This window comes from Centruroides vittatus, unplaced genomic scaffold, assembly GCF_030686945.1.
Source record: "Centruroides vittatus isolate TY-2023 unplaced genomic scaffold, ASM3068694v2 contig_543, whole genome shotgun sequence".
Taxonomy (NCBI): domain Eukaryota; kingdom Metazoa; phylum Arthropoda; class Arachnida; order Scorpiones; family Buthidae; genus Centruroides; species Centruroides vittatus.
The window spans coordinates 365,124-487,019 of NW_027122319.1; the positions used below are offsets into that span (position 1 = coordinate 365,124).

The 121,896-nt window shown below is 28.6% G+C and overlaps 3 protein-coding genes across 10 annotated transcripts; 1 reads left to right on the plus strand and 2 right to left on the minus strand.

Moving 5' to 3' along the window:
* Window positions 1-25,433: 25,433 nt before the first annotated feature.
* LOC136978490 (very long chain fatty acid elongase 6-like) lies at window positions 25,434-121,641 on the plus strand. 7 transcript variants are annotated; one of them, XM_067274203.1, is made up of 2 exons: window positions 25,434-25,456; window positions 120,460-121,641. In XM_067274203.1, the coding sequence occupies exon 2, from the start codon at window positions 120,465-120,467 to the stop codon at window positions 121,290-121,292; it is 828 nt and encodes a 275-aa protein (XP_067130304.1). In that variant the 5' UTR covers window positions 25,434-25,456; window positions 120,460-120,464; the 3' UTR covers window positions 121,293-121,641. The 7 variants fall into 7 exon arrangements, with proteins under 7 accessions (XP_067130304.1, XP_067130302.1, XP_067130305.1 ...); XM_067274201.1 differs by lacking the exon at window positions 25,434-25,456 and adding an exon at window positions 48,634-48,774; XM_067274204.1 differs by lacking the exon at window positions 25,434-25,456 and adding an exon at window positions 53,942-53,965.
* On the minus strand, window positions 56,164-56,978 carry LOC136978480 (very long chain fatty acid elongase 6-like). Its single transcript, XM_067274190.1, has 2 exons — window positions 56,242-56,978; window positions 56,164-56,191 (listed from the first exon to the last, which is right to left on the minus strand). The coding sequence occupies exons 1-2, from the start codon at window positions 56,976-56,978 to the stop codon at window positions 56,164-56,166; spliced, it is 765 nt and encodes a 254-aa protein (XP_067130291.1).
* Window positions 110,455-114,321, minus strand: LOC136978489 (very long chain fatty acid elongase 6-like). 2 transcript variants are annotated; one of them, XM_067274198.1, is made up of 2 exons: window positions 114,244-114,321; window positions 110,455-112,083 (listed from the first exon to the last, which is right to left on the minus strand). In XM_067274198.1, the coding sequence occupies exon 2, from the start codon at window positions 112,063-112,065 to the stop codon at window positions 111,157-111,159; it is 909 nt and encodes a 302-aa protein (XP_067130299.1). In that variant the 5' UTR covers window positions 112,066-112,083; window positions 114,244-114,321; the 3' UTR covers window positions 110,455-111,156. The 2 variants fall into 2 exon arrangements, with proteins under 2 accessions (XP_067130299.1, XP_067130298.1); XM_067274197.1 differs by having other exon boundaries at window positions 114,209-114,279.
* Window positions 121,642-121,896: the final 255 nt, after the last annotated feature.

Here is a 121,896-nt window from a genome sequence, read left to right on the forward strand (position 1 = left end):
GATAGAGGCGGTTCTGGACGTTCATAATGATCTCGTCTTTGTTGTTCATGTCACGATTCTATGATTATAAATGTTCGGGTTATCTGCGCACGCAACACAGTATAAAATTTTAACCAATGAAATTGTAAAATTTTCGAAGATGCAGAGTACGAAATTATAGATCACGTGGTAAGGAGAGCACGAGTTCAAATAAAGCAGGTAATTTTGACAAAGATATGTTGTTTGTTTTGTAACGTTTTTACAGAGTGTAATGTCAAAATGTCTCGGGTAACATTGTCTCTTAACAAATAAAAATTTTAATAACCTAAGTTAGAAAAGCGTACAGTACACACTTATGGAGAAATTAGTTGGTAATATTTCGAAAAATACTTAGAGAGAGAGATAAGGTTAACAGCATATTCAATAAAATTGAAGACAAAGTCTGCCCAAAAGGAACCACCATTTATTTTTTCTGTATTCCAGACATTACAGGTTCTTGGCGACTGATCTTTCTTTGTAGGCTACTTGTCGCCAGAAATTAAAAAGACCTTAAAAAACACAAAATATATCTAATTAAAATTACATGTAATTTCTAAAAAATGAACTGGTGACATACAGACGTCTTGCTTGCATCCATCCATACCGTCATTGGGGTATTACTGCTTTTATCGACTAAAAACAAGCGCTGGAAAATGTAGATTTTAAGAAAGCTGCCCCCTGGTGACGATATATGTAGAATTTTCATCTATAAATTTTCGTCCGAGGGAGATTATATTTTTTTTTATTGGGTCAGTCGCAAGTACATGTATTGTCTGGAACACAGAAACAATAAATTGTGGTCCCTTTTAGACAGACTTTGTCTTCAATTTTATTTAAAATATATATATATATATAATCTCCATCGGACGAAAATTTACAGAGCATATTCAATAGTTCAGAAATTGATAAAGAATCATTAAAAAAAAAAAAAATGGAGTCAATGGCGTTTCAAGTTGGAGTCAGGAGTAGCCTCTTAAAAAAATCATAAGCGTTATCTATCTCGAAATATTCTGTTTGAGATAGAGAATGTTCCTAATACGGTTGTATAAAGCGAGTAGCGTCCATATTGGATATAACGAAATCGATGCTACAGACGAAAGACCGGTCGAAAGATGACGAGACAATCTTTGAAAGAAAGAATCGTCCAGAATCGCGTTTGGAGAGACGCGATTATCTCTCGAGACGTAAACAAATGATTAGCCAATTAGCGACCGGCTTGTGTCGTAGACACTCTCTCAGAGAGGAGAGGACTCCCCCACGAATGGCGAACCTATGGCTCGCATTCCAGAAGTGTCACGTTGGGAGAAATCATCTGCCACGAAACGTATCATACGATTTCGGTTTATCGCCTGTCTTTTTCAATCATTCTTTTGGTTTATCACCTGATTATCTTTATATTTATTCTAATTAAGGCATATTTGTTCATCTCTTTGAATATCGTTATTTGAAATCCAAAACTTTAGCACTCGTAAACATTTTAAATATAATTATGCTCACCGCACGGCACGCTAACTCAAAAAAGTTTACCATCCCTGGCACAATATATTGCATACATTTTATATTAAAATATAGGCCCTACATATTATGTATTGTAATAATTAAACTGTTTAACAACAAAATGGATTTTTGGCATTTTATTTAATAATATTTACCTTATATAGGCTGTATCAAATTATTTATACTTATGTTTAATTATTTACGAAACGTTAAATCATATAAATTTATTAAACCTATTTTAAATAAATAATTTAAATAGATATTTCGTATGATTTTTATTTTATTTGTTTGCTGTTTTGTTTCATGAAATCATGGAATTACATAAAAATTTTTTGAAGTTCCTTACCTCAAGTAGGATGTGCAATGCTATGTCAATAAACTGATAAAGATATTTTTTTCTTTGTATCTAAGAAAGTTTTCTGAGATTCTATCGAAAGTCAGGAATAGAAATTTTCTGAAATAAAATATATAAATATTATTATAAGTATCATATGAATCATTTCATATCAGTTTCAGAAAAAATATTTCTATTGTTTTCAAATATATATATATTATATATCTTAATATATAATATTTATTATATATTATAATTTAAAGTTAGTTTTTATATCCTATTGCAATAAAATTATGGTGTGAAAAAACAGGATGAGATTTATTGATCCTTACTTATTTATTCAATTACTTATGAAAAATTATTTAAATATTTCTTTTTTAGAATTTTTGAAATTATATTAAAAAATTATTTGTAAATGCTATAGTATCATTACCTTCTTATATTTGCAATACTAACCATTCAAGTACTATATAGAAAAAAAAAAAGAAAAACATTAAAGAACGATATGCCTTTATAATTATAAAAACATTTACTTTTTAATCAGCTCAATATATGATATATAATTACGTTCTACTTTCTAATCATTAATTAATTATATAAAGAAAATAAATCTTACTTGATTAAAATTCATTCCGTATATTCAAGAATGGATTTATGTACTTTACAGGTTTATCAACTTATATATGTATTACTATAATCTTGTAATATTTTATGCATTTTCATTGGTTTATAAATATATATTTACAAGCCAATGGAAATGCATAAAAACATAAATTTAAAAGTTACTTTTTATAGAAAGGAAAAATTTAAAACAATAAATCTTATCGTTATCTATTGTATAGCATATTTTTAATTACCTATATCATTTACATTTACAGAGAAAATAATTATGTTGGTAAATTCTATACGTGATTCATGCGGATTTCCTTTCATTATTTTAATTTTAATAAAATGTATTTTAGTTAGTAAATTTTACGTTGTTTACAGCTGAAATTTGAAATATTTCAGAAAGTTTTTCTATTTTTCTGTAAAGTATTCTCACCAAGACTGTATACTAAATATTTTCTATAAATTCATTATGTAAAATTATGTAAATTATACAATAAATATTTTCTCGTCAAAATTTTTAAAAAATTATTTTTAAAATAATTTTGTAAACTATTCTAGATTTAAAAAGTAATATTTTTTAAAATTTCGAATTACAAATATAAACGTAAAACATATATATATTTACATAATGCAGAAAAACAATGTATAGAATATTTAGTTTTAAGTTCTTAATGGCTTACATAATAGCGAGGTTGAGGCCGAACTTTTAAACGCGAAAACGTGTACGTCGGACGTTTAACGCCGCTTTCCTGTAAGCCTAGAAGTTTGGCAATGGCATTTGGAAAATCAGTGGAATCATACTCGACATTCCAAAGGCTATTGCCAAACTTCTAGGCTTACAGGAAAGCGGCGCTGAACGTCCGACGTACACGTTTTCGCGTTTGAAACTTCGGTCTCAACCTCGCTAATTTCCTGGGTAAAATTCTGTAAGACAAATCACTTTCATTTCCGATTTTTCCGATAATGAAGTTTATCTCTAACAATTATAAAGTTGTTTTTCTCTATTGTTATTATTATCCCTCTAACACAAGTTATTAGTACTTGTAATTAATATGATACATAAGATATTCCAAAATAAATTTAAAATAAATAATTAAAATAAATAAAAGTTTATTTTTCGATGAGAAATTTCACTTTGCAATAATAATTTTGTCTTACTTTTTAATATAAATTAACTCAAATAACTTCAAAACATTTTAAACTTAAAACTATTTTTTTTAAACTCCTAGTTTAAAATAATTTTAAAATCCATTTTCTGGTTTCGCTGGTGAACTCAGTTAAAATGTTTTCATAATAAATAAACAGGTAGATAAACTCATAGCTGAAGCAAAGAATATAATACTTACCAAATAGTTTGATGGCGATTTTCTGTATGTATATCTTCTGATTTCTACGATCGTTAAATAATTGGTATAACAAATAAACTATTTTTGTTAATAATTTCCTACTTTGTAGTCGTAATACTCTTTAATCAAAAGAACTGAAAAAAAAATTAAATTGTTTATATTCAGCCAAAGGTTAAGGAAAAATTTTTAAATAATTGTCAAGCCATTTATTTGCGAAAGTTATTCAATTTTGTTGAGTGCAATGCAGAAACTTTTATATTGACACACTTGCCGTTTCTACGTAATAAAGAACTTTAAAAGACCTTGAACCTTCAATTAATAATCTACACAAAAGAATCTTGTCAGAATTCAAAGTTTTTGAAACGTTCTATACATTTAAAGTTCTTTTAACAAGAAAATGACGTCAAATAATGCGTATTCTTTCTGTGATCTTAAAATTGATTTTGATCTTATCATCATATCTGCTGATTTTAAATGCAGTCAATAAACGTTTTTGAGGAAATTGAGAAAAATGTAAATTATTTAAAAAATTAAAAATAAAAATAAATTTTTAGAAGATAATAAATAATTGAGTTGTAATAGAATTTGTATATTTATTAACTTTTTATAAAATTGAAAAGTATTTTAAGATGTTGAAATTTTTGGCAAAACAAATTGCTTCCTGATAATCTAAGGACATAAATGACTAAATATTGACTTTTGTTTCATTCAGAGATATTTCAAGCTAATAGTAATCAGTTAGGAAAATATTTATTTTCAAATAACATTAAATTCTTAAATTTATAATGCAGTATAATTTATTTATAATACAATATAACATTTTAAAAAATTATACATATCATCTTCCTGATTAACTATAGAATTCGCTCATGCATCAAACATAAAAATCACATATATAATTTATATGTGCAATTTTCACATTCGATTTTTCAGAAAATGGAAGTTAAAAGTCAAAATAAATATTTATAAATTTTGTGAGAAAAAGTCATTCAACAATAGCTTTTGGTATATTTGATTTTATGATAAAATAAGAATCCAGTCTAAACATTATGGTAATAAATGATGTAAATAACTATAAGGTGTTTCGTCACTTGTTTCCATTGGATTTAAACCTGAACTCTATGACATCAACTATAAAGGTTGCAAAGACAGCTAAGATAGATTCTGAAATCTTAAGCTAAAATTGGTGATATTTACATTAAACTAAAGTAATTTCTTTAAACCTTGCATATTTTCAGACAGAAATGCGTCTCAAAGAATAATAATAGTCTATAACGGGTCTAAAAATCCCAGAAATTTTTCAGGGATGCTCCGTCCGGATTTATCAGACTCCATCTCTCATTACCTTATCTCCCTATTATGTGCCTAGCCGAACCTATAATGAGTTGCTAAAAAGATCCTCTTAATGCCCAAAGGGCAGAGTAAATTAAAAAAGTCGCTAAATTAGTTTATCAGTTGTAGTATAAATACAATCAGTTCAGTCAAACTGAGCCATGTTCAGTAATGCAGAATATTAAATTAAAAATTTCATTGACTAGGAGGGCAAAACTAAGAAATATTCTGAGTGTCTTTGAACAGTATGCTGAGTTAGCAAGTTAAACTAATCATGTCTAAAACATGGTGAATAATATAATTATTAGCCTCTTTTACTACAATTTTAGGATAAAACGAGTAACTAGGTTATGGTGACATCGTCACAATGAGGGGCTGCAATTTTTAATCATATTTTCTAATTTATTTAATTTAAAATATATGCTATCCACCTTCAAATTAGCAGCGTACATCATACTTTTCCTTTAGCAATCGAGTCGTGCCGGTCATCTGTGTAACTGCTTTCACAGAAAACTTTGAATTGAAATAACTTGACTTCCATTGCAAACCGGATTTGTTGTTATATAGTTAATCGGTGCCTCCTGCCCCTAGTTTTTTCATGTCACGATTTTTATCTAACTCCGTTCTCGAGATTGCGGAATAACAGAGGGTCCGACGGATAATAGTAAAAATTTATAAGTCTACGATTTTTCCAAATTGCAGCCTAATAATAATAATATTAATGCAGCCTAATTATAATATTTTATGACCTTATCGCAGCATAACTAGTCTTAGCAAGAATTCTGCGATACCAGCGGCGTAACTAAGATTTTGCTCTGGAGTGATCTGGGAGAATGATCCGAAAAGTACGATCAGGAAGAAGAAAACTTAAGTGTCCCTATCTAACTACCTATCTAACTAAGTGTCCTACTTAAGTAACTTACCTATCGCTGCCGACAAATGAGAGTCCCTTAAATACCTGCCAGACAAATGTTCTAGAATATTCCCGGTACATCTAGAAGAAAAGATCATAATTCGAATATCGAATTGTGATCTTTCTTCTAGAACAATCCACAGTCACGTAGTATAAATAAACAAACGATTGATAACCGAGGATTCATTTTTACTTTATCGGCTGTAATATAGAGAGATAATACGGCAATCGGCCGAAACATGACCTCCAAGATTTTTACATTTTTTGACAGGGATCTTGAGACATCGAGAATTGAAAAAATAAAAAGTTGGAGGTTTTCCTATATATATGGATGTTAGTGTGTGTGGGAGGCACGATTTTTTTCACTCAATTTTAAGCTTAATAACTCATGAACCTTTTGTCAAAATTTCTTGAAATTTTGCAGGGAGGTTTATTAAGATAAAATGTTTCCAGAAAGTTTCAGGAAAATCGACAACTGGTTCGGGAGATATTAAAGGGCTAAGGGGCTCTACCTCAAAAAGCTTTCAAGTTATTTTCTTAGCTTAAAGCTTCCAACTTTTCTACATGTATAAATTTCAGTTTACCAAAAATAAATGTATTTGTTTCGAATTTTTTTATCAAAAATCATTTCCATTCCAATATTAACATTTTTATATATTTTTAAAATAACTTTTGATGGAATAAATCAATTGCGTTCCAACTTTTTTTCATAATGTATATTGAATAAAATAGATTTAAGAAATTGATATTTTCACAACTCCCAACCTTTAAAATAAAAAAGTTATTTTTTTTAGTGAAATTCTTTGAGATAAATATTTGTGTGTGTGTGTGTGTGTGTGTTGCATGTGACAATAGGAATCTACAGGTCTGCAATTTGTGTGTGTGTGTGTGTGTGTGTTGCATGTGACAATAGGAATCTACAGGTCTGCAATTTGAAATAACTTAATGTAGGCCTATAGATTTCCACTGTCGTTTGTCTGTCCCTCCATCCTTCCTTAATCTCTAAAACGGGGTTAGACAGATAAAACTCGAGATCAGATATGGAATGCTTAGACGCTCCGAACTTCCGGTCTGGAATGGAAATCACGAGATCTTTTAAATTAAAATATAGGCCTAATGAAAAATTGCATCCCGGAATTGTGACGATCTCACAATTAGTATTTGCTCATTAATCATAACTGTCATCGAAATTAGACTGAAAGATACTCGTATGTATGTTAAAGAGGTGGAAAAGGATAATATTATTAAAATACAGTGGTGGCTCGAATAACGGACGCTGCGAACAACGGACTTTCTGTTTGGCAGTTACGTGACTCGAGCAACGGACTGGCTGCGAACAACGGACTTTCCGGCATAATTGGTGACTGCTCCATGGATGCGTTCTTTAATAGCGGTCGCTCTGCGTCTCCGCTACTACGGGAGTGCGCTGCTGTTTGTAGGCATTTAGGAACGACGGTGAAAGAAAGAAAGATGGCAGCGCTCGCACTATCGATAGTATCGTGATGGAGGAATCTATAATTCTAAAATATGAGCTTTTAAAGGCAAAAGAAGGGTCCCAATTGTAAAGTTTAACCATAAAATGGATTATTTGTTGAAAGAGCATTCAAAATAGCCACGAAAAAAATTAGGATGCCGGCTATCATTCGAAATAAATTCGTAAAGACACTTACATCACCTCGTGCACTAACTCGCGCTTTCACAATTTCTAAATTTTCATTCATAAAACCACATAATGGACCCGGAAACAAAACTATCTGAGCCATGGAGGACGCCATGTTGCTTTCCACCGTAAACTACTGCTACAAGCGGCCATTTTTGCCGTTCGACAGCGCGCACTCCGACCGGAATTTAGGAACGCGTTCCGCAGGAATTTTTAAACGGATGTCGCTCGCGCAGAGTTACGCGGAAGAATAAAAGAACGCACCCCATGTTTATTTTTTTATGATACAGTACGGTTAATTTATGCTGCGGAACGAATTAGATGTTTTAACATGTATTTCTATGGGAAAATGCGTTTCGTATAACGGACGTTTCACTTAACGGACGTGCACCTGGAACGGATTAAGTACGTTATATGAGGCGCCACTGTAGTTAAATGACTCCTATTTTACTAGTAATCATTCATATCAGTAATTTTACATAAATCTGAAAACTTAAAGGTAATGATAACAATTATTAGGGATAAAAACAAATAAAGAATAATGGGAAAGTCCAAGTGCTCTTATTTTACTAGAAAAATGAAAATAAAGCTGGCAACTTTTTTATATTATAATAAAATATGAATAATTGATTGTTGTTCAATTATTCATTAATAAAATGTAATTTTAGATTTGTTGTTTAGAACTAGATTTATACTTTAAATTTTATTCCTGAAGCTTCTTAGAATCCAATATCCACATCACACCAGAAGTACTACGCCACAGTGCAATCTGAGCATGGCTCTTGCTTAAAATGCCATGAAATTGTTTAAATTAAACGATGTTATCTACAGAGTTTAAACTCGTTGTAGAACAGATTTTTCTCATTGAATAGAGGTCATATCTGGAAAATGTTACCTCCGTGTTTTTAAGAACTTTTATGGCTACTGGGGGCAATTTCAATATTCTTCCGCTCCTTCCTGTTCCAAAATTTCTTTTTAATTTCTTCTTTCTACCTCTTTGAAATCTTTTATCCACTCATGTTTTTCGGATCTACCTCTTGATCTGATATCTTCTATTTCTTTCATGTGAATTTCTTAGTTCTCTATTGACCTCGCTTCTTTCCGTCAATTCAGTTTGTTTCTTATGATTTATTTCTCTATTTATTCGGCGTAACGTTTTTTCGGAGCTGAAGATTTTACAATTTAGTTTACGAAAAAAATCTCTACATAAACCTTCACTATCAAAATTGTTTGTTTTCTCAAACGTTTTTCACTGATATAGCAGCCGTCGTCAGGATACAAACGAAACGAATATTGGAACATAACAGAGAACATTTAAATTTAAATTTACGAAAAAGTTTAAGTTTAAATTTACATACGTATAGTGAAATGTTGGAAATTTCAATTTGATATTTATTTCTATTAATTTTTTGTTTATTATTTTTATTGATATTTGTATAAATGCTTTTACATGTTGGTATTATAAACTTGAACGCCAACATTCCATTAGACGTACAGTACGTAAATTTAAATTTTAAACGTTTTACGTTATCTTACAATATTCTTTTTGTATCTATCCTGACGACGGTTAGAACAGCCGAAAACATATTTACGATCCGGTTATTTTTGAACGATTTTCCTTCCTGCTTAGATGAAAAAGTTATATAAAATAGCAAAACTCAGCAAACTTAAACAATTGTTATGTGTAATGTATGACTATTCTTATGTAGGCCGCTTCTACTTTAACCGACATCGATATACTACTGTAATCAAAAAGAATCTATAATGATTCATTTAATGGGTTTGCAAGAAGGCGTTATGTCTTTTTTTTTATCGAATGGTACGACTTGTATCGACATCTAGCAGCAATCGTATGTCGTTATTAGAGACGTATTACGCGTAGTTATAAAGTATCGCTACCGGTATTGGTATTGGTCTTTAATGTATCGATACCGACCAGTATCGGCATCAGGTATCGAAACCAGAAATCTTACTGGCTGTCGATTGTCGATGTTCAGTCTGACGCGTCGCCTTCCAGTTGTTTTTACAGTTGAGAAAGTACTGTACTCATTACAATTCAGGCTGAATGGGCCCCAAAGCAGCAATTAATAGTTTGTTGGTTATTCCAAGGAATTTAATTAATCCCGGCTATCTGGATCAGAAGTCAGTGCGCTGGTCAGTCAGATGCCTCGTATGATGTCTTATATGCACAAACGGAGCCCCAGTTCTACAGTTTTACTAATGAACTAATGTGAGTATTACTCTACATCGGACAGGAACAGATAATAAATCGTTGGTAAAAAGATAAAATAGTGTCTTTACATTGAAAGTAATTTATTGTGTTCAAATTCTACAAATACAGATTTTGTTTTTCTTAAAAGGAAAACAAAAGGAATATTGTTTATTTGTTTAGTTAAATACAAAAACAAGTAAAACGGCAAAGCCGTATTTGCGACAAGACTATGTCTCGGAGACTCATTGCTAAGCAGGATCACTTCGACGCTCACGGCGGGTCTCGTTCTCATTCCCCAATCTTCTTTGATATCGCTGGTTTTGAGCGCGATCTTTGAAACTTCGCCGGCTTCGGCTACGGCCACGATCACGAGGTCGTCCACGATGCATTTTCGGTGAAATTAACCTATCCAATTTCGAAATTTCTCTCCGTTGCGTGTCGTCCGGGTTGGATTTTTGCCTATCCCTAACGAAAATTTCCCGTTTTTGAAAAAATAATCGTGGCTATCGTATCGTCCGAAATTATTTTATTATTTTGCACAAACAATATATAATATATATATATTAATAAATGTAAAAAGAAAACAAATTATATTTCGGAAGTTAGTTTTAATATAAAATTATAACGACGCGCCATCTAGTTTCAAAAATGTTCCGATGATGAAACGAGATATCTCCGGTCAATCGGTCTTGGTCAGCACGTGATGAGCAGAGATATGTGGGGAGTAAACAGGACAGGTAAATGGGTTTTTTCAAAGATTCGTTTGTCAAAATTCGATTTCGCAACATTCCTATTTCCAACTTACCAACTAGCAACGCATGCGCAAATCTCGCACTACTGCCTGTTTGTAGAGTGTCGCCATTTTGTATTTTATTTTGACTCGGTTCTCGGTTTCCTGACTACCTACAAGTTTGGTTTTTTATGCGCGCGTGATTTGAGCACCTAATACTTTGTGCCAAATTGCAACTCCTGACGTGTACTCCTTCATACCTCTAAGCTGGTAACAGCAGGCAGTACGATTTTATAAACAAGACAGTCTTGTCAATTATACCCTAGTTATCTGATAATATTTTTTAACCTATATTTCACACAAAGTGTAAATTATGTCAGTTAATCGTTGTAATGTGTTATAATAGTTTTGGTTTAAACAGAGGTGCCGTGACAGCTTTGTTTATCTCTTCCTGACATTCATGAGGGATGGCCGTTCTCGAGACGAGAGAGATGGACCATTTTTATATATGTGGGTTTGATACAGAAATAAGCAAAGTTCTATGACTAACGTCAAACTACAATGTCGCATGTACTGTACGGTAATACCTTAAAGATAAATAAAAGGCATAAATGTGACTTGTGTGGAAAAAGTCCAAAACTAGCAAAATTAAAATAAAATTTTAAAAATTATCTCCATAATATTTAAACTCGACACAATTTTAATTTGTCATAGATGGTTTTTGTGTGAAAAACACCTAAAATGTATTAAACAGGACAATAAAGCCTTATTACTAATGTCTTGTTTCATTCCTATTCCCGTTTTACGCAGGTCTATCTCTCCCGTATAGCACGGTTAACTAACCCATAGTGATAGGGGATAGATGGACAGACCATTTGCATATTTTTGTTAATTAATAAGAAATTTGTTTATGTGTCTTTCAGATTTATACTATTACTTATTGTTATCATATATCACCAGCATACTATAGTACAATTTTTTAATAGTATTATAGTACAATATTATAGTACAATACTTATTATAGTACGTATTATAGTACAATACTTTTACAGTATTGCTATAAATAAGAAAAATATAACAATTTTTAGAAAGGGAGAGTCTATCTCTCCCGGATTTACTATATGTTCAAATGTTTGGAATCCTTTTTAAAACAAATTTTTGTAACAACAATAACAAAAAAAAATTATTCAATACTTAATTCTTATTTAACATATTTTCATGTGCAAATAAAATTTTACTTAAATTTCACAAACAACTTCTAACTTCAAAAATAAATAAATACGAAGGTAATCCCAAAAGTAAGGTATCCTAATTTTTTTTAAATACAAAGAACCGTTTATACAAAAATAAAGTTCATATCATTTTAAAGCTTGAACATTTATCTATTTCTCTACATAATCGCCGTTTCGGTCGATGCATTTTTGTATGCACTGTGGCAATTTTTGTATGCTCATGTCATACCAGCTCACCGCCACGTCATGTTAAACCGATTGAAATTCATTGCCAATTGACGGAAGTGTGTGGAGAGTCGTGCATAGATGTCAAAAACATCTTCAAGTGGTATAGGGAGTTTGCAGCTGATCGTACTGAAATTCACGAAGAAAGAAGCGGGAGACCGTCAATTTCCGACGAGACAGTCGCGAAGGTTGAGCAAACCATACGTGAAGATCGGCGAATCATTCTGGATGATCTCTGCATTTTGGTTATTCGGCTTTCCCTAAGCACAATTCATAGGATTTTAACGGAAAGGTTGCAATATCGGAAGGTGTGCGCAAGATGGGATCTGCAACGTCGCGGCGAGTAGGTATGACATGGGCATACAAAAACTGCTACAGCGCCTACAAAATGGTGATTATGTAGAGAAATAGATAAATGTTCAAGCTTTAAAATGATATGAACTTTATTTTTGTATAAACGGTTCTTTGTATTTAAAAAAAAATAGGAGACCTTGCTTTTGGGATTACCCTCGTATATATATACTAGCAGATGAGCCCGGAGTTGCTCGGACAAAAAGTAACGATACCGAAGATTAAGATTATTAGATTATAGCTGATGTTACCCGTTTTCATCGGGTGCAAGAATTAGGTCCCCCCTCTTCCGAGACTAATTAGAGAATTTTTAGATGGTCTAAAAATATGTTCGATTTCCCACAAAAACGCAAAAAAAAAAACAATATCTAAAATAGTACAGTAGAAGCCGAGTTCTTCAGGATAATCCTTAATCCTCTCTCTCTTCCCCGCGGAGAAGGTGAATTTCAAAAAATCCGTTCTTAGTGTGCATTCTCATAACCTACCCTAACTTTGTACCAAATTTCAACTTTCAACTCCTAACCGTTTGGGCTCTGCACTTAGTATTATTATTATTATCAACCCATCTCGATTATATTATAAGATTTTTTAAGTTCCAAATAGCAATTCGGTTCGCACGGAAAGTCTTTTTCGATTTATGGCATATTTTTTCAGCACGTAAATTGATTGTCATAAATTCAGGTATATGTTCAACAGGTAGAGCGTTTCTTATCTTCGTACGTATTATATTCATGTAATATGTGTACAGTTTTAAAAAAAATTGTAGACCTATAAATTCCCATTGTCTTTCCTCAGCCTCGGGAATAAAGTTAGATGAAAGCCGGAATCAGATATGAAAAGCCTAGAGACAAGAGGCTCCGATGAACTTATTTCTGATGCCAACTGGAAGTCTTGTTATTTCAATTCAAAACGCTTCCACTGAAAGGAGTTATAGATAGATGATCGGCATGACTATTGCTAACAGGAAAAGTATGATGTACAGGCACAAGACATTGCTAATTTGAGGTGGAGAGCATATATTTTAAATTAAAATATAAGATTAAAAATTGTAGTCAGGCATTGTGACGATGTCATAAATAATCGCTCTTGAAACCTTTAAACCTCTCAGTTTCTGAACCACTAATTGCTATGACATTAATTATTATTTTTTCCATATTTTTCTATTGTTTCGGGAACTGATGCAATTTCTTCCTTTATATTATTATTTACAGAATCTCTGAAATCATTATATTTATTTTAAATTTTAAAACTCAATTTAATCCATCTAATTTTTTTTCACCTTCCCTCTACGGTGTTCATTGGGCGAAGTGGATTCATCTAATAAATTAAGTAGCTCAACCAATCAACAGTCAGTAAACTTACACTGGAATTTATTTTTAAATATTTTTTCTTCATTCAAGAGGAATGGCCATAGAATTAAAAAAAAAAAACTTTTTTCATTCAACAAACACTGTAAATTTAGATGAGTCATCACATTATTCTTGTAAATTTTCATCTTACAACACCTCTGTCTTGCTGCGGCTTACAAATTTTTCCCACGACTCATGTAAGGTTCTATCCTGATTATCATTATTAATGTTAATACTATATTTGTGTGTTCGATTAATTGTCGTTTCAGTAAATTATTTAAATTTTTACTGTTTCTTGTGAATTTTATATGAATTTTAATGAAGTGAATTTTATAATCAATTTAATAAGTTTTAATTTATTTATTTTTGTACTAGTAGATGAGCCCGGCGTTGCTCGGGCAGAAAGTAACGGTAGCGAAGATTAAGATTATTAGATTATAGCCGATCTTACCCGTTTTCATCGGGTGAAAGAACTATGGTAAACTTACTTGAATGAAATTATCAATTTTAAATTTTAAAATCTAAGAAAACTTGTTTGGAACACTATATTTCGAATTTGGAACGAATTCGTTCAAATTCGTTTATTTTGAATTTATTGTTTTTGGGTTACCCGAACAGTGGAAATGATTAAAATATTTATTAATTTCCAAAATGTATATTATTTGTGCCACTATTTACCTTCTTTTTTTATTATTTACACTTTATACTGACTAAAACTAACTCTCTCCTCCTTTTCCCTGGGAGAGTTGAATTTCCAAAAATCTCTGCTTAATGTACTGTACTGTACATTCTCATGGCATATCCTACTAAAACGCAGTCAAAAATGCAAAAAACCGCATCTAAAATAGTACAGTTAAAGCCGTTTCTTAGGATAAGTCTTAATCCTCTCCCGCGGGGGGCAATTTCGAAAAATACCTTCTTAGTGTACATTCTCGTGACGTACTCTAACTGTGTACCAAATTTCAACTTTCGACTTCTAATTGTTTGGGTTCTGAGCTTATTATTATTATTATTATCATTATCATTATTATCAACCCATCTCGATTATACTATAAGTTAGAATGTTCATGTATAGTTATAAACTGCAAATTTAGTGCTAGAAAACCTTTTCTTTTATACTTGCTGATGAGGAACAAAGTAATTCGAAATACACATGGGAAAATAAATAAAAGGATAAGGGAATTTTTTAAGTGTTTTCTTATTTCCAATCCATACAATAAGTATAACAAGTCCTGATATTTGAAAGAATGTCCAAATAGGCACCAGATATTAAATTTTAATAACAGGAAGCTAGTTTTACAATTATCTTTCTGTTATTCTCATTCTGAAGAAAACTTTTTAAAAAATTAGATTTTTTGGCACATTTTTAAAATTACAAAAAATTAAAAATGAATATCAATTACAAAAAGAAGTAAATTAAATATACGTTTTTGCTGATCGTCGCTGAGCAGCAATCGATTGATTTGCGATTTATTGTATATTCACGTTTCTATTTTAGGAATTTCTTCCTTTTGGTATAGACTAGAAAACCATGTTGGTACATAATCAAGTCTACTTTATAAAATGTAATAGAATTGTGATTTCCAGTAGGCGTATATTTCATCCAGTACTTGTTTCGTATTAGGCTTTCGCAAGAATAGGCAGCTTTGTCTAGGAACCACATAAAAGTTGAATAGACTAGTGTTGTGATGGTGAAAGATACTAATCACAAATCAAATTTGATTTGTCCATTAAGCCCGTTATTTCAGATAAGAAAGTATGGCTCATATCTGTAGCGTATCCAAGATTTTGAAAATATGGATGCTGCTTAAGACAAATTCGGAATAACCAAAGCATGTGTCTTCTCGTTTTTCGGAGAATATTACTCAATTACCGTAGAATTATTTTTAGTTACTTAATCGTACCTGAAATAATGCTATATACATTATAATTTTATTTCAAATTAATGAAACGAATTACTACGATATTAAGGAGGTGCTGCAGCACCTTAAGTACTCCTCCTGGACACATCCCTGACGCCCATATATTAATACAACATAAATGCAAATTAAAGTGTAATAAAGTACGTTACCATTCTTCAACGGTTATTTATTTCTGATTTTTAAAAACTCAATTAGATCCAGAAATGTCGAGAGCTTGAGGGTAAAGCGCCCTCCTTTTGCTATGTATTCTATTTATTTTGGAACAAATAAAATTCATAGAATGTTTTTTTTAATTATTATTAATAAAAAGCAGTTTTAAATATCTTATTTTCTATCACTACAAATAACATTACTTTTAAAGCTGTGGGAATCACTACGGGCCTTAAGTTTTCTCCGGGTCCGAAAAAAAATCTTCAAGTCCCATTCTCGACGGCTCTGTTAGCATCATAGTAAATTTTCTTACTCTTTGTTTTCACAAAGGGAGTTCGTGATTCGTTAGGACGTGCTAGGAGCGAGTTATTGAAGACAAATTTTAACATCTGATTAGATTTTACTATTGACTTTTTTTCTATAGTGCAAAAACGATACATGAACGGTAAATTAAACTTTCACTTAAAGTTTTTTGCAAATATATAGACATATTCGATTTATATGTGTGTATTTTTCATTATTATCATTTTTAAAGTTGAAATTGAGCAAGAATTACCTTCGATCAAGTGTGTTAAGAGAGACTTTCTTCACATGTACATTGAAAGCGATGTTGCTGCAAAACGGGACATTTTTTCTGTAATTGACTAATTCGGCTCCGCTAAAAGTAGGGGAACAATTTTTTAGATAAATTTCTATACACCTATTGAATTTTCCAATTCATCGTAAAACTATTGTATACATTGTTATTACTTTTTTGTGCTTTACTGCCTGTTTTTGAATTTAAAATATTCGTTTTAGAGCATCAAAAATAAGTTTTAAGGCTTTGCAAATTTCTAGATGGGCCTCTGGGTTATAGGAAGAATAGTCATACATTACACAAAAATGTGCTGAGTTTAGCAATTTTATATAACTTCATCTTAGCAGGAAGAAAAACCGTTCAAAAATAACTAGATCGTAAATGTACACTACGCTGCGTGTTTTCGGCTGCTCTAGCAACCATCGTCAAGATATATACAAAAAGAATATTGGAAGATAACGTAAAACGTTTAAAATTTAAATTTACGTACTGTACGTCTAATGGAATGTTGGCGTTCAAGTTTATAATATCAACATGTAAAAGCATTTATACAAATATCAATAGAAATAATAAACAAAAAATTAAAAGAAATTTAATCGTTTAATTTAAACAACTTCATGGCGTTTTAAGCAAGAGCCATGCTCAGATTGCACTGTGGCGTAGTACTTCTGGTGTGATGTGGGTGTTGGATTCTAAGAAGCTTTAGGAATAAAATTTAAAGTAAAAATCTAGTTCTAAACAACAAATCTAAAATTACATTTTATTAATGAATAATTGAACAACAATCAATTATTTCATATCTTATTATAATAAAAACAAGGTTTCCAGTTTTTTTATTTTAATAGAAAATGAAATAAAAATATTTGGAGTTTCCCACCATTCTTTATTTACTTTTATCCCTAATAATTGTTATAATTACCTTTAAGTCTTCAGAGTTACGTAAAATTACTAATACGAATGATTACTTTTAGTATTTATATAGTACACATTTTATATGTATATTTGTAAATGCTTTTTCGAATAAATCAATTTTTAAGACTTAAAAGAAATATATTAATAATATTGACCTGTGCTTTTTATTTATTATATCAACCGTCCAGAAATCATTACTATTAATCATATGAACACGTTTTAGTATATACATTGATAAAAAATCTACTGATATTATGGTAGATCTTTTATTCATACATATATATATATATATATATATATATATCGACCCAACGACCTTAAGACAACTTTCTATCCATGTAGAATGCAAACATTTCCAAGTTGTGCTTAAGATATAAATTCTATATGCTGATTCAAAGCGGATTAAAATTGCTAAAATTCAGTTTTAAATATATATTAAACAATGTATTTATTATACTGTATCTTTCATTTTTAAATAATTTATTTATAAAGAATACTTCCATTTTTAGCTAAGATATGAAAAAACAAAATTTTAAAAAACAACGAAAATTTTGTATAATTTTTAATATAATAAACTTTCATACAATAGTTTTTAAACTGTAAACTGTAATTACGAATAAGTTGTTCGTTGCATCCAAAAAGTATTTTCATAAAATTTGAATATTTTAACCACTTTTTTAAATACAGTAAATCCTCGATTTAACGAACCAATTGGGAAAAAGAAGTGTCCACTATTACAGAAAATTCATTAAATTATAGCACACGTATTTTAAATCCACGTACTCTTTATTAATAACAAACTTAATATAAGAAAAATGTGTTCAAATGTTATTACGATGAATAAATATAAATAAAATATAATGTAGAGTGTATTGAGTAATATACGCTTTTTAATTTAATTTTCCAACTCCCATTCGACTGAAATTTTTCCTATAGGAAAGAAACTTTTTCCATTGAATCCGAGGTCTGTTAAATCGAAGGTTTACATTAATCATAAATAGTTTTTAGCCAAATTTTAATCATATAAAAATATAAATATTTTTGGTTTATATTAGAGAATGAATTAAGCATATATTCTTGATTTACCAATTTGACATTTAAGAAAATAAAATTTTTAATAGCTTCTAAAATTGATATTCTGTATTGAATTCTGAACTGCTCCAATTTATTTCTATAATAATAGATTACAAAGAATTGCAATAATTGTAAATTACATAAATTAAAATAATATAATGTTTCAATGCATTCGAAGCAAACAAATTTGAATCTTAGATTATCGAATAATTTTACAAAAAAAAAGGGTAATCTTTTGAATATTAATAGTGATAGCATATTTGTTATTTTAAATGACAAATATAATAAATTTATGAATACAGTATCATTCAAAAAAAATATCAGTTTTTCAAATGTTATAAATTAAATTGAGTTGATAATAGTAACAAATATGAAATAATCTTTCTCATCATTAAATTTAAAATAAAACAATTATTTCAAGTTTAAAGTATTTTATAATGTATGTGGAATATCGATAGTATTAATATATTTATTTACACACTTCCTTATGTGTTATTTATAAGACGTCTCTATTGAACGATACTATCTACGTACTATATTTATGTATTTTATTTATATGTGAATTATATGATATTATGTATCTACCTTGTATTTTTAAGTGTTTAGTGAATACTTTTTAATTTTTAAGTGTTTAGTAACTTTCGTTATGTTTAGTAACTTTCGTTACTAAACACTTAAAAATATTTCGTTTACATCAAAAAGAAGTAAAACTGTTTAAGTTAACTTATAATTCTCTTATATTTATCCTTCGGGTTACCCGACACATATTTACTCGGTAATTAATTTTTTTTAATCACTCACCTGACTTTTTGTTATTCCTTCTACACAGCAGTGATGATTTGATTTTGTAATACATGCAGATCTTTGGGCTGGAATGGCATATAGATAGGATTTATTACAAAGTCCTATAAAAAATTAATCACTTAATGCATGATCCGGAGACCTGAAAGGCTAGAAGCATAATGCAAGGTCATCCAGTTCTCTAGATACCATGTGTTTTAAATATAGAGACTGCGTAAAAGACTCCATAAACATGCCAAAGATCTCCAAACATTAAAAGAAAAGTAAAAACTGTTAATGAAGGAATAACAAAAGATTTTAGATCAAGCAAGCATGGAAAAAATTACATTGGTTAAATGTGCATAGTTTAACTCGAAGGTACTGTACCGTACTTATTTGGAAAAGATTAAATTTGGATAGTTTTACTTTCTTTTGTTGCAATCTATATAATTTTAAATGTTCACTAACTTAGCTATTAAATTATCTTAATAATAATAATGAAAATGCAGTAACCATTAATTATAATTTTTAATGTTTAGAATTTTGATTCATATAATAAATTATCAAACACTTATCTTTCGAGGAGTGAAAAGTAGAGAAATAGATATCATATTTTTTAAAGTATATTCTATATCCTATAATTTTAAAGTAAAAATACACCCTATATTTAAAATACAAGGTAGATACATAATATCATATAATTCACATATAAATAAAATACATAAATATAGTACGTAGATAGTATCGTTCAATAGAGACGTCTTATAAATAACACATAAGGAAGTGTGTAAATAAATATATTAATACTATCGATATTCCACATACATTATAAAATACTTTAAACTTGAAATAATTGTTTTATTTTAAATTTAATGATGAGAAAGATTATTTCATATTTGTTACTATTATCAACTCAATTTAATTTATAACATTTGAAAAACTGATATTTTTTTTGAATGATACTGTATTCATAAATTTATTATATTTGTCATTTAAAATAACAAATATGCTATCACTATTAATATTCAAAAGATTACCCTTTTTTTTTGTAAAATTATGAATATGAATATAAATATATATATATACATACATATTCATTTATCATTAAATTATTATTATTTTTTACATCTTTGCTAAATAAAATTTTTGGAAGTGGAAGGTCATAAATATACAGATATAATGTTAGTGGCATGTACTTAAACACAAAAAATTATATATATATATATATATATATATACAGCCGATTCTACAGCCGATATCACGATATATATATATATATATATATCGTGATATCGGCTGTAGAATCCTTGAGCTTCAAGGAAAACGCGCTTTTGTAACTTAGCTTATCACACGCGGTTTTATTTAATTCATTAATTTATGTGTGGTATGTGTGTGCGTGTGTATATATATATATATATATATATATATATATATATATATATATATATATATACATAATAACAAACTAATAAAATCGCGAAAAGCCGATTTACTGTACTGTGTGTATATGTTACGGCCAAAGTTCGAAGTTCGGTCAGTATTTCGAATTGGCTGGCCATTTCGCAAGAAGAGTGGCCAATGTCCGATGTACTTGAAATGACCAGTGTATATGCTACTTTGGCCGGCCATTTCGCGAAGTGGCGGGAAATTTCTAGCCAAAATTCGATGTGCTGAGGCAAGACTGTCAGATAGGCGGAACATCTTTCCCTTCCGATGTTATGGTGCCGTGTACATGCTAGCAATGAAAGTGACACGTTGTGACGATAATATTCCATATGTTTGTTGCTTTTCGGAGAAGGTCCTGCCTCTGACTTGTTATTATCCTGACATAACGGCTTCATTGTGAGTACTCTACTGCTCGTATTTCTATAGTATTCTATATGAATACTTTAAGTTCAAAGGTTAAGTTGTAGGGCACGTGTTGTACTTGTGATGACACACATTGCTGGAAAGAGCCTACAGTAATTATGCTGAGGTTAATTAATAAAGGATTGTTTGTTACGACACGTTTTTCTTTAAAGGAACGTATTAAATTAGCAACAGAACACAATTTATTGGGGCTGTAGCCTATGTAACAATATTACAATTTCAAATACTCATACTTGTTATTCCATAGATTGTCCCATGGCTACTTCTGATGGGACAAAGATGCTGGGTGAAGTTGGACTATACGTAAATGCGGAAAAAACATTTGATATGAAAATCAGGATCTCGGATACTTTTGAATACGTTGCAAGTAAAAGTAAATAATAGCGGGATCTTCATCAGAGACAAATACGGCGCTTTTATAGATGTTAAACAGGCAAAAGCAAAGATAAAAAAGAATGTTGACCATCATCGACTAAGAAAATACGTTATTGAAGTTGACGGCAAAGATACACTTGTTGTGCCAATTTTCACGATACCTACTTGAAAATTGGACATGGAGGTCGCACGCGAATGGAAAAGGAACTACAAAGTAAAAAAAAGTCACCAAAAAGGAGTTATTACATTGTACCTCCGCTTATGCAAGCCCTGTCAAACCAAATTGTCAAATCCCAAGAAAGGTCTAGTTTCTAAACTTTTGATATTTAAAGAATTTAACTCAAGATGCCAGGTTGATCTTACAGATATGCAAGTATAAGTTTATACTCAATTATCAGGATCATTTAACCAAGTTTATATTATTGCGACCACTGAAAAGCAAAAGAGCAGAAGTTGCTTACCAGCTACTTGATATCTTCACCACTATAGGTGCTCCAAGTGGGCTTCAATCAGATAATGGGAGAAAATTTTCCGATCCAAGTTATAAATGAACTAAAGAACATATGGCCTGAACTGAAAGTAGTACCCGGGAAACAGGCATAACCAAAGCTAAGATTTCGGTGAACGTGCCAACCAAGATGTTCAGAATATGATGTTGACATGAATGCAGACAAATAAATCAACACATTGAGCTAAGGGTCTCCGATTTATTTAATTCATGAAAACCCGTTCTTTTCACCAAGACATTCAGCAGTCGCCCTATGAGGCCGTGTTTGGCTGCAAAGCAAAAGTGGGGCTAAGAACCTCAAATCTGCCCAGAGAGGTTGTAGATAACTTACAAACGACCATGACTTTTTTCTTTCGACTTTGGCCGATCGTCCCATACCAAATTATATTATATGATTATATCACATGATTTTAAACTGTAAATTAGTAATTAGATAATTTTACAAATTGTGGGAAGTGTTAATTAATCATTATTTTAACAAAAATAAATAAATAAAATCAGAAAATAGAAAGCAAAATAAAAATAATCGCTTGTATTATCTATTCTATATACATATAAAATACTTGGCTTAAAATTGTCATTTTTCTTCGTTACGGGGGAAATAGAAACGGCGGCGCCGGAAATCGATGAATCGTCACGAAATTTTTGTTAAGAATCTTTTATACTGAGAATAAGGGGCCGAAACCCCAGTCTAGACTATAAAACTATATTTGAAGGAATAAAGATAGGCTATATTATGTCAACATGTGTTATTAAATAATTTAAATTTAAAGTGTTATACTTCCGTTTTATATTTTCAAGAAATAACTATCATAAATTATGTAACTATTGCGTTTTTTATTCCGTTTTTTTTTATCACTTGACGGTATGTGTCTTCGTGTCTTACTCCGAACCCTCCGCAATAAAACATACCAGTACTAAAGTGTCGTCTAAGCCAGTGGTTCTCAACGTTTCTTATGTCGCGGACCCCTAAAACCCCTCACCATAATGGATTGCAGACCACCGATTGAGAAACGCGCTTCTAAGCTTAACCCAACGCATTCTCCTTGGGCGATCTTGATAACCTACTTTATTTAGACCTTATTAATTTCAAAAATTGCATAAAACTTCAATGTACTCTAACTGAATGTTTTATTATTGTTTTTATTATTTTCTTGTTTGTGTTCGGTTTGTCTATTGTTATTTTATTTTAGAGTTTGTTACTGGGGGATCTTTATTATCCTGCGTGACATTGCGTATGGCATTTTGTAATAAATAATAATAAAAATAATTTTAGAAAGGCAGAAAATTAAATCGATAACAATGTTTCGAAGAATACTAAATTCACGTCCTCCAATATTTAGCATTCGTTTTGCTTTGCTAAAATTTTATATAATTTCATGTTTAATTTTTTTAAAGTCTGTAATATTTAAAACATTATATAGTCTTTTAAATAAAAGATTACTTTAATTAACGGTAATTTACTTTCATAATAATTCAATTTATCACACAAAACATAATCGTTAGACAGTGGACATGAAGTGCTTCAAATTTATCCGTTTCACATTGGTTTGATCTTCAAAGCATTCAATCAGTAAGAAAATAGATATGAAATCCAAAATATTTCTCCAAAATTAGAAAAGTGAGAAATTACTGTAGATACTATATCAATAATTATTGTTACATTATATAATATATGTATGTATTATGGATGTTTACGACAAAAATATGATTTAAATAACGAGTAATTTCGATTGTTATCATCTACAGAGACTTAACTCGAAGTTTATTGTTTTTTTATCATGTAAATATCTACTAGGACATATCGTATTAGTAGGACTTATTATACTGGTGTCCGGGTTCTGCAAATTCAGGAGACCTATTCAGAAAAAACAATCTTTATTTTTCACCTGTTTCACCTGTACACACTTTGTTGTGTTTCACATCTATTGATCTCTCATCAGCATGTTTATAGCCCCTAATTGAGTTTTTTTTTGATGGTGAAGTACAGTACATCAAAGTTTAAAAATATTAACAGAATAATTCGTATCATATTTCCAAACGTGTCGCTTTCCTTCCTTTGCTTGTACAATTATCGTATTATTTCTTTCTTTCGTTTCGTTGATTGGTTGATATGGAGTGTTGTTCAGCACATATAGGCTCTATGCTCCAAGAGACCGAGGTTATGAATGCTAGGCGTCCGATGAGCCGGCCTTATAGATGGAAGAAAACCCAGCGAGGCGCGAACCCACGACCGAACTCCCAGTGTTCAGGGTCAGACTTATCGTATTGCTAAATAGTTTCTCTTATAAATCTCTCCACCTGTTACTCCCTTTGTCGATGATGATGTTCGACGATTGGTGGATTTCTCTTTTCAAATTATTGTTGATTCTGCTGTTTTGTCTTGTAATGTAAAGATGTTCATATACCGTATTTTACGGACTATAAGACGCTACGGACTATAAGACGCACCTGAATTTTGGAAGCAATTTTTCGAAGAAAAAAGTGCGTCTTATAGTCCGTAAAATACGGTAATTCTCTTTTAAAATTATTTCTTTTCTTTTTCTTTATTTTAACGGTATTTAAATCTATTTAGCATCCTGTTGTATTGCAGTGTTCTGCTACTGCCGAATTTACATAATTACCTTTAAGGTTCGAATGTATTCCTTTATGAGTATTTTCAATTTTCTTTTTGTTTCTCCTATATATGTTTTTCTTTAGTTTATTGATTTACAAAATATGAAATTTATCACTCTGAATAAAAGTAATTTAGAGTAAAAACTATGAAATGAATATCGGTAATGAGAATCAAGACCGGAAAATAGAAATCAATTTGTAGTATAAATTTTACTAATAAGGTTAAATGTATTGTACTTTTTAAATACTTTTTTAAAGAACTTTTTAAATTTTGAATAAGTCTTTTTTAAAAAAAGACTTATTTAAAATTTAAATACGTTTATAACATTTATATATTGAATTTTAGATATTGTCGGTTAAGTACCTGCTGATGAGGGCCAACAGGTCCGAAACACAAAGATATCGTGTATGTATTCAGGTGATAAATAAAGACTGTTTTTTCTTATATTGTTTACTTAATTTGCAGAACCAGTTATCCAGTATAGTACGTCCTAATGATAGATATGTCCTAGTTGACGAGTTAGATAACGTAAAATTTTGATCGGCTGTAACTCTTAATGAATGTATTTTTTAAAATCATTTTTGGGGATTTTTGTTATTTGGGGGCGGAAATCTACTGTTGATTGACATGTAAAATAAATAATTTATTTATTATAAAAACAGTACTTAACTGGACTAAAAACAGGAAGGTAAGCCACCATCTTGGAGTAAATTTAATAATTAAAAAAAAATACATTAATTTAAACACGAAAATAAGTCCGATCTCCGTTTTTAGACCAATTAGAAGATATAACCATACAAGAGACTGGCGAGTGACTGATTTAAAAATTAACGATTGGCTACTGACGAGAAAAACTTCTTTCAAGTAGGCTAAATAAGTTATATTTAATATATTTTTTAATTCTTATACTAAATAATTTGTTTTTTCATATAGCCTATATTATTATGTATACACAAACTATATTATATATTCTGTTGAATTGATTAATTTATTATTTATAGCACGAAATTTTTTAATATAAATAACTAGGTAATAAAATTAAAAATCATCTTATTTATAATAGTTATATTAGAAATTAAAATGATCATTTTCGTGTTAAGTTACTTATTTATTATAATGCTTTGAAAAGCATTTCTGGATTATTTAATTATTTTTAAAATTGTGTATCATTATTTTTATCTTAGGGAAATCCTAGTCTTATCTGAAAAAATGCAGAAATTTTGTGTTTTTCAGAAAAAGTTTTTATTTTCATTAAGACTGATTTCTTCCGTGGAAATATTTAAACTAATTATTTTATTTCAATTCCTTTTAAATTTAAAACAATGTGCGTTTGTTTTTTTTTTCATTGAATAAGGAATACAAAGTAATTTACATTAGAAAGTCCAAAAGTAAAAATATTTTTTCATAGTAAACTATTTTATTTTAAATTTTAATCCGTGAAGAACTACAGGGTGTCCCACTTAAAATTATCTCGACTAAGATGATTAAACATTAATGTTGTAAAGTTTATAGGGATTTTTTAGAAAACATTAATGAGGTAAATTCAATAGTGAGTATTTAAGAGGGAAAATATATAAGATAAATTTCGGATCTATATGCAAACTGAAAGAAGGCATTCTCAGAAGCATTGAAGCTATTGACATCAGTATTTTAAGACTAGTCTGAACATAATTACACTACAGAAAAATGCATAGATTCACAAGGACACCACTTTCAGCATCTTCTGTACGTTACTATACATTTAAATAATATTATAATAAAGTTTCTAATAAGTGGCCTTTGCCTAAATTTATTTGAATCGTTTCTGGTGAATATAGCCGATTTTACGTGGGACACCGTGTGTAATATCAATACAATAATTTATGAAAACCATCTTTAAGTTTTAATATTTAAGTATAATATATAGAATCCCAGCAAAATCCTAACATTAAAAATTTAAATCTCATTATTATAAGAGATCTTTAACTTTTTTAAAATAACCCAATTTATTATTTTTAATTAAATTTTATTTTCAATAAAACACTTAAAATATTACTAACATTTTATTTTGAAATTAAATCAACACGTTTATCTTCTGATTTATATCAAGCTACAATAAAATGCGTTAGTTACATAACATCATAACTGTGATATGATCAACATATATTTAAAGTTCTTTTCTTCTTTCTACTTCTGTTCCTTCGGTCTTTCTATGTTTTTCTCATCTTTTATTTTTAAATAAAAATTGTAATTATGATAGCTGTGTATACTGGATACCCTGTAGTAACCATACTAATACCAAATAATAAAAATGAAATAAATATTAATAAATGATAACTGAAATTTAAAAAACAAAAAGAAGTACTAGTAGACACTTTTTCAAGTAAATTTTCTCTGAATATATTCTTTACATCTTGACTAATTATGGTGAATTTTTATTACTTTATTCACAATTTCTGGGCCAAGAAAGATCTTTTTGGCAGTTACAGTTAATCCACAAATTCAAAAAATATGTTCTGATGGGAAACTTGTTGCCGTTATGCAACAATCAACATGACCTAAATTAGCAATGTTGGGCAAATGGTCCTTACGCTTATTTCAAAATGATGTGAAAAAATCTGATTTAAATTCCTAACACTTTCATCTGAACTTTAAATAAAACACAAACTCAATTTTCTCCACAGAGCGGTGGTGGCACCTAAGCTTCTGTCAGCAGACAAATGTTAGTTGAAAAAACTGTTGAATAATTCATTGAAGCTGAAGAATCTGATACGGAGTCTTTGTAATCTGCGGTGTAACCATTCTGTGGAGTTATACCGCATTCTGTGGGGGATTTTTCTTTATTTGTGGTGATTGGATTTGATGAATTAGAAACAGTCAGGATTCCTGATACTAGTCAGTTTTTTTTTCTTTTCTTTTCGGAGAACTTACAAACTCTGAATATGTATGTCGAGAGTTTTAACCCTTTTTCCGTGGCAAGTGTGTAACCGTTAGACGAGGAAGACACAGGAGACTGGACTTCGAATTTCTTTACTAAAACAAGTTTATTTACATCAAGATTTATACTTATATTACATCGCGACAGTCCCTGCGCGTAATACTAGCTCGCGTGTCGCGTATTTTTCTCCAGAGAGAAAGAGAAAGAGAGCGTGGGGGACTTGAAAGCGTTGAGTTGATAAGTTACCTGGTTTACAAAGAAGATGATTTTTAAGTGGGCCAAACGATGAGATGTTTGAACGAAGTAGACCTGGATGAATACTGGATGAAAGAGGATGGAGGCGACAGAGGACACAGATGAACGCGAAAAGGCACACGCACACCTGCAAACATTCTGCTCTAATCTGGTCTCCATCTTGGATTTTTTTTCTCCTTGCTTCTCTTCATTGGTGACCATGCCGTAGACCTATCGAACGTCCTTTTGATCGTGTTTTCCGTGGTCTCCAGAAGTCCACGACGGTTTTCCGAGATTGGTCTTCTTCCCGTTCCTGGAATACATGTCGGAAACAGCCCGGCAACAGCAACAGCGGAATTCGAAGGAAGGCGCGTTAAAATTTTGTATGCCATTATACGTAATTCGACAGTGGTATACGTTTCCGTTTATTGAGAACAATATTGAAATAGTAAACATGCCAATATGTGGATTAAACATAGCTATAGCATGCAAACAGCATGTGTGTATTCGAGCGCTAGACTTAAAATAATCAACTTACATTTGTGAAGTGGCGTTGAGGAGCTCGGGTGCGGAGACAAGATTCGCACATACGCTCTCTTCTTCCACGACAGCTTTTTCTCGATGGTCCATAAAAACATTATTTACGTGTTATTTAAACAAAAAATAAATAACGAGTTTTTCTGTAAAATGAAATCTGTTTACTGTTAGTTGCCGACGTTTCAGTTTTATTTAAGAATTTTAAAGCAAAAATTTAAAGTAGAATTGAATCTAAAATTTGGCAAAGCTATAAGTGCAAAATTTTTATGCAGACTTCAATCTTAATTTTTAATAAACTTTATACGTAAAAACGTAATTTATGCTTTTAAAAAAATGCGAGACAGTTACGAGGCAAAACTATTCTTATAAAACCATTCACCTTCAACCGAGATTTCTTCTGTCCTTCATTGATAAACGTTATGTAGATCTAGTACTGATGACTGGATTTAATGTTCAAATTTTACGGTGGCTTGAACCATATACCTCTTTCGAAGAAACTGGATACTTCCACTATGATCTTTGTTGAATGTGCACTCTTGTCCCGCTCTGTGCACAATGTTGTCGCATAAGTGGAACAAAACTTGCGCAATCTTGCCTTTTCTGTAGGACAAGATAAATACAATTAAGAATACTATTTACTAGTTAAGTGTATCATTTTCAGACTACAAATTAAAAAAGTTAAATAAATGAATATAAAAAATAATAAAAAATCGGCGAGATGGCGCGCATATTTATAATTCCCACTCAGCAGTAGAATGAGGGTCACGATAATTTGTGGCTTTATCTTGGCAATCTTAATAACATCATGCGTGAATGTTTTATTTATAGTATTTAAATAATTTGTTAATTATATTAATAAACAATGTAAAATTATATAAACACAAATATTATATACATTTATTTGAAAATTGCTGTTATAAACATTTTACCAAAAATGCAAATGAAAGAAATGCAATTGAATGTGACAAAAAATAATTAGACAAAATAATTCTGGCGGGCATCAGAATTATCTTGTCTAAAAAATATAATTATAGGTTCAAGGTGTTAGGAGACTCAACATAACAAACTTCAGCATAGAAGTCATTATGATGAGAGAAAATTAAATTTAACCTTCTGTAAAAAATCTGTGTAAAAGAGCTTTAGCATATTAATGACAGGATTGTCTTGTAAATCTTTGCGGTCTACGAGTTGTATTATCTCGTAACCAATAGACCTGTCGTTTAAGCAAGCAGACTTTTATCTCATAGTAGAAGGAGGATTCAGTCAGACGGAAAGAGAAACTCTGGGTGTAATTTGAGTTGGCAATATTAATCTTTTATCTCATGGAGACTGAATTCACTATATTTACTTAAGCGGTAATAAATCTTTTGAAAATAATACATTTCCAAAAATTCCGTATCCTAAAAATTCCGCGAGAATTGAACATTATGTATACAACCTTTCAAATTTAAACTTTTATATAACTTATATCGGAAAAAGCTTATTTCATTTAAAACAAAATCAGCTGTTGCTGAGAAAGATCTATATTAAATCGATCCTGTTGTAAATTATGCAGTTCGACATTTCGATTTCCAACGACATCGAAAGACAATAACGAACTATCGAAACCTCCGAAATTCTCTCAGGAGATAGATAGAAGAGGGCTTACACGACTTTCAGCAGCAATATAAAGAAGTTTGGATAAGCTTTCTTCTCATAAAGAATATTATTTCTTTGCCACGTAGGAAGTTATTATACTTCCTACGTGGCACAAAAGTTCCGATCTCTTCAAAACTTCGAAAAGTCGTCATTACGATACGACATTCTAGTCACTAGCTTAGCATTAGCTAGCATTCTAGCTTAAAAAATACACTAAGACACATTAGCTCATAGTTAAAATTGTGTGTTGCGCTCTGTTATATGAATTTATCAAAAATAATTTATTATTATTAATTATTGTAAAAGAGTAAAAAGAAGAAGGAAAAAACCTTAATTTTGAAGGTAGAGATGAGTTTTTAAAAATATTGTAAATGCCAATATAGGCTTACAGTAAAATTTAAGTCTAACTCCATTCGAGATATGACACATGATTTATATTTCTTTCCTAAACCCTTTGACTTTTAATTACCAAAATTTAATAGCATAAATGTTTCATGTATAGAAATAACACTTCCAGTTTAAAAACTTTTGGTTCATCCAATACTGAGATATAATGCAAAATAGATCCTGACACATATAATTCCCACACAATTTTGTAAGGATATCCTTATTTTATTATATATTTTGGATTCCTTGAGTGTAAAAACGTCGCCAAATAAAAATTCCGGAAAGAAGGTCAAATTTTGAGCCCTTTCCGGGTCTTTTCAACCTATCAGTATACTTTCTCTATGTTATATTCTATAAAAGCTGGCTAATCATTCATATAAATATGTCAAGTTTTGTTAATCTTATAATTTAAGATGATAATTTAAAAGTATTGAAAATAATTAATGTTTTATTAACTAATTTTGTTAATTATTTTAATATTTGTTGAATATTTTACTTTACATTACCTCAATAGCAGAGTGAATAATATGATAAAATATAGTTCTAAATTTTTTATTATTATCATCATTTTATTCTTTATAACTAATACTATAATTATTAGATTTCTCAATTATAAAAAAAATCATCAGATTAATTAAAATTATTTTTAGAAATGAATTCAAATATTTTAACCTAGAATAATATGACGTCATTCAAATAGTGTATAGAAGATTGAAGTAATATTCGAGATCATAATAAACAAATATATTCAAACACGGAAATATTCATTAATAAACTTAATAATGAGTTTTTTAAACAAATTTCCCAATCTTTGTTTTTAAACTTTTCAGAAAAGAAAACAAAAGTGTATTAGAAGGAAAGTTTTTCATTTAAAATATTTATTGATATATTTAGCAATAATAACGATAAATAAACGTGCTTATAGTAAATTAAACGTGTTTTTAATTATTATATAAATTTTGAATACTTTAATTAATTTATTCCAAAATTTACTCTTAAAGAAAATATTATAAAATTCATTTAAATTTTGAATTACAATAAATATCTACGCTCTTTTATAGAAATTTTTTATTTAAATTGCTGAAATACTTATAAATATAACTGCAATTCTTTATATTTCGTTTATCTTTAATCAATATATGTATGACATTTTAAATAACAAGGTTTAGCTGTTTTTTCTCTCCATCCAAGGCTAACCTATTAAATTTTTTTTAGTAATAATACGTGATATTTATTTCTGATATTTTCAAAAAACCTGTCTGCATTCTAAGCAAAATTATAATGAACGAAAATAATTTATCTTATAAATATGTTTTTAACATGCAATTCTGTATGCAGTGAATCAGTTTTAACTTGAATTTTAATAACGAAAATTCTGAAAATAATGATAAATTAGTATAATTCTAATCTTTCTGAATACTGAAAATTGTTAAGTAGATGTAAATAAATTTGTTTAAATTTGTCCTTAAAATTTATATATTTCTTGGAATTTTTCAAATTTTAACCCGGAAATATTACTTTTATCACTTTATAATAAAATAACAGATATTTACTTGTTAAAATTTTAAAAATCTTTAAATAGTTTTGTTAATTTTTCCTAAAATTTTAATCGTAACAAATTCACTAATTGTGAACATTTTTTTGTAGATCATAGAACGATAAAAATTTCAAACGAGGTCATTTATAAACATTCAATTTCAAAGAACGTGTTTAGAAAATAAAATAAATTGTTTTAATTATTAATTATCATTGCCTTACTGTCCTTATTTAATTTCTTTAATTTATTAAATATATAATAAGAAATGTTTTAATTATTATTTTCCGTTCCATGTAATCAGTTGTGCTGGAATGGTGAAACATTAAAGAGTTCATTCATTTCAATTTGCTTTAAATTTCTGCAATTTTCCTTTCTTTTTGAAATCTTAATTGCTAATAAACTAATTTTTTTTAAAATTTAATAATGCGAGAAAATTTCAATGATGACGAATTAACTAAAATTATTAATGGACCTGCTTAAAAGAGACCTTCTTAGTGCCCACAGGGCGGAAAGAGTTGACACATGAACGTCCTAGAGAAACTAATTTTTATCATTTTCATGTACATAAACAAAAATATTAAAACATTCTAAATACAATCCAGCAACGAATTGCTTAACGTTCTCGGCAACATTTAATACAGTGTGTGGCGCCATCTGTTACTATATTTCATTTTTAAAACTTTTTATATTTTTAATTATTATGAAATGGCAAAAAACTTAATTTTCAGAGTAGGGATGGATTTTATAAAATATTGTATATGCTAACAACTAAAATCATCATTAAGTCCGACCCTACTCGAGATACGACACACTACCCCCATTATCTCACCATCCTTCGACATTTCATTCCCAAGGTTTAATAGCATCAATCCTGTAATACACAAATCTCCCAGCAAAATTTCGGAAAGTTTAAACAAAAGAAAAGCCACAGGAGTTATTAAGCGTCAAAAAAGGTAAACAAAATTGTACCCTGCATACACACTAACATATATACAGAAAAACCCCCGATTTCCCCGCCTTGCATTTCTTGCATTTCTCCCCTTGCATTTCTCTCGACGTTTCAAGGTCCCCTGAGTCCAAAGATATAAAAATGTAAGGAGTCATTTTTTTAACCGATTGCCATACTTTCCCTCTCTTAAATATAGTAGCTCTACCATATATAACAGATGGAAAGTAAATAACTACAAAGATTTTTAGCTTCACAAAATAAATTGATATTTTTGATTTATGCCCTTTCACTATCTGAATGTCCAATTATCACATCATGCTTATTTATATAATACATTAAATTTAAATTTAATGTATTATTATGTCAAGGGAAATAAATTAGGGAATTTTCAGGTTTCGTGGTAGCCTACACTTTTCTCAGGGTCTTAGAGAGAAGCCTAACTGAAAAATTTGGTCTGTATTGGTCAAAGGTTTATAAGTGTATAGGGAACAGAAAGATAAAAGACGTTCTATTTTTTGTATATACGCTGCAGATTAGAGAGTAGAAATTTGTTTTGTTTGTTTTAAGAAATATATTTACGCAATATTCAAGTTTTAAGTTAATTAAAGAGTATACTTAAGTATCATATACATTTCTTCCTTCTTTCTTAATATTTTTCTTCCTTCATTTAAACGAAACGTATGCAGTATTAGTTTTTACTTATTTAAATTTAAGTAACTATTTACATCTAATGAGCTTTAAACATAGTTATTTCCTTAAAATCTAAATTTAGTTAAATAAAAATATTTTATAAAATATTTTTATTAAATAAAACAAGCAATTCTTATATTTAATTTTATGTAATAAGTTTATTCAATTGATTGAAGAAGGGGAAAAAGAAACAATACAAATACGTTAATATTACCACTGTTAATAATATTTTTGAATGAGTTAGAATATAAAGAACAGGAAAATTTTATTTTAATAATTTAATGCCATAAATATGTCATTGTATCTTTTGAATTGGTGATTTTAAAAGAAACTTCAATTGATTATTTATAACAAATGACATTGAATATAATTATTATTTGACAAGCAGCGAACAAAAAAGAATAAAACTAATAATGTAAAATATTTATTTATAATATGAATTTCAATAAATCTGACAAATGTTTTATACTATTATTTATTAATAAAATACTTTATAAAAAATTTAATAAAATTATAATTAACTGAATTTCTGTATTAATACCATTTAGTTATTTTTATCAGATGTTTTATATTTTTACAGTTATAATTTACTTAAGAAGGTCCATAATTTATCGAAATTTTAATAAATTAATTTTTAATAATAATTAAATTGAAGGGAAAGTCAATTATTTTGGTCTTAATAACATTTATAATACTAAATTAAACACGTGCCGAATAAATATAATTAGATGTTTTTATGAAAATTATCATATTATTCTTATAACTTATAGGCCATAACTTATATATATATATATGTATATTGTATATTAATGAACGAGATGCCGTACATTTGGAATTTATATAATTTATGAATTATGTATTAGATAAAGATTTAAACTTTAATATTTAATTTTCTTGTAGTTATATTTCGCATATAATAAAAGAATAAACTTCTAATTTTAAAATTTAGGAATGAAATATCAATTTATAATGATTAGATTTCCATTACAGATGGAATGTATAAGGCATCGATTTTATGTCTTTAATATTGTTTATTTAACATTTAACAAGATGGTTGCACGTTAAAGTTTGATGTTTTAAACATTTTCGCTTTCGGTCACATTTGATAAATTGTACAATTTTTTTTAAGTTATTTGCATTCCTTCCTATTATGAAGGTCAACTGCTGCCACCAAACTTTTCTCTGAATTATTCTTGGATGTTTTCCAAATATTAAGATTATTTCCTACGGAAAAATTATCTGTATCTATAGATGAACAATTATTTTTACATTATTGAGTCTAATAAATTTAAATAAATAAATCAGTCGAAAATGTATTATTATATTTACTTTAATAACCAGTTTGGTCAGAATCCAACTTTTAATTACTATTCAAGTTTTTATACTTTTTCCCGGCTGTTATAGAACAGGGGAAAATGATTGTAATCTTTGGGTTTTTTGCATTTCTAGACGTTTTAAGGTCCTTCGATTTCAAAAACATAAAATAGGAACAAAATTCTATACGTATGTATGTGAAGGGTCATCGAGAGAGGAGAGTGGGAATTTTTCCCCAAGTCCGGAGAAAACTAATAGATCCACAGTGGCTCCGATTCCTGCAAATTAGTATATATATATTTCTAATAAAAAAAATAAAATCTTCAAGGTCTATTTATTAATAAAGAAACATTTTATCAATACATATTTCGTTTGATCAAATAAGTCAAAATTGGCCTGTTAAGAAGAAAAAAACGGCCTGCTCTACTCCGGATTCCATAACAAGATTTCGATGGCCCTGTCTGTGTGTTGTTGCTTTATATCTCAGAACTCCATGGACCAAAAATTTTTATATTTGGCAGGAATACTTCTGTGTACGGAGTATTGATACTATTACGATTTGGAGATTATAAGTCAAGGGTGTGATAATATCTCAAGTGGGATCAGACAATAAAAATTTTACTTGTTATTCCCATTTCAATTTTTTTTTTTAATTTACAGTAGTTTTCAAAATAAGGCTTTACTCTTTTTTTTTAAATTTTAGAAATTATAATTAAAAATTATCGTCCTTCCCTTCTGGTCCCTTTTAGTTACTATTCGAGTGACGAAAAAGTCGTGCAAGATCCCTAGCCAGCGTTTTTATTTATAATTTGTTATATCATAAAATACAGTACATTATTATTAATTTTACTTGCGTTAAATATAAAGTCGAGAAAACAGTAATTAAGAATATAATTTATGTTATAATTCTACGCGATAAAAATTTTCAATATGCATAAATTACGTGTTGGGAATTTAATTAGAAATTTCAAAATCTTATTATTATTATGCCATGTGTTGTTACTTTTAATTCGAATTATATAACATACAGTATACAAAATAAACAATATAAGAAATATAGTTTTAAATAATTATTTATTTATTTTAAGAAATTAGTATTTAAACATTCATTAAACGTATACTAATTCCATAATGTTTATTAAATGTCTATGTTATCTTCTTGATAAAAATAAATAATAAAAATTAAATTAAATCATACTTTAGATTCGAATTATTTTAATTGGAATTAATATAATTCTATTTTTTAAATAATATTATTAAACTTTTTAAATAATATTATTAAACTTTTTCAAATAATATTTTTATTTTATATTAAAATAAATTGATGATTTTATCTAAATTTTCGTTATTAAGTTTTTTTAACATTTAGAGTAGCTTCCCGTCTCTTACGCTTTATCTATGTTCATTGACGTAATTATAATTGTAAATTATACCTGAAAATGTTTTTCGAAGATATATCAACCGTAGAAAAATTAAAATCGTATTTTTCTCAATTGCCTTATTATATTGTATGAAAACACGTAAATACAAAATAAAATAAACAGTTACAGTATTTTAATTTTTATTGTAAAATATATATATATATATATACACTCGTATATACTCGTATTTTAAATTGGTATATATTTTTAATACAGACAGTTGAATTTGGCTTCATTCGCTTGTATATAAGCTGTTACATCAAATGAGTATTAAAAATAGATTATATAATATACTGCAAAAAACTAATAGAATTTTCAAAAATAATTACAAGGTTAAAACAATTGACTAAAAGTAAAAAAATTAAAATGATAGGATAGAAAGGTGGATAATAATGCGTTTTATAATAGCAACGCTGAATACATCTATTTCTAATTTAAAACTATTGCAATGACACTAAACAAGACAAATGTAAAGATAAAATTTTAACTTTTTAAGCCTTTGGTGAGAAAAATTACATATGTTATCTATATTTCATTTTTGATCTGTTACTTTTTTGATGACTAGCATAAAAAGATCTGTCAGACTTTGTTGTTTTATACTATTTCGCTCATAACTTTTAATTAATTTCAACTTCATAAAAAAGGGGGAAAATACTGTATACATTAGAAGAAAATAAATCGATCCTCCAGTGACGTAACTATAATTTTGAGACCTTTTGCAAAACTTTTGGAGCTTAGTGACAAAAGCAATATTGTTGTATTAACCGAGAAATTGTTGCTTTCTATTAAACCGTATTTTATTAAATCAGCTACATTTTTATATACGTTTATGCAATATATATACTGTATATCCTTGCTATATATAGGCCTATATACTGTGTAGGAAAGTTATTTATTAAATGTTCAGACATTAATAATGCTTTCGTAAAATAGTCGTGATCTCATTAAATCATATTCTGAAGTTGAGAAATTTATAAAATATTTGCAAACCTTCCATTAATTTTCATATTTATGACCTCTACAGTTTTATAAAATGCTACTTATACTTATACTTTTTTACAACAAAACATTCGCTGTAAAAAATTGTTAAATCTTATAAATAAAAGTGAAATTTTGTTTGTTCTTTTATGGAAGAGTTCTTTCTGTGTGAATGAATTTCTCCATTTTTTCTTTCGACTTATTCGAAAAATTTGCCTTTCTTTTTATTTGTGTACTTTACAACGAACCTGTTCCATCTTATTTTATAGAAAAATTCGCGAAAATCCACAAATTTCTTTCCATTGACGATAAAAGTTCAATGTGTAACGTTACTAAGATTTAAGAAAAATTTATCAATATAATATTATGTACAGTACATAATATTATGTATTAATGTATGTTACATTAATATTTAATGCTTATTAATACTAGGTAACCAGTTAATTACAACTAAAAATAACAAAATAATAATTAAAACTCTAGTTTTACATCGAAACTGAAACTAAAATTAATAATAAAATCAAAATTAATTAATTAATTAAAATTAAAATTAAAATCAAAAAATGAAATATAATATTTCGGATAGTGTGGATATAGTACTTGTCTGTCTTGATTGATTTGGTTATATTTCATGCAGGTAGAGTCCAGTCTATTTATAGCACTTTTTTGTAAAGTGATGGTTTCGGTTTCGGATGGCTGTGATGGAAAATTTTGTTTTAAATACATACATATAGATAGGGGAAGGTGGTGCAAGATGGGGCCATGGGATAAGACGGGAACGTCTGTTTATTCGTGGTTAACGTGCTTTTATCTAGCTGTTATTTGGGAAACTAAATGTCACCCTCAAAAGGGATCACGGGACGAGAGAACGTCCGAATCGCTCTCTTTGTTTGGAAGTAAGACAGTTTTCCACGTTTTAGCAATACTTAATCTAATTTTACGCCTACTACAAAGTTTCTACAAAATAAGTATTATTGTGATCTTTTACATTACCTTTTAGATGAAGATATTATGGTATTCGAAGTAACCTTTAAGACTGAAATTGTTTAGTTTTGAAATAAAGTTGACCCGTGTTAGTATGAAAAGTCAGTATGAAAAGTGGACGTTGGGGCAAGATAAATTTATTACAGTTAGATGTGATTTAAAAGTGGAATATTTCATTTTCTATAAAAAGATCATTTTTAAAATTCTTATTTTATATATTCGAAAAGGTGCCTCTTGCCAGCAGCAGAATTCATGGCCAACCTTGGGCAAGACGGGGGTACTGTCTTGCCCAAGGTTGGCCATGAATTCTGCTGCTGGCAAGAGGCACCTTTTCGAATATATAAAATAAGAATTTTAAAAATGATCTTTTTATAGAAAATGAAATATTCCACTTTTAAATCACATCTAACTGTAATAAATTTATACAGTATATACTGTATTACTTTATTATTTATGTTTTTACGTTTTATTTTATTTATGAAAACATTTTTTAAATTTAAATAATAGCTTAACAAGAAATAAAATGTGAGATAACAATCGAAATAAAAAATTTTTTCACGAAAAAAAATATCGTCTGCTTACAAAATAGTGAAACTGAGCATGCGCGAAGTGACGGTATCGTCTGGTAAAGTAAATACGAGTAAGTTCAAACTTTTATATTTATTTATTCGGAAAATAATAATAAATGTAGCCGTTGCGATAAATGGGCACAAGCCGTTGTCCTTGTGCCAATATCGAAAAAAACGACAGTTTAACCATTTTAAATTGTCCTTCTTGTATATAAAAATATCCCCATGTTACCCCATGGGTGGGGCAAGATGGTGTATTTACATATAATTTTAAAATATTAAATTTTCTTGTTTTTAAAAACTTTTTTCAAAAATTAAATTTTGTATTATATATTACCAAATGTTGTAGTTGCTGAGAATAAAAAAAAACTATTGTTCTCATTAAAATGGTTGCCATCTTATGACTTTTCAAACCTTAACGTCCTCATCCTGCCCCACCTTCCCTTATTTATAATATTATATTACATCTGTAGGCATTTTTATGCATGAAATACAGCTAAAAAGGAAAAAAAAAGGTTTTGTTTTGAAATTCGAAAATTGATTAATCCATTTTATATTGTTTCTTAAGGAAAAGTTTGTTTCGGTTTTAGTACAAATCGAAATCGATTTTCGAACAACCTTTAGGAACGAATTAAGTTCGAAAACCGAGGTTTGATTGGACTTGTATACTGGAAAGAAAACAGACTTTCCAATTCGTTAAAGTTCTATATTATATGTGTCTGTGTATATATATATATATATATATATATATATAAACATAGTAAGCATGCATAAGGTAAATATCTATCTATATATATATAGGTGTTTACTTTATGTATGCTTATTATGTTTATTTACTTAAGTAAATAACATTATCAATGATATGTCTTTCTTCATAATGTCCTTGAAAATGGATTTGGCTTTATATTGTAAAACTTACAACAAAATTTGTAGTTATGTCCCATTTTCGACGAACAGAAATAGTTTTGTTTTTAAAACTAATGTAACGAAATCTAAAATTCTTTAAATGTAATCTAACAGTCAGTGATGTAACTATAATTTTCAAGCTCCTATAAAAAAATTTTCAGAGCATTATCAATTTGAGTAAATTTAAAACTGTAGATTTTTCAACGACGCTTTTTATTATTACATGACAACACTTTATTTAATGAAATTTATTTTCGTTTTTACTTCTTAATTACAGAAATTAATTTTGTAAGATATATCTGTATATGAATATACAGTATTCAAAGAATCTGAGTATAGATTAAGATTTAATATATATCTTATAGTTAAATTCTTAAATATGCATTATATTCAAGATATATACGATATAAAATTATGATAACGGTGTTAATAGTATTTTAATTTGATACAGGTAATTTAATTTCACTATCAAATTACTAGTATATTAAAAAAAATTACATATATTTTTATTAGTTATATATATGTTATGGAGTAAGTGAGTAATAGGTTATTATTTATAATGCCCGATCATTATAAATAATGACTAAAACGTTCGTGCAGCCTGATAAATAAATAATTAGGATCCTTATTAAAATGAGTTTGACAATTACTTTGCATGTAACTTTCAACAAAATAACTTGTGAAAATTTCACTTACAGACTGGGATATTTTTTAAAAGTATATATTATTAATTATGTTAATTAGACTAGGTAGCGCTAATTGGCTAGTGTCTGTCGGATTATCAGTCTTCAAGGTATCGTTATCATCACTTTGACCGACAGATGCTAATAGCATTCAAATTGGCTCATCAATGTGATAAATTATGATAAAAAACGCGAAATTTATTATAGTGCCCGATTTTGTTTGTCATTATTCATAATAGCCATACATTATTTATAATGCTTTTATTAATCACTTCGTCCTTAATATACTTACTGTAGATAATTTTTTAAAAAGAAAATTGCATACTTTATCAAATGTAACCAAATGAAAAAATATTTTAAACATTAAATTTGATATGAAAGCTCTTATTAAAATAATAAAATAAATATTTAAAAGCATACAAGCAGGCAGAGTCCTTATACATCGAGACTCAAACTGTGGAATTCTGTAGATTCTAGTCACGCCGCTGTTGATGCTTAGTCATTTTGTCACGGACTTCCCGAGCTCACCAGATAGGAAAATACGAAACTGCATATATAAAGGTTGACTTTTAAAAATCAGTTTTGATTTTAAAAAGTAAATGGAATACATTAATGAAATATGAAAAAAACAAGTCTGGGGAATCCCCGACACCAGGAAAAGTCGGACATGAAATAGTGTAAAAACTAAAAGTTGATAACATTGTCATGTTGCATCATACTTCCTATCAGTCACATGTTATATGTGACTGATAGGAAGTATGATTGTAGGAAACACGTAGACGTAGGAAACATGAACGAAAACGTTCGCAAGCTTTCGTTCGTGTTTCCTACAGCTGAATGATTTAATATTTGAGATGCTCGTTTTTTCATTTTTTATAAATTGACGAATCTGTTGTATTTCGATTTCTAATGAATATGTGTAAATAAATTATATTTCACTTCTTTATTTCCTTTGTCTGCTAAATTTTTATCGCTTTCTAGCTATCCTACCTTGTCTCAAGTACTATTCGCTGTTACCCGACGCCACAGGGGAATACTGGACACTGCAAAGTCGTCTGGTTTCTTTTCCTTTTTTGCCTAAATACTAAAAATAGAGTAGTTAAATCTAAATCCTAAGATAAAGTAATAGACATTAATGATATATCAATTATAATTATTATAAAACTACGGAAAAAAATAATTTTATCAACTAAACCAAAGAAGTTCTAGAGCCACAAAACAAACAATTAATGAATAAATAATATCTAAGACTATGTAAATACAAATGAAAATAAAATTAAAAATTTCACTTAATAGAACGAATTCAAGGAAAATGGAAACAAAAAAAAAAACCTGAAATTAGCATACTGTGCTAAGGAATATTGCCTAGAAAAAAGTTTAATAATGCAATCAAACATACATACTTTATAACTCCACTGTGTTCAAAATATTAAAGGTTGGTTGGTTGGTTTACTGGAGCTTTTTTGGCACAAGAGTCATACAGACTATGATTCACCAGTCAAACGGTATAAATAAATAAATATAAATTATAACTATACAAACTGCAACAATAGTTAAAGAGGTCAAAAGTTTCTCTTTGACTTTAACAATGATAAACGCTCGTATTGAAAAATTTGACAACCCTACAGAAATTAAAGAAATAGTTTTTTTCAGTTTTTTAACAAAATCTCATTTGAAATATCACTTACTTATTTCAATTTTAATTGAAAAATACATATACGGTAATATCTATGTATACCGGAATCTTTCAGTGCAGAATTATTTTCTCGTTTGTTATGTTTTGCAATGACTGAATGAAAATCTTATTTGTTTACAAGATTTTTATAGATAAAGGATATATATCTATTTTGGAATTTTAACGGGTATATTTGAATGAAAACTCATATTTTATATTTTTAGTATTTTATTTTCCAGTATCAATATCAAGTCTTCGTACTGTTAAAACTTCAAAATGAAATTTAAATAAAATAGATATTACTTTCTAAATTTATAGTAAAGATTGGATATCCTTTTATGAAACAGATGCACGCACGCACAGGTACATGCATACACGCACACACAAAGAAAAGAGATAATGTCTATATGACTGAGAAACTTAAAATTATGGTGAAATTTGAATTGAGATGAGAAGGATTTTCCCTTTTACCTTTCTATTCCGAGGATTTCCACTTCTATCTTTCTAGCTCCGAAGAAATGAAAGTTTCTTAACCTCAGTGTGGCTTCTTTCCTCTTCTTTTATGAAACTCGTAGGTGTATGAAAAATTTTACAAATTTGTACAGGTTTTATTTTACAAACTACAAAGTTATTTTATTAGTATAACTGTACAATCATTGTTTATGACGTCTAAATTGTACGAATTTTTTCAAACAGACAATGCACGGAGTACATCAGCAGTCATTTCGATTTGCTTTTCCATATCGTTCTTTTCTTTCGCTTTGTCTGGTTACCTACCGCTGTCGATACTGCTGCAATATATTGAAATGCTTAAGGTAAATCTACTTGCCTCTGTTTAGGATAAACGTGTATTACCTAGATCAGCGCTCGGCAACCTATGCCACGCATGCCATTAGGTGGCATGCGAAAGAATTTTGAGTGGCACGCCGCGAAAGTTACTGTTTGTTAAAAATTTGTAAGTACCTACGTACTGTACGTACTGTACATACATTAGGCTACCATTGCACTGTGTTAGTGTATTCGGCGACAACCAAGATCACAAGTTAACACATTAAAACATATGTCTTATTATATTTGGCCGATAGAATTTACTCGATTTTGTCATTTCATGTCATTTGCATCTTATGATTTAACATTGCGTCAGCTTATGCAGCGAGTCATTTATTAAAAAGTTGAAGATCTAGGTAAAACTTCTTTGAAAATAAATATTTTTATGAATATATCATTTATTTTGTTTAGAAAGATTAATTAAAGAAAAAATTAGTCAAGGAAAATTAGAATTAGTCTATATTAAACAATATTTGGTAAAAATTTTATTTAAATAAATATTTTTGTAGACCAAAATAATGTTCAAATCAAAAATAATTCGACTATTTCAGAAGGATTGAAAAATAAATTATGGTTTTATTAACAAGGAGAAAAAGTAACATGTTGTTTGTGTTTAGAAACAATTGTAGCACGTACCTCAAGTGTTATGAGACATTACGGTACAAAACACAAGGAAAAATTATCTCATTTAAATGCAGATGAAAGGAAAGAATATTTAAGATAGAAAGTTTACAACTATCAAACAAATTCGTTAAAAAGTTTTGTGATAAAAGACAATGATATCAATAAATCACGTTTTTTGGCTTCATACTGCATTGCTAAACATGGAAATAGATGAAGAATTCTTAAAAGAAACATTCTTTCATAAGGGTGTCTAAAGATCTTTATTGTAATTTTCCAAATAAAAATGAGATTTTACAGAAAATTAAAGAAATCCCCTTATCTGCTCGAACTGTTCAGCAAAGAATATATATGATGAATGAAGATATAAATCAACAATTTGAAAATGACTTGAGGAAATTTGATGTTATTAGTTTATCTTCAGACGAGAGCACGGATCGAAATGATATTGCACGATTAACATTGATAGCAAAATTTTATTCTGATTCTAAAAAATCTATAATTGGAAAAGTGTGGACTGTTTCCTCAATGTATAATACAACAACAGCAAAGGATATTTTGGACTGTGTTTTAAAATGCATTAATAAATATGATAATAACAAGAAAAAAATATTTTTTATTACGACTGATAGAGCGGCTACAATGATCACCAGAAATAATAGCTTCATCTCATTGTTTAAAAAATATCTTAAACGACCAATTGTATCTTTTCATTGTGTTATTCACCAGGAAAGTTTGTGTGCTCATATTTCTAACAGAAAATTTGAAATGTTATGTCGACTGTTACAAAAATTATCAATAAGATTATTGCACGATCTTCTGTCTCTCACAGAAAATTTAAATTATTGTTGGAAGAAATTGAATCAGAGTATGGAGATCTTCTGTATAATAAAGTTCAGTGGTTAAGTAGAGGAAAGTCATCAACAGATTTTTGTGAATCTTTTAAATGAAGTAAAAATATTTTTAACAGAAATAGGTGAAAAATGTCCTGATTTCGATATATCCGTGTGGATTTTTAATTTAATGTTTTTGACAGACATTACAGAGCATTTAAATTATTTAAACAAAAATCTTCAAGGCAAAAAGCAAACTATATTACGATTATATGAACACTGGGCTTCTTTTGTTGAAAAAATTGAGATTTTTAAGAAAGACATTGAATTTAAAAGCTTTCTATATTTTCCAAATTTAAAAAGTTTGTGGGGATTTTAAATAATGGGTTTGTAATGACTGATATATTGGTTTATATATTAACTTTGCAGAAGTATTTCATAAACAGATTCAACGATTTGCAAAAACACTCCCCCATGTTCAAATATATTTTGCAACCTGACATAAAAGACAGTTACAAAATAGATAAAAAATATTTTGAATTTTTGAACATTGAGTATATTGATTTAGAATTAGTCAAATTTAACAATTCCGAGATTTGGAAATCAAAATTCAAAAACACCAGAGATGAAATTATGCAAAACGAAGACTATTATCGTGACATGATAACCACAACATGGAATGAGCTCCGGAACAGATTCAATTGTATGAAAAAAGTAGCATTCGCACTTTTAACTGTTTTCGGAACAACGTATTACTGTGAACAAACATTCTCAGATATGAAATATATTATTAATCAGTATTGAAATTGTTTAACCGAGGAAAATTCGGAATTGTGCATAAAATTATAAACTTCAAACTATGAACCAAATATTGATGTGTTAGCTTCTAAAATTGAACCACAAGGGAGTCACTAATGTTTAAATATTGTAATTTTTTATAATACTTTTATGTAGTGTGTATTTTATAGTTAAATAAAAATGTGTTAATCTGCAATAAATTTTATAATTTTATTTTAATGGCACTGGACGTTACGTCCAGTATTTTCAATTGCACGTTTTGTAGCACGCCAATGCATTTCGGTTGCCGACCGCTGACCTAGTTTATCTCTTCCTGAAATAAAAACCAGTGGAGAATTGTTTAGTAGTCTTTTTGATTTTTCAAAAATGTTTTAAAATGGTTTTTAAAAATTCTTACAATACATGCAGGTTATTTGCAATTCTTTTTCCATTGCAGTAGTACCATCCGCCTCTAATAATAAAATGAGATATTATTGTAAGCCTAACGTACTGTACATAAAATGAGTGATCATCCTTTTTACTCTTTCCTTCTTACGGACACTATGACAGTCTTTTTCAAGTTTATTGTGAATTCAGTTAAATAAGCGAAAGTGAAATAATGGTGACATAAGAGACAGTCCATTCCAGAAAAAATTTTGGGCTAATTTTCAATTTATTCGGAACCGATCTCGAGTCACAGAGAGGCAGACTGAAACTTTCTTGGCCATTAGACCCTTCCTCTAGAAATTTCAAAAAGCTTACATTACTTAAAATTACATTTATGTTTGTTCGTTTAGTATATTACACAGTATTTCTAATCCATTGTAGAGAAATTGACTCAATTTCTCTAAAATGTGGGGAAATAACCTGTTTCATAAACCTATACTTCTTTAGCTGAAAGAATTAATATGAATACTATCATTTTAGATCTCGCAATTTTTGTTGCATAATTTTTAGTCGTAATTTGGTTTACTACAAGTATGGAAAACATACGCTCATAAGCAGTGCCGTAACTATGATTTTGGACGCCTACGGCAAAGAATAAAAATGGCGCCATTTTAATTTTTGCTATTAAATAAAAATAAAAATAAAAATAAAAATGGTGGTTTCTTTTTGAAATATATGTTTGTAGAAATTACAAATCATAAATACTATATAAATATAAATATAGACCTTTTTGTGTTATTAATTTCGAATACATACTATTCCGAAACCTTCTCGTTGGCGCCTTTATTAAATCGGCGCCTATGGCGGGGGCCACGTTGGCCATACCCTAGTTACGGCTCTGCCAATAAGTTACATTCGAGAAAATTAGTAACAGAAATTGCAAATGGTTATAGTCAACTAAAATTAAGTATTTATGATGTAAAAATAGAAATTACTTCTTACTTTTGTATTTAATAATTACAGAGATTCGTAACATCGAACTCTTTTTCTAAACGTATTCTTTACTCGTTACTTTCGGAGTCTCAATACAAATAAGCGAAAGTAGCGAAAGAATATATTGAATATTGGTATGTTATTATTATTTATTTATGCATTGATTATGTTTCGTCAACAGAAGTTATAGTTAAAGTATATAATTTAACATTTTACATAAATTTAAAGTCGGAGTGAACTGCGAATAAGGTGTATCAATCGAATTTTATGGAAGCAATTGAGAGTGATCTATTCGTGAAATATATCTATCACAGGAAATCTGTACTAGAAATATGGTGAAAATTTGAGAGATTACGACTTAAAAATCTGTTAGAAATTTTAAGTTTGACATTATTGTTTTGATGATTTGAAGTCAATGAAATAGATTTTAAAATATTTTGTTAATTAGGTTTATTTCGAACCGATTAACATGCATAACTTATTATTATATCCTATTATCATATTATAGTATCATATCCTAATAATAAAATCATTTGATTATGATACAGAAAATTAGATTGAAAGTTATAATGATAAGAAAATGCTGTATCAAAAGGAACTTACGCATAATATATAGGCCTAGAGATTAATTATAAAACAAAGGCAGATATCTAATTAATCAATGAAAATATAAATAAAACTTTATATTGGTATGAGTATTTTAATTTCATTTTATCAATCTCAAATTTAATTTAATTTAATTTAATTTAATTTAATATATATTTTTTAACATTTTAGATAGTAAAAAGATCTATATAAAACAAATTTTATAAATTTTCCTGCTGCAGAACACATATTTCTTTCATAATGTAGTTTTGTTTTAATTTATAGTCTACTATCAAATATGGATATATTTGATAATAATAGAAGTAACTGCATTAATGCTGAATATATTGAGTATTAATGCAGTGATTTAATTATGGAATTATTAACGATAAAATAGAAAACTATAGTTCAGTTTAAAATTTTCAAGCAAGATTAATTACGCAAGGTATAATTAAATAATTGTAATTAACTAAAAAAATTATTATTAATAAAGTAGCCAGGACAACAATTATATTTTAAAAAATTCACAAATTCATAAAACTTCTTTTCAATAACAAAGTGGCTTTATTCACTAATTATGAGTTCGCTGTTTGGAATTAATCATACGAGGATTAAGATGGTTACTGTTTCAGAAACATTTTATTATTAATTTTTCTGTCAAATATGTATTTCGGGTGCAGTCCTTTATCAGTTTGACCTTTGTATAATTCAATGTTTTTTGTATATTTATATCCAGCAATATTGTGAGTTTAAAATATTATACTTAAACTCACAAGATTGGAACTTGTAATATACTGTTGGATATAAATATACATAACATTCAATTATACACCGGTCAGACATATCTGACGGAAAAATTTATGATAAAATGCTTCTGAAATAATAACTATCTTAGTTCTCTATGATTAGTTTAAAACAGCAAACTCATAATTAGTGAAAAAAGTGAAAAAAGTTATTTTATCATTGAAAACAACTTTAATTCAGGGACATTAAGCTAATATAATATATTCATAAAATTTATTTTACATGTTTTACACATTGAGGTTAATAAGAGCCTATAATAAATGGTCGATTTTGCCATAAGACTGTTTTATTTCCAATGTGTGACGTGGACGGAAACTGAACTATGACTTTTTGTGTTTCCTTAATTACTTTTGCGAATTTTGTTTTAAAATTTAACATTACCATTACACAATATGTAAGAAATAAGTTAAAATCTGATAAGAAGAGCTAATACATTTTTTATCTCGCGCATATGGTTAAGAATTCTAAGAAAATATCTAATTCGATATTTTCTACTCGGTATTCATTACTCGTTAGTAGACAATAACGAGTAGCGAGTAATGAGCATTGAGTAATACGAGTACTAAAATAAATATTAGTTTAATAGTTTAAACGTAACATACAAATTTTATATAATATGCTTTATAATTTACGCAATATTTAATAATAATTTTAAAATTTTATATAATATAATTATTTAAAATAAGAATTTAAGTAACATTAATCAGTAATAAAATGATAATTAAAAAGTTAACTTTAGAGCTATTCGAAATGTCTTCTAATAACTTTGTTCTAACGTTAGGTCACTTTCCCCATTACATCGGTACATAACCTTCAACGTGACGTAAAACATTTTCTATGCTCCGGAGAAAAGTTTACGTCATTACGAATTCTATTATAATAATAATCTAGAAAGGAAACTAGTTACTTTAGAATTGCTTCATTGCGTTATCAAGGTAAGCTATGTTAATTTTTCCTATATCAAGTAACCTATGATAACAAAATAGAATTGCATATATTGTTTATAACATAAATATATATATTTAAAACAACACATTTAAATAAATCCTACTGATTAAATATTTTAATATTAAATTAGAATGAATGGAATCTTAACTTTATTAAAGTATCTTTTATTTTTAATTAGGATAGTGCTTAAAATATATTGTTATATTATGAAATATATTTTTTAAGTAAAATATTTATGTAATCTTTTGTTATTACACACAACTTCTTTCCAATTTACAAAATACTAATAATAAATCAAATTAATTTTAACATTAAGAAACACGCTTTTTTTTATTTGAAAAAATAAAATAAAACTTTAATTTCCATTTTATTATTAAATGTAAAAAATGTTTAAATAAAGCTTTAAATAATAATTAATACTGAAATTTATAATAGCTATAATCAAACAATTTTAATAATTTATCCGATTTTATAAATGAAAGTTGTAACTTTTTTAGTATATATATTTTTTTGTTTCTAATGTGTAAATTCCATTAAGAGATTAATCGAGGTAACACTCGCACTACAGTAATACCCATACACAAATACTTTGTTTATATATATAAACTATATATACTTGCATGTATGGTGGATTATAGACTATATGATTTCCATTATTAATGTTTTAAGTTTTAAGAAAGATCAGTTTTATTTTGTTGTTTATGAAACATAAGACTATATTTATAAGACGATTTACGTTGAAATTCAGAATTACAAAATATAATTGCCACATTGAAATTTAATATTTATTTAATAATTAATACAACGTAATATTTTACGTATTATACAACGTATTAATAATAAAGTTTTAAAATTGCGAATAATGAAAAAAAGAATTCAAATATTTAACTTTTTTTCGTCATTTAATTTAACATTATTATTTTATTTAACTATTTAATTTTTTCTCATTATCTTCACCAATTGTAATCTTAAAAACTGGTAAACATTTTATTTTCGATTTTTTTAATTTAAAATTTAAGAATTTAATTTTAGAAAATATCAATATTATTAACATGTAAAATTTAATGTAATGTTCCAGGAATTATAATACCTGGATTATAGTATAATACAGGATTATAGAAAGATTTTGTTAATTTACAATAAGATACTTATGGATTATATGCATATATATACAGTATATATGCATATAATCCACACGGATTATAAAAATAATTTCAATATATAATAATAAAATCAAAAATGAATTTGCTTATAAAGTTTAATATATTATATATATTTTGCATACATTTGAAATATCTTATATAAAAAAATAAATAAATTTTAAAAGCTACTTAAATTTATTTTGGTTTTATTTTACTGTATTCATTTATTTTTGTAGTATTATAATTCTATTTTACTTTTCGGGTTTTAAATTTCAACAATAAACTGTTTAATTTAAAATAAATTATTGTATAACATAATGTCTATTTAAGTTTTATTGCAAAACTTGTTAATTTATTGGCTATTTAACTATATTAAAAGATATAAAATATTATGCTACATTTATTATCGTATATATTATATGATTTATGTTAAAATAGATTATGATATTTTATTTCGTTGTATTTGGAAACTAAGGAAAATTAAATACGTATTTCTTTAAAATTTTAAATTTTTAAACTTTTGTCTGCTCAAATTTATAACATCAAAGCAATAGATATCAATATATATCGTAAATACATACGGTGTTATATACACATGTTTGCCAATATAGTATAAAATAAAAATATCATGCGTTATAAAAAAAAATTCTAACATAATTATATTTCAAAAATGTATTATGTAATAATGTAATTGAAACCGTATAACGGATGTGAGCTTTGTCCATACAAAGTAAAAATAATTTTAAAATATTTCATAAAAATAAACAATTAACAGTGTAAATGCGAAGATTAGCTACAGTTTTTCCTATTATTTTAAAACTAGGAATTAGTAGATTTTGTCTCAAATACATTTAAAAACATAAAATTTATTTATTTAATGCTAATTTCTATTGTTATTTTTAAATTTATCTTGCACTTTACTTTAAACGGTGGCAAAAGTATTAACAACTAGATTATTTGATGAAATAGATAAAAAAAAACATTTAATTAAGGTTAGTGATAAAATTATATATTTGTTTTTAAAATGAACAATTTTTCCTAGTTAAGAACAAGTTACATATTCCTATTCAAATTATCCTTTAAAGAAAATTTCCTTATACAAACAAAATTCTATTTTACAATAATAGATTTTGTCATGTAAATTAATTATCCATTTTTATTTTATACATATGTATTTTTTTAACTTAACCTTGTAGTTATTTCAAATAACAAATATTTGCAGCTGAAACATTTTTACAGAAATTACTACATGATTAATAATTAGTTTATTGTATATTTTAACATGGCATTTATATACACATACTGGTATAATAAAGTTTGTTTTCATGTATATGCTTTTCACAATAACAATATATATTTTTTTTATTAGAAATACATATTTATACAAATAGATCTGATATAGTATCAAATTAAATTAGAACGCTTCTAAATGATTATGTATTATTCATACCTTTTTAAATCATTATTTAGTGTAAAAACTTTTATACAAGATAGCAACACTTCGGAAGTTGAAAAATTGAAAATAATTGAAAATAATAATAACATTATTTAAAACTTCTTATCAATTAATAATGTTTAATAATTGCTAAAGGAAGCCCGAAGAGGCGCTTGTCTACCGTTTCTGATTCGATCTCAGTTTTTTTAATGAAGGGTCTAGTCCGTTATATCCTCCCCTAAAGATTTCTCTTTAAAAGACAGAAATAATTTTAAAAATGTTTAACAATTATTTATTCGTATGTTTTTATTAATATCTATCATTATATACTGTACGTTTGCAAACAATACTATAAATGAATCTAATTTTAAATTTCGATCAATTATTTATTAAAATTAATTTTTATTTGTTTTTAATAATCAGTTATTTTAATTTAAAATATTACTGTATTATTTTATAGCATTATATATAACAAAATTACTACATTTTATTTTGTAAACCATTCATTGTTTCTCTTTATTTTTATTGCCATCTACCGACTTAAAATAAAACTAATCATGATATATATTTTTCTTTTTGATATTGTTGCTCACTGAAGAATTTATTTGCTTTATTAATTTTTTGAATATTTATCAAATAATTAATGCGTGCTATTTTAAAAAATGTTAGTTAACTATTTATTTATTTTTTTATCTGAAATTATTGTATTTAATTTTAATAGATAAACTAGTAACGAGTTGCTCAACTTTTCCGGCAATATTTAAACTTTTGGTGATGCCACCTGTTATCATATTTTATTTTAAAAACTTTTATATATTTAACTATTATCAAATGACAAAAAGCTTAATTTTGAGAGTAGGGATGGGTTTCATAAAAAAAAATTATAAATGCTAATATGCAGTGGCGTGCCGTCATTGGAAGCGATGGAAGCGCCGATTCCACCTTCCAATGACTTTCCCTTGTATTTTATAAAATATAAATTTTCATATTTTAACGTACTTCGCATTAATTAAAATTAATATTTTATTATAACTGCATTATGTATCTTTTACACATTTCTATACTGCATGTGAAAAAAACAATAAGATTGCTATTGTATATTCGAATAATTCAGTGGCGGAAGGAGTGTCGAAACCGAGTCAATTTCCAATCAGCCAGATTACATAGGCATTGGCACATGCGGTTTACAGAGCACCAACCTCGCCCGGTTTAGCTGGTAGAAGCAACACACGCATAAAGCTTCTAATTTTATATCCCGGACCGGTTGTGGGCTGTTAGCCGCCTGCCTGCTAGATGTTCGGCCGCTTTCGCCCGAATATGCGAATCATGAGCAGACTAGATCAACGGCGGGCAACCCCCGGCCCGCGGGCCAGCTACGGCTCGCGAAAAGTTTCTATCCGGCCCGCGAGAAGTTTAATAGATTATTATATTGGAAAAATAACTATTAATAAGTTATTTTTCCAATTATTTGTAATTTTCGAAAACGATAAGAGAAATAAATGTAGTAATTAACTTTTTATTTATTTATTTCATATTTGCAGACTAAAAACATTACAAGTTACAAGAAGGCGTCAATTAACTACTACGGCCCGTGGAAAAAACGTAAAATTTATTCTAGCCCATGTTATAAAAAAGGTTGCCCACTGTAGACTAGATTTATAACTTAACCCAACCGATAGGAGTTTACTGGCATGTTTTTATCATAGTTCTGTATAGTTGACAGGAGTTTTAAAAAAAAAATTCATTGAAATATTTGATATATTTATTCCGCTCTCTTATCTTATATTACTTACGTATTTCAATGTTAAACCGGTGATATTACGATTTAGTATGTCCCATCTGTAAGGGGATGCAGAAAAAACGTGTACAATTATAGTACAGTGTTAAAAAATTAACTGTTACTTTGGCAGCATCATTTACAACCAAATTTAATGAATGAGACGTACAATGGTACAAAAAAAGCTCTAGAATTTATTTTCCTTAAATTTACGATTTATGTATCGGTTGTCATAAAAATTCCTTTCCACTTCTTCCCCAAGACTACAGATATTCAGGTACAAAGTAACTGGTTTCGATTTATTTCTACTTAAGTAGTAGTTAAATAATTAAGCGATTAGGGAACTAGAAACATAAATAAAACCCTGATAAAAGAGCCGAAATTTTACTTAAACAGAAGCTTAATTGAACCAATATCTTGCCGAGTACAGCGGGGTCTGATCTCTTCATAATATTAGATGTAATAAAGACAGAAATTTTTTCAGTTCAATGAGAGTGACCGAAAAGTTGTAAATTTTGGAAATTTCCGTGAACACTTGGTCCTAAAACGAATTAGTTAGAAAACGAATGATGGACAATCTGTTAAGTTTAACATATTTAGATTTTTACAGCTATGATGAGAAACGTTTAAAATCTACAACAACCCCGTCGCGTCCTTTGATATATACTAGTGATGCGACAAGAGAGGCATTTGACATTGACCGGTATCGGCACCCACGGGATTTGGCACGCACACACCTACCTGGACAGTCTCTGATTCCATTCATTAGCCACTCGTAGGGAGCTACAGTGTTTCACTAAGTGGATTGTTTTAAGATTTAAACGGTAAAGAATATTTTGTTATTTTTATGTACGTTTCTTCACAAAGTTATATTTAATTATAAGTTTCTTTAAAAGTATATTCATACAATTGAAGAATTTTTTGTACTAGGTATGTATATTCATCACACATTTTGTTTTACCAAGTAAGTTTTTCTGATAATTTTAATTTTAGCCCTTATATCGTAGCTAGTGATTCAAAAATTTATTTTAAAAAAGTTTTGGTTCAAGACCATATAATGAAAAAGAAAACATTATTAAAAGAGAAAGACCAATGCCTAAATTAAATATACATACGTCCACAAAAAAATTTCGACATTTTGACGATAAAATTTATGACCAATGACGATTCTTTCGTAAAAGTGAAGCAATTTGGAAATCAAAGCGGAATAGAATTTAACATTGGTAGACAATATAAAATAAATATTGAAAATTATAATGAGATAATTATGATTAATAGATATATCTAAATTAATAGATGTTATGTGTTTTTTCTCAAAGCAAGAATTGGCATTTAGAGGGCGTAGGGAATTTATTGAATCTAATAACGGAGGTAATTATATTGAACTTTCTTATTTATTAAGTACGTCAGATAATCTATTAAAAATACATTTAAAGAAGTATACGGTTTTTACTGGCTTATCGAACAAACGAATACGAACGGGCCTTGACGCGCAATTAATTGATTGCCCCTGAAAGTCGGCTTCTTACAGAAACACAGCTTCCCTATCATCAAATGTCACGACACGCCACTGCTAATATGGAGTAAAATCGTCATTAAGTCTGATCTTACTCGAGATACATACGCCTTCTTTATTTTCCCCATCCCTTCGACTTCTAATCACCAAAATTTAATAGCTTCAATCCCCCTAATATACAAACCTCCGTGCAAAATTTCAGAAGTTTTCGACAAAAAGCACAGTAGCTATTAAACTTCATACAGAGTGAACAAAATCGCCCCGCACACACGTTAACATTCATACCTATAGAAATTACCTCCGAATTTTTTTTGCATTTCTCGACCTTTCAAGGACGAGAAAGGCAAAAAAAGAGAAATGCAAATTGCAATTCTCGACCTTACATTTTTTGACTTAGGATACTAAGTCCAAAAATGTAAACATCTTGAGGGTGTTATTTTTTTTTACCAATCGCCATACTTTTCCTCTGTTATATATAACAGCCAGATAAGTAATAAATGTTTTAATAAATTTTAAAATGAATGAATGTAAGCTTTATATGTTTAAATGGAATTACCTGTTAATTGAGTTTGATCTCCTAATATCTAAAATAAACTGCTTATACTATTTTAAATGAATTTTTAAATAACTTATTAGATTTAATTTGGAGAAAATCTTTTAATAGAAATGGGAAAAGATTAAATTTTTGTAAATTATTATGAAATGTTAAATATTTAATGTGTTCCTAAGTGCTTTATCATTTCGTTAAATTCCAGGAAAATCAATATATATTATATATTACTGTTGGAGGATATACACTTTACCTTATATGTGTATAAGGTAAAGTAATATTAATATTATTGTAAGATAAACGCTTTATCAACATTTTAAAATTATGAATTACCTGAATATTAAATTTTTTATTGTTATTTTCCTTTAAATACACTGAAATTTTAAGTTTTTTAAATTATAAGAATTTCAATGAGGTTTTTTTCCATTAGTTATTTCAGACAATTTTATTTTTTTAAATATTGTAAAAATATCGTATATTTATAGCGTAAAAAGTATCAAAATTTTCATAAATCGATTATATCAAACAAATAAAATTACCATAACGTGGTGGTTTTGCACATATAATGTATAATTAATAAGTAATAATAAATAATTAGTATGCATCAGATTTCTCCATATCCTTTGACTAAGGTATTTTTCTGAAAATAAATTTTATGCATAAAAATGTTATTTTTACAACATTTTAAAGAAAAGTTTCTTTGCTAAATATCTAAGTAAATATCATATAATAGCTCTTCAGTATGTATACACAGAAATGTAGAGTTCGTAATCGATTTTTACAATAAATATGAATTTAAAAATCTAGTTTGTAAAAAAATAATTATTTAATTAAAATTTTGTTACATCACTTATAAAATGTAAGATACAAATTTGGCAATAACTGTAAAGTATATTTGTCTCCTTGAAAGTATATTTTTATTAATATATTGAGTATATTTGTTTAATTCAATTTAATTAACTTTCTTTTCCTGAGCTTTTTTCCCTGAAAGGATATAAGAATTGTAAAAGAAATAACAGAAAAGCAGAACATACGTAAAATACATAAAAGAATTTAAATTAAGAGCTGTATAAGTTATTTCACAAGGAATTCCTGAAGCTAAACATTTATAAGCCCACGAGCAGAGAAACACTCCAATAAACATTTGAGATATTTGACACAGAGTTATCATCATTGCGATAGGACGAGGTACTTTAATATTTAACGCCTTCAGAGCAAAGTAACCATACATTAGAGTATGAACGGTAAAATTCATGAATATGAACCAATGACCAAGAGATACTAAGTTACCACTGTTATACCAGGTAAAAACCAGTGTTACTATATGATGATACCAATGAAGAAATATCAGTTTTTGTTTACGTAAGACAATGAAAATTGTATCACCAAATTCCAAAACTTTAGAAAGAATAAATAACCATCCCCAAAAGAATGACGACTCTATTCCTCCAATATAAGAAATATTGCAAACTGAAAATGTAAATCCACGATCACGTAATACATGATAAAATCCAGGTAACAATCTTATAGTTCCTATCAAGCTGAATAATGCTAGAGATATATTCCATACGGCTAAAGGTCCTTTGAGTTTATAGGCAGGTCTTGATTTCATAATATGTTTTCCTCCAAATACAACCACTAAATAAAGTGCGGACCAGTATAAAGATTGATGCCAGTTGTTTCCCATCCATTTTGTAACTTGGGCTCTTTTGATCAATTTTTCGAATTCAAAGGGTTCGACGTAGGCTGGACGTTGAAAATTCAGCTCCATCTGAAAATAGATATAATTATATACGTACATACAGTATGTAAATTATTTATAATATTTAAATATAAATTTATGTAACAATATAGACCTGTAAATATCATAAAATTTTAAATCTTGTCTAAGTGTTAAATACATTCGTATGGGTGTTATTAAAATATTTATTATGTAAGCAATGTTAGTTTATTGTTTTATAACATTATTTGGCCATAATTAAAACAAGTTAAACATTCTCTAATAGTCAACTACATATCTAGTTTTAATTATTTTCGAAGAACATATGGCCCATTTGTTTAAGTGAAAAATAAGTATTTTAGTCTTTGTCCATAAATTAATTTTTAAAATTATTATAAAAAGTAACTGGTAACGCGGAATGTTGATATATACACATGCATAAATTATGAGCAGAACCAGAGACCTTCAGATCAAGCAATTCGAGATAAATAAAAAATTATAAAAAAATATATAGGCCACATGTTCTAAAAAATGCAAGGTGAATTTCAAACTAAATATAATTCAATTGTATTGATAAAGGATTATAATTTGGTTAGATAATATCTTCAATCATGCGCATAAGTTAGAGAATTAAGAATAAAATTGTAATAAGTATATAACCACTTTTAGCGTACTGTGGAATATTGGATAAAAAACAGTGATGGTAGAAATATTGCTGTATATAAAAAGACAAAATCAAATTAATTAGGTTACGAAAAGGACAAATTTATTATAGCTGATATAAAAGTTTTGATTTAGGGGGAAAATATTATATAAATGATGTTTTCAACTAAATTAAAACAATCCCCCTCAAAAATATTGTAGCATTTTAAAATTAAAATAAAACAAAATTTGAGAAATGCTTTTACGGATAGGCAAGCAGAAGCACGTGATGCAGCCATAATTTCCGAAATTTATACCAATTGGAAAAATACTCTTACATTACAAATGGCAGATAATATATCATTATAAACAAATATCGTCATTTTATAATTATACGTCTATTTGTTTATCTGATTTTAATGATTGATACATAGTCACACATAAGTAATTAGCATTAATTTATTCACTTATATATGGGTCTGATCTTACCTTGACCGACTAATTACATTTAACAGTTCGATACTATTTTTCGGAAGTTTTCTCCGTAAAAAGAATGTATTACTGCAAAGTACTGCTTTTTCAGTACAAAAATTTGTATTATATATTTTTTATTTCAAAGTATTTATTACTTAAATTCATATATTTTATTAATTAAAAACACCTAGACGACGAATTAATCTTTCAGATTAATTTTTAATTAATGTAATTGTTTTATTTATATTGACTTATAGTTGTAATGTTTGAAAATTTCTACACACATCTAAAACAATTATTATTTATACAGTAGTATCTCGTATTTAGAACGGTTCAGAGTTCGAACGCTTCTTCAAAGTTTGAAAAATGCGCACGCAGCATGAACGCTGTCCGTTATGTGTCCAAGTCGACTCTCGCTGTCGCATTACGCTTTTGTGTTTTCAGTGCTTTTTTCCCGCTTTATTTTTGATGTGTTTGGTTATATGTACCGTATTGTGTGTTATTCATCAATTTTTCTTTCTGCATTTTTTCATATATGCCCAAATGCGTTTTATCTGAAGACATTTCAATTTTATTTTATTCAAACCAAATGTGAAGTAAAAAGTTTAAAATAAGTTTCTAAACAAAGAATAAAATCTCACACTATATTATAATATGTTAAATTTTTACAATTGTTATAATTCTACAAAGATGCTGAAGACCATGGTGTGCGACCAATAAATGCAATTTTCGTTTTATTACACAGTATTTACATATTTTATTTATTACTTTTGTGTTTTAATCGATTATTATGGCATTTAATTCTGTAATTTTTACCTTAAATTATGTGTATTTCCTGTTTTAAGATTATCGAAATGGATATTGTTCGGGGTTTGGGATTTGGAAATGGATTAATTCACTTTCCATTATTTTCTAATGTGAAGACTGATTCGAGGTTCGAACGACCTCCTAGAAAGAATTAAATTCGAATGTTACCGCCTAAATGGCTTGTATAGGCGTTAACATTCAATATTAATTAGCAATTAGTAAATAACTTATTCTTTAAATAATTTTAAAAAGTTAAAAATATAAAAATACTTCTAGATCTAGAAATATTCTAAATTTTATATTTTTTTGACTTAATATTATAGGTTACGTGAGAAATATTGACAAGAAAAAGTTTATAAATTACGCATTTTTTCGGCTTTTTTTATTTTGACCATGTTTTTAATTAAAAATTTGGCAAGCAGAATAAAATAAAAAATATAAATTTATTAGAAATCTTTAGATATAAATAAACTGCTGAATTTTTCTATTAGAATATTTTTTCTGTTTATTATTGTATGATCGAGCTACAAATCTGAAATACTAATGGATAAGTTGATTTCTTTTTGTATCACATCATTATATGTATATACAGTAGTTCCAAGAAAGATCTCAAATGTCGCTCACTGTGTAACGCTAAACCAACGTCATATAGTATCGCTTCTATCTGGCTATTATTCATAACTGTAGTCAGATAAAAGCGCACTATGCGGCTAATGTGTTAAATAAAAGAAAAATAAGTAGTCCTTAGCAGAAAGCAGAAGTTTCAAATGTCACGGCCAAACCGTATTGTATTGTTTTTTTGATTTTTATTAATTACCTACTTCTTATAGTTTATGGTTTCTTATTTACTTTTTTAAGTTTCTGATATCATATTCTGTAATATTAGACAAACGTCAACTGTATGATGGCTTTTTTTTAAAACTCTTTCCACCCTGTGGGCACTAAGAAGGCCTCTTTTTTAGCAAATCCATTACGGGTTCGACCAGGCCCACAATAGTGCGACCGGATGGTGAGGGACAGGGGTCGACATATCTCCCCGAAAAATTTCTGGGGATTTTTCGACCTATCCGGATTCGATCCCAGTTTCCCCAGAGCGGTAGGCTGACATCTTGACCTCTCGGCCATCCGGCCGTCAATGTATGATGACTTAGAAAGTGTAGAGCTGGAATGCTAATTATCTTCAATCAAAATTTCTATTTGCTAACGTATTTCAACTTGAATTTTATCATGATATCAAGTTTTTTCCTGATAATTTATAGGCGTATATTTTTCAATTACTTTAGTTTCTAATGTGGTTTATTTTAGTTTATACATGCGGCTTTTAACTATCTATCAAATTGAAATTAAACAAAATGTATTTACAGTATAAAAAGTAACTTATTTTAATATCGTCGAGTATGCTTTTTATTAATATCTTTATTTCTATCACTATTATTTAATACGAAATTTAATTATTATATATTATATAAATTTAATTAGTATATATATATATATAGAAAAATAGTTATGTAATAATTAAATTTCGTATTAAATAATAGTGGTAGAAATAAAGATATGATTAAGGATATATGTATAAATATATATAAATAAATGTTTAAGAATATATTATACAGAAGGATGTTTGTTTGTTTGTTCGCTATACACTTCTAGCCAATTGATACGAAACTTGACAGGTACGTTTATATGCTTTTAACTTACATCATGTCGTACATCCCACCCAAAAATAGCTATTAAATTTTTGTAAGTCAATTAATTTCTATCTATATTCGATTTGCTGATTTACACGTAATGCCATCTATTGGCAAAAAGTTTAACAAAATAATAATTTAAATATAATTCTTGCAAAGAAAGATATAGTTTTAAAAATATATATACTGTATTACATTCACTTAATTACTGCAAAAATGATACCTCGCGAAATAGACGCGCTATATTAACACTGCGACAGGTAGCATACAGCACTTGCCACTCGATTTTTTTCATTTCTGAAGGGTATTTTTTTTTTAATTCTACTAATCGCCCTCCAGTAACCGAGTGGATAAAACTACCAAACACTGGTACAGTAGTTAGTTTGTCGTGGGTTCGGTCATCGCCAATGGGCTGGCCACGTGAAGTTTTCCGGTCTCGATTTTCTTGATGTTAGTAACATCTAAATAGGGTCCAGCTTCTTATTAAAGTTTTCCTGGGATGCGTCTCTCTCAACAGATCGCTCACGTGTCGCGTTGCCGTAACCAAAAAAAAAAAACCAATCTAAATCTAACGAGCAGCCCGGATTATTTATTGCGACGTCGTCACAATAAATAATCCGGGCTGCAATTTTTCGTCACAATGTTCTCAGTTCTTTTAATGGTTTCTTGCCTCTGCACATCATACTTTTCCTGTTAGTAATAGAGTCGTGCCTGTCATCTATCTAACTCCATTCAGGGGAAAATTTTGAATTGAAGTAACGTGACTTCCGGTCCAAACCGGAAGTTCATATGCAGTGAATCTAGATCTCCTGCTTTAAGCTTTCCATATTTGGTGTTGATTTTCATCTAACTCCGTTCTCTAGATTAAGGAACGACAGACATCAGAGTGAGGACAATGAAAATTTATAGGTCTACAGTTTTTCAAATTGCATTCCAATAATTCTTTTATAAACGCGATATTTATGAGGACCTACTTCCCACGTAGTTTATACAATCTGTTGCAAAAATATAAACACTTTATTATCACATAAAAGTAATTATTCTGTCACTTTTACAAGAATTTTTTTGAATTAAACAAGTTTTATATGAAGTCTTTCGGACGTTAAGGTTAGCAACTCCGATTACGTGCGGGCCATCACAATCCGTCTAACATCGATCACTTTTTTAATTTTAATATAGAACAGCATTAATTAGTAGTCGTTAGACATCCTCGCTTCCAGGAGGAGGTCAACGATTACTTTTGGTCGAATTCCTTAAGTTCCTTCCGCAATACTCTCTTCTTATCATACCTACTGGTATGGTGTGCATTCGAATAGGAAGATTACATAATACGAGGTTACCGGCGAGCACAAAATATGTTTTAAGTGGTTTCGAGGGTGCCGAGTTTAAATTTTTCGTCCGTTTTTCGCAAAATTTGATTCGTTGGCAGATTACCATTTGATATTCGGCTATGAATGGTACAGTTTCTTAGAGTAAACATTAGGTTAACTGCTAGTTGTATATGTAATTTAAATATGTCATAGATAAAAATTATATATAGTCTTGCATAAATCCTTAAGTACTTTTTTATTGATTTTTTTGTCAACAGATTGTTTATTGTAAGGTCAATCTAACTTGCAATAAAAAATATGTCATTTTCTAAAATTGCATTTTCAAATGCTATATTTAAAAATAGCAGATGGGCCCGGCGTTGCTCAGGCAAGTTAATTCTCATTATAATGGAGAATTGGTTTGATGATAACGTTACTTGAATAAAATGTTTAATTTTAAATTTTAAAATCTAAGAAAACTTGTTTGGAACATTATATTTCGAATTTTTCGAATTTGGAACGAATTCAAATCAAATATTCGTTTAAATTCGTTTATTTTGGATTTATTGTTTTTGGGTTACCCGAACGGTGGAAATAATTAAAATATTCATTAATTTCCAAAATGTATGCTATATGTGCCACTATTTACTTTCCTTTTTTATTATTTACACTTTATACTTACTAAAACTAACTTTTTCCTCCTTTCCCTGGGAGAGTTGAATTTCCAAAAATCCCTTCTTAATGTGCATTTCATGGCATATTTCCAATCTGTGGCATGTATCCAATCTATAGATAGAGAAAAACTAGACAAAATAAACAACGGAAATTTTATATGCATGTTTACTAGACAATAAAAATCTCCAGAATGTCTCAATTAGCAGTCTGTTCGATTAAACTCCTTAAATACAGCGGCTAGTATGGCATTGTACCTGTTGTATTTTAACAGTTCGATTACTGTTTTACTGTACGATACTGATAGTGATAGTGTCACAAAAACGCCATATAAACGATTTTATGAAAAGTAGACCAGTTGCAAACATATGTCTGAATATGCTACAGAGGGTAATATCCAGGACTTGGGCCAATTTCAAAGAACAGGTGATGTTGAACGTCAACTAGGAAGTGGACGTCCAAGAGTTACCACCCCTCAATAAGGTCGCTGTTTGACGTTAAACATCACGTCTTAACAGAGTAATGTCTGGTAGGCAGTTCTCTGCAGAAACCGGTGCGTAATACAGATGGCCATAAACAACTCTCCAGAAGGCTGTCTCTATGGCCATTCATGATAAGTTTTACGGTAAGCTGTCTATAGGAGGCTTCAGACAAACGGTCGGTTTTACCAGATTTCTAGTATGCTGTGTTCCATTGATTCCTATGTACGTTTAAGATGGGGTCAAAAACATCGACATTGGACTTTGAATGTATGGGTAACGTCGTCCACTGACGAGTTCTGCTACTTTTACAGAATGATTCTTGTCGGATTAGAATCTGGAGAGAATAGAGAATCCGTGACAGTTTCATGAACATGATGGAAAGGGATCAAATTACAGGTGGTGCTATTATGATCTAGGGCGGCATTATATTTAATGGCGTTTCTGAGCTCCACGTTTTTGAAACGGGGAGCATAGAAACGCCATTAAATATAATGCCGCCATTACTACAAGAAGATATAGTGATAAGATTTTGGAACCCGTGTGAGAATTTTCTGAGATGCTGTGTGTGCAGATTTTATTTTCGTGGAGATATTTATGTGATAATTCCCGTTCACATAGGGTTGCACTCGTCAATGACATTTTTTGACAGAAAATACATTCGTCGCATGGAATAGCTGGCAAGATCTCTGGTCTTAAATCTTATAGAACATATATGGGGTACTCCAGGCAAATAGTTGCATTCCTTCAAGCCTCTACCAAGAACATTTCAGAAGGTTTAAAATGCTTTTGTTGGAGAATGGACTTTGCATCGACAAAACAACTGATGATCAGCATGAACAATCAATTCGCAACGTGTGTATGTGCAAGAGGTAACCATATGCCATATTAATCATTTTCTATGCAAAAATATTTACGACAATGCTTAGTATTTTTCTTCTTTCGTCAAATTTTATTTTTGATATATATATATATCTCAAAAATAAAATTTAAATGATTATATATATATATATATATAATATTTATTTATTTATTTTATTAGAAATTTTAATATTCCCATATTTTCTGTATAAATTACTTTAATTATAGAATCATATCATATACTGTATTGTGAAAAAAATGATTACATTAAATTCCTCATCTTATTTTTAATGAAGCGAAAAAAATAAATTATTACAATTTATATACTTTCTCAAAAAATTAGTTAAGATCATATATATTCTGTTAATGAGAAAATCAAAACAACTTACCCAAGATATTTTTTAAATATTTCAAAAATAATTCCGTTAACTATGAAATGTGCGTTTTAAAGATATTTACTGTATATAAAGTACGACGTTACAAAATGTAGATATTCGTTTTGTATATAATGTTTTTTATCTTTTTCACACTCGCGACCTACTTCAAGTTAATTTTAATTGTAAATGCATTTATTAATAGCCACGAGTAATTTAAATATTAAGGAAAACTTGCTTTCGAAGAGAAGTAAATGCTCTACTAAAAGAGAAATTTTCCACAAATTTATTCAATAGGTAATGGTACTGATATAATACCAAAATATCTAATACTTTCATTTCATTTAACCATAATTATACATACATAATTTCTTTCTGTAATAAATTACCTATATTTTATAAACTGCGTTTGTCTTAAGGATACACATAATAAAAAATTAACTATTTTATATGTCTGATCCTATAAAATTATTTTCTTAAAATAATTTCCTACTAAAGATATTTATCATTAGATGAAACAATTAGAATAAGCATAGGGCCTGTACATATTGATCATGTGATAATATTACTTTCATTATGAAAATGTAAACCTAACATAATTGCATTATGTTATATGATTTCAAGACATCGAAGTATTATTTTTAGTTGTTTGTAAATTTACTTTAAATTAAGTTACAAACTCTTTTATAATATATAATAATCACCATTTTTACAATAAAAGAAATGGACAAAGAACTAATAATTTACCTTGTATACATAAAAGATATTTTTAAACTGTTTTTTTATGAAGAATAATTTATAGAATTGATTTATTCAAGTTTGGAAATTTTGATTTCTCTTGTATAAATGTCTGCTTTTCTTCGTTGAGAATAATTTTTATTTTTCATTTTTCTGATGTTTTCGTGATTTGTACATTTATGTTTTATGCTATTTCATTGTTCTAATGATTACTTTCCGTTTATTTATTATACAGTATAATGGCTTTTGATAGCATGTTGAGATAAATATTTAAATAACTATATTATTTATTTTAAGATAAAGTTTTACGCGAATAAACAACATATTTCTTTATACTATCAAAGTTGTTTATATGATTAAGATGATTCTTCAAGTTATTCCGCAGTTATATAGGTCAAATAAATCATTTTCAAGATCATAGTAAAATTTAGACCTTATAAATTTTACTGCAATGCATGTTTATTTTAAATAAATTTATATATTTTTATTGTCTGTATAAATATTTACCTGTTAGACTCTACCAATGATGTAAGAGCGCAAAATTATATTATAGTATATAAAGGTTATATAAAAAAGTCATAAACCTAAACTAATTGAATATTTATATAACAATCTTAGCAGTGTAATATTATTTTAAATGTGATAAAAATATATATCAAATACAAGTAAAATTTTATTTGTAAATTAGATTTACATTATTTTTTAAAAAAATTATTAGTTCAATAACGAAATATTAAAGACGATTATTTATAGAATTTTTAAAAAATATTACAAATGAATTATTCAATATTCAATTTCATTTATAAACTATTGTTTTTTTTTAATTTGGTAATTAATCATGCAATTCATTTTGATAAGACAAATTAAAATTACCTTAACGGAAATTAAATAAGAAATACATTGTTTCATCGATTTTGTCGAATTACTTTATTATTTAAACACAATTAATTGTACCGGTATTTGTTTTAATAATATAATTAATAAAACGAATAGGCAATACTTAACTTTTACATAATAAAATAATTTTTAAAATGTTTGTGTTTCCAATTTTAAAAAATAATTAGTAAAAATAATAAATTTCATAATTAATATTAAATTTTTTAATATTAACATTTAAATTAAAATAATTTTTTACATTACTAGATTACTAATGACATAATTTTAAATTGTCCAAATAGGAAACTTAGCATAAGGAAAAATATCTTAAAAATTGAAAGGTATTTTTCCTTTTACTTTCTAATCTTTAAATAGATTTAAGAAGGATACTTAAATTAAATTTTTTATACTGTTCTTAGAAATAAACATATTTCTAAAAGCTTTTTAATTATACTGTACAGAAGATTTTGGTAGTTATAAAGGCCTAATAGATTTTAAACTATGGAGATTTAATTTAAAAACATTTATTTACTAAAATAAAATTTAAAATCTTTTCGATATATTACGAACAAAATTTTTAAATTAGAGTACTTGCAAAAATAATAAAGTAAAAGTAAAAAATTTAATGTTAACTCTTAACTCTTAAACAAATATAAATTTATTGTTTAAAAGCAGAATGTATTTATAGTTTAATAAGTATTTATTCTAATTTTATGTTAATTTAGCAATTTTTAAAATTCTCTTTTATATTGTTGAATTTAACATTTCATATTGTTGAACGTATCGAAAATATGAATGAGGGGAAAGTTGTTATCTTTTAACATTACCAAAGAACATTACCAATTATGAAATTATAGAATAAATTAAATTTCTTAAACTATAATATTTTAATTCTTTAGCATTTTTTTGCAATAATTTTTATTCAACTCATAAATTGAAGTTTAAGATGAGCTACAATTACAATTAAATTATTTTATTAATTTATAGCCTATTTACAAAATTGATTTCAAATCAAGTTTATTACAGTTTGTATATCTCGAATTATTCAACTATCAGTATGAAATATTCATTCTCTAAAAATATGTGATTTAATATTAATGAGCGTTTGTTCATTAAAATAATAAATTTTCTGTTTTGATCAATTTTAAATAAGTAATAAAGAGACATTCATCAAAATGTATTGAATATTAAGTTTAGATAGCATGAAATATAATTAAAACAAATTTAAAAATGGTAAAATATCGTAAGTCTAAAAACATTGCTCTAATAAACTGTAATTAAGTACCATTTCTAATAATTTAACGTTGTAAGCACGTATTTACTTACATTTGTAGGACGAAGGTTAGCAAATATTTGTGTTTTCAATTGTGAATAAGTTCCACAAGTCGCTAAGTTACAGAATAAATCTACTTAAATTGTGTCGTATGTTTAATATCTAATTTTTACTCAGTCTTAAAATTATACAACAGGTTTATTATAATATCTGATATGCGGTGTTGATTCTCAATTTAAATTTGTTAAAACTTATTATAAATAATCTCGATATTTAAAATAAATATTTTAAAAAAATTGTGTTTAAATTTCGTTTCTAGAGTGACGAAAATATTTTAACTTGTATTATACAAACACACGGTAAATATTTTCTAAATAAAATTATCAAAAGCATCATTAAAATTTAAGCTTGATCGAATGATCGAATAATAATTTTATATAAGATTATGACGATATTTTCGAATCATTTATTAATCTTCAAAGCTTCCTAGTTCATTGAACGCGACACGACAGTTACCGCCTTACCTATTCAGGAAATACTACTCACTGTTATGACGATATAGGTCAGTACTTAACATCTTAGAGACGTAGTCATAAAGACTAAGCTCTGCTGCCATTTTTATGTTAGCTTCCGATTAGTACACGTGGCCTGTTCGAATAATACTTTTTCTTGAATTTCTGTATTTTGATATGAAATAGTCACCTGAAATATTTTATCATAATTTAAAATAAATTTCTGAATTTTATTGTATGAATTGACCTGGAAGTTCAGGTTAGTTTTATTGTATCTCTTAGAATGTCTGGGATATCCTCCTTCCTGCATATTACGGAACGTAATCTTTGTATATTTCCTTAATCAGTAAATATGTTTGTTGCGAATGCGTTTCTCTCTACATATAGATTTGTGAATTCAGTATTATATATTTTATATTCAGACTACTAGGCAACGTTTCAAGAAGTTTATGGTCATGAATTGAAGATATAATACTTTAACAGAGTGCAACTGTCATCGTTTTAAAATGGATAAACAATTTCATTGAATTTTAATTGAAGGACCTTCTGTCATTGAAAACTCGTTTCCAGATGGGATTTGTTAGTGAAGCATAACATATTTCAACTAGTTGAGTGTACTAGTGGTTTAGCAGGTTTTATTAAAAATTACATTTGAAAATTTCTATAAGTATGAGAGCATCGACTTTGGACAGTCAAACGGAAATAAATTCAAACGTATATTTCAATTACTAGTAAATGCTTGAAATATTCGCAGTCTTCAGGAAGAAGAGGTCCCATTTTCATGTTTATGACGTCATTCAATAAAAATAGGCGGTGCATTGTACGTAAAAAAAGGCTACAGGAGTCGACCCAATTCACAAAGTGAAACTTACTTTCCTCGACTCGCCATGTGGGGTACGTATAACATCTTTTGTGCATCTATATTATAGATATTTAATCTTAAGTAACTATATTTAAATTCTTTCCGAAAGATATTAAAACTTAGCTTTAAAGCAATCATAGCATGCTTAATCATATCCGGGTACAATTAAATAGGTTATGAAGACTCCCTGTTAATGAAGTCACAGTTGAATGATATGAGATTCACATCAGTTACTCAAGTGAATATTTCTTAACAAACCCTTGACCATTATTCTCATTAGATATTTAGTTCATGCTTCGAAACTGATCATAATTGTGTGTTAAAGTATTGTTAGCATTGCCGTTTTTTTGTGGTGTGTGTGATTTATAAACTCAGCAGGTCAAGGGCTTCCATTACGACCTTTCTTTCATAAATGCCTTGATCTTGGCTCGACTAAACTACATTTATTATTTTTAGACTAATAATTATTTAAGTACCTAAATTTATTAACCGAAATTGCACAAAATTTAATATTTTCACTAATAATGTTTCGTCGAAAAATTACAGATACATATGTAAATAATGTAGAAATATATTTAAAAATTAATTTATTCTAGCGTAATTTTAATTTAGAAAAATTCACTTTCATTATTATTTAATTTAATTACTGCTATAATATTTCAGTAATGCTTACAGAGTAGTTATTTTCCTCGTTGCAATTAGCTGTACTTTTTATGTTTAGTTTTCCTAATGCATACTAATAATAATTTATATCAGTGCTAGATACTAACAAAATATATGCTTTAAAATTTTAATTCGAATAGAATCTTTAATTAAATAATAAATATCTTAAAGTTTTCTTGGTTCATAAACTGTACATGCTTATAATAATTAATTAGACTTTTTAAACTTAATATATTTATCAAGTTAAAAGTGGTAATTTTAAGTTATATGAGGCCTTAGGCAAATATGAATTTGAGAGACTTCTATATAAATTTTTAATGCCGTAGCAGGCAGTACTTTATATTGTAAAGATCTAGGATTCTGGTTAGTACTGGATTTCAAATACTGGATCAAGACAAATTGTCAACAAGCTTATATTTATGCTTATTTTAAGTTCTTAACAGCGAGACTCTAGGTAAAAAGCCTCGGTCGACTATTCTTAAAATAGTCAGTGCTTAAAACATTTTATATTATTTGTTTTAGCAAATAGGATTGTTATATGAAATAAATTTACAATGTTCTATTAAGATAGTTAAGCTTATTGATTATAAATTATTTTGTCAAAATGTTTGAAAAATGAATATATTTGTAAAGGATAATTTTTTTTATTTTTCGAAAAGAACAAATATAAATATTTCGCTATTTTTAATAGATTTTGTTATTGGCAATAGACGTTATTATAGTAATCAAAGTAATCTTCTAGATAAGTAATTAGAACTTTATATAACTTAATTTAAAAAAATTAGATCTTCGATATGTTAGTATTTAAACTTCTAATATGACCCAAATATCTCAGATTCCATAAAACAAAATAAAAAAAATATAATTTTTTAAAAGATTATTTGTTGATTGTCAACATGATTTTCTTTGCACATTCATATATCGGTCAGGTTACTTGGTCGAGGTCAGCGTAAAGATTAAAAAAAAAAAAGTAACTAATATTTTTCTCATCGTTTGAAACTTTGATTTTACTTTGATAGATTATATAAAAAATTGTTCAATGAATAATTTGCATTAGTAAACTATGCATATATTTTTAAACTTATTAATTGTTTATTAATTCCATATATAAAAATTTTATAAATTTTTATATTATATGAAAATGTTAGTTACAGGGAAACAAATTAATCATTTAATATATATAAAGAAACAATATGTTTCTTTCTTTTATACTGTTTGTTTCTTTATGTACTGTACATTGAACTCTAACTAGATTCCTCATTGGTAGCTTATCATTTAAATCATTGATTGACCTATATGTCTTTCATTACAAATCAATTATTAATAATTTTTCGTTAAGAGTCAATTAATATCACGTCTTAAATAAAGCTCACCATTTGTTCACTATATTTTTAGCATAATATAATTTAGTCATTTTTTCAATTACTATTAGAATAAATACAATATGAATTACAATTAATTCAGATGCTTTTACAATAATATATGGGTATGCGCTGCTTAACGATGAGGATGTGTTCCAAGAAATACGTCGTTAAGTGATTATAGAGAATATTTAGACAAACTTATATGGTATACTCTAATACTCATATAAGGTATATGTAACACAATAATAAGCATTTATGTATATAAACATATATAAACATAGAAAGGTATAGGCGAATACGTTGTGGTCTGTCGTTAAGCAGAGCAACCTGCATTATTATACATACAATGACAAAAATATATAATTTTATTCATATATATTATGATCTTTAATTAATATTATAATTAAAGATTATAATATGATATTTAATTGTAAATATTATAGACTTGACAGACAGGCCAACTAATAACATTAACACGATATTAAATGAAAGTTATTTTTATAATATTAAAAATATTGTCTAAAAACCTAATGAATAAATATCATGTTATTTATTATAAGAGCTTAAATAATATACTGTTTAAGTTATCAATATATATGAAGGTAATACATACTTTTATCTGCTACGTTCCCAATAATTAAATTAAATTATTAATAAAAAGTAAAATTATAAATAATTTATTTATGCTATCAATGAAATTAGTTTGCTAATAACTATTTTAAAGTTGTGTGTATAGAAACGAATTGTGTATTTGATATATTTTATTACTTAAATATAGGTTATAGAAAAAATAGAGCCTCAGTGTGAAGCAATTTTTTAAAATGAGAACGTAATTTTTTCTAAGGTAATTTCATGTTTTCGTAAATTTTTAATGCAATATTTTATTGTCTACAAATGTAGAATGTGTCAAAGTAAGCGTTAAGAAATACTTTTAAAACGGTTAAAAGAAAACAACGTAAAATGTTGACGAAATTTAACACATTATTTTCCATACACTGAAATATACTCGTAGAAATATTGTAACGTAGTAAACTTTTGTCTTATTTCTATCGTTTCATGTTATTAATACTAAGATTTAATTAACGTGAAAAATATTGAAAGAATTGTCATGATAATGTTTTTCTAGAAATTTATATCTTAAAAATAATCTCAGATTTAATAAGGAAAATAAAAAAAACGAATATACTTTCTCTGAGGAAATATTTTTATTCTGTTTCTTTACTACTTAAAATAAGTTTTGCGTTATGAAACCTTTTGATATAAAATACGATGATAATAAATAAATAACTAAATAAAATTTAAGAGAATTAAATGACAAAACTTAAATTTGTCTTGTAGTCATTTAGTACATTCAATTTCTTTTATCTATTATTTAAGAAAATAAATTCATCTGAACACAGATATATTTTTATATTTTCCAAATTTAATACCAGAATTTAATTAATATTAAATAAATAGTGTGTTCTCTATTCTAAGTTAATATTTTTCTTAAATAATAAATTCTATTTATAAGAATATAGGTTGAATACATTTCAAAAAAAATAAAATTCTATATATAGTCGTCTACAACCAGAATTTTGTGTGTTTTTCAACAAGCCTTTAAGGTAAAATTCTGCTAGTTTGCAAAAAATTCTTACTCTACGGTTCATCGTTCTTAAAAACAAACAATTATTTAAAGTCTTAATAAGGAAAAGGTTGCTATTTTTTGTTAAATAATTTCTTTCTGTATTAGTTAACAGCTAAAAATTTAACTTTAACATATCTTAATTTAAAATATAATTTACCTGAAATTAATTATTCCTCTTTTTCGTAGTTTATAACAATAAAACGATTCTTCTGTAAAACTTGAAAGCTCTACCTTCAGAGCTTACAGAAAATGAATGAAACGAGTAAGATTTTGCAAATATTGAAAGTGTTGTAACAAGTGAAATATTTAAATATTAAACGAATGAAATGAGAAAAATTGTACTAAAGCGTGACGTCTTTAATGACGTAGGTGTCCACTACACTGTACAAGGACTACCTATTTTCTCATTTTAAACGTTTTAACCTCGTTTTTAACGTGAAAACTTTTTCTATAATCTCCACCTACTTATTACAATAACATTCGGATTTGTTTAAACTGAATTTCGAAATTAAATTTAATTGGTTTTTTTAAAAGCGGGAAATATCAAACTGGACAAATTGCCGTAATATAATTTTATATGAAATTTCAATAAAATAAATATGTAAATTAATAAAACTAACGATTAAGACATTTTTAATCCGAGAAAAAATGAATAAATCTAACTGAATATATTATATTTAAATAATAAATTTGTTTAGAGATTTAAATTTTGGTCAAATATATTTTGTTTCGTAAACTTATGAGATTTAAAGTTATTTATCATTGTTTATGACAATTTGCAAAATTATTTCGATAAAAATCCGGTGAAACTATATTAATAATTTACTAGATATTTATCTGATTCTGCATAATAATATGCGCAATATTTCCTTAATAATTAGAACGAGAATTCGAATTTAAAAAGTTTTCCGATAAGTAATTTATTAAATATAGCACAAAGGAAAAATTTATGATTTAAAACTTTAAAATAGCATATCTATATAATATTAATAATGAATATTTAATGATATATTTTTTAAATATTAAAATTTTTCCATATTTAATATATATTTAAAGTAATAGTAGACTTGGGACCTCTAGTCACTAAAAATTATGTAGGTTATATGAGTTGTATAATTAATTATACGATTTTTAGTCTCCATATTCCTAGTTGTAGTAATTATATAATTAAATGCAAAATTTAATTCTTTTACCAAATTATATAAAACTAAAAAAATTTATAAACATTTTAAAAAATATTCAATTTTATTATATTTTACAGAGAATTTTTATAGATAAAATATTAACTTTTAGGGTTCGAAATTTTTCATTGTAAAAATATGCTGTTTTATGACATCATTTGGTAATTATTCTTTCAAGGAAAGAATTAACAGGAAACGCATTAAATAAGCATTTTAAAAAGACTTTGAATATATTCTTATTCAAAGCAAAATAAAGGATATAACGAAAATCATTTGTAATTACAATATACAGTATGAATTGATTAGTAAAATTTAAAGTACTTTTACTATAAAATTTTTGTGTTTTGATTTCTGCTGATACTAGTATCAGCAGAAATCAAAACACAAAAATTCACAACAAATACAACTAAGATGGAAAAAATCAGAAAAGAATTGATTTTAGTACTTCTTTTGTTATTCCATTTACTTTATACGACCAAACTGTACAAATTATTGCTTTTCTGTTTCATCGATTATTGTTCTGTCAATTTCCATCATTTATGTAATTGTTTCATTTTTAATGTGCTCCATCCTTGACATCGTTCAGCTCTTTCTTCAGAAATTCTTTTTCACTTTTAGACTTCATAGAAATTCGTGATAGCAATTAATGAAAGTTTGAATAGAATTATGACAGAATAATTTGAATATACATATTATTACAATATAAGATGTAAAGTTTTATAATTTGAACATTCTTAATTCCATGAAAAATATAATTTCATTACGTCATTTTGTAAATTTTCATTCGAGGGAAGGAAAACAAAAATCTAGCAGGAAACTTATTTTAAAATGTCGACAATAAATATATATAATAAACAATTTTAATATATTCTCATTCAAAGAAAAATGAAGGATATAATAAGTAATTACAGTAAGTAAAATAAAAGTAAGTAAAAGTTTTGTGATTAATTAATAAAATTTAAAGAATTTAAAAACAGAGTTTTACTATAAAATAAAATATAGATAATTGTGTGAAAAACAAGGAAAAATTGAACTAACGCTCATAAATATGTCAAAATAATTAAGTAATAACTTTAAAATTATTTGTGAACTATGAATAATAAGGTTCTAAAATCGAAATATAACAAATGTATTTTAAATGTTGATATTTTTCAAAACTTTTTAAAATGAAGTTTACAGGAAAAGCAACAAAAATGAAATCTGAAAGATAATTTATATACAGTATTTAACAATATTCTGTAGTAGCATTGTATAAAAATATAAATAGTTATTGCTTAATAGGTAATACAATAAATGTACAGAACTTATTAAGTTTTATTTTTATACGAGTAATAACTCTTTATCACGATAATTTTTATTTCTTGCATCAGCGACCTTCCCATGCTAGCTACATAAGTTTTATTTTACAACTCCATTTTAAATTGTTATAAAAAAGATAAAATAGAAGACGGTGTAAACATAAGAGTATATGTTATTAATTTATTAAAATATATCACTGAAGAGAAAATATATAATTTTACAATATACTAATCAGATTGATTTTTATAACGAAAGTTCTCTTAATGCGTTTGAATGTAGGTGAAAATTAAAAATAGAAAGTATATTACGTAATGAAGCATTAAAACTATACTAGCTAATGAATGAAGCGCACAATGACCTTAGATGAATGATCTTGATGATAAATAGCACCAAATACACATTTTACTTTTTTTCTTTTTTTGTTTTACTTTTTACAAAACTCATTTGTAATAGCAAGAAATGTAGGACAATTCTGCTAAGTTCGATCTAAATATAATTTATATAAAATATTTAGAGGAAAATTTAAAAATATTGGAAGGTTTACATTTCTTGGTTTTTGTATGACAATTAAAAATACTGAAATAAATAACTGCGAATATTCTGTTTTAAATTAACAGTAACAAAATTACGTTCAGTGAATTCACTCTAATCATTATTCATATGATTGCTTTTATTGTACTGTACATGTGTTAATTTATGTTGCTCTTAATAGCATAATTTTTTTTCATTTACTGTTCATCCATATTTTAAATAATTTTTAATGTAAATTTAACTCACAATTCAAGTTTTGATTAATAAAGTTCGATTATAATTTACGTATTCTAATTAAGTGTTTTCTCGTAACATTTTCGCAATTAATTAAATCATGCTCTACAAATTTCTCATTGATATTTAGTGAATTGGATGAGAATTTCATAAATATGATTTGAGTAATCTTGATTACAGCAAATTGCGATAGATAAAGTTATGTTAGAGCTGAACAATACATGTATACACTAAAACAATAAATTTTATTTTAATAGATAAAATATTAGCTAAAAGTTGAGAATGAAACTGATTAAAACATTTTCGATTTTTTTCGATAATTGCTTTATAAATTACGTTATTTTAATTAAAATATATTTATCTTTATTATACAGATGTTAACGATAGAGTGGACAGCAGGCTATCCTTGTGATAGGTAATAGTTGTGCAAGTAAAATGATTCTACTAGTAGTATATTAATATTCCAATAAGCTCTTCCTGCTGGTAGGATGGGCGGTAGGATGACCGGAGCGAGAGACGGAAAGTCAAGGTCACTATTAGAAAAATGCGAAATATTGGCAATTATATTATAAACTAGCAGGTAGGCCCGGCTTCGCTCGGGCAAAAGTAACGATAGCGAAGATTAAGATTATTACGTTATAGTCACAAAAGAAAAAGAATAATTTCATAAACGAACTAAGTATTTCTAAAGAAATGTCGAATTTGAAAATCGAATGTTCTAATACTGTTCGATTTTCACGACGTGTTCTGATTATATCGTTCGATTTTCATCGAATGTTCTAAAGAAGAAAGGTCGAGAAAAACCAAACTAATCTGTTTAAATTTGAAAATCGAATATGTTCTAACGTATTACTCTTTTTTTTTCCAGCGCCCGTAAATCTTGCATGTCGCTTTCTCTTGTTTTTCATTGTTACTTAACACTTCCATTGTTAACACTTCCATTGTTACTTAACACTTTGGTACTTAAATTTGGTACCCTAACTGTGTACCAAATTTCAACTTTTAACTCCTAACCGTTTTGGCGAAAATTAAGATTGTTACGTTATAGTCAACCTTACCCGTTTTCACAGAATGCAAGAATTGGGTCCCTCTCTTTCCAAACTAATTACAGAATTTTTAGATGGGTCTAAAAATATGTTCGATTTCCCGCAAAAACGAAAAAAACTGTATCTGCGTCTTGCAAGTCGCTTTCTCTTAACAATTCCATTGTTACGTAATACTTCCATTGTTGATGGAAGTGTTAAGCCTTATTCCTGTCCTCTCCTCTGTGGGGAGGAATTTCGAAAAATCCCTTCTTAGTGTGCGTTCTCGTGACGTACCCTAACTGTGTACCAAATTTCAACTTTCAACTCCTAACCGTTTGGGCTCTGCGCTGATTTTTATTATTATCAACTCGTCTCGATTATATATATAGATATATAATAACACAAAGGTACCCTGTGAAAAAGTACAGTATTATAAAAAAAAACCTCTCTAGTATTCATCTGTCGACATGACTGACTGTATTTTTCTCCCATATGAGTACCAGTATACATACGTATAATGAATGGTCCCAGTATAAAAGAATAAACTTTTGTTGTGTATTTCGCTGTTGCTTCGAAGCTTGAACTACAAATGAGATATAATTCATCCTGCTGGTATGTTTCATTAGTATACAATAAAACAATTAAAGTTTGTAGACTGGTGGACTTATCTTCTTACCGGGCGGATGATATATCCTATCGGCTGTCCATTCTATTGTTAAAACTTCAATTCGTTTATTAGTATTATATAAAGAAATCATTATAAATACTGTAATTCCTATTGCAGATTGCTTTAATTATAGAAGAGGAATGATAAAACTTTTCATTTATATAATTATATAAAATGTAATTAATATAGGTTATATGTTTTTGATAAAATTTTAAATAATAATAATTTTTCATTCGAATAAATTTTTATTCATAAGTAAATTTTCTCGCAAATACTTTTTATTCAAAAATATTAATGGAATTTAAAGACATTATATATATAATGTCTTTATCCAAAATGTTGTAGTTATATCCAGAATGACAAATATATATATATATATATATATATATATATATATATATTTGTCATTTTGGATTTAACTACAACAATAGGAAAGATTTTTTATATGAATATTAATAATTTCTTTGCATAAAAAATAAATAAATACTAGGATTATATTAATAATAAAATAACAATAAAACATTGATTTTATTTAATAGAATAATAATTGACACCTTGACAAAAAAGTTACACACTAAGAAGAAGGCATTAAAATCGAATCAAACTTTATTAGTACAACATAATGACAACAGGAAAAAGTGATTACAATATCATAGAAAAGAGACAACAGCAAAGGTACAATTTTAAAATGCTGGCGACGTTGTTACTAGACTTTCTCGGCATTCTTTATTTGTTTTCATTTCTAATAATTGCTACTATTACCTTTAAGTCTAAATGAAATACATTTATTGATTTATAACTTTCATATCATTCATTCATTTTTTTTAATTTCAAACAAACACAGATTTGCATAAAATTACTAATACGAATGATTACTCGTAAAATGAATATTATTTAATTATTTTTAAAATATTACTCTCCCCGCCTCTTCAACATCTTTCGATCAAATTTCGATGAAAAATGTGATTGATTAATAACACAAAACACAGTATATATATGTACTGTACACTGCCCAGGATGATCATTTTCTATGTCTGCAAGCACGACGCTACAGGTCAATCACTGTTCATCACCTTGCTTCGGACTTGCAACGTCGACAGGAATGGCGATATCTCGACAAACTGTTTACAGACGGCTACCTGTAAGCAAGATAACCGACAGTTTTCGTCCCTCTGATTCCCTCGCACAGACAGGCCCGGTTAAACTGGGCTAGAGATCACCTTAACTGGTTTCTAAAACAATGGGATGCTTTGCTCCTCAAGGATGAGCCACAGTTTGGTCTGAAGACTGATTCTCGACGGTTATTGGTCTGGAGAACGCCTGAAACTCGCTTTACGCTAATAACATCTGCGAACTGCACGCATACAGAAGCGGTGGTTTAGTGGTTTGGGTAGGAATTGCTGTCAGCGGTCGCACTGATCCCTGTCTTCCCTCGTGTGACTACAGTGCGATATAGAGATGACATCCTTGCACAATATATTCGCTCATTTCTCACCCTCGTGCCATTTTTATTGACGATAATGATCGAGTTCACAGGCCTCGCATTGTCCGCCAGTACTTAATCTCGGAAACACTGCTTCGTACGGAATGGCCAGCGAGATCACTCGACTTGAATCCTATCGAGAATGTATGGGACATGCTTGGGAGACGTTTAACTTCTCTCCATGACCTTCCCTGGACCCTTTACGAGCTAATAACATGTCTGCTCCATATATGGGCACAGATACCTCAAATCGTCATAGATGATCTATTTTTATCATAAATTGACCTTGTAGGGAATGTGTTTCCAGCATAAAGTGATCATATTCGTATGGACAACCGCCATCAATGAACTTGTTTCCGTCCAAAATCCTGTTTTTGTTTACTTTGAGCATTTAATTATTTATTGATCATTTTCTTTGCAATTCCCCACGGTACAGTCTCTTGTTACACCGTGAAAGTTTCACTTGGAATACATATCTTTCTTTTTACCCGCTTTCTTCACTTTTTTGCTTAACTTTTAAACACGAGTATATGTAAATAATATTCTTGGGCACGGCTTGTAACTATATGTAAATATAGTTACGTATAGTTAATGTAAAACATCGTGGTTATATTACATTAACTATATGCCATTCATGACATTAATGTTAATGTCATAACAACAATTGTTATATTAAAAGAAAAATATTTATTTCAAATTCACGTTTCTAGTACTGGAATTCCCGAGAATCCTGGCAAATTTTTGAAGGTCGCTTCCCGGGGAATTAAACTCGAGTTCAAGAATTTTTAAGCTGTTGAAACCTCACAAAATATTTTATAAGAGTGTTTCCAACTACTTGATGAACAAAAACTTTTACGTAAACTTCCTACGTACGCAGAGAAGATCCTAAAGAACTTTTCGGATGATTTGACTGTGATGTTTTTTTCCCACAAAATATTGCTAACACATTATATAAAACCTTAATGATCGTTAAATATTTGGTTATTATTTTTAATGTGTTGATAGAAGAGCTTACCGATTTTGCTCTTTAAGTCGTTTTTATTTATTTATTTATTTTAGCATGTTCTTATAATCAACTTTAAATTGTATTAAATATTGATAATTGTTGAATGTATGTCTTTTTCTAATGAAAAACAGTAAAAAATAGCAAATTGAATAAATTAAATAAAATTTCGTGAATTGAGAGTTTTGGACTAGTTTTTGAATACATTTTGGAAGTAAGAAAAAAATCTAACGAAAAATTATTTAAATTTATTTGTTGAAATCTCTCATTTTAACAAATAAATTATTGGTTATGTAAAACTAAAATAACAATATAATAATTTTATTTTTCTGGCTGTTAAATAACAGTGGGAAAGCATGACGATCGGTTAAAACAAGACCCCTAAGATTTTTACATTTTTTGATCCGTGGGGCCTTGAAACATCGAGAAATGCTTAAAAAATTGGGATTTTTCAGTATGCATGAATGTTTGTGTGGGGCATAATTTTTTTACCCACTTTGAAACTTAATAACTCCTGTGTGGTTTTTTTTGGGGGGGTCGAAAATTTCTGAAATTTTACAGACAGGCTGTGTATTGAGAAAATGTTTCTCGAAATGTTTAGGAAAATCGGAACATTGGTTCAGGAGATATGGCCCCACACCCTTCATATCTTATTATTAGGGGTTAAAACAAATAAAGAATGCCAGGAAATTCCAGCAACACGTTGCCAGCTTTTCATATCGAGATTTTAATTACGTCGACTATTATACGTGGTACGATCCAAAAGTTCGGGGAATGCAGTAATCTATGACAACAAAAGCATGTATTTGAAGTTACAGCGTATGAAATGGATTCTACCAAACCACCTCTACGAGTTCAGGTTAATTTCACCCATGTCATGTGATTAAACCGCGAGCGCTGCTGTTTTTTTTTTTTCGGAGATAGTTACCTTTGTCCTGCGATGTAATCAAAGTGGAGTTTCAAGAACAACCTCCAACATTTCGACTTTACCGTGACCTTTCATCGTAGAATCACCGTACACCTTTCTTAGCAATTTTAAAATCTCTGTAGGTGTTTTACCTAAACGCTGACAAAATTTAATGTTGGAGGTTGTTCTTGAAACTCCACTTTGATTACGTCGCAGGACAAAGGTAACTATCTCCGGAAAAAAACAGCAGCGCTCGCGGTTTAATCACATGACTTGGGTGAAATTAACCTGAACACGTATAGGTGGTTTGGTAGAATCCATTTCATACGCTGTAACTTCAAATACATGCTTTTGTTGTCATAGATTACTGCATTCCCCGAACTTTTGAATCGTACCACGTATATGACTCTCTATAAATTATGTATTATCTGAGAATCATGTAACGTGCAGTATTTAAGGAAAATATCAGCCAAACTATTTTAGTAGTTGATTATCACAGTTACTATGAGCTGTAACGATGATTAGTATTTTCAAGGGTGAATTTGGAATGTTGCGTAGCGCTCCTGGTGTTTTCCCGAATATAGCTATGTACTGTACTTTACTGTAATTATAAAATTTTATAATGCGTATGATTTCCTTTCTGCATCTCCTCTAAAGATTTCTGGATCCGTTATTGGATATTTCGGCTAATTATCATTATTAATTTTTTATTTGTTTGTTTTTGATCATAGTTTTAATCCAGTAAATCTTCGATTTAACGAATTGAACGAATGGATCTCCGAAATCTCTGGGAAATTCTATGCTGGAGCTATTTCTGGCAGTTTTGGTATTGGTAACAGCAAAATCATTTCTGAAAATTACTTTTTTTTTAAATCTATTTTCTGTTTAATCTTTAGTTTTAACACTAAGTAATGTTATAAATTGTAATATGGAAAAGTTTAATTTTTAAATTACTACTTTAATAAGTGATTTTATAATTTTAATTTTAGTTCTCTAAGAGTGTAACTAGCTTTATAAAAATGCAACTCGTTCAATTTTAGGATACTTTACTTTCATTTACATTTTTAGAAACACGTTAGTCCGAAAGTCGAAGTTCAGAGATTGCCTGTACTATATTTTGAAACACATCATCAACTATATTTACGTAAAAAGTTTTACAAATTTCGCTAAATATTTTATATCCAGGTAATAGAAAATTACAATAAATAAAAATACATTATCCGTAACAAGAATGAATAAATAAAATGGTTTTAAAATCCGTTTCATTACAGAAAATTAACGAATAATGTAGTTTAGGAAATACAGAATTTTATTAGTTAAATTTGAAAACCCTTTGAATTGAAGGCTTTTAATTCGAGGATTTTACATTGCTATTACTACTATATTATTAATTATTGCTTTTCATTGACGTTTTTACAGAAATTAAAACTCAAATGAACTTTTTTTAGTATTGCTTATTTTAGTAACGGAAATATGAATTATAAAATCGTAAAGAGTCTTTTTGAGATGTTAATAAAGTTAAAAATAAAATAGCCAGGAAATTTTTTGTACATTTGAGTGAGAACCCTGTACGTTATCTAAAGACTGTTCTGAAAACTTGACAATATCAGGTTTTAACCAAGCATGAACTGGCGTTTAGTATAACGATTGCACCGCTTAAAGCCTATTATAATAGATTAGCTGGTAAAATATGTCCTTAAAAGTTCTATTCGCCAATGAAATAAACTATAGGAGCAGTTCGATCTTCGACAGTGACTGAAAGTAGTATATCGTACTATATTTTTAAAGTAAATCCGTCCCAGATAATAAACAGAGGTACAATATCTTTTTACAAGGGAGTATATAATCAGTTGTACGGCAGTGCAGAGAGCAACAAAAATGTTTTGAGACTTTCGTGACTTTTTAAAACCTTCAATTATTGTTTCCACATTTTCAGATCCGATCTGTTGGAAGACGATATAACGACATTCTTTTTATTGGACTGCAATTTGAAAAAATTGTAGACCTGTAAATTCCCACTGTCGTCTGTCCGTTTGTCTGTCTATCCTTCCTTACTCTCGAGGACGGAGTTAGATAGATGAAAGACAAGACCGTGGAAACCTTATGGACAGGAAGTCCCGATTAACTATATATGAACTTATGATGCAAACCGGAATTCATGTTATTTCAATTCAAAAATTTTTCCCTGAAAGCGGTTAATAGATGATCGGCACGACTCTATTATTATAGAAAAGGTATGATGTACAGGGGGCAAGACACTACTAATTTGAGGTGGAAAGCATATATTTTAAGTTAAATAAATTAAAAATATGATTAAATATTGCAGCTCGGATTGTGACGATGTCATAATAAATAATTGCTCGTTTGATTATATATTGAGGTACAACGCAGTAATGATCGCTTATTTTATTATTATTATTATTATTATTTACTGAGATTTTCCAAAATACATATCAAATCAACAGGAAGGACAAAAGGAAACAAGATAAACTCAATTAACAGCAATAATTTGGTGAGAATAATGGACAGTTTATTTGTGACAAATAATCAAAAATGATTAACATATTTAATAATGTTAACCGATTTCTTTCTGAATTTTTTCGCATTTTGTTCTGAAATCGAAATTCTTATTTGAATCAATGAAATTTTTTATCTTAGAGAAGATGTGTAGAAAACTATTTATTAAAAATGATATACTAGATCATTAATGTTATTGTACGTTGCATATTATTTTAAAATATTTGTATATGTAGATGGTCTTACTAACCATTTATAAATTGAAATATTTTCATTTATCCCTTATACGTATTTCATTTTATATTATAATATAAAATAAAATATTATTGTAAGGTATTAACTTTACAATAGATCTGCGTAAGAGCATAAAATATGTAATCTGTTATATAAATTCAGACAAGTCTTATGTACAGTTTTAAAATTTAATTTAAAAGTTTATAAATGTATGTTAAATAGAAAAATATTTAGGGTTTGTACAGTATGATCGTTGTCTTGCATACTAATTAATAAATTAAGTATCGTGAAGACAAATAAAAAGTTAAAGTTTATGTAGGCCTATTATTATTTTTATATATTGGGAACAAAGAAAAACCAGTTTAAGGTATATTCGAATTAATTCTTCAACTGACGTTTTTAATGTTGTAACTGCTATGAATACCTTGAACGCTTTATTACACCCTTGACTTCCTATAAATAAAAAATGTCGACATAACTGACCTTACGTAGAGTGTCGATAAATAAATTTAATAAATTCAAGGTATTAAATTTAACTTTATACCTTTTCTCAAGATATTTGAAATATATTTCTCTTAAAATTTTACATCAAACTTCTTTTTGTTTCGAATTTTAAGTTCATACTTTTACTGTCTATTTTAAAATAACAAATTCTTGTATATTATCGTTAAACTTTGCATGATTATTTTTTAAAATGATTTTCAAATATTTTTAAATTAACTTAGTAAATATTTAAATTGGAAGTTCGAATATACTTCAGTTCTTCATAACTTTGCTTAGTTAATTCAAGATTTGGATTGAAATTTATATTCCATCACTATGTTCATTAATCTGATGTTTATCAGATTAATGAACAGTGATGGAACGTTGTGATTCAGTTTATCAGTAATAAGTAAATTTAAGACTGATGACAGGATCCAATCGGAGATAAAAGTCATGCATGAAATTTAATCAAATCCAATTCATCATATTTCATGTACCGGGATTCATTTCCATGAAGCCTTTGTTGTTTGTCAATAATAAGCTGTGTCCGTCTCTGCTAATTAGTTAAACTTTCAATATAAATACCATAAAATTTGATAAAAGAGGAAATAAAAATTTTGTTATTCGTATATTAATTGAGTAGTTAATATTTCAAATAAACAAATAACACTTAGTAGTGGTGCACCCGGAGGGGGACCAAGAGGACCAAGCACCTCCAAAGTAAGAATAAAAAAAAAACCTAATAACTTTTCCTGAAATATTCTCCTAATTAAGATTCATTTTTTATTTTATTGTGTGGCGTCTTCTATTTCTACATTACTTATGAATTTGCGGTCATATAAGGGAAAATTTTATTGAATACGCATTAAAAACGACTTTTATCTGTTCAACTCGGCTTCCTCCAAAATTAAATCCTAAGTGCACCATTGTCACTTAGAATACAAATCTTAAACTAAATCAGATATCCATCCAATGAATGGAACGAATTAACTTTTTATATAATTTCTAATTTAGAGATATAAATTATTTAATTATACATAATAAATGTAGTAATTGGGCTGCAATTTGAATAAACTGTAGACCTATAAATTGTGTCTGTTATCTGTCCATCCTTAATTAATCTCGAGAATAGAGTTAGATGGACGAAATTCAAATCAGATACGGAAAGCTTAGTGGCAGAAGGCCCCGATTAACTATATACAAGCTTCCGGTTTGCAACGGAAGTCATGTTATTCCAATTCAAAAACTTTCTCCCCGAAAGGAGTTAGATAGATGATAGGGCGCGACTTCATTGCTAGTAGGAAAAGTATGATGTACAGGGACAAGACACTACTAATTTGAGATAGAGAGAATATATTTTAAATTAAATGAATTAAAAATATGATTAAAAATTTCAGTACGGCAATGTGACGATGTCGCATTAAATAATTACTGCGGTTTCGCGCAAATAGTTTCTATTTGCGCGAATGGAAAATACACTGATGACGTCACAGGGCAGTTTTGACGTCACCTCACGACCGCCACCACTTTGAGTCGACTTCGTATCAACGAACATTTTATCAGTCAAATCGCTTTAGGCATGGCCGTCAAAAGGGGAAAACCGGGGTTTTTTCCCGAACTAGAAAGAACTTAAGAATTTATAGTAGTTTCTACTCATGTAGCCTAAATTAATGTTATTTTTAGTAACAAAAAATAAAATCTTTAAGACTGCTATTTATTAATAAAAACATTCTACGTATTTCATTTGATCAAAATAAAGAGCAAAAGGGACCCATTTCACCCCGAATCCATGTAAAGTTTTCGATAGTCCTGGCTTTGGGTTGATAATTTTCGTATGTTAATACAACTGTTAGCAATATCTGATAAACAGTAAATGCTTTCTAAATGTTGGAATGCATTTTCGACAGTCACGGCGATGCGTTAAAAGACTTCCGGGAAAAATTTACTAACCGAAACAGTGTCAATGGGAATCACTGGACGAATTTTCCGCTGAGGTTATCCGCAACGGTTTAATCGCTTCTCCTTCCCTCTTTCCGTGAAGTAAGGTGGAAACTGGTCATTTAACTTATTCATATCATACTTTCTAAATTTTGAACATTTTTAAATTTTCTTTTCTTTTTCTTTTTTTGTTAATACAATTATATTATTTTTATTGCCTTCTAATTTCTTTTGCATCCAACATTTAGAAAAATGTTCTTTAACTTCATTATTCGTTCTTTATATTAAATTCGAAAATATTAATTGAAAATTGATGCTGTTCTTAAGGATAATTAAGGTACAAGTATCGGAATTATGTAAAGCGAAGAAAGCATTACATATTTTCTATTGGTGTTTGCTCAATGCCACAAATTAACTACCACAGTATAAAAATACAGTCAAACCTGTTTTTGTGCGGTCTTTTTCTGTGCGATTTTTATTTGTGCGACTTGTTTTGTGCAATTTTTTTGTGCGGTATATGAAAATTTCAATCAAATTGGAACATAATTGACTGCTGTAAAATTTTTAAAAACTCTATTGGTTGTTTTCTATGACATCAGCAGGTTTTTTCATTTTTTATTCAGTAAAATTTTTTTCTCATACGTTTATTTCGGTCCCCTCTTATTTTAATAGCATAAAAACCATAAATATTATGTTATATTTGAACAGATGCGGTAAGTTAGCTCCCCTCCAGCTTTAGACTGCAGGTGTAAAATTTCACGCCTTGTTAAATGAAATAACACTTCCTGCAGCTATATTTATCAAATAAAATCATTATTTAACGATTATTTTTAACTTTTTAATGTTAGATTCGTATTTAAGTGGAAATAATTAATTAATATAAAAATTAAAATTCTTAGAGGATTTTTTCCCCATTAGGTGTTGCAGAAAAAGGCCCAAGGAGTTAAAAAAGCAATTCCTAGTTATTTCGTACGGTTTCGAGTTATTTTCTACGTGAGACTTTTTTTTATGCGGTGAATAGGAACCGCATAAAAAAATATTTTTTAATTGTGTTGCGAAAACTATTTTTTATAGCCACTCGTGAAGTTTCGCGCGATTTTTTTTAATGCATTTTCTTTTATGCGGTCCCTATCCCCCGCATAAAAACAGGTTTGACTGTAATTACTTTCAGTGATATTTTTTGTATTTAAATAAAACAAATGCATTGTATAATCCAGGGGTGGCCAACTTTTGTGTACATAAGATCTACTTTTTATCTTAAAAATGTGTCGCGATCGACTTGTTGTCATAGGCATAGTCTAAGTGGAGAGGGGGAGGTGTGTAATACATACTATGTTTATACACTGTATTTCAGTACGAGGTGCACTCCCGCGAGCTATGGGTAGATAAGCAAAATATATTCAAAACTATTTTTCTATTTTTTAAACCACTTATTAAGTTTTCGAGATATAAGGCTCATAAAAAAATAAATTTCCAGACCCAACTTTTGATATTTGCAGCTACCAGTTCATTCCGTACAGGCGGTACCTAAAAAAATCTTTCAAGATAGATTTTTAGTAACTTACAATATAATTTAATTTTTTTATCAATTGTAATGTATAAGTTGTGGTACTATTTGTTCGTAAATATGAAAAAGTACAGTATGGCTGATAATTTGATTGAAGATTATCATGGAAGAATGATATAAGATTTTTAGATTTATTCTTTGTTAATCTATCGATCGTGGGAGTGCATGTCGTACTGAAACACTCTGTACATCTACCTACGTAAAAAACAACATAATTATTTAACGGGCCAAAAGACTCACATTTAGGGGAAATAAAACAACATGAGTAATTATTAACAATATTAATTCGAATTAGCTACAGATAAAGACAGATTTGAAATCTATTTTACTGTATTACCTTAATAATAATGGGAGAAATAGTAATAATATTGTTAATACATGTACTAAAGAAAAGAAGCTACCGTATGACAGTACCAAATATTCAAGCTAAATGGCTGTGTTTTTCTATGAGTCGAGTCATAACTGCATGCATATTGTTGCGTTTGCTTGTGACGTTCAGGCGTTGCGTTCAGTTACAAGTGTAACACATAAAGTAAAGACATCGCGAGCGGTCTGACCAAAATTGGCTTCGCGATCGACCGGTCCACGGCCGGATTTTAGGCGATTGGAGCGATTGGTGCCAATCGGGCCCCGCGCTTGAAGGGGCCCCGCATCACGTCAAAATTTATATATTTAAAAATAGTGCATGTTACAAAAATAAATATCTAGGTATATTATTATTAAAAATAAAACAACATATTTCAATATGTAAATTAACAGTTAATTAATTTTGTTATTTAAAGTTTGAGGGGCCCCGCAAAAAAAAATTCAGTCGGGCCTCGCACCTATTGGATCCGGCGCTGGACCGGTCGATCGCGATCGACTTGTTGGCCACCCCTGATATAATCCAATGACATAATTTATGAATTTTTAAACAAATTTTAATCATATTAGTAATTTATTTAAGTTAAAGAAAAAATGTAAAACATTTATTAAAAATTATTTATATTATTTAATTGCATAATTTCCGTGAAATCAATGGTAATTTTATAGGTAGACAACCTAATCTTTTCTCTATAACCTCGCACTTTAGAGCGTTAAACATGCGCCTTTCGATACTCGATCTCGGTCTATCACTCAGAATTCGGTACCAACCGGAGTTTTAAACTTTATATAATATGAAGTGACGTATGTTATGTGTTTTACATTACATAAACTTATATAGACGATGTCTTGCAAGTCGTGTCTTGTCCGGAACACACTCAATCTAAAACCTTTATTGTGTTATATATTCTATTTATACATGGTGTAGTACAACGTGATAACGTTCATAATATCAAAATTTGTAATAGTTACGGAAATTTGTTGAAATTGACGATGACACCATAAAATAATAATAAATTTTGAATGTTTGTCTTAAAATGATATGAATTGGGGCGCTTGGTGAAAAAAATGGCATATCTCGCAAACTACAAAAAATTACCAACATTTTAATAAGCAACGTTTTAAGTAAGCCTCATAGGCTTTCACCCATATTAATTAATAAAACGCTGCATATTAAAGTGTTGATGAATTGAAACACAAATCCTTTGTTCCCTCGTAAACTTCGTAATGTGGGATACACCGTTTTTCCACAAGCCCCTCGGTTGTATATGAAAAATTATTACTATTATTATTTATGTTTTGAAGTTAAGCAATAGTAGTATAAGTTATTTTAACTATACGCAAAGTAACTATATTCAAAGAAAAAAAGAGAAATTTTTGCTGTCAAAACTGATAAACAATAGTCTTTACGAAAATTTAGATAGGGTTGTCATGAGAAAGAAATTTGAATGTACTATTGAAATTAATGTTGACTTCAAGGTTATGGAAATCTGCAAATTAATAGACTGGAAATGACATTATTATTGTAACGATGAATTTTCTTGTTATGTTTTGAAGGTTGTGCTGTTGAAAACATTAATCAGATTAAAACCTTGTTTATTAATTTAAACCATTATAAAAAGTTGTTTAAATTGCTATATTTTTATTATTATATTTTTATACCAATAATAATAATAATAATAATAATAATAATAATAATAATATAACAATAATAACTTCTTTAATTTCTGTTTTGGTTACTATGCCTTGACTTTGGTCCGGCATAGTACACAACCACCGGTGTTAACCGAGTATCTCTCACTTAACCCAACATAATAATATAAAATACAAATATGAAGCACCTACGGTGGATGAATAAGGTATTTATTGTCTGTAGTCCTTTCTTGCACATGTGTCATACCACATACATTAACGTAAAAGTCTTCAAACATTAGGACTTCACAACAGCATAGACTATACTTTAGAGTACATCATATTACATAAATAAACCATAATAAACACATGTCACATAGTCAGGAAATTCTTAAATACAATACAAAAGCGAACAATATGTAATATAAACATAATATTAACTTGTTCTGTAATTATTCCTCGATCCTGGTCTGGCATATTACTGGATATTAATATATAAGCCCATTAGGATATTGTATTTTCCACTAAGGCCATAAAAATGATATTCTTCTCTCTAAAAGGACTCATTGATGAGTCGATAATGTAGTTAAGAAGCATAATATATATTTAAAAAACTAACCGTTGATTAAGTATTAATTAATTGTTAATAGTTAAATTATTAACAGTTAATTAATAATAATCAACTTCATATTTTCAACAGTCACTATTGGTAATTATAGACCTGCAATATATTATAATACTTATAGTATGGAGTACATTAATAGTTCTCGTTTAAGTTTGTATACTTTTTATATAAATAATAAGTATATCATTAAAAAATTGAGGGAAATTTAGGTCATAAGGTTTATAAGAATACTAGATAACCTTTTTACTAGCTAATTAACTTGAAATTGCATAATTATGAGAAAAATTTTGCTCAAATGAAAATATGGATTTATTGTTATATTTAAATGAAAATTACGTAAGTACTGTCGTAAACTCAAAAAAGTAATAAAAATATAATTAAGTTAAATTGAAATTCTGCTTTCTATTTCAATTTTTTTGGGTTTCAAATGAAAGAATAGCTCGTTTCAACGAATGTAGTTTTTAAAATAGATTCAAAGAATTATTTTTAGCAGATTCACCTGATAAATAAAAAATAGGAAAACAAACCGAAAATATGACGCTTGAACTGACAATGTCTTTTCCTATAAAAGCATGTGAAGTATATATAATTTTAGTCATTATTTGAAGTAAAATTTTTCTTTGAGAATTTTAGACTTAAAATAAAATGTTATAAGCGTTAATATTACAAAAAATAACAAATTCTATATGCTTAAACGCTTTCGTAACTTTAATTCAAGTTGGAAATTCCGGTCAAAAATAAGCTAAATTTATTCTGTTTTGTTTATTTCCGGAACAGTTATTACTAAATAAAGTTCTGGTATCTTTAGTTAAAGCATCAGTAGTTATGAAGTAGTCAGATAACATATTTATTGTAAACTAATTAAGAATACTGCATAAATTGTGTTTTATTTAATATGTAAAATAATTATATACAGTATGTATATATATTGTTATCATTTAATTTTAGAAATATATGAGCTGATATAATGTATCCAGTAAAAACTTAACAAATAAAAAGATTGTACAACATAATATATAATTCGGTCACGTCTTAAAAAAATTAAATTCAAATTTTTATATATTATTAAAGATAATGGACATACGTGGTACGATCCAAAAGTTCGGGGAATGCAGTAATCTACGGCAACAAAAGCATGTATTTAAAGTTACAGCGTATGAAATGGATTCTACCAAACCACCTATACGTGTTCAGGTTAATTTCACCCATGTCATGTGATTAAACCGCGAGCGCTGCTGTTTTTTTCCGGAGATAGTTACCTTTGTCCTGAGATGTAATCAAAGTGAAGTTTCAAGAATAACCTCCAACATTAAATTTTGTCAGCGTTTAGGTAAAACACCTACGGAGATTTTAAAATTGCTAAGAAAGGTGTACGGTGATTCTACGGTGAAAGGTCACGGTTGTTCTTAAAACTCCACTTTGATTACGTCGCAGGACAAAGGTAACTATCTCCGGAAAAAACAGCAGCAAGTTTAATCACATGACATGGGTGAAATTAATTTGAACACGTATAGGTGGTTTGGTAGAATCCATTTCATACGCTGTAACTTCAAATACATGCTTTTGTTGTCGTAGATTACTGCGTTCTCCGAACTTTTGAATCGTACCACGTAATAAGTTATAAAGCAGTCAGTAAGAGGTCACGCGATGAAATATTATTCTATTGTTACAGAGAATTAAAGAACTGAGTTCGATCCAGGCACATAATTTATCACGGGGTCGTTTCCTCATCCTCGAACCTTGATGTCCGAGCTCATTGCAAATCAGGCCTATATAAGTTGGTGACCACCACGTAGTCTTAATGAGCCAATATCTTGCATTCAAAAATTAATCAATTATAGAGAAGTTACTATACTTAACACCTGTGTAGGAATGTAAAAATTGATCAATTGCCTTATTGGAACTACTACTTTCTTACGTAATATCGAAATAAGGAAAAATGGCTTTTATTTCAAAATATACAATATATTCTTGTAAACGATTATTTATTTTTTCTTTTTTTTTAATGCTGACAATAAGGGCTTTTCTAATGACTGAGCAGAAAAGCCCCGTATACCTGCCATCCTGCAGAACTTCGCTTTTCGCTTGGAAGTGCAAGTGCGCGTGAGTTTTTCCTGCGGCGCTTTGCTTTGACGGTGAGTTGGGTTTTATTCTTCGGTTTTGTCACTAATAATTTAAAAGATGTTTAAAAATATCAAGAATGGAAGAGATCCAATGGAAAAAGCAAAACAGCACATAAAAGTTAAATTTAATAATATCCTAAGTGAAAAAGAACTAATTTGATTTAAACTAGGATCCCGGGATTGAATCCGGACAGGTTGAAAAACTTAGGGTTTTTGGGTGGTCTGTTCAGGTAAGTTAGGCCACGTTCCTCACCACTCTGTTGCCCCACTGTGGGCCTGGCCAAACCAATAATGGGGTCACTTAAAAAGGCCCTCTTGCTTTCACAGGACAAAAAAAATTATAAAGGATAAATATTTTTGAAACAAAATCATTTTAAATAATGAACATTGAAAACTTTATGACTTTTTTGATTTAGTTAATTATTGAAATCTTTCAGCTACCTTTAAACTATTTAAAATCAATCCCTATTTCATTTAATCAATATTAATTTTTAAGATAAAAACATTCCTTTCCATTATTAGTTACAAATTTATTTTTCACTCAAAATTTTAACATTATTCGTAATAATTAAAATAATTATATCTACGATATTTTCTATGTTTATAATAACCATAACTTATAGTAAAATATATTTACAAAAATTATAGTAATCTGATTATCCAGCCTAAAAAAAGACTTGCAGACTATTAAATTAATGATAGTGTTAGAAAATAAAGAACAATGAAAAAAACTGTAAATCTTATAAACTTAATGAATACTTAGTATGAATATAAAATCAGATTTGTTAATAACTATTCAATTTAATCATTTTCTTTTCACTAATTATATTCTTCACACAGTAAATCGAATAAAGTGATATTAAGGAAAAAAATTGGAAAAATAAAAGACAATTATTACACTATGAACACTATAAACATAAACTAATAAGACCCGAATTTTGATTCTCAGAAATATTTTGTGCAATGTGGCCAAATGTGTATCAAGTTTCATTTCTAATAACTCGACTTTGTTATTACATGCCTTAATTGGTATAGAGATAATTTAGACGTCCATATGGTTGAAATAACAAAAACATTTCTTTAAAATCATTTACAAGATATAGTGAATCTATAAATTAAAATAATTGATAGAATGTTTGTTTTCATTTTATTTTTTAAGAGTCTGATTAATTTTGTACTTAGATATTAAATCTGTTAAATAATAAAATTGCTACAATAGTAGAATTGCTATAAAAAACAAATTTGGATTTTCTTGGAGTTATATCTGTTGGAAAATCACCCTAAAGCGTGAGATCTCAAAACTTACACTCCGTAAAGGTATTAAAATCTATTTTTATAATTGTTCATTCATCTAGAAAGATATGCTTTATTATAAATAAATATATCCATCATAGCTTGACAGTAAATGTTATGTTGAAGTGTTCTTTTTCATGTTCATTGGCATAACATGCTGAAAATGCTTGATACGCATAGATTTTTCGTCAACTCGACCTTAACCTAAATTACAATGAAAATTTAAATAATTTGGATTATGTAATAAGTTTTAGCAATATATTTTAAGTTTTCTTCTTAAATATTTTAATAAATATTTTATAAATTTATTTTCATGGCAATTTAAAATAATATATAACACTTATCCTCATGACTGTTATAAATCGAATTCATTTTTTTATAAATAACTTTTAAACTAGATCATATAGAATTATGAAGGAAATAAGTGGATAATTTTGTCAGCTTACAAGTACAAGGTTAATCTTATACTTTTAACCTATATAGATTTTCTGTATAATAATGTACTATCAGTCTTGATAGTTAGACACTATAAAATGTTTATAGGTGTTTAACTAGTTAATCCTAGCTTTATCTAACATATATAATTATTTTAAGTACACTAATTAATTCCGAATAAATAAATAAATAAATATAAATATATATATATATATTACAATACTGAATGTAAAGGAAATTAATCAAACAATCAGTCACGCTTCACTCTAATTCTGTAATCTAGATATTAGACTGATTCAAAATAACAAAGAATTTATTTGTTATATTATTTTAATGAAAATGCTAATAAAATTAATTTAAATTAATTACAGTTACAGAAGAACACTATAAAAATGATGAAAAAAAAGATATTTATATTCTGTAATTTTCTTAAAATTATCTTTTGCTTCCTGTAGCAAGTTTGATTGAGAAATAATAGATTCAAATTGAAAATAAAAATAACAAAGAAAGTAATTAAATAAAATATTGAGACATGAAATTTATTTATACAAAATTATGTTAAATTAAAGAATCATTTTCCAGCATCTTCTATTTGGTAACAAATTATAAAAATAACATCGATGAAATTAATATAATCTTTCTTAATATTTTATAATTAAGATGAAAAAGTTGACAGATAAAACCTATTCGTTTAAATACAGATATAAATAAAAACAAAACTGAAACAGGAACAGTCAAGATAATGCTTTTTCTATCATCTAAGAGCGTATGTGGAATACTGTATATTTTTCGAATAGTAAAGTCACCACTTGATTATTTTATTTTCATGTTGATAAAACAATTTTAAAAGTTTTCTTTTTCTAATCCCAATTTAGGGGGCCCGTTTTCTGTAGGAGCGTCGAATCTTTAATATTATTGTAATTCGTTGTGGTTTTTTTTTTTTTTTTTTTATTTGTTTAGAGATCAGTTGAGCTTCTGCTACTGATTTGGTATTTTAAATTCTAGTTTGAATTTCAGCCCCTCAAAATTAGTAACCATGTATAGTCGATGCCATAAATTTGACCTTAAAAAATGGTCTAAAAAATTCGACTTTTAAATGATATCAGATCCGTGTTATCGTCCAAAAATCTCTATAATTAATTTAAACACAGATTTTTAAAAATGTGTGTTTATATATAACCTATATAAACACACATTTTAAATTCTATAGGTATTAGGTTAAATTCTATAGGTAATAGATAAATTCTAAATTCAAAAAATTAGGAATGTAGGCTATAGCATAGGAAAAAAGTGTATAATACTATGAAAATGTACTGTACAACGACAAGATCAAATCATTATAATATGCCGCCTACACCTGTTTAATAATTTTCCTTATCTCAACTAACTGTCTATATTAATTTAAGTTGTTTTACAAACTAATAGTGTATTATAAAGTTTTTTAAATATTGTATTTATTATTGAAAAATTTATATACATAAAAGTATTTTGTAAATGTGTACATCTGAAAGATATATGTAGAGATATGTAGAGTTAAATATAGAATGAAAACAGCCTTTGCATTTTTCTTTAGATTATATAAGCAAATCAATTATAACTGTTTTTTTTCTAAACTTAAAACTTATCTCTTTAAACTTACTACATTATTGGGCTGCAATTTATAAAAATTGTAGACCTATAAATTTCCACTATGGTACGTCTGTCTATATGTCTGTCTTTCCTTAATCTCGAGAACGGTGGTAGGTAAATGAAGGTCAAGATTAGATGTAGATGTAATTCAAGACAAAATTAGGGGCAGAAGGCCCCGATTAAATAACGTAACTTCCGGTTTGCATCGGAAAATTTTTCCTGTTTAAAGAGTTAAATGACAGTATGACTCTGTTGCTAACAGAAAAAGTATGATGTACAGGGAAAACTCACTACTAATTTGAGGTGGAGAGCATGAATTTTCAATTAAATAAATTTTAAAAATATGATGAAAAATTGCAGACTGGCACTGTGGTGATGGCAATGTTTCAATAGCATTTCTCCCCAGTCAAATATTTATGACATTAAATTACCATAACTGGAAATTTTATATATATACACTCTTGATCAGTTGAAGAGCAAACACTCAAAGGTCTTTCTTAAAAAATAATTTATCAAAATTGATAAACATAACAAATAAGTTTTCCGCTCAAGGTTCTCTTTTATATATACATTGTCAAAAATCATAGGATTTTATTTGGCGAAGAGAATGTTTGGCTCGTATCCAGCCAAACATTCGCTTGTGAATTTGCGTTATCTGTCAAAAATTATCAGGAAAAATTTTCCTCTTTCACATTATAAAATCATATTCCAGTCTTGTCTAAAAAGAAGAAAGAAAAGTGTTCATCTCAAATTTTATTAAAGTAATTTATACTTTAAATTTTATATATAATAATAATAATAATTAACTACATACAATTTATATTGAATTACTACGAAAGCATAACATTCTGTCATAACCTGTTTTATGTCAAATATGAAACAAATATAGTATATAAAGAAAAATAATTGGAAATTCAGTTGGATGATAAGTTAATAAATTAAAAATTCGTATTTCAGTTATGTTGAGGGGAAAAGATATTGATGTTTTAATACATATAGTGATCGTTTAATTTAAATAAAAATGAGAGAATAGTTTTCTTTTTGCTATTAAGTTTTTAGTACTTTAAGTCTGATAATTATCATCCTTTTAATTAATCTTTTTTAATTAATATGATGATGATACTAATTAAATGATGTTTTTCTGATAATTGCTTTCCAAATTTGTAAAACAATCAATTCTTTGATATATTTCCTTCGTTAAATTCTTTTAAAAAGTATACTCAATTGCAATTTTTATTACAAAAATATGTTTTTATTTTTAAATCTATAATATTTAAAGATATGAAAGATAATATAATAAAATCAGCCAGATAGCCGGGTGATGTCAGCGTAGTCAGCATAACCGGTATTTGCGAGAAGCGACAAGAATATTTCGATAATCGCTAATATTTTGTCGCAATTGTTTTCTAAAATAAATAGTAAGTCTCGGAACGTTTGCGATGCGACAAGAATTTTTTTCAGTTAACTCGTTCTCTCTTATAATTTATTAGAATTGATTCTATGTAGTCGCAGCGACTAGCGACTGAAGCGTAACCTCTACTATACCTAACGTGACCAGACGTCCCGTTTTGAACGGGACTGTCCCTTTTTAGAGTTACGAGTTCCGGTGTCCCCGAAATGAACTCTGGGACGCAAAATTGTCCCGTTTTCTGAAACCGCGCGAAAATTTGAGTAGACGAGCCGGCCGGACGGCCGTCGCGCCGGCGGCCGAACGCGATCGGTGTGCGAGAGCAAACCGCGTCGTCGGTTGACGCGACGATAGCCGAGAGTGGCGAAGACGTCATCGCTCGCGCTTTGTTGACTAATTGTTTGGCAGATTTTTCGTTCGCCCACTTCTCGATATTTGTTTTGTTGTTGTTTGATGCTCGTGTACCTAGTAAATAACTTAAACTTCTTTTGTTTTGGAATCATAAGTTAAAATGCCGAAACGCAAGTATACGTTCAATGTTAACTTACAAGCAAAATATCCGTTTATCAAGCAAATAAATACTCCCTCAGATGTCAGATGTGAAAAGTGTCGTACAGAATTTAGCGTTTCCCATGGTGGTGCCAGTGATATTGAACAGCATTTAAAGTCTGAAAAACATAAAAATGCCGATCGTACCGCCGCTTCGAGTTCTTCGATGTTAACCTTTTTCAAGAAATCGGACGCACCAACTTTAAAGGATTTGGATATCGCCGCGGCAGAAGGCGTCTGGGCTTATTACACGATACAAGAAAACCACAGTTTTCGCTCTAATGATTGTGCGTCGAAATTAATTCAATCATGTTTTGATCCCAAATTTACATGCACGCGTACGAAATCAGAAGCTATTGTAGTAAACGTTTTGACGCCTACAGCAATGAAAGAATTAAAAGATGATTTTGATAAGTCCAATTGTATTACAATACTAAACGACGCTTCAAACCACGGTAACAAGAAAATATACCCTATTCTACTGCGCTTTTTTCAACCTTACGTAGGTGTGCAAGTAAAAATTTTAGATCTCCAAGACCAACCAGGGGAGACTTCTGACATCATTGTCGATTATTTAAACCAAGTGTTGACAGATAATAATTTGACAGCAAAAGTCGTGGCATTTTGCGGAGACAATGCCAACGTCAATTTCGGAGGTGCGGCTAGGCGAGGAACTAACAATGTGTTAACGAAATTGCAATCATTACTGAAAAAGCCATTGATAGGTATTGGATTTGGAGTCCATGTAATTCACAATGCAATAAAATCTGCTGCAGACAGGCTACCCTTAGTTTAAGAAAGCATTATTGTGAAGATATATTCATTTTTTTATATTTACACGATTCGAGTTGAAGCTCTAAAGGAGTTTTGCGCAGAAACTGAAACGGAATATCAACAAATGCTCGGCTATAGCAAAACTAGATGGCTTGCTCTTATGCCTGCCTTGGAAAGGGTTTTAAAAATGTATCAGCCATTAAAAAACGACTTTTTGAGTATTGAAAAATGTCCCCTGTTACTAAAAACTTTTTTGAAGATCCCACATCCGAATTGTGGCTTTATTTTTTACACGCTCTGTCAGCAAGTTTTCATCAAGCTGTATTGAAACTGGAAGGTCAGACTGTATCGGCAATTGAAGCTGCAAAAGAAATCAATCAACTAAAAGACAATTTGACTCAGAAACAGACCAATCAGTTTCTTCTATTTATGGTCCGTCAATTAATAGTGAAATCGAAAGATAATGTTACTGACATAGATGAAGAGTTTGTGAAAAGGGCGGGTACAGAGTTTTATCAAACAAGCCGTGAATATCTGGAGCAGTGGACTTGCTTTCTTACCAAAGAAATGGAGATATTTTATTGGGCAGATTTAAAAAAGGTCCCGCATGGGAAGACGTTCAAAAATCTCTGGATGTATTAATTGAAAAGGAATATATTGACTGTAATAAAGATGCAGAAGTTTTTGACGAATTTTCGTTAATTTGTAACTACATTACATCGGATAAAGTAACCAAATGGAATAATCTAAATGTTTCCACGAAAACTCGTTGGGTGGAAGTATTCAAACACTTTCAAGCCAACAATCTTCAGCATGAAAACTTTTCTATTTTAATTGAATATATTTTATGTTTGCCTGCTACAAATGCTCCAGTAGAAAGAGTATTTTCTATGATGAACAAATTGTGGCCATCTGAGAAGACCCAGTTACAAATTTCAGTTCTAAAGGCGATGTTGATAATTAAGGTGAATATAAAAGAAACGTGCCAAGAGTTTCATTCTTACTTAAAATCATCACCAGCTATATTAAAGCAAATGTGTTCCTCTGATAAATATAAACATAACTAAACGTTTCGGGTATATATATTTTTTAATTCGTAACTTTTAAGCTAACTGACTTTTTCTGAATAAATAACTTTAAAAAAGTGTTTTTTTTATTGACTACCTGTTAATTAACCTAAATAAACCAATGTCCCGTTTTGAGTCAAAAAATAAATGGTCACGTTAACTATACCCGGAAAGTAATATTAATTTTTTTTGTGGCTAATAAAGAAATTAGTGATAACTACTTGTATTTCTTTTCTTCCTCCCGTAATTTTAATATTGGTTAATCTTAAACTAGATGTAATTTTTTTTAATCTAATATTAGCTTATTCAAAAATTTTTAAATTCATTCCTATTAGATATTTCTATAGTTATTTATTTATAATAGTTGAAATGAAAAAACAAAGCTTTGAGAAGCATGAGGAAATTTTGCAAATTAATATATATTTCGTAAATATATTTATAATAAGGTATTTTAAGAATTATAAAAATTATGCGTTAATTTCTTAATATAAGTAGTTTTAAAAATTGCCAACAGAGGGCAGCAGTATACTGGTTATTATAAGGAGATTATTGGTGTTAAGGCCGAACCACATCGTCATGTGAGCCTGTTGGGTCAGTGGTTAAAGTGCCAGCCTATTGCAATGGGCCACCCGAGAACAAAACCGGATGAGTCTAAAAATATTAGAGATTAGTCAGTCTGTTGGGCTTCATCCTTCACCATTTAAGGGCATCCCATCTATAATGAACTTGATTAAAAAGCTCTCTTAAGCAATATATATAGAGTCTGTTACATAATTTTACTGTATTTATTTACAAAGATACTATGGCCATAGTATAGGCCTTTTCCGAGTATCTAAAAGTAATGATAATCTACCAGTTCTTGACTTTTATGATATATCAATGATTGATGTGCCTTAAATAAACAGGTTATCCAGTTATCTTCTCGCCGTTGTCTTTTTCATAACAAGTTTCAATAGGGAAAACATTTCAGCCGGATAGATGAGACGGTTAAGGCGTCAGTCTGTTCTGAGGACTTTGGATCGAATTCGTCCCAGACACCTAGAAATTTTTAATGGACGGTCCGTCTCGGATACATTGGATCCTGTACCTCATTGTTTGGCAGCCCTATTATGGGCCTGACCGACCTAAGTATGGAAAAAAGGCACTTTTCAGTGCCTAAGGGCAGAAACGATTGATAAAATAAAGCCATGGAACATGATAGGAATCTGCCAATGAGGATGCCTCTCGGGAAGACTTTTTATGAGAAACTGGCCTGTTTAGAGCCTCGTTCGTTTCATCTCCAAATGACGTATTCAAAGTGTACCCGAATGGCGTAATCAGTATGGAAATCAAACACATTCAAACGAACATAACGGTGTGTCTACTCAATTTGTACATGCGTAATCATGCATAAATCCGTTAAATTTTCTTATTTCAATTATTCCAATAAAAAACACCCCAATAAAAATTTAATCGAAATATATCATTATAAATATTATATAATACAGTGTAATAAAGTGACCGATATGAAGTCATAAAAACTAATAATTAATGTAATTCCCATAGCTAACTCACATTTTTGGTTATTTGATACTCATTTAGTATTTGGAATGATGAGTATTTATTATTGTTGTACTTGATAAATAGGTTTTCTCCTAAATTATAACAATAGTCTCATCGTCTATTGTATGCTCATAATTAGCATTAATTACAGATTAGTATTTTCTGATAAATTGTAAGCATTCAACAGATGATGAGACTAATTTTATAATTTAGTAAAATATCGAGTACTATAATAATGAATATTCATCACTCAAAATGCTAAATGCATTAATTGAGTACTCATTATTAAGCCTAGACGAAATAGTAATATATATTAACTTAGATCCATTCACAGTAATCACCCTTAAAAATATATTGTGCTTACATTACACAAACAATTGGCCAAAATGTAACTTCTAATATATCTATAATTGGATGATCATCATAAAAGAACAGTAAATACAGAGTGTCCGAGAATGATCTTCATTATTATAAAATTTCATTTTTAAAAAATCGAATCGTTCTATCAAAATGAGGTTTTCGATAAAAGAAAGGTTCACTCAAAGTTTTTATTACAAATGTTAAGACAAAAGCTGAAGTTCTTTTCTTTTACGTACATTCAGCAAATCTTAACATATTCTCCTTTAGTTGCATGAAGAATGCCCAATTGATAACTGATTCGTTTCCAGGTTCTTTTTCAATGTACAGTACATCCCCTCGCTGGGCAGTTTTCTTATGTAGTTGCGCGTTATCCTATGGGCAGAAAGTTCAATTGCCTGGGGCCCCTACCAACAGGGTATTCAAAACCAATCTTTTTATAAACTTATTACTGTAGTAAGATTATCGAAGTTTAAATTTTGGTTATATCTGGTAGCTTAAATTGTCGGTGTGGCTCAGGGTGCACCGGTGCAGCGTAAAACTTAAACCTGCTAGAGGTCGCGTTAAAACGAACGAGGACACCGGGGGATTCTCTTAAAATTCTCCCGAAGAAAAATGTTTGAAGTCAACACTATACATGACCCCTAATTCAAATTAGCCTGGGCCTCATGAAGTTTTAACGCGTCATTGTCTTTAAGTAATTTTCAATGTTTCCTAGATAATGGATTGGCCACGGGGACAATATTCTGGTCTCTAGATCTCCCGACATAACCCCACTGGATGTTTTTGTGGGATTATGTGATATAACATTACTGTTTTAAAAGAAAAAAAAAACCTTTTGTTTTCCTCTCTAATGTTACACAGAAAATACTAAAAAACACTTAGCAAGAAATCAGTTATTAATTGGGCAAATAAAAGATCACATGTTGAAGTTTATTGAATGTACACAGAACAAGCTTTTATATTAATTTTTGTACTAAAAATGTTGAGTTAATCTTTTTTTTTAATCACAAACTACATTTCTTTAGACCTCTTCGTTAATTTTTAAAGAAATTTTATAATAACGTAGACTTTTCCCAGATACTCTGTATATTGTCATTTATTTCGTTTGTTGAAGAAATTGGCTCATACTTTATTTTTTATTTCAGTCTTTATTTTGAACACTGAAATGAACTTAATAATAAACAATCCAAAATTACTTTTATGGAAATATTTGTCGTACAAAAATGTCTTTTTGTGTTATGGCTTTCTTTTATACTTCAAACAGATGTGCATCGCTACATTGCCTCCTAAAATAGTGTTTAACTTCTTATTTGCATTCTAAAGTTTGAGAAAATTCATCCTACTGCCATTACTGTCATTTATTTTCATCACGAGATCGCAATATTTATGTTTTAGCATGTCTGACTCCTTCTTCGTCGTCTTGCCAATGGTCGAAAACCAGTTTGACATCCGTAAACAAAAACAAAAAAAATAGCACATATGTGAGATCGAACTAAATAAATTTATATTAATTTGAAATTTCACATTTGTGATACCTTGTTGACATAGTATAACAATAATATAAATAAAAAATAAACTAATAACACTCTCAATACAAATCTATTTTAACTAAGTATAAGCACAATAAATGACTATTAAAATATGAAAACAGAATTTTTTTGGAATTTTAGTAATCTCACATTCAGTTTTTCTTCGCTGAAGCTATTATAACACAAGGCCACAGATAGCGACGCCGCTTTTCAAGGGTAACTCGTTATTTTACAGTGATGCAATACAAAAAGTTTAACTTCAATTTACTCTTTACTCTTTCATATACTGAGTTTTCTGGTCATTCTCCGCCTTATAATAATAATCATGACAATGTGGAAAAAACTGAGATTAAAACAGAAAAATAATAATAATTATGTCTTTCTAATATATTCTTAATTTGTTAATTTTAGTTATCCTTCACTTATCAATAATATGTATTGAATTTAATAAATAGCTATTAAATTACCGATTGTTTTGAATAAAGTAGCTCTTATTCTTTATTATTAGGTAATATGATATATTTAATAATATATCTAAAGCTTTTGTCTTAATTCTGTCTTTATTCTCTTATATATATTCTGTTTCTTGATTTTCCTTTAGAATAAGATAAAACTTGATCTTTATTTTTTTTAAACTGGATGATAAAGTATTATAGAACTACTGTATATTATCCATGTATTATCCTTTAAATTGCTATTCTAAGCCAGGAATAGAATAGCAGTTAAAAGTAACACCGTTAACACTATCTACATCAAATATTATAGGATACATCAGTATAATTGTAAGATCATTAACTTGGCTTTTTCAATTACTGTTTCTTTTATACTATTAACAAATGTTTGGAAATAATTGGCATTTTCTTATAAATGCATGAACCATTATAACATTTCAATATGAAAAAATTTCTTATATCATTATATCCCTTTCACTTGTTGAAAGAAATTAGCCATATCATAACTTAAAATGTCATAACTTAACAGGTCGAGATAATTTATTATTAATGCAACACATTAGGCAAGTGCTAGGTTGATATGGCCTTTTTTGAAGTAGTCCGCATCGAGATTCCCATCAATTTATTAGATAACACAGTACGGTTGATTTCTTTCAAATCTAATAAATTGGTTATTGTGTATAAACATTTGTTATTTTACAAAATAATCAGTATGTGTGGTTAATGTGTAAAATACATGCAATTAATTATTTTCACCGGTTATTCTACAAAACAACCAAACCTTTTTGATGAGTGATAAATTGTAAAGTACTGGACACGATATTTTATTGTTACCATTTTTAAACGACAACACCTCCTACTAGTTGGAACAGGACAAACTGTCGTGACATTTCGAATTAAAGAGTATTTTATGCCTTTTGCATGGAATACTCTGTAATTCGAAATGTCATGACAGTTTGTCGAAAGGCATTTTCTCTTGCAGTTGCTGTTTCTTGTACCCATGACCATCTGTAATAAACAATTTTCTGGCACAGTAGCGAAGAGACACAATAACAACGTCTTCTAAATATAGGTCTCTTGACAAATGACAAACTGGCTCCTCGAATACTTTTGAGTCAATCGTGTTTTTTGGTACCAAGCCCATACATCTCGCCATCACCATCCACCTGCAGAATGACCGCTAGAAGATCCTTGAGTCACTCCTCCTGTCGACAGTCCTGTCTTCCAAGAACTCGCAGTTTTACGGTATCTCCGATCTTGCCCCTTACGTAAACTTTCGCAAGGGTTGGCAATATGCGCACATGTAACCAAACGCGGGAGACGTCACTTAGGACTGGGACAGGTTCAAACTTGCAGAAACGTGACTTTAATCACAGAGTTCTGGTTATTATTCATAATAACAGGTTATTGTGCCCAATTTTTTTCCAAAATCATGAATATTCCATCACACTCACCAAAACTGTTGGCTATTATGCAGAATACCCGGTGATTGTGCATACGAGGGCTGTTCGGAAAGTTCGTGGCCTGAAATAGAACAACAAACAAAATAATGTTAATACTTTTTTTATTTTTCAATGTAGTCTCCTTTATTAGCAATGCACTTATTCCAGCGATGTTCTAGCTTTTCTATGCCATCACAATAGGTCGATTTGTCAAGGTGTGCAAAATACTTGTTCACTTCAGAGATGACTTCGTCATTTGAGTGGAATCTCTTTCTAGCCGAAAATTTTTTTAGGTTTGGAAAAGAGTGGAAGTCACGGGGGGCCAAATTAGGTGAGTACAGTGGATGTGGAACTAATTGGAAGCGAAGTTCGTTTGCCTTTTGTTCAGTGATTCTGGCGGAATGTGCAGGTGCATTATCGTGGTGAAACAGAATCTTTTTCTTCTTCAAGTGTGGCCTCTTTTCTTCGATATCTTTCTTCAGTTTTTGCAAAAGTTCACAGAAATAAACAGCTTTGATGGTCTTTCCTCTTTCTAGGTAGTCAATAATGATGATTCCTTTAGCATCCCAAAAAATCGAGGTCATCACTTTCCCCCCGCTGATGGAACTGTCTTTGCCTTCTTTCGTGATGGCGAACTGTGATGTTTGCGTTGCTTCGACTGTTCTTTCGTTTGAAGAGTGTAGTAGTGGACCCACGTTTCATTAGTAGTCACAAACCGACGCATGAAATCCTGTGGGTTTTTCTGATAGAAGACCAAACACTCCTTTGTCATCAAAGTGCGAACACGTTTTTGCTCGGCGGTCAGCAGACGCGGCACCCGCCTTGCTCAGACCTTCGTCATGCCCAAATTTTCGGTTAGGATGTGGTAAACTCGGTTGATAGAGATGCCTGTTGTCTCAGCTATCTCACACGTTTTCAAACGGTGATCTGCTAACACCAAATCGTGAACTTTGTCGATATTTTCTTCAGTGACAACAGTTGACGGCCGTCCGCTGCGAGGGTGACTCGTGCAGAGAGTGTGGAAGATGACCTTCCGCAGTCTCTCTGCCAGATTTAAAAAGGGGTGTCCATTTTTCCACAATGGCGTACGAAGGAGCAGACTCTCCCAAAACTTCATCCATGTCAGCTTTGATTTGAGATGGGGTCAACCTTTTTTTCGTCAGGTGTTTTACGACTGCACGAGTCTCCATTTTTTTCCATTTTTGACAAAGCATGTGCACACTGACTATTTGATAAGCTGTTGTGAAAAAAACTTTACGACAAATCAAGCGGAAATTCGTATCGTATGTTTAGCAAAGAGGACTGAATTATTCCCGCCAAAAATTAAATTGATCGCAGCGCCGCATATAGGCAAGGCCGCGAACTTTCCGAACAGCCCTCGTATGTACCGGATTTATCGATTTAACCGTAGGAACAGTTTTTTTTTTTTTTTTTTTTTTTATTTAGGAAATTTATCATTTCCCCTTTCGGGGATCAGAATGCCCCTCTGTTCCGCAGAGCACTGCAGAGGGTTCCTAAACTTTATTACGATCTGAACCAGAGGTTCTCAAACTTTTTCGATTCACCGCCCCTTTTTGTTCCATAAAGTTATACCCAACGCCCCCTGACCCATCAGTGACCCCAACTTTTGCCTTTGGCCACCGTTCAGTACCCTGCCTCCAGCGCCCCCCTAGATTTACTCACCGCCCACAAGGGGGCAATATCGCCCACTTTGAGAACCCCTGATCTGAACTTTACAACATAAAACAAAAAAGACATAGTAAATAAAATAAGTTAAATACAGTTTTATACATTGGTGCATGTCAGTTGGTCTTACAATTAGTAGTGGTCACTTGCTACTTAGAAGACATTGGGAGACTTATCCCGTTGTTATGTTAGCTCCTCTTGAATATGGCTTTAGAAAGTCTTGACAGTTCCGGTAAAAGTGATCTAGTCCGTATAAGCCGTAGGAACAGTTGTCTCAACGCGTCTGCTAGACCTAAAACACGGGCCAGTCCTCTTTTGACATCGTCTTCAGAATCATCTCTAACTTCTTCAAATAGCCATTGATTAGCCGAAACGCTGGGCCCGCAGCTCCAATTTTAGATAAGAGAGCAAAAAAAAAAAAAAGTCATATAGAGCAAGGTCCGGCCTCCGGCCTGTACGACACACAAGTGGCATACAACTCGATAGGGACTATTTCAAAAATGCCATATCAACCTAGACACTGCCTAATATATTTTGTGAGTAATAAATTCATTCTCACTTTTTATTTACTTATCTTCGTTTAACTTTGACCTTTCCTTTATATTTATTATACGTGTGCCAGTACTAAAGGACATATTCAATATTTATAATGATTACATTGAAAACATTTACAAATTGTTCTACACATATTATTAAATCTATTTAAAAAGTTAATTTTAATATTTTTAATTAATAGCATGTTTACTTATATTGTCGCGCGGGTAGAATAACTGACGATTCTCTTGAAAATATAGCCCGCGCAGCAAAAGAGTAGACATGAGTCAGCTTGAGCTGGAAGAATCTAGATCAGGGATGGCGAACCTGCCCAAAGTGGCACGTAAGGAAAAATCATCTGGCATGTAATGTAGTACCATGCGATTTTGATTTATCATCTGTCTTTTTCATTCATTATTTTGGTTTATCACCAGATAATTCTTTTTTCAGCCAGATGCATTTATTCTAATTAAAGCATATTCGTTTGCTTTCTTTAAATATCGTTATTCAAAATATAAAACTTTGGCACTCATAAGCCCCTTTAAATCTAAGTATGTTTAATATATGGCACGCGAGCTCAAAAAGGATCGCCGTTCCTGATCTAGATGAAAGGGATGGAGAAAGACATGTGGCTACAACTTGGGAATTGAGACATGGATCTTATCTCTGTCATCTGGTTTGATTTTATATTTTAAAAACGTTTTTATACTATTTTTATCATAAATAATTTTTTCTTACTTTTTTGCAAACTTTATTACTTATTCTTAATTCTAACGTTATTCATTCGTTAATCACATATCTATTTCCATCCCTTTCATCTGACAGTCCTTTCTAGCTCAGGCTGATTCACGTTTAGCATTTACAGTTTTTTATTTTTATAAAATTCATCTCTACCTTGAAAATTAAACTTTTTGCCATTTTGTAATAATTAATTATATTAAACGTTTTTAAATAAAATATCATAACAGATGGCGATCTATTATGGACATGTTAAATGTTGTTGGGAGAAATTGAGTAACTCGTTGCTGCGTGTTTTTAAAAGATCAGCGTGTTCTTCTCTTGACGAAGGTCCACCAAAAAACCGCTTTGCGGCGATATATTTAGTTATTAAAACGATAAATATTAAATTTATAAGTTAAATAAAATTGAAGTGTTTTTTCAATAAGCATTATCAATTTCAAATTATGATCAACATCGCCACATAGCGCTTCCACTTGCAAGTCCTATTTTTTGTGCTCCCTACGGGTTAGTGTAAATATACCGTAAATTCCTATTTTTTTATTACCATCAAATCTGAAATCAAACTCTTGTAATTTCAGTTTTGATGGTGATATTAATCCTATTTTACAGACAGTGCTATACAGGGCCGCTCAAGCCTGCAAACAGGACACGCTTGCATGGCCCTGTATAGGACTGTTTGTAAAATATGATTAATGGGACCGCTTATATTCTTCATTACTTAATTAACGTTCTTTTATAAATTATAATTAAAAACAGTGAATAAATATTGTTAAAGTGTATAAATGTAACTAATTCATACAAATTACGTGATAAAAACGAGTTGTTTCTCATAACTTTTTATTGTGTTTATTAATAATCTTAATTAAATGTAATATAGAAGAAACTTGAACATTGTTTATCTGTTGGAAACGATTTATAATATAACTTGAATATAGAAAACAGTTTGCAATTTTCATTTAGCCTCTGTACAGCTTTAAACGTTATGCAATTAAGTGACTCAGGGCTGTTGAGAGTGGGAGCTGAAGATTTCTCTTCACATCCGGAAAAAAGTTAGTGGCCCGTACAGAAAATAAAATCTATAAAGCTTTTTATTAATAAAGAAACATTTAACGTATTTCATTTGTTCAAAAAATAAATAAATTAATAATAATAATAATAATAATAATAATGGCAAGAGGGACAAGCTTTACCCCCGTGTCCCACACATGCCTTCAATGGCCCTGAAGAAATATAATAAATTTTTTTTTAGATTTTAATATTTTTAAATTCATATCATCGAATGTTTGTATTAAAATAAAAAAATCACTTCTCTATAAAATTCGCTTGTCTTAATTTAAAACTGTCTGCGGGGAAAATTATTCAGATATAACCAGGTAGAATACCTGGTAATAGGAGAATCCCACTACCCACCTAGAATCCTGCAATGGAAATAATCTACCAGAGTAACATTTCACAAGTTATTAAAAAAAAAAAAAAATCTGAGGAGAAATTGCCTGGGAAAGAACTGTTTGGAGGAAATCTGCCTGAGGAAGAATTGTTCGGAGAAGATTTAACCGGGGAAGAACTGTCTAGGAAAAAATTATGCGGGGAAGAATTGTCAAAGATGAATTGTCGGGGGAAAAATTAACGGGGAACCGTCTCGGATATGTCGTGTTTCGTTCCTCATCACTCGGCCGCCCGCATTGAGCCTGGCCGAATCCACGATGGATAGAATTAAAAGTCCCACAGGACTGAAAAACCTAAACTGGACAAAAATAAATAAATAAACGATAGAAAAAAATTCAAATTCGAATTATTCCTAAGGATGAAAATAAGATTATTCAGAACGGATTGAGTCAAGATTTCCCAAAGCAATAATTTACGGATTGTTAATTTAGTTGCTCTGTTAGTTGTCATACCAGTTTATTTGAACTTAAGCAATTTTCCAGGTCTATAAATAACTTACAAATAATTTATCTATAGTCTTAAAAGCTTATTTAAATATCAAATATACTTCATGATTTTTTTCCTAAATCAGCATTCATCACGTGAAGGATCTTGATTCGTTCTGTTACGAACCAGGAAATGACTTACAGCAGTAAGATATTGTTAATCTAGTTTTAATCTTCTTTGGTTTTAAACTATGTTTTTAATTATTATGTATTAAACATCACTCTTTTAAATACCGATATAAAGTTATATGAAATTTAAATTTCAATAATGTTCTAAATTATACGGATACAGCCTTTAGTTGGTTGAAATTTCAAATTTAAAACCAATTACAATATTTTAAAGAATAGTCTTTGGAATTAATGTATGAATATTTTAACAAACATTTAATTTTGAAATCCGATGTTACTGTTCTTAACAGGAAAGACTGTAATTTAGTAATTTAAAACAACTTTCATTGCATCATAATTCAGTCTAAAACTGTAAATCAAAAGAATCTCTTTTTTTGTGATAATCATTGTTATTAATATTATTAAAAACACGCATGAATAATTATTAGATAATTTTTTATAAAAATATTTCTTTAATATTATATTCTTTTTTCTACTCCAAGAATTGTGTTTTTAAAGAATTAATTTATGATTTAAAAAATTTATATATATACCATAAAAAACTTTTCATAAACTATTAATAATTAATAATTTTACTTTTAATTATTGTATTATTTGTAAACATATAAATTTTAAATAAATCTTTAATGACGATTTTGATACGCTGTTTCCCTTTCATCTGACCTTTAAGACATGACGATTTTCGCTCGAGGTAGATTTCATCTTTTTTCTGGTAGTCCTTAACAGTTGTAGAAACAAATTAACAAATTAAAACAGACTATAATCAAATATTAATCTATTAACAGTATCGCAAATTAGTTAATGCTTAACTAAACCACAGTTAAAAACTTCTAAATATTTAATTGTCTTTTTTTGCACATCTAAAATCCTAAATATTCCAAGTGTATGAATAACCGAAGAGAATATTAGAAATTTTTATTTATCGGTCAACCAAAAAAAAAAAAAAAAAAAATTACATTAGATACATAATGCAAATAAATTTTAGAAACATATAAATGAATTATCAATTTTTATTTTTCACTTTTATACATTGAAAATATCGAATACATCATTTATATTCATATAAAACACTTAATAATATTCATTCTATATACTCTTTATTTCGTTTTTGTTTGGTCTATTCAGATCTATTTTCATTTATTCTATTATCTTATTAACCAATTTATTTATTTATTTTATATATTTTATTTTCATAAAAACATTCAAATATCAGAAAAAAATTTACAGATATTATTTGTTTTTGTTTTTGTTTTAACGAAATAAAACAAATTATCGCACGAAAAAATTGTTCATTTGAAACGAGTAGGTTATTGGCCCATTGGTCAATGGCTTTACAGAAATAATTTTTCAAGGTTGAGTTATTCCATACTTTAAATTTAATTTGTACTATAAAAAAAAACTGTGGAACCATCAAACGATTTTAAAATTAATATTTATAGCAAAAAGTATGCGTATATATTTTAAATAATTTTTCATTTAGATAAGTATTTTTAATCTAAGGTAAAGGTATACATTACAAATGATAAGCACTTGGAACCAATAGTGTATCATTAAGCATAGCTTTTCTTTCAAAATTCATTAATTATCATTATAAAGTTTACAGATACGCAACATAACAATTATCGACTTTTAATACAGCAATAATAAATTCTTGCCTTATGTGTAACTATCACAGCGTGTTTGATTATTATCATTTACATATCTTTTAATTCATCATCATCCTCGCCCTGATACAAAGTATTAAATGTTTTTAAGAAAAGAATAAATTTCTCTACAAGATTCAAGAATATTTTTACAGATGTGTTTCTATCCTTTCTATTTCCGACAAATAAAACATCATAAAAATAACCACAGAAGATAATTATGAATGAAAAATATAAAAATATATTAAAAAATGCACATCCAGCAGACATGTTGCATTTTGAGCCTGTTAATTGTAAATCTATAGCTTTTACCGTAATCAAAAAGTCGAGAATTATTCTGAATATTTGCGCCATTATGATAGCTGTAGTTAACGAACGTGGCTTTCGAATTCCTAAGCTTTTCAATGTGTAGCTACCGTATACAGCTACATTAATAACATAATCGGCAATAGCGTACCATAATATTTCAGATGGGTGAAGACCGTAAGTATAAAAGGCCAACACCATCATGCACATACGGTAATAACTATAAAAGGAAGCATATTCTTTCTTTCTAAAGGTAGAAAATAGTCCGTCAGCTAATTGAAATGACTTCAGTATAACAAACAACCATACCCAGAAAATTGCACTTTGAGGAGCTACAGAATGCAGATCTTTGCACAAAGATCCTTCGGAACCAGTTTTTTTAAGAATATAATACATTGCAGAAGCCATTCTGGATGCTCCAAAAAGACATATTGCAGCAAAAGCTGTGTTCCATAATAATAAAATGCGACGAAGATTGATGGGTGGAACAGTCTTCATATAATTGCGACATATATAACCAATTATCATATAAACGACGCTACTGTATAAAATCAAATAACGATTTTCCAAGAACCATGCTGATGAATCTTTAGCATTAATAATTTTCTCAAAGAACAGTGCCGATGGGTGCGAAATTTCAGCTTTACTTGACATTTTCTCTGTTTATTGTATCTAAAATAAATTTATAATTTATTTATATTTTCATTAAAAATATAAGTAAATATTTTAAGTTTTCAGCACTAATATTAATTCATTTATTTTTGGAAATCATAAAATATATTAATGCGAATATATGATTAATATATTTTAATAATAATACATTTAATATATTTTCAATATATATCATAACAATGTAATTAAAGTTCCTTTTTTCTCAGTGAATACATGGTAGTTCAGCAACCTTACTCACTAAAGGAAAAATATGTTTTAAAATTTAGGTTTCCTTTGAGGATATACATATACTATTTTCAATTTAGTATAGTTAAATATTTTTCTTAACAGTTGTTCATTTGTTTATTGTCTGTCGGAAAATATCAGCTTTCGTTTTACAAATTCGTAATATTTTATATACGTATTTTAATTTTTAAATTTAAATTTTTATTCGTTAATTAATCAGGTAACATTCGCAGCATGAGATTATTATATAGAGTTACTGTTGAAAGTCAGAAACCAACGATATCTTTAAACAATATAAGTGCTAATAACCTAACCTAAAATTTAATTAGAAAACTGATTTTGTGTTGCGTGAAACATTCATTCACTTGTAGAATTCATATATACCCTATATAATATTGCGTATATGGGAACAACTTTTTAAGAATGTTTAACATATTCTATGCTTAAGTAAACATTTTTTTTATATAAAAATTAATATTTTCAATATAGAAATTAGGTCAATTGAAATGAGGACGGGGCCTTCCAACTTTATAGACCACTTGATGCAAAACGGTGATACAATAAACTTTATTTATTTAACTTTCCTTATTGAATAATTCTCTTAGCTAACAGTGTTTCTTAAATAGGTTAATATAAAATGAGTTTAAACTTAAACCCTTACAAAATCGGTAAATATATTTAATAGAAATTAACATATAGAATAACATATAAAAATAGCATATAAAAAGATAACAAATTTATTTCGTAGTCAGATTATCGAATGCATTTATATATTCAAAATTACAATATAATTTTTACCCTTCAACTTTAAGTACACGTAATTTAACGAAGGAGAAATTTCTCAAACAATAATTATGCCAATGCAGACAAAATTAGGTAGATTTATTTCAAAATTCTATTCTATATAAATTTTGCTGTTGAAAAACTGAAACATTTATTCAAATAACACAGATAATATTAAAAATTTGCAATAAATTTATTCGTATATATTATATATTAAATATTTTTAGTAAATGAAGAAATTTGATAGATATTTATATATCCATAGTGTAATGTAACACATTATATATAGCCTATATATATATATTAAGTGTTATATATGTATGTATTATGTATTAGAGTGTGTTAAATGTATATATAAATTATTTATCATTTGAATTAATTATATGTATATATAATTATTTATTTTTATAGAGCTAGTATTGCATGTTTCCTGCTTTGATTTATCATATTTACCATCACAATCCCATGTAAAATAACCTTGAATATACAAGGAAATGTTGAAATTTTCGATAAAATCTGTCTATACATATACGTATATATAGATATTGCCTATTTATTATATTTTTTCATATAATAACTTCCAAACTTATAAATTTTACTTCAAAAAATTCAAGGCGATCATATGGATGTATAAGACAAACAGCTATTTACATTTACAACTTTCTAATAATTTTGTTTACTTTAATTAAAATTTTATTTATATTTTAGTATAAATTATATTACTTTCAAACTCAATATCTATTTTTCTCTTCTTTTAAATTTAATTTTTAACATATTAGGCCTAATTTTTAAAACAATTCAGAATTTAGATATTACAATTTTGAATACTTATAAATAAATTTGTAATAAAATTTTTATATGTTATCCATCATTGCTCATTAAAATGTTTCAATATTGTAAACAATTACATTTTATATAAATATTAAAATTATTTATACAATTTTATTAATTTTATATATTAAACAAATTTTTTAACTATACAAGAAAATTAATTTGAATTTATTGTTGAAATTCTCTTACAATTTATTATCTTATACTAAATAATTAACTTTAAAGAAATATTCAAATTTATTCGGAAAGAATACTTAAACATATACATTTTTATTTAAAAACTTACCTTATATCTAAGAGAACTAAATAATAGAAACTAACCTTATGAAATTCAGACAAATAATATATATTACTTGTGTGATTTAAACCTATAAAACTTGGACAAGTGTTAACCAATGAAACTGCAGAATTTTACCCGTACATTTTGAGTCACGTGGTGCAAAAAGACAAATAAGATTGTTGGCTTGAATAACTTCCTTTAAAACTCGTTTGACAAGCTTTATTTTAACTTTTACCTTTCTCTGAATTGCAGCCAAAACAGGAAAATTTTTATATGTATATATATTTTTTTAATTAAAATAACGAATATTAATAAATCGATAATTCAATGTCTGTATGTGTGCACGAAGAATTATATTTATTTATTTTTTATTATAATAGTTTATTAAACAAATATTTATATTAAATAAGTAGATAGAATTTCGAATTAGTGCTTTTTAGTATAATTTCACTAGTTATGTAATAACTTATATATAAAATTTTGATTTAGAAGATATATAATTCGTATTTTTCAATTTTAGACCGGTTTTAAATTAACACCCGTTGATCTAATAAACGCTTGTATGACACACGGTTGATCCCAATTTTCTTGCAAGTGTTTTTCTTTCTTGAATAACTTTTAAAAAAATAATTAAAAAAATGTTTTTAAGAAAATGTAGGTTTTTCATGAGTTAAAGCTATTTCCATTATTGCAAAATTTAAAACAGAGTTAAGAAATATGACAAACATGTTATTTAAGTAAATTATATTATTGAATATAATAATAATAATAATAATAAAATAGTACATTTAAAATTATCTGTTATAAATAGCAGAAAATAAATTTGTTATATCTAAAAAAGAAAATAGAGTCAGAACGTTTTCCTTAATAGAATTTTGTTATTTAAAGTAATATTTTTTGAGGTGACACCCGAGGTGATAAATAATGAGCTCCCGATTGTACAAGTATTAGTATCTGGAAACTCTTCTCACTCACGTCTTCTATCTCCTGAATTGTTAACACCGTCATGCATTCGCTACCCGTGGTAAAATTTATAAGCATTGAATCAGTCAGTGATAATTACTTGAAAAGTTGGAAAGACTTCAAATAAATAACACGGCAAGCAATTCAAGGTTAATCTAGGGACAGGTGAAGCATTAAAGAGAGTTGGTTACTATCCATACAGCGCTTCTTAATGACCATTATAGGATATACCGCGCTATATCGAAAAGTACATTACGTAATAAATAATTACGTATGTATTTGTTATAGACAATATTCAAAAATTGTCTATAATAAATAAATAGCATTAAAATGAAAACATATTGACTGAAAGCGGATTAATTGAGAACTACTTATATTACAGATACAGAAGAATATTTTTTCATAATAATATTTAATAATATAAAAACATTAGATTATTTTTTAAATGAATACTTAAAGTCATTAATTTTTGAATTAAATTCTAACATTAATTAAAAGTTTGCAGTTATATATTAAATAGTAAATGTAATTTATTTAAAAAATAATAAAAAATGAATAAACAATAAACACTTTAGTTACATAACCTTAAAAAGAAAAAAAAATTTAAATCATTTACTTTTAAAGCTTATAGAGTTACATAAAATTAAAATTTTTTAAAGTAACTTGAAAAAATTCTTTTCAAGTATAAAACAGAATAAAGTAAATTATATCAAAAAGTAAAAATACACTTCGATATAATTTATAATGTAGCTTATTATTTTACAGGTATTTGTTAAAAGAAAGTAAAGATTTAAAGCAAATATTAATACAGAATGAAAGAATGTTTTCACTACAAAATATAAATAAAATAATTTCAGTTTCCCATATTTTTTAAATTATATTTTTATTTATAAATGATTCTACTTGCTTTCGAATATTCGTAAAATTTCTAAAAATATTGTTAGTTGAGATTGTTTTCTTTTCATATGTAACAGAACTTGAAATGCAGTAAATTTCTGATTAGAGTCTAAGTTTATGAAATAACTTTCTATAGACTACTAAAAGATTTATAATAATTATACCAATTATTACGCAAATTTTAGAAGACAAGTTTTGTTGAACTTTTATTAATTTAAACATATTCCAACTGAAAGCAGATAACAAAATCATGAACGTCATGAGATAACTAAGTCAATATGTATAAGTTATACTGTTTTACGAAGTGTCAGGCCTTGGTTAGAGTATTCAGTACCAGGGACAAACTTAAATACGCCGTCTTTTGGATATCTTTTCATTAGTCTGTTACAAATAATAATTAAAAGAAAACACATCTTTTATTAATATAATGCATATTATATTTTATAATATAAATTTTTCATACCCGTATGTGACAGTTTTCTATGAATTTATTAGTTCTCCCATATAACAATTTTGGAATTTAGGCACCCCATCATCTCGGCGCTGTAGATACAGTACATGCCTCTCTGCCCCTGCCTTACCACGGCCCTGTACGATAACAGAACTTGAAATGTAGTAAATTTCTGATTAGAGTCTAAGTTTATGAAATAACTTTGTATAGACTACTAAAAGATTTATAATAATTATACCAATTATTACGCAAATAATCTTATGTCAGGCATTACGTAATTCAATTTTAAATTTGTTTTTTTGGTTTAATTTTTTCCTTAGTTGAACACGGTTATGAAAAAACATTGATGAAATATTTACATTTAGGAAATTTAATTAAACAGTTCTATTATATGAATTCATAAACATGAATTTTTAATAAAACTTAATAAAGGAACTTGCTGAGCAAATATAAGTAAAACAATCATTTTATTGTATTAATATTTACTCAATAATTCTGTTTATATGAAAATTGGAACGTGAACTAATCTAACATTTTTTATTTCCCGGCTGTTATATATAACAGAGGGATGGCGATCGGTCAAATAATGATCCTCCCCCCAAGATTTAAAAATTTTTGAACTTAGGACATCTGAAACGTCGAGAAATGCAAAAGAAATTGGGGGTAATTTCTGTATGTATGAATGTTAGTGTGTGGGGGCCTGATTTTGTTCACCTTATTTGAAACTTAATAACTCCTGTGTTTTTTGTTGACAATTTCTGAAATTTTGTAGGGAGGTTTGTTTATTTGGGGATTGATGCTCTTAAATTTTGATGGTTAAAGGACGAGGTGTAGGGAGAAAAGGGGTCGTGTGTATCTCCAGTATAGTCGGACTTAATGCCGATTTTACTAGTTATTAGCATTTACAGTTTTTTTTATAAAACTCATCCCTATCCTCAAAATTAAGTTTTTTGCCATTTTATAATAGTTAAAAATTTAAAATTTTTAAAATAAAATATGATAACAGATGGTGCCACCATAATTTTAAATGTTGCCGGAAAAGTTGAGTATCTCGTTGCTGGCTTATTTAAAATAAATTTAAATTAATAAATTTAGTAAACTATTACTTTAAGCGACACAAAACAAAATAACTAAATGTAGTAATTTTGTATTAACCGAAAATTTCAATACTTTCATTCATCAAAAATAAATTTGCAATTAAATACAAAGAAAATAAAAAGGTTCTCTGACAAGTACCCGTCCATAGTTTGGGGTTTAGGCCTAATTAGTCTACGGCAACGCAACTCGTAACACATGGCGATCTGCCGAAGAAAAAATGCCTCCGGGAAATCTGGTTCCTATTTCAGTGTTACTAACGCGAAGAAAAGCAGGAAAACTTCTCATGGCCAGCAGCCCGTTGACGAAGAGCGAATCTGAGACTAACTACTAGTGTTCAACTGTTTTATCCATTCGGCCACTGAAAAGTGCTAATGTTTGTGTTCCCGTACCCGAAGTTGATAGAGCTCTAAACATTTTAACTGTGGTGACAAATGTGACAAATGATGATTTTTATCAACGGGTACAGTATAAAGCATGATATTTAAAGTAGCGATAAATATCACAATTCATGGTGTGCAATAAAACTTTCTCAGCATCAGAGGATGTGTCGATAGTTGTAAAAGTACGTGTGATGTATAAAGTACAGTACATGTACAAAATAGTCAGAATCTAAAATGCTTTCGCCTGAAAAAAGTGGTTTTTTGTAATTCTAATGGCCATTCTAATGGCCATTCTGCTTGTTAGATTTAATAGTTTGTCAGTAACCGTCATAAGCAAGACATTGAAAATAGATTTCTAATTTTCTTTATGCCCAATGTGATAAATTTTTACTCCTGTAAATTAAGGATATATCCACAATCATAATAGAAATTTTATACCATTCATAAAGCACAGGTCTACTATCAGATCTATGTCGGATAATAATTAATTATGAAAGAAATTTTGCCTTCTTTACAATTTCTTTTTAGTAATTTTTATCAAACTAAAAGATAAACTAATTAACTGTTATAAGATATATAATGGTTTAGTAATATATATAAAGTTTCAAATATTTATATTTTAAATTCAAAATTTTTAAAATATTATAAATTTACATTATATATAATAATATATAACATAATAAAAGTTAATTTAAAATTGTATATAAGAAAAAAGACTCCGTTTATATAAGCAAAAAGAAGTATTCTAAGCACTGATATTTTCAATCTTAACCAGGGCCGTGGAGTCGGAGTCGTCAAAAATCCCCCCGACTCCGACTCCTTTTTACTTTCCCAACTTGTTATGTATATAAAAAACGAAAAAAGATTTGAATCGTATCACGTTTGACTCTCCGAGTTTCTTTGCAAATCTATACGTTTGGAGATCTCTCGAACCCAAAAATGTCAAATAAAGGGAAAAATTCGCGCGTATGTTGGCGTCTAATTTGTTTAATTTCTTTATTCTATTCTGAACTATTAAACAATATCTCAGAATGAGTACAGTTTAAGAAACAAAATTTGGCACAGTAGCGTGTGTATAAAGGGCATTAATGCTATTAAATGTTGGTTCTTTATTAAAGGTCGATAGCGTAGAGACATAGAAGGGGTCATGTGTCATATCTCCAGTGTGGTCGGACTTAATATTTTAAAATCGTTATTAGCATTCACAATCTTATAATATAATCGAGATGGGTTATTAATAACAATAATACTGTAATAATAATAATGATAGGCTCAGAGTTCAAACGGTTAACAGTTGAAATTTGGTACACAGTTAGGATACATCATAAGAATGCACACTAAGAAGGGATTTTACGAAATTCCTCTTGCGGGGGGAAGAGGGAGAGGGTTAAGGATTACCCTGAAGAACACCATTTCTACCGTACTATTTAAATGCGGTATTTTGCGTTTTTGTGAAAAATCGAACATCCTTTTAGACCCATCTAAAAATTCTCTAGTCTCGGAAGAGAGGACCTAATTCTTGCACCCAGTGAAAACGGATAAAATCGGCTATAATCCAAATATCTTAATCTTCGTTATCGTTACTTCTTGTGTGAGCAGCATCTGGCTCATCTGCTAGTTTTTCATTTTTTTTATAAAACTCGTCTCTACCTTCAAAATTAAGCTTGAGTTCTAATATGAGTACAGACAGAAAAGGAAATACTACAAAATTTGAAGATGATATTTATTATGCACTGGAAAAAATAAATCACATTGACCACTTTTCAAGTTTGGATGTTAAAATGGCAATACTGTACTATCCAGACATTATCCAAAATACAACATTGATTGTCACAGCATATTTGGACCATCTCGATCCTGCATTACCGCATTACAGCGCTCCGGCACTCCAAGCATAGTCATTTCCAATCGGAAAATAATCTTGTCCGTGTTCTGACCGTCAACTACACTGCCAGACCGCATTACAGCGCTCCGGCACTCCAAACGTTGTCGCTGTCGATGTGGGTATGTATTTGTCAATATCTACACTCCAAATTTTGACACTATCATGGGATGTTTTTGTCGTTATTTGGACCCACCTCTGACCCGCCGGGCCACAAAAGAGCGCCCCAGCACTCCAAATGTTGACATTATCGTGGGATGTTTTTGTCGTTATAAAATTTGTATGTGATATATATACTATATCGATTTTTTAAGTTTAAAAAAACAGTCTTGAGGAAAATCTAAAAATTTGTTAAGTTTTAAAACCTTCAGATAAGAGTTTTCCTTTTATTTCTTAACGAAAATTTATCATTTCTGATGAAATCAGGATATAAAAAGCCTGAGCTCATCAAATTTACACAATTTTGTGGTGTTTTGATATGTTTAGAAGCATAAAGCTTGATGTTAAGCCAATTAATTTTAGTTAGCATTTTAAGGATTTTAATATTTTTAATTAGATACTAACAGTTTTTAAACTGTATTTTCAGGTAAAATGACGATGAATTATTCTCTCGCTCGAAACGAGAAAGGACTTCATCCACAGTATCCCATAGAAAAGACAATAACCGAACAGATAAATTTAATATGGATAAAAAACAATTGGCCTCAAACTTTTTATTGGTCAGCTATATACATGATGGTTATCTTCTCACTTCAGAATTACATGAAGTCCAGACCGGCTTTTAATCTACGACGTCCTCTAATTATATGGAATCTGTTATTGGCTGTATTTAGTATTTTTGGAACAGTAAGAATGTTACCTGGTTTATATATTGTATTAAGAGATTTTGGATTCAATTTTTCTGTATGTAATATAAGTTTTGCAAAAGAAAATCATCCGGTTGTACTTTGGCTTTACGTATTTATGTGGTCAAAAGTATTCGAATTCGGAGATACTCTTTTTATTGTGTTAAGAAAACAGAAATTGATATTCCTTCACTGGTATCATCATGTTGCTACATTAATATTTACTTGGTACAACGTTGCTCACGAAATATCGACGGGTTATTGGTTTTGTACCATGAATTATTTTGTACACAGTTTTATGTATACTTATTATGCAATGAAAGCAATGAAAGTTTCCGTACCAAGATACATTGCCATGTGTATTACTATCAGTCAGATCCTGCAAATGTTTGCCGGATGTTTTGTAACAATTTTAGCATTTTATAATTATCAGAAAGGCGAATATTGTGAACAGACATCGAGATCTCTCTGTTTCGCGTTTCTGTTATACTTCACATATGTTATTATGTTCTGCCATTTATTTTATAATTTATATGTTACTCCTAAAGCAGAAAAACTGAGGAAATCGAAATGATTTGAAGCGTATGATTGAAAGTGATCATTACTGTTTTCATTTTATTCAGCATTTTCGTTGACGGAAACTAAAGTAAGAATTAATAATTCAAATTGTCAACCACATTGAATTATTGTACTTCAATCTAAAAACTATTATGATCGTATTTTACGCGAAAAAAATAAGCTATGGCAGACATTATCATTGGTGTTGGTAATTTTTATCAATAAATAAACATAAAATTTTGCTAATTTACATCATGTTTTCAGTACTTAATCATCTAGTTTGTTATAAAATTATAACCCAACTGGATAAAACTCAAATGTATTGAAGGGATAAATAAAATATGTATAAGATATTTCATAAATAATCGTGCATTAAATTTTTAAGAAATATTTATATAATGTTGATATTACCCAAAGTAACTGTTTTATAATAATCGCTTTATGATTATTATATTCAATAAAAGTAAATTTTATGAATATAATACATTGAATATGCAAAAAAAAAATATATTGCATTTGTATTATTCGATGAAATCTTAAATACAAAATACAAATGTATTGTAATGACAATTAACTATTGCTCAATCGAATTGTTAAATATCAGCATAATTGTAATGTTC

What these genes read in the sequence shown, in the direction of transcription:
- LOC136978480 (XM_067274190.1), bottom strand. Translation starts at nt 56,978, where the DNA reads ATGGAGCTGAATTTTCAACGTCCAGCCTACGTCGAACCCTTTGAATTC. An exon ending in AATTCTTTTATGTATTTTAC is followed by an intron (nt 56,192 to 56,241) that starts GTATGTTCTGCT and finishes ATATCCTTTCAG; the next exon opens with GGAAAAAAGCTCAGGAAAAG.
- LOC136978489 (XM_067274198.1), bottom strand. Translation starts at nt 112,065, where the DNA reads ATGTCAAGTAAAGCTGAAATTTCGCACCCATCGGCACTGTTCTTTGAG.